At 40.2% G+C, this 127,707-nt stretch overlaps 5 protein-coding genes across 8 annotated transcripts in view; 2 read left to right on the top strand and 3 right to left on the bottom strand.

Annotated features, from left to right (window-relative positions):
* Positions 1-56,964: 56,964 nt before the first annotated feature.
* LOC120804470 (protein-glutamine gamma-glutamyltransferase 2-like) lies at positions 56,965-67,625 on the bottom strand. Its single transcript, XM_040153946.1, has 14 exons — positions 67,544-67,625; positions 66,580-66,774; positions 65,528-65,764; positions 65,311-65,429; positions 65,096-65,224; positions 64,721-64,898; positions 63,075-63,210; positions 62,572-62,675; positions 62,102-62,351; positions 61,707-61,726; positions 60,452-60,664; positions 60,052-60,212; positions 58,586-58,725; positions 56,965-57,124 (listed from the first exon to the last, which is right to left on the bottom strand). Exons 1-14 carry the CDS (start codon positions 67,623-67,625, stop codon positions 56,965-56,967), a joined length of 2,124 nt encoding a protein of 707 aa, XP_040009880.1.
* A 1,530-nt stretch (positions 67,626-69,155) lies between these two features.
* On the bottom strand, positions 69,156-80,767 carry e2f1 (E2F transcription factor 1). Of its 3 annotated transcripts, none has more exons than XM_040151702.1 (8): positions 80,679-80,712; positions 79,405-79,722; positions 78,999-79,098; positions 76,717-76,936; positions 76,350-76,502; positions 75,494-75,608; positions 75,118-75,403; positions 69,156-73,022 (listed from the first exon to the last, which is right to left on the bottom strand). In XM_040151702.1, the coding sequence occupies exons 2-8, from the start codon at positions 79,654-79,656 to the stop codon at positions 72,781-72,783; spliced, it is 1,368 nt and encodes a 455-aa protein (XP_040007636.1). In that variant the 5' UTR covers positions 79,657-79,722; positions 80,679-80,712; the 3' UTR covers positions 69,156-72,780. The 3 variants fall into 3 exon arrangements, with proteins under 3 accessions (XP_040007636.1, XP_040007637.1, XP_040007635.1); XM_040151703.1 differs by lacking the exon at positions 80,679-80,712 and adding an exon at positions 80,060-80,079; XM_040151701.1 differs by having other exon boundaries at positions 79,405-80,767.
* Positions 80,768-80,826: 59 nt separating this feature from the next.
* On the top strand, positions 80,827-93,482 carry znf341 (zinc finger protein 341). 2 transcript variants are annotated; one of them, XM_040151655.1, is made up of 17 exons: positions 80,827-80,910; positions 81,355-81,456; positions 82,306-82,416; positions 83,483-83,673; positions 84,027-84,176; positions 84,408-84,722; positions 84,980-85,163; positions 85,525-85,618; positions 85,740-85,830; positions 86,147-86,369; positions 87,178-87,428; positions 87,922-88,130; positions 88,711-88,807; positions 89,049-89,181; positions 90,678-90,789; positions 91,074-91,144; positions 91,674-93,482. In XM_040151655.1, exons 2-17 carry the CDS (start codon positions 81,426-81,428, stop codon positions 92,240-92,242), a joined length of 2,832 nt encoding a protein of 943 aa, XP_040007589.1. In that variant the 5' UTR covers positions 80,827-80,910; positions 81,355-81,425; the 3' UTR covers positions 92,243-93,482. The 2 variants fall into 2 exon arrangements, with proteins under 2 accessions (XP_040007589.1, XP_040007590.1); XM_040151656.1 differs by lacking the exon at positions 80,827-80,910 and having other exon boundaries at positions 80,978-81,456; positions 85,528-85,618.
* Positions 93,483-95,337: 1,855 nt separating this feature from the next.
* itchb (itchy E3 ubiquitin protein ligase b) lies at positions 95,338-124,553 on the bottom strand. The gene is made up of 22 exons (XM_040153943.1): positions 124,416-124,553; positions 120,735-120,826; positions 119,932-120,073; positions 116,920-117,044; positions 115,252-115,386; positions 112,235-112,475; positions 111,287-111,382; positions 110,462-110,636; positions 110,042-110,111; positions 108,980-109,064; positions 108,668-108,796; positions 107,232-107,304; positions 104,181-104,252; positions 102,732-102,820; positions 102,107-102,266; positions 101,807-101,940; positions 100,368-100,508; positions 100,014-100,134; positions 99,756-99,860; positions 98,956-99,052; positions 98,702-98,774; positions 95,338-98,346 (listed from the first exon to the last, which is right to left on the bottom strand). The coding sequence occupies exons 2-22, from the start codon at positions 120,802-120,804 to the stop codon at positions 98,247-98,249; spliced, it is 2,433 nt and encodes an 810-aa protein (XP_040009877.1). The 5' UTR covers positions 120,805-120,826; positions 124,416-124,553; the 3' UTR covers positions 95,338-98,246.
* Positions 124,554-125,588: 1,035 nt separating this feature from the next.
* The window catches only part of LOC120803943 (calcitonin gene-related peptide type 1 receptor-like), a 25,750-nt gene continuing 23,631 nt past the window's right edge, over positions 125,589-127,707 (top strand). The window contains 1 exon segment of the mRNA XM_040152991.1: positions 125,589-125,715. Within this exon segment, the coding sequence (XP_040008925.1) occupies positions 125,666-125,715 (50 nt within the window). The 5' untranslated portion in view covers positions 125,589-125,665.

Below are 127,707 nucleotides of genomic sequence, written 5' to 3'. Positions count from 1 at the left end.
CAGTCCCCGAAGGAGTCAAAGCTTTTCATACACAACTGTCTGCTTAATGACATCGCCCCATCATTTCCCTGCAGAATTATTCTGGGGTGACGCCGTAGGATCATTCCCACACAATCATACCCCCTTTCCTTTGAAACAGAGCAATACAATTTCACACAAGCTGTGGGGGCTGATTGCATTAAATCACATGAGGTCAGTGTGAATGTATCATGCTGTGGAGGCCAACATAAGTGTGCTCAAAATTCAGAATGGCAATGCTATTCTTAAAAGAGAGAGGGAGAGATGAGGACTGATTGTCCTTATTTCCCCTTTTCCCAGATCAAGTGGTGCAGTCAAATGATCTTCTCCCCTCTTGGATATGTTTGAGTTATGCATCACATCAGCAGAGTCCTGAGAAAATAAAAGATACCATGCAAGTGAAGAACGGACAGTTTAAAAGATGATAAACAAAAGACAAAATTAGTGCATAGAGAGGAGGCAGAAATGAACCAAAATGAACGCAGACTCTTTGAAAGGAATTACTTGATTGTAATTGTAAATGGCAGGCTAACCAGGCTGAACAGCATGCTTTACTGTGTTGCGCCTAACCACATCCAACAGGGATGCTGTGATGTACTGACTCAGTCTGGGGTACACGCCTAGCTTCCAAAAATGGTACTTTTGCACTATATTTCAAGGTAATGGGGATTTTTATTTGAGTTTAAGGCTGCAATTTTTGGCTTCCTGCGATACTTGAACACAATAAGTGTGTTATGTGTGGTGAAGCAGAGTAGAGCAAGCACTTCAAATTTGTCACTGTAATTGGTCAAGTCATTCTGAGGGCAATTCCTGTATGACACCAGAGCAGCAAATATATTTCAACTAATGTACATTGTTGCTGCTACAGTTTGCTACAGTAAAGGTCCTGGTTTTTCACTGACCCTCCTGCTGCAGAAAAGCAGGAGAAGGTTTACTCTGGCTTGTTCAAGGACCCGAATGATTATTTGGCAATCCAAAATTAATTTTATCTCAATTATGAATATGATGGCGGCTGTGTGCTGTGTTGGTGGCCCACGCCTTTGGGTGATAGCTAATTGGAGCAGCCTACCTGCTCACACACGCACACAGACACACACACACACACACACACACACACACACACACACACACACACACACACACACACACACACACACAAAAAGACACACAGGGACACATATAGAGACACAGGGTCCCCTTGGAAAAGCCTCCGAAAAAGAATCTAGAACAAGATTTGATACAAAAACTCACAAAAGAAAGTGATACTGACGAGTGTTTTACTAGTGAGTTTTTTAGGTGGATTAGCAGCTCCTTAAAGGCATGAAAATTAATTAAATTAATTAATCTGCTCACCCTCCATGAATAGTAAGCAAGAACCCGATTTAAAGTCACAGCACCACCAAATGCAAGGATCCTCCCTGTCAATACCCTCTTAACATTTTTAATTGCCTTGAAGAGCTTGGAATCCATAAGTGAAAACAGCTGGGGAACACAACGATGCAAGGCTTTTGTGCAGACAAAAAAAAGCCATCATGTTAACTACTGTGTGTATGTTTTATTTCCTAAGGAAAATTAGATATGCTTTCACATGTAAACAGACAATATGGCATTGTCATATTGATAGACAATGCAGGGTCATGCGGTTGCCTAACTAGCCAGAAAAGAAGAAAAGAGCTGGAGAGCCTGCAGAAGGACAGTGATGCAGAAACCCTCGGCACCACAAAGATTGCCTGTGATGTGCAGAATGAGATCAAGAGGATCAAGAAACTCCTTCAGAAAGAATATGAGGAGCTGCGGGTAGCACTCAGGATCAGCCAGGAGAAGTTTACGGCTGAGCTCCAGGTGGAGAAGGAGAAAAACGAGGCTCTCCATGAGGAACTGGAGAAACTCAAAGCTTCATACCGAGAGGTCAGCCAAAGGTATGAAGCTGATGTCCTCTCAGTCAGGCAGGAGGCTGACAACCTTCAGCATGAGCTTGAGAAGGAAATGAAGTCTCACGCAGACAGGGTGTCACAGGACCTGCTCTTGGAGCAAAACTTGAGGGCTGAGCAGGACGCCCTCCGTCAACAGATGGCGGAGGAGATCAGACTTGCGCAGGAAGTTGCTGCTGAGAAGGAAATGCTTTTGCGGGGACAGCTGGAGGAGCTGAAAACTCAGCTCAATGTTCAGCTCTCAGTCAACCTACGAAGCTCAAGGCTGAGAGCAAGGAAGATCAACCTCCCCGACAAGACAGCGCCGAGCATCAGGAGAATCGTGAGGATAAGCCGGCAGATAAGCACGAGAATGAAACACACAAACAGGAGGAGTCCATCCCAGATGCCCTGCCTGATCCCAAACCAATGGAGGCTAAGGTGTCTGAGGTAATCCTCTGCAAGTCAACAAAGAAACTTTCATTCTCCAAGAGGGTCCGCCACTTTCTGGGGTTGAAAAAACCAAAGAAGTCGTCAAAGGAGCCCTCATTCAACAGCAGCATCTGAGGTGACTTCCCTTCCCTCACCCATTGTAAGCAATAGATCTTCTTCACAGCAGACATCTGACTTTGGATAATTTGACATAGCAGGAAAAGAACATAACAACTTTGATTTTCCTGCTATGACAGTCAAAATGTCTGCTTTGAAAAAGGTCTATTTAATGACATGACAGTTAACCGAACCGGTCAAGGCAGAGGGCCGCCCACCCTGAGCCTGGTTCTGCTCAAGGTTTCTTCCTGTTAAAGGGAGTTTTTCCTTGCCACTGTCACCAAGTGCTCGCTCATGGGAAAATATAGGGTCATGTCAGGCATCATGGGTGAATGGAGGGATTTAAAATGTCAATAAAAAAATCCCAAATTTCCTGCATATATTGCTGTATTTGGTGGTAGTTCGGTATTGTGCAGTCACGTTTTCATAGAACCTGTTGTCAAATGTAGGACGTGGTCTCTCTTAAAGAGTCAGGCTCAGGCTCCCTTCAAAGGCTTTATCATTTATTTTACTTCATCAATTTAAATTTATATGATTTCCTGTGACATCTAAGATTCTTTGTTAATGTGAAAGGAAAACCAGACAAATTCCAAACTGAGCGCTAAATAAACAATTTGAAGGAAATTATTTTAGACCGAGAGAAACCAATATGGTGTTTGACCACTAGATAAAAATGATGGATTAGTAATAATTACAGCTGGTAACTTAAAAACAGGTTGGAACAAAACATAGCCATAATGATTGTAAACTAAAGATATGACATATAAATGTAGGGTGATCAGATTACTGCAAAAACAAATAACTAACGGAAAAATGAGTTACAGTTTACAGGGAAAATTGTTAAAGGAAAAGATGTGACAAAACTTCACCAAACGTGAATGAAGGGTTGCATTATAATTAATATAATTAATGTAATTAATGTAATATAATTACAATAAAAGCGTGTGTCAGCTTGGCTTCAGCAAAGGTTACACTCATGGCTTCCCAGAGATCTCTCCTCGCTCCTCGGAGAAGAAATAAGAGCATGATAATGGGCGCCACGGTGGCGGATCGGAACAGTTTCCAGGTCCAGTGAGGATCAAGGAGCAGGGAACAATCAAATAAGTCAACCCAATCACTGGAAGCAAGGGGAAACAATTAGCTCATTTGACTAATTAATGTTTTATCTTGTTTATATTTCTGACTTGAGTCAATGAATATGTAATAGGGATAATGCCACAAATCCAGTACTGCAGGTTTAGTGGTCGACATGCGCTCTCTCTCTCACTAGGCAAATGCCACTGGTAGTTGTGTAATCAATATATACTCTGTATGAATACACTAGTGTTGTGGCTCATTGAAAAGCTACAGTGGAAAGTGGAACGAGTGGCTGTAATGCATGTTGCAGTGCTAAATTGGTCATATGATGTGAAATATAGCACCTGGCAAACAAATAACTTGTTGATCTTTTATAATGTGCTGGGTCTGATCCGACTGCAGAGAGCCAATTGTATGACTGATCACGTCATTTATTCGGCTCCCAGAATAAATGGCAGCACAGAAACAGACCCAAGCCTCCTGTCCATCATTACTCCACACAGCACAACACAACCCAATGCAGGGTCATGCGGTTGCCTAACTAGCCAGTTTCTGTGGTGTCTGGGTGAGCTCAGTTACATCAAGTTACGTAAAGAGTACAGAAAAACTCTCAATATCACTCCCACATTTTATTTACTCTTTGTCACACACAAACATTCTTTTCCCTGCATTCACTTATAATTCCCCTCTTCAGCAGTAAACTCAAGTCACAAGTGATGCTTTAAAATCAAATGTGTCATTATCTTACATTTTTAATGAATTATTCACAACACAGAAATCTCTTTAGATTAAGCCCTCCATTGCTCCTTCTTAGTCTACACACATAGGATCAAGTCCCTAAAGCTCTGCCTGTCTTGAATGATATTTGCGCTCGCTCGCACACACACACACACACACACACACACACACACACACACACACACACACACACACACACACACACACACACACACACGGGCGATGGATGCATTAAGTTGTACACACCATTGGTCCCAATTCAGATTTTCTTTATGTTTCCCTCACACGTGCCTCCACACAAATAATCATATTCTCACAATACAGAAATGTGATAGTGGGATTTGCTGAATTTTGCAATACACGTTAGTGACCCATACCATCAAATCTAAGCTTCAAGTTTAAAGACTAATTTCTGTGAATTAGAGAAAGAAGAGACTGGAGTCTGAGGCCATGTGACGAGAAACCATAACACGTTTCTATTTATCTAATCAAAGGGATAGTTTACACAAGCCCCTTTCTAAATGTGCTTGAATCATTTGGGAAGTTCCCATTGCTAATGCGGGTGAGATACAACATAAAGGACTGGAAGCAACAAGTTAAGAAGTATCAGAGCTGATACTTTGATCACGTTGTTGGGTGAGGAGATCAATACAACCCTCATATCTGGATGCTGAATTTTAGACTAGAGCCACCAGGTAATTTGGCATAAAAGGTACATAATATGAACTGAGAGGGGAAACGGCTCAAAAGCAGCCTCAGTGCTCCGTCTCTGTTTACACAGGACGCGCTCAGGCACAGTATTGACTGTAGCTAACCTGTGCTTTGGCAACACTCAGAGCTCAATGCACAAAACACAGCAGTTACGCTCGTACAAGAAAAGAAAATAGACTTGAAGCAGAAACCTACATACATACATTTGGGTCACATTTATGCTTGCTTTTATACAGCCTGTGTAGACACCTGGATTGATAAAGAGTTTATTCCATCGGACACGTGCAAGATGGACGAGTAAAAAGTGCAGCTGAAACGCCTCCTTGTAGACACGCCGTGAGGGTCCCCAATCTAAGCAAAGAAATTTGATTTTTTCCAATTCCAAATATATTTAAAAAATCTTTCACCTATCTCTGCATCTAAGAGGGGGAGTATCAGATGATTCCTAATTTAACACATGGTGCACTAGTTTGAGGTGAATCCATGCTTTTCAGTCCAGGCGTTTGTTACGATTTCACTGAGGAGTTTAACTTTTAGATGAGAATATGCATTTTGTGGTTCTCAAGTGATCATCAATAAAAACACTGCTGCTGTGTGAAATTGTTGTGTTTGGCCTGTCAATCGGTTTGGGATCAATAACAGGTTTTAATTAATGTTTTATCTTGTTTATATTTCTTTTTGTGTACTGATTAAACAACCAAGATTTACCATGTCAATCAGTCAGCGGGAAAATGAATAGGCATATTGCCCAAATTACCCCATAAAAACAACCTTTACAGCAGCCTAACAAAAACCTAGCCTAAACCTAACAAAATGTAGACCCCACAATTTAATGGTTAACCATATGGAGCTCAAGTTTTTAGGAGCAAATGGTTGTGAGACCCAACAACAAAGTTCTGTAGTTTTTTTCCCCCATTTACTGTCTATGTAATATGAGTTTATAGAAGTGTGGGTAAGGGTAATGGAAACAGATGTGGGAGGCCAGCATGCGCACTGAGCTAACAGCTGGGGGGTTGATGGTAAAAAAGGAACATACAATATTTGGGTATTTCTAATCCCCCTCGAAGGTGTAAGCACATCAGGGATAAGAACTTGCACCAGACAGACTGAAGTGCTTTGCTCCAGGACACTTCAGTGGCATATGTGAAGGAAGCACAGCGCTCACTGTTGTCCCCCTCATACTCTGCTAGAGGTTTGAACCATTAGTAAGCATGCAGTATGTAAGCATGTTAAGATATTCAGCATTTGGTCACAAGCTCTACTACTTATCAGCTTTACTACTATCAGGATACTACTGCACCATCATGCGTAAACGTATGTATTTCTCTGAGCAGGGGTGAGTGCATGTGCAGGATATTAACTCCCTTCCCAGAAATCCTGAAGTGGCCTAAATATATTAGGTAGTGTAAAACCACTCCACATCCACATAAAGCAACTGCCAACAGGCGGCTCGGATTGTAAAAAAGATGTCAAGAACGGATAGTTGTAGGTGAACAACAAGCAAGATGAGATGTTTACTGTCAGTTTTGAAGGACATAAAGGACACAATCTGCATTAAGGCGAGGGGAAGAGAAATCCAATTTCACTGTGTATACCACAATCGCATTTCAATGTCGGGCGTAAATGTACTCCAGCTGAATCATATCCAGAAGCAAAGTGGATGTGAGATGAATGTTAAAGGGGCTACAAGTAAACCTGTTACTGCCTCCTAGCACAAAATGACCATAATATATCTTCAGGGCTTTGATAAAAGCCTCTGCTGATATTAGCGATCTTATTTGCTGTTTTTGTAACAATCCGACTTTATTGTTTTTTAAGGCCACCATAGCTCAAGGCAACAGGAGAACGTGTGTAATAGTCCAACTGAATACTTCTCGCACTTTAAGGCCAAAGATTACTTATTGCTCCTCAACTTCAGGTGTACGGAGAGTCGGAATCTGTCTGTATGTGATTCTGTCAGTCCGTCTGTCCGTGTAATCCCTACCTACAGTTCTCTGGAGCAGAAAGCCACAGGCAGCTGGCCTCTCTCTGTATGAGTCTGATCCCCACCGCCTGTGAAGTCAAATGTTGACAGAGAATCAGCCACCACATCAGAATATTAAAGCGGCCAGAGAGTGCCTTTATTAGAAAGAGAGAGAGAGAGAGATAAAGAGAGCAGAGTGTGTGTATATGCCTGTGTGTATTTGTGTGTTTCTGTCCTCATATTGCTGCACTGTAAAAATTACAAGCTAGGCAAGGGCTTGTATTTTGTAGCAAGAACCGTCACCTGTACTTCAGGGTATTATTTTCAGACTATATTGCTGCTCATTCTCTTGAATTCCACTGGTTTCACTTCGTCTTCTTTCGTCGAACAATCATAATCATTTGGAGCAAATGTCCTGAAACAATTCACATCATGCCTTGAATCTGCAGTAGTGTAAGCTGACTGAAACTATCTTAAAATGAGGTTGTTAAGCTGCGATAGCGAATAAAATCTCTTGCCAACCTTGTCATTTTTTTTTGCAGTGTGTGCCTATTATTCTTTTGTGCCTGGCAGTGTGAGTGTGTGCTAGCGTGAAGAAAGAGAATAGGAGAGTAAAGGAGACAGAGATGAAAGGCCAGAGTGGACTATAGTGGCTGGCTTGCATGGCTCTTTGGTTTCTGAAGGGTGTCTTGGCCTCTCATGCAAATGTGCTCACATCTTATCAGCTCTTTGCGACACCCAAGTCCAAATAATGAGTACTTGGCCGCAGTGGTTGGGTGCGCTTGATTTGGTCCGTCAAGCACATTGAAATCTCTAGAATAAAAACCACTGAGTTTTAGTTGCAATGAGAGTTGGGCTTAATGAATGAAGTGTGTGGAACCTCGACTGAAGAGATGTAATCTTCGTGCATAAAGGTTCAACATATATTAGCTGTATTTTTCAATAGTGTCACAGAGATTCACTTTCTAGTGAGATGCAAATTTAATTAACCACTAAGTGAGAGCTGCAATATGATCATGTGAATAACTAACAGCACAGCATGGAGTCCACAGTATATACTGTATGTCTATGTTGCTCCATCTGTAAATCTGGTAATGATGAGGAGCTAATTATGCACACATGCACATCTGCTCCGCTGTAATTGCTATTTTCATACTTATGGCTCTTTTATTTTTAGGAATCATGGAAAATTGTTGCTATTTATTTTGAAAATTAAGAAAAATGGTGATAATCAGGTTTTAAGAATACAGTTGTCGGCACAACACTTTGCAGTTAAATTAATAATGAACGGCTCATTTACATTTTATTCAAATTTTTCTCTTTATATTCTGTTACAGGAATTTGAGCCTTGCTTGTCACAAGAGGAAGTAGTTTATGGTAAACTACAACAATCTGCCTGTTTTTTGCACTAGAAAAACAACACAGTTGTGCCTGGAGATGTCAAATTTGAGGGAACCGCTTTAAAAAGAAAATCTCTTTATTGTTATATTTGATGTTGTTGGTAAAAATCTGTAAAACTGAAAATGATGAACTTTTCTCATCTTAATTCTCAAACCAAGATTTTAATCAAGTCCAGCAGTGGTAGTCCCACTTCATGGGACACGGGCAGAAACGATTAGGGTTCATTTTAGCCCCAAAGTCACAACAATATAGGACACCTAATACAAGTAAACAGAAAGAAAACCATATCCAGTATCAGTCTGAATGGACCTCCATGAAATTGTGTAAAGAAATAATCAAAAAGTAAAGAAATAAACTAAAAGTAAAGAAATAAACAAAAGTAATAATTATTATAGTAAGTATGGATGTGTAATAGATTGAGCCATGGCTACAGACTTCCTACTTGACCTAAGCCTTGAAGCAGCATCAGTTAATTTTTTTGGTCAACTGGGGGCAGTGCCACTAACTCTGACATATTATCATCTATAAAATTGTAATTGCAACTGTGCTAGCAAACTGCCTATTCACACATACCAGCAGACAAGTGCAACATAGGTGTTCATTTGGAGTCATGCTAGCTGCCACCGGATAAATGGAAGTCCATTATTAACTCTGTTTTGTAGCTGTGTTTTGGTCTCCATTAACTGCTGAGAGAAATATTTGTCTCTTTAGCATACTCCACTATGTTGACCAGCTACTTGTTACATTTGTCTGTCTAAATTTGGTGCTGTGAAGTAGTGTACAGTGGGTTTATCTTATCATAGCTCTTTGCTAAAAAAACGGCTGTTGCAGTTGGAATAAGGCTTATGAGAGTGAATCAAAACAGTAAAGTTGCAGGCCGTAAAACCGAAACAACGGCCTGAAAGACACTAAGCAGTTCTGTTCATATAGCTGAGGGGAACTGCAGAGTTAGGTGATAGTTCTCAGTGGGTTTGGCACTACGAACAACCGCTTTCACAATACACTGCTGTTTGTTTCACTGTTAAAGTAAAAACAATGATTAGTTCAGCTTTAAGGTTCCTCTCCTCATTGAAGCAAAGAATCACCTGTGGCTTTGATTGGTCTTCTATTGGTAATTGCAAATTTTTCAAACAGTCAGAAATGTCCCTTGTAATTTAGTTTGAGTGTGAGCATCTCCCGAAATATAAATTATAGTTGTTAGCTGTCTGTCAGTTAGGAGACTGACCTGTTGTCCTGCATGTTCTTCTTGCCAAATGGACAATTAATAACCGGTATCTGTCTGATGCAGAGTGACACTTTATGATTAAAATCAGAAAATATCGCAGGATTTAAAAGACACCTGTTGTGTCTTGCAATATCTCAATAAGCAATCTGCAGTGTGGACATACTGTATTATAAAGCCTTGAGTCTTAGTTGGTGTGACAAAGACACTTATGTCTTGTCCGAGTCTTGTCTGCCATCTTTTGCATTATCTTACATTGCATGTCCTGTTAGTTGTGCTTCTTGTGTGTTTCTTCCTGTTGCAGTCATCCCTTATCCTCATGGCAACCATTTAACCTCAACCTTATCTTGAGATCACATTGATTTTCTAGCCGGTGTTATTGCTATCAAACCACCTACCTGAGGACACTAAATCAATGTCAGTGTCATTTTTGGTGTAAGAGGATGTTGTGCGTTTCTCCTCCCAGGCGGTTCTGTTCCTGTGACATTATCCAAATTCAGGAGTTTGTTTACCAACAGAAAAAGCATGGGTTTGAAAATGACTGACTCATCGCTCTGCCCTGCTGATGAAGTGAGCAGATTGGAAATGGGAAGGTTAATGAGATTTTCACAAAGTGTCCGTCTAGTGGTTTGAACTCAGATTAAATTGACACACACTGATTAAAATTAATTGACCCGTGAAATGAGTGTGTCCCTCAACAGTTAAGGATTGATGGATATCGCAGAGGGGTCGAGAGGGAGGAAGAAAGCGATGGAAAAAAGATGAAAATTAACTTAGTTTGGAGGTAAAGGACAGATATGGTAAGAGACAGCTCATACTACTCATTAATGATTAACCAGGACGGCCTCTGTTTTTTTTGTTTTTTTTGTTTGTTTTTTCTGCATACACCTTTTATATTAAACCTTCTCTAGACAATATTTTAAGTAACAGGACTGGAGTGTAGAGCCATGCTAGCAGCTGTTTGAGGGTGTAATTAGGCACAGCAGTGCTATGAGCTTAACGTTAACATTGGCCGGCTAAATTGCTCACAATGACAATGCTAACATGCTGATGTTAAGCAGGTTAAATAATCGCCATGTTCACCGTCTCATTGTGTCAGCATGCTAACATTTTGTGAATTAGCAGTAAATACATCTGAGGCTAATGGGGGTGTCATTAGTTTTGCAGGTATATGGTCATAAAGTTATTGGAGAAATAAAGTTTTAACCAGATGAAGGTGCTAGAAGAAAATTGAGGGCCCATCCAAGGTCTGTAGGGTTTGTTAGGGCACCATGAATGTCTACCAAATTTAATGTCAATCCATCCATATTGAAATATTTCACAGGATAAGTGAATGTTTGTCTGGGAGTGGTACAGGAAAAATCAAATTCCATCGAAGTCTGTAGGCTTCATCCTCTGGGGACCATGAATGTGTGTATTGTAATGTAATGTGTGTAAATTTCATGGCAATCCATCCTATAAATGTTGAGGTGTTTCAGTTTGGACCAAAGTGGTGGACCGCCCGACTAACTGACATTGGCATCCATAGAGCCATGCATGGCTTAAAATAAACCAATAATTAGTGTAATCCACAACACGGAGGACCACTCCATTCCACTGATGCCGTATCTTAATTGCCACCAAGTGAGACTCTGGTGCTGAGTATGGGCACTGTGGAGAAATGTTCACCACAGTGCCTTTGACATTAGATAGGGTTGAGTAAGGGGAGGAAGGGGATGTGTTTATAAATTCCAAGAATAGAACTGAATAGAAAATACAGAAATAATAGAAGAGGAGAAAGAAAGAAGAGTGAAGTAAAGTGCTTGTCTCTCATTAACTAACAGCTATCAGTGGGAATAGAATATACACCAAACAACAGAATTGGACCAAAACTGGAACAATCACAAATTATTGAAATTTTTGAAACTGTGTTAAAGTGCAGAGATGTAAAGTTGTAGATACTTTATATATGTATAGTATGAGCAGGGAGGCAGTGTATTTCAGACTCCTGCTGGCATCATTAGACGTATCTTCCCCCGCATATGAAATCACAATCGTAATTGCAAACACAATCACATCATAATTTTTATCATGTGCAACTGAAGTGAAAGTGCAGTCATTTGTCTTTGTGCCATTAAAGCGGAGACACACTACCCATAGATTCATACTGAGGCACATGATACTACATGGAAAACACAAGCTCACATTCAGTGTAAAGAGACATTTTTACAATTTTTTTTTTCCTCTCCTTTTACTGTAACTAATGCTGGACAATACAAATCCTTGGCTGGTAAACCATTTCGGCCTCCACATATATATTATTCCCTCAACATTTAGTCTATCTGAGGATGAAACTGTCTAGTCTCTCATTATTGTAACAGGCCTATGATTTCATCCCTGAGGAAAACCCATTTTCACCCCCCGAATGGCCTCTTTTCTACAAAAAGTTGACTGCAGTTCATAGACGATTGTACTGGGCTAATTAACGTTCAATTCAAAGTGATGGAAACTCTAATTGAACAACCATTAAGACAGAAATGAGACCCCAAGAATTAACTGAACAGAAATAGAGTTGAGTATTTATTCTATGAAGGGGAAACAATTCATCGCATTGCTGATCAAATGTTATCACAAAGTCCTTAATTGCTCAATTATTGTATTCACACAAAAATATCGTCCCTGTAAAGACGCAAGATAGTAAGAGTAAAGATCCTACAAACCTTCCATGGATATAAAAATCAATGTTCCTTGCACTTGGCAAGGCCATGCCTCACAAACATAACAAGGATGCTGATGGTAGCGACAGTCCAATGAGTGGGCTATATAGCTGCAAGGCTATAACTGTGGTGGACGGATTGCTTTATGGAGAGAATGTCATGCTTGGAAAGACTTTATCATGTGTTTTATAAAAGGATGCACTGCTTGACTGGCAAACAGTCAAGCAGGTTGATACAACAGAGATGTGACTAAAATGGCCACACACAACCCTGTCTTTCTTTTTGACTGTTTAAATGATCAACAAAATCAGCTTTTATTTCTTTGTATATTTTAATGTCCAAAATGAATGACAGCATTTTCAAGGTAATAATCATCGAACCACTGATTATAAATTAAAGGCAAGGGCACAAAGTACACACCCAGAATACAAATAATTGTACATACATCCAAAACAATGTGGAGAGACTCAGAAAATGTGAGGCTTTACTGTTTCACCCCTCTATTCCTGCCTTGGGATAACTAATTATTATACATAACTTTTTACGAGCTAGAGTTGCCTTGTATTTGATCGGCGAAGACAGCTTTCTGCTGCTGCTGTTGCTGGAATTGATGACAGCGGCGGCCGTGTCAGTGTGTGAAATACTCTATGATAATCGGGGAGTCTCGTGCCAAGACTGTATACACCTACCCAGGCCAGTATGCAGCGAAAAAATAAGAATTGTTATTAACCCGTTTTAACACATTTGCACAATGGGGAGACATTTTTCACCTTCTGTCCAGACTCTTCCAGGTTTCCTGTTCTGCAAACCAGCTGCACACCTACAAAGCTCAGTATCAGAACCGACCCCTTGCCTGCAGTCATCTTTAAATCAATTCTGGACCTGACCGAGCCTGACGTGTTAATACAGGACTCGTGACCTGACCAGTAGGCTAATCAAATACAGTATGCTCCAAGCTGCTGGTGGGCAATATGGGCAAAAACTGTAGGGACACAAAACAAGAAACTAAATAAAAAAAATAAAAATTGATAAATAAATAAAACGCAGGGACACATGCAGATTGCCCAGGCAGAAGCACTGCACAGTTTCAATAAATTATTTACATTTGTGTTTCCTCTTGCTCACACCAAATCAATGGCACAGACACACCCTCACACCTCCAAAACTGTGTAATATTACACACAGCTGGTACAGTGTGGATACCTTCATCAATTTAAATCTTCTGACACACACTGGGATTTAACTGTAAACTGACTTGGACTTTTTCTGACACCAGGGAGCTGCACTAAAAGATTCAAGTATTCAAGGATATTATTCTCTCAGTTCAGACAGTTCAGAATTTTTTTCCATTGGATAAAAAAAGACATAAGACATGAATTAGGTCTTTTAAATAAGGAGAGGAGGAACATAGCTGGGGACTTCAGAATGTATTATTTAACCTGTATTAACTTTACAGTTTGCAGAATTACAACCGGCCCCAGTATCCATGCCAGCAGCTGTAGCACTGATAAAGACTACATCAGCTGCCTGTTCACTGTCAGTCAGGCTTTCTTTGTTGCTCATCACCTTGTAATATTTAAACAAGGTCCTTGGTGTTAATTAGGAGCTCTGAGACCCCCCCGAGATCCCTCGTGTTTCGGAAGTGAACCAAAACAGTACGGCTGCAGGATGTAAAATGCAGAGTTAGCTGAGGGGAACTCCAAAGTCAGGTGATAATTCTCTGTGGGTTCATCACTGTGACCAACTCCTTTCAAATTACATGTATCTATCTGCTTATACAAAATTACTGATGAAAGTGGTGGTTGTTAACATGTGTTCTACTATTTAGGTTTATAATTATCATTATAAGATGATAATGATGATTGGACACCATGTAAACCCTCTGCCGACCATGTTGAAGGTTCAAAGACTGACAGACTGTGTCTGAAAACACGCCCTTGTTCACTTATTCACTATTCCCTATGTAATGGACGCTCAATGGTTGAACAGTGAATAGTGAGCAGTAAATGGTTGCTAACTAATCATTGTCATTTTGCATCATCAGTGATGGAATAGATGGAATACAAAGTGCTGCAGAGGCTGCTGATTTATCTTCCAATATGAAAAAAATAAGAACATGCTTCATTTTTTTCAGACAGACCAATGAAAGGAACACTGAATGAAAGATTGCATTGAGTTACAGAAGCTACAGGAACAGAGGTTAGCCTGGACGTGACATCTCATCCTTGCTATGAGAAATTGAAATCTTTGTGATTTTAACAAAGTTAAACAGTGGTTGTTTTGCGAGCAAAGAAAAATCTACATCTCGCACTGAAAAAACTACAATATTGTACGTACACGTCATTGTGACTGGGTTTTGTCCATATCCATAAAACTCACCGCACTTCTAAGGTCATTTTTGTAACTTTCTGGTTGTAATCTCTTCCGTCTAGAAACTTCTACAGTGTTCAGTTCTGTCTGTCGTGCTGTTACAAGACATATTTGAAATGCAGCCCCTCGACTCACCTCTTTTACTGTGACGTTTAGCCCCAGAACATCTAGGGCTTTTGGGAAATGGTGTTTGTTAAAGGTAGCTGAAATGTGAATGTTGAATAAAATACGATATTAGATCATTTTTCAAAAAAAGTACCATCTACCTAAACATGAAGCGAGCCACACGATATATTGTTGAGATGGGATTTCTTACTTCTTTGGCTCTCTATAGGGCATCAATTTACACAATCAGAATTGAAAGAAAGACTGTAAATCTCAGTAACTATAACTGTTAACAGCTAATTGTAGTTCTTAACACATTGTTTGGCACATTGTTACATACTCTTCAGCTGATCCAGAGTGCTGCAGCACGAAAAGATATCATATTTCTCTTGTGTTTGCTTCTCTGCATTGGCTTCCTATAAAATCCAGAATAGAATTTAAAGGCACCATCATATCTGAAAGAGCTCATAGTACCCTATTAACCCACTAGAACACTGTGCTCCCAGAACGCAGGCTTACCTGTGGTTCCTAGAGTCTCAAGAAGTAGGATGGGAGGCAAAGCCTTCAGTGGTCAGGCTCTTCTACTGTGGAACCATCTTCCAGTTTGGGTCTGGGAGGCAAAGACCATCTCCACATTTAAGAGTAGGCTTAAAACCTTCGTCTTTGATAAAGCTTATAGTTAGGGCTGGCACAGGCTTGGCTTAAACCACGTCTTAGTCATGCTGCTATAGGCTTAGACTGCCGGGGGACTTCCCATGATGCACCTCTCTCCTCTCTCCTCCTCTTCTTCTCCCACTGTACGCATTCATATCCCATCAATGCTCGTTACTAACTTAACTTCATCTCTCTCCTGTAGTTTTTTTCTCCCCGTCTCTCTTCTCTCTCTTCCTGTCGCTTTCTGCAGGTATCTCTGCCCCTGGTGCTGCAGAGTCTGGATCTGTGACTGTAAACCACCTACTGACCCCATGATCCTGCTCATCACGCACTGTTTCAATTATTATTGTGTAATTATTATTATTAGTCTTCTTCTTCTTCATCTTCTTCTTCTTATTATTATTATTATTATTGATGTAAATCTCAATGTGGTACTTAAATTGTGCTGTTATATTTCCTCAGCCCCCCAAAGAATAAAGGCATTATATAACAGGTAAAAATTATGCTTCACCATACCAGAGAATGCTTTTTGGACTTAGTGTGTTGGGGTGCTGCTCTGGAAGCTGAACATGTCTCAGATTGCATTGTTGTCAGACAGGCAAAGAAATGATCAGCATCTGAAAGTGCTGTAATGTTCAAGATAACATTAACACGTCTTTAACCACGTTTACCTGTTCTACTCAACTAAAGCACCTTAAATTATCCGTCAAACACAGCTAAACCACAGGGACAGTAATCCAGGAACAGTTAGAATATTCATGTACACTTATTCTATCCTCCAGCATTGTGTCACCATTACCTACCATGCAACTTGTTAATATGCAGCGCACCTTCCTTCTTTTGCTCAGTGGTGACGCTGCATTAAGGGAAACGTAGCATGAAAATACAATTACCATGCAAATAAGTCATGTAAATGACAGCACTGCTAAGAACCTGCAGTCACTGCTGTCTAATCTCTGCTATCCATTCAGGGGCAGAAATGATATTATAAATTAAAGTAATTGTTTTAAACTCTGCCTGAACCTACATGTACTATACACTAACTCAAAGTGTTTTTTGGTTGGACTGCAACAGTGGGCCCAGCGAATAAAAAAAATATATACCCGAATGTCTGTCGCCTACTGACCAACTGACTGAGTGCTGAAGTTATAAAATGAATTGACATGAACAATAATACGTCATCAGGGGGCGTTTACAGGCAGTGTAGCCAAAGTTAGCGCCTTTGTCGCTAGGTTTACTGATTTTTCAGACCTTTTAATGAGTTTTTTCAAAAAAGTACCAAGTGACCCATCTAGCGACTTTTTGGACAAACCTTAGCTACTTTCCATGGTAGAAAGTCGCCAGTGTTGCCCCACGAGAGCAAGGTCGGGCTTTCCTTCCACAGGCACACCTCTCTATGCGTCTCATCCAATTGACTTCACGGCAGCTGACAAAGACAAGAATGAGCTTCTGACTTTCTCTCTGAGTGATCGTTTTAGAAGTTAATATAGCTGAAATCACAGCACAGCTGTTGTCTTTAATTTAGGTGTACAGGGATTTTGTCAGATGATGTCACGGTTACAAAATCTGAATTGTAGCAGAGCAGCAGCCTGGAAATGGCTTGGGAGTGACTGCTGGTTAACATGTAGTCTTAACGGGCTTCTTTTCAGTCAATATTTCATACTTGGTCCATTTTCTGACGACAGAAACAGAGAAACATGTAAATGAGAACAGCTTTATCTGGAATTCAGCTGTATTAAAATACTGTATATGTGAGCACAGAGAGTAGGAGAGAAGCAAACACATAAAGCACTGAAAACCAGCTGACACTAGGCAGAATGCAAATACAAAGCAATGACGATGAATATGCTTATTAGCGTATTACATCGGCTAGCAACATTTAGCGAATTTTCGAAAAAGCTTTAGCTACTTTTCATTTAAAGTAGTTTTCTTACAGCGGTTCCACAAGAGTTTTAAACTATGTCCTCAATTTCACACACCGACCATACACAGCCCAGCCACGTACTACATTTTGACCTACTCTTGTTTAAAGTTTGTTTTTTTTAATTATGTAAAGAGGGCTAAATTGATCTACATGGTGGGTATAATGAGAATATGAAGACATTATTTCCTAATATGCCTTTCTTCCTTCTTCACTCTCTTTCTTCATCTCTCTTTCCTTCACCTCTCTGGTCTTACATGTCTCTTCATCATTCCTTCCATCTTTTCCCTCATCCACTTATTTATTCCCCCTCTCCTCCTAATCTGTATGTACCTATTCCTGCCTTCCCTCCTTTCCCTTTTCCTTCCATCTCTATTCATCCTTCTGTCCCTTTATCCTTATTTCCCCCTATTTTTTCATTTGTTTTCTCCCTACCTTTTTACCTCTTTCCTTTTTTTCCTTCTTCCCTACTCCTCTTCTGACTTAACTCATTCTCTTCCTTTCACTTTTTTCCTTCTCTCTCTATTCCTCCCTCCGCCTCTCCCAGGCCTGACTGATGGTGTGTTGAGGCGAGGCAGACGGATGGTGGGTGAGGGATTGCCCCTGCCAGCCTCTGACATTGGGCCCCATTGAGGCTGGGGAAATGATCGATGTTGAATCTAATTTTAAACACCCCCAGTTTAACTCCGGCAGACAGACGGAGAGTGGAGACCAGCGTCTGGCAACACAGCTGGGGCAACCTGATAAGACCTAGGGTTCAAGTCTAACTGCAGATGTGTTTGTGTGTGTTGCCTTCTTACTTGAAAAAGCTTACTTGACACAGCAGCCATCTGTCCTGTACTTAAGGAGGAGTTGGAGGGTGCTACTTTAGAGACAGACAATAGGATTTCTGTGCAATTTATGCTAAATCCACCAATATTACCCAATTAAACAGCACAGAAAATTGCTGATATACAGCTATAGAAACGTTAATAAATAAAGGCCAGATTATTTAATGACTCTTGAATTGTACTTTTTTTGTACTTTTTTTCAAACCAATTTGTCTTGACTGGACTCACTGGACTATCACATGCACAAGGCATGATTTCTGTGGAAAAATGTTTTAAATATCAAAGCATTTGGGAACACAGTAGAGGACTCTTTCCCACGAGAACTGAAGAGGCCAACAAGAGGTAAAGTGCCAAATATGAGGGCTTGGTGGATGAGTGTAACAGGCAGGGGTTGCTTCCATGCAGTTTGCCTGTTGAGTGTGTTGTCAAGGGGTTTCAAGTCTCTCTGCAGGGCATTGCAGGCACGCAAAGACAAAGGTCTACCAGGCTGAACAGAATGCTTATAGATTGAGAAGTGTTATTTTTGGAGTATACTTGTTACTGGAAGTGTGAGCAAGGCTTTGACACGGCATTTAGAAATAAGATATATAGAGGATATTCATGGTTAATTACGAATATGGGGGGAATTAAAATAATCAGAAAATTTCTATTTTTGTTAGCTTTCTTATTCAACCTCTCCCATCTTGCATATATAAGCAGTATAAACAATTATTAAATGGTTTATGATATGATGTAGTTGTTAGCTGATTAAGGACTCTTTTAAAGTGTTATATCAAGAACACAGTGTAACATGGATGTAATCAAATACATCAAATACAATGATATATGATCAACACGTGGGCAGACCTTTACATTTCATTTTAAAACATTCATTAAGTGTTTATACACTAGTTACGGATGCTTCATAGAATAGGTATGATAAAAAAAAGTCTATATCTTCTTACTACATTATAGTGTATTATAATGTATTAAAGACTGCTTATTAACTGTTTATATAGTAGACTGCCTATAAACGCTAAAAAAAAAAAAACAGGATTTAAGATAAAATGTTACCAAAATTTCTTTCTCTTTGCAAGTGGAACTGTAATTTCATGACAATTAGTATTTTTATAATCCTGGCTACAGCCCTCCTTGTAAGGGTGGAAAAGATGAGGATTATCTTGACTAAAAATACTTAATACTGGCAGTGAAAGTGAGCTACTGTGACATGTTATTTTGTAGCACATGGAGTTTGTTAGATGTAATAAAGCACACACCAGAGTAAGGCACAAGCCAACGTGCCCACAGATGCATTAAAGGAGTGTAGCTCATCTCCTTGCCCAGTGAGTTACCTGCCAAAATGGCTGTTATGTTGGATTTTTAATTACAGATTACAGCTAAAATCCAATTTACCCATGTTGTTCCTCTCATCATTTTAGTGAGGGTTTCATAAACTGACAATAATGAACAAAGCCTATAATTTCTTACACCATATATGATGCCAGGAGCTGGTCCGGAGCCAGCAGGAGTATGATGGCGTCGACTGTGGAAGTAGTGAGGGGGAATTTCCAGCACATTTAGAGAGATCATGATGATAATAACACTACAGTTATATTAAGGTTGTTGTGTATACTTCCCACAGTATTTCATTTTGAGAAGTCATTCATAATTTCCATAATACTGTACCAAAAATTAGAGCCTCAGCTACTGCTTAAAACCTCTAAGGAGCAAGATTGACTGAAATTATCCTACTAGCCATTTTTCACTTGTTTTAAACTCCAGTTTTGGTGTAAGAAAATATAGAAACTATCCTATGGGTGGGTGTTTCCCATGGCAGCGGTCGACTGACATTTGGTGGCCAATGTGGCTAACTATACTTCTGTGGTGCACTACCGACTGGAGAATGCCATTGCCTACAAACATTAATATAATTCATCTTCTTTCAACAAGTCTGTTTCTTTACAACACAACAACATCATTTTGGGGGGACCCATATGCTGCCATGTTTGTAATCCCCTCAGATGGTAGAAGCTAGCAAGCTAGTTTGTTAATGTTAGCACTGATGCCTTATTACTTTATGTCCAGGTTATTTCAACACTTGCAGAATCATCATCAGCTCCTCCATTTAGAGTGTGTTTGGCCTGCTCCCATTTCAATTCTGTAACCTCAGCACACATACAGTACCCTGTGTTTTTAATCACAACACAAAGTAACATACACCGATCAGCCACAACATTAAAACCGGTAGCTGGTTTTAATGCTGGGGCTGATCGGCGTATGGAGTCCCGGAGTAACATACGGTATGCTGAATCACAGACAGGACTAAGGAACAGCTAATAATGTCACAGCGCCCAACTGATTAACTGCCTGTGTGAAATTTGGAATTGAAGTGATATTACAAACTATTTTCAGCGCCCCCAGATATCGCACCAATCAAACTACCAGTACCTGTACAAACACTGCCAGTTGGAATCAAAAACTCGCTTTAATTTTAGTTTGACTTTAAGGATGATTTTAAAACTAAATAATGGACTAAAAATTTGCACGCACATTCAAATCTTGGGACTACCAGTCACCACACACTGGACCATGTAATTGTTCTAGCCTGAAAAAAGATTTAAACTTAAACACAGAGGTCTGGGCAACAAGCGTTTCCTTCAGCGACAGCTACGTTAATTCTGGTGTTTGCCGGTGTTTCTCCTTTAAGTTTCTGTAACTCAGCCTGATCATGATTTATGGCTGGCTGGGTGAGCTGATTGAATTACTGAACAGAATGCCAGGTAGCATTACCCTGGCCATCGCCACTTTATGTGGCTGTCACATGGCAACCAGTATGTTCCTATCTGCCTGTCTATCGTCTGAACTGCCTGACTATGTCTCACACTTCCTCTCTTGTTTTTTCCTTGCTCTTTCTCCCTCTCACTTTGTCTCTATTCCTTTCTCTATGCACATATAGGGTTTCCAGAGAGAATGAGAGAGTGAATTAAATTAATCTCCATGGATACAGCACTACAGAGCTGTTTTTTTTTTAAATTATGTACTGTTATTTTTCAAAGCTCAACAAAGGAAAGCAAAGACATGTGAGGGCTCTATAACATCATGTATATGTCTAAATCAGTCTAGAAAGCAGGTCTGGTTCAAATATATCCATTAAGGCTTCAACTCCACTGCTGTGATCACACTGAAATCTTGAATGTAATTCTCTCCATTGTAATGTGTTAGCACTTCATTCATTGTGTTTTGCATGTTTCACATTTTTACTTGAAATGTATAATTTTGCCTTGATTTTTCTGCCTCTCCGTGATGTTTTCTTAACGAATACAGTTCAAAGTTGCAAATGGAACTTTGACTTGCAATCAAAAACCTTGGCTGATCAGCGACATCTCAAAATATTTGATTCACAAGAACCAGGCTAAGAACTGAACACTAAACGCAGCACATTTGTCTTACATCCTTATCGATTTAATCTACCCAGGTCCCAAAAGGCAGCATGTCAACGAACAGTAGACTGACTGACTACAGGTTAAATAAAACCGGTGTAGAAAATATGCAATTTTGCAAACACAGTGCTACCCAGTATTCTGATATGTTGCATTCTTTGTGTTTAAAGCAGGGACTATACCTGCTGTAAATGCTCTGTCATGTCAGACAACTAATATACCGGTTAAACATCCTCCCAGCAGCCCCAGCAGTTGATGGCCTGTAAATTGTTGATCAGTGGCTTGGCACAGGCAGGGTAAATTGATTCCAGGAGAATCCTCCAGGAGCGAGGCTGTCTCTACAAAGGCCAAATATACAGCCATGCATCAGAATGAGATGGCGGAGAGGAAGGTAGAGAGAGGCTGGATGAAGGTGATAGAGAGCAAGAAAGAAGGAGAAAAAAAGGTGAAAATGTCAGTGATCCTGTGTGTGTCAGTAAGGAGATATGCACAAGAGACACAGGGCGCAAGAAAGGGAAAGAATAACGGTGAAGAACAAAAGAAGTTGAGTGTGTGTGTGTGTGTGTGTGTGTGTGTGTGTGTGTGTGTGTGTGTGTGTGTGTATGGTTGTGCATGTGTGTGCATGTGTGTCTCTTTGAATGAGTGAGTTAGAAGTTGAGCATGCCTGAGAGACAGAAGCAGAAATAAAGCAAAGGAAAACATGTTGTACCCCATAATTGAAATCCTCCTTTGGGTAAGTCTATAAGAAATATTTTATTTTATTTTATTTATTTAAACTGTATTTATATGATCTTTTTTTTAAAATAATAGTTCAGCATTTGGGAAAATATACTTATTTGCTTTTTTTTCTGAGAATGAGATGAGAAGATTGAAATCAATGTTATGGCTGCGTGTTAATTACAGACCTGGAGTCAGGATGTGGTGAGCCTAGCTTAGCATAAAGAGTGGAAACAGGTTGAAACAGCTAGCCAGGCACTGTCCAAAGTTTAAAAAAATACTCGTACCATCAACGCTACAAGCAACTAATTAGCACATTTTATCTCTTGAAAAATGTAAAAACAATTTATGGTTTTAGAGGGACTTGGTAACAACAGCCAGGAGCAGTGACTGGGCACAATGGGTTGTTTGTCAAGACTTGTTTCAACATGTAACTCCCCTTAATATCCCAAATTGACAGTTTTAACCATTCCCATTTGGACTATTCACAGATTACAGTAAAACAAACGAGCTTCATGTATGCTGACTGGTGGGTGGAAGCCACCATCTTTGATTTTTTTTTTACATGTGAAATAAAATGCTCGTAAAACCAAAATCTAAGACTGTATCATATGAATGCAGGTCTCCAAATTATCATCAATTTATAAGCTACAAATATGTGAAATTAGAAATTGATATATGGTGCTGTTTGCTGTTTTGTAATTAATAATATTAAAGTGTCTTCCAGCCCCCCTTAGATTTTTCTTACAACCAAGCGCACTATATGTAAATCAAAGTACATTTTAAGACATTTATCTCTATTTGACCAATAAAATCCCTTACTATCGTAGCAAAAGAAAGCACTAGTTTCACCATGAATATATGCCTATAAATTGTTCAATATGACTGTTCACTCATAAGGAGATAAACAGAAAAGACTTTCTTGTATCAATAATGTTTTTCTGCTGACCAAAACCCCCACGGAAATAATGTGCATCCTTCATTTGAAAGCCAAAGGTGTCCAGGTGTTCATCCAATAGAGCTGATTCTTCATCTTTAGAGTCGTTTCTTTGGACAGAGCCAGGCTAACTGTTTCCCTTTGCTTCTTGTCCCAGGGATAAGCTAGGCTTAACATGTCTCAATTTAGCTCTGTACTTAACGCACAGACATGAAATTGTTCTCAATCTTATTGACTGACTTTTGGAAAGAAAACAAGCAAGCACATTTTACTTGTTTTCTACTGCTTGCCTACTGTATTCTTTACCCAGATCTTACAATACTGGAGGACTGTGGTGATATGTATTACCTCAGCCAGCTCTTCAAAATCTGATTAACAGTGTTTGGGATTGTGCCTGCCAGATGGATGGATGTATGAAATCACGAATGGGGACCAATCTATTGTTCCAGAAAAGAAGAGAACCAGACGAAGAGACACAGTGACTTGCTATATTTACTATATGAATGTGATGCTTTTAACTGTCTCCTGAATATTTTAAATCCGCTGCTGACAATGAGTGTACACTTGTATTAATGAAGTCTTTGGTATTCAGAGTAAGAAATCAGAATCCACTGCTGCTGCTGCCGCTGCATGAACAACGAGGCATCGAGGCTTTTCACTTTGCCAGGCCTTTGCAGCCAAGATTCCAGTGTTACTTTGCTCCTCGCTGTTGCTAAATGTACTTCTGTGGTGCACTGCCGACTGGAGAACGCCACAGCCTACAAACATTAATATAAGATGTTTTTTTCACCTTTTTCAAAGGCTCATCACTAACATCACAAACATGTTAGCAGGCGTTTTGCCGTGGCAATGTGGAGCCAGGACCGCCATTATCATCTGAAGCCAACTGAAGAAGTTGGAGGAGTGATTCTGCTAGCTGCAGAAAGAATTTGAATGTCTGTGTTATTACTCAGTGGAACTACATCTTATGTGTTTTGGACGTTGTTTATAGATGAATGAAACAGCATTTGTCTTGCTTTTTTTGTACATTTTATTTGCAGTTGTAACAACCCAGAACTGTGTCACAGTCACTTCATGCTTTATCCTTGTATTCCACTGGGCAAACACAGGGTTTCTTGTGTATTTTGTGCCCAACATCACAGCAGTAACATTCTAATACATGATAATACAGAACAGTCTTGCCAGCTGAATGCACTAGATAGGTAGATAGATAGATAGACAGATAGATAGATAGATAGATAGATAGATAGAAAGAAAGAAAGAAATCATTGCCACTAACTCTAGTCTCTCCCACACCCCTCACCCCCTCACGACAAAACACACCAATTAAAACCTCGGGAGCTGAGGGACTTCGCTCATTACCTTGCAAAGTTTTGGAACAAAACAGAGACCAAATTCATCAAACAAAAGTTTAGAATGTTATTTCTGCCCCGCCAGTGTAATTTATCACATTTAGGGAAGCTGTCACAAGTTAAGTGGATTGCCAGTAATTGTGGCTGGCCCATCTCTAAGTAGAACCGACTAAACCAGCTCATCAGGGACAGACTTGTGAAATGGAGGGTAGCGATCTCTTTATCCCTGGGCAGAAAATTTAAGGTGGCAATCTCTTTTTCTTTTAACTTGCCTTTCTTTTCTGCATGGTGTTTTTCTTTATTCTCTTGCTTCATACTGTGCCTTATAGCTCTCTGTCCTGGATGTAAAACAGATGTATTGCTATGAATGTGTTTGTTTTGACCACCACACTAAGTGCTGCTGCTCATAATGCTGCAGAATATTACAGTATTTGCTTTTCATGCTGCTTTGGATTCATAATCTCTATATATTTCACATCAGAGGAAAGTATCTTTACAACTAACTTCGCTGCAATAAGCAAATCAGTAAATTCTCCAAATGGCTTTGTTTCACTTACAGTTTTTAAATGAGTGGTGCTGAAAAGAGTAGCAGAAATGTGATTTCTGCCATTTCTCTGAAGTCTCACAGCTCTTTGTTGTCTGTGTGTTCATACAAACTTAGGATGTTTGCATAACTTTGCTGAAAATTAAGACTCCAAAGCACATGGACTGTCACACAGAGGTTGTCAGACAGGCAACCGCAGTGCTGGATTTGCCCTGAACAAGCCCTGTGATGAGGAGTGTCTGGGTGCCTATATTTTAAACAAACAGAGATACAGAGCTTCACTAAGGTGTGCTGCAGTGGCTATAAACCCAATTCTCAACTCTTACATGAAGCAGCAGCAGTATAGATTAAACAAAGCATACCCTAATTAGACTTTGCATGTTTTATACTTTTTTATCCAACACTTTTTTTTAACCATGCTTTTTAATTTTTGGCCAAGGTGAATTAACAGAGCTGTGAACACAAAACTACAGAGCAACATTGTCATTCATTTGAAGTCTTGTTTTTGTCAACCTTTTTGTCAAAAGTAAGTCAAATATTCACTCTCATTTTAGCTCTGTTTTGGTCTGCTCAGAAAAAAATCTGGCTCATTAGCTGCTAAATGCTCCACTATGTTCACCAGCTAGTTGCTAACTTTAGATGCGTGCTGTCTGGGCAGGTACGCTGCATGGGTTTAAAAGAGCTTTGACCGTCGAACAGAACGTTGGACTTTACGACGGGAGAAAAGTGTTTCCCATTTTGAACCAACAACCAGCTTTGGTTTCTTTTAATGACCATGTTCATTCCCTAACCTTAACCACATGGTTATTACTGTTACCATACCAACGAAGGAGCCTTAAACTTTACTTAGCAGTCATTTTAACCCAACACAAAAGTAATGACATTTTCATCTGCCTCAGCTCAACTGTGTTAAGTTCCAACTAGCAAATATTAGCATGCTAAATCTAAGATGGTGACATGACACATGAACGCTGCACCTTCTTAACATTAGCATGTTAGCATTGTCATTGTGAGCATGTTAGCATTCTGATGTTAGTATTTGTAGCTTTACAGAGCTGTTAGCATGTCTGTAGATTTTTAGCCTCGTTTCTAATTTTTGGGTTTAACAACCTGGACAGAATTTTACATACAATTACCCACAAATTACACTTGACGGGTTTGGTGTAATCTGATTTTTATATAGTGAAGATCCTTAAATTTGGATTGTTTTAGATTAGTATGAACTCAAATTTAATATAATATAAGGATTTGGTATTTCTGTCCCTGGCAATAAATCCTTCTAGTGTGAAAAAGGGGCTTTAAAGCAACATTTAGGAAATAAAAAATGACAGAAAATATAAGTTAAAAGTATTTAAAAAATTAAAAACCAAACCAGGAAGTTTCATAGTTTTTCGGTCACTGGTCTTTGTGGGGTGGGGTGGGACTGAGAGATAATTTCTAAAAGCATGTCTACCAGCACTGTTATATCAAACGGATGGACAAGTAGATGGTAGAGTGAAGGAGTGTCATGGTGCTCAGTGTGATTGAGGCATCTCTTTATCTGAGAACTGGGAAACCTGCAAAGCCTGTGTCCACTCACACACATCACACACACACACACACACACACACACACACACACACACACACACACACACACACACACACACACATACGCACACACACACACACAGACACACACAGACATACACATTATATAAACCTCATACCCCCCAGGACCACACCAGGTCATTTCATGCCAGGTCCACAACGATTTCTCAGAGCCGGCTGATTTTTAAGAGAGATATATGAACCTTACTCTTATCAGATGAACAGATGTCCAACAGAGAACTATGGGTAATTACACGGGGGCCATAACTCCCATCATTCCTGTCACCCCCTTTGTGTGTGCATACAAAAGTGAGGATGAGGGAGAGAGAAAGACTTACAGAAATACAGCTTTGTTATGACAGAAAAATCAATCAAAATAATCATCTCAATATGAATTGATTGTATTAGCCGAAAAATCTATTTTATATTTTGTAAGATGCTAAGACAACATAGTTTCTGATGAACAGCTGGGATGATAAAGAAACAAAATTTAGAGTAAAAGGGAGGAGAAGCTTAGAGAGAAGAGAGGCACGTTATGTTAATATTTGGGGTGAAATTGATAAGAGTTATCGGTGGATTTCCATTACCAGGTTCCCGGTTTTGAAGCGTGACGCTCCTCCAGTGATAAACACTGACCGTCGTGTATCTATGTCCTGTATCTGGTGTGTATAGGTGTTGCAGCAGCTACTACATCCTGTTCTCTCTCAGATGCTGAACTATGTACAAGAGCACTGTCACTGTCTCACCTTCCAACCAAGGTGAATGAACGGGCAAAAACTTGTGAGGAGAAAAAAGTCAAAAATTCCAGTGGCCAGTGGGTGCTACATTCAGCGGTAAACCAAACTGCAAGAGATGTGATGTGGCCATGTTTCTTGTCAGCTGACATTAAAAAGCTGACATTATGTGGATGTTGAAGGTCCACAAAAGTTGGTATTTTAACGGGTCACTTTTACATGGTGTCAAAGTGTTGTCAAAGCTCTTCTCCTATATAACCAAAATATAATTTTTTAATTATCATCCCTATTGTACTAATCCTACCCAGTTTGATCTGAGGGGAATCCATACTGAAAACACTTCTGTTTGTTGTTAGCGCTGACTTTTTTGGGCAGTAAAGTTACAAGCAGCAGCGAGAAGAAAAGAAACAATGCTGACTATTAGTTTCACACAGGAAACACACAACGTTCTCCTGTGTGAAAGTCCTGTGTTTTTTCGACCCAGCCATCCACCCTGACTTCCTCCCAATGTGGACTTTGCCGCTCTTTATACTACATCACCTCAGGTCCTCCTTTGCTCCCATCATAATTACTGCGGCAGCTGGATGTCAACAAACAGTAAAACGTATCTATGGGCCGTAATAAGCTGCTTGCACAGACGACCTATGGGCTCAAAAGCCAAAAAGGCTGTATCCTACATTTCCCATAATGCAACTCGAAAGCGTTTTTCATTTGACCCTCTTTGTCTGGAAGAAAACCATAGCTTTAAAACTCCACTCTCCCAGTTTCTAATGTAGGCTTTCTGTTATAAATGTGTAGTCACCCGTTTCCATTGTCACGAAATTACTATCTTCCAAAACAGTTTGCAAGGCTTCTGTAATGTGAATGTATTCTGTATATCATTGACAAATGTGGCGACTTCCTCCAAGACACTGCTTGAGTAAGATTTGTCATCATTTAAACAGCAGAAGACAAAACTGTCTGCTTATTTTAGGAGGCTGTGTAAGGCTTCTCTCTGTAGGAGTAGTCAGAATCCTGGTGCAATGTCACTCATCAGTTCACTGTTTCAGATTGACAAAGGTGCCAAAGGTGGTAAAGAAAGGTGTATTCCGTGTAATGTCAAATGAAAACTGCATGTTAAAATACTGAGATAACCACCAGGCCAAAACTGAGCCAGTAAAACAAATTGCTGGCTAGTATAAGGACTAAAAACAACTGTCAGGAGATCAATCCACTGCCAGGTAGAAAGAGAAAGTGAAAAAAATGTTTTGACTCTGTAGTGTCAGATTGAATTCCAGAGTTTGTTGTTGTGTTTTTTGGAGTTTGTGCAGGATGGTAATACCTAACTGCAGGTCTCCAAAGTGATTTAATTCCCCAATGTCATTATGTTGGCATCAAGTGTTGATTTGCTTTGTAGTGCTTTGTTCTCGTTCAGAGAGCTGTTTTTTCATCAGTTTCTCTGCAGTCCGTTTTAACACAAATCTCAATTTTCTTTGAGTTTGTGTATGAGTGTGTGTTTCTTGTTTTGTGTAAGTTTTGTGTTAATTTATGTAAGTTAACAAACGCTAACAAAGTTGTAGAAGTTCCAGATCTGAGCAAACTTTGAAGAGAGAAAAGAAAATGGGCATGAATGGCTGTGGACTTGACTACTTTCTTCATATCCTGCATCTATTAAGACTTTATATTGCAGTGGTGTCTATGGTTTATATGTGGCAAATGCAGTTTGACACTCTCGCAGTGATTTTTTAAAAGAACTAATTCTGTAAAATCAATAGATAGAGACGTATAGCTTGAAAATTATTACAATTTAGGCCCCACATAAAAATCCCATTGCACTTATACTGTATGATAGAAATTACTCTCCATTTTAAAAAAGCTAGGTATGCAATCACATATATGGCCCTCTCTAGATCACACTGATAAAAAGACAAGGGTTGACTTTCAGTGGACCCAATATAGTTTGATTTACCTGCAGTCGTTTTAAAAGGGGAGTACAATATTCCCCTTAATGGGAGCTGAAAAGCACTGGAGGAGAAAATCATTTCATCACTCTATCTGTGATGGTGTCAGCAAAGGGAGCAAGAAATGACTAATATGTGCGCGCGCGTGCGCGCGTGCGTGTGTGTGTGTGTAGTTTCAGACAGTCGTTTCAGTGGATCCACAGAGGATAAATGATTACCTCTGTTAAGATTGAGCTTTGAGCTGAAGAGATTGTGTGATGCTGTGATACTGAAGGCGTGGTGTGAATCCTATCGACCACAGTGCATCACCACCCACTCACCCTGCATTCATAATGACCCGCTAGCTATACACCGAGTGCACAGTGTCACAACAACAACTTCTTTGTCGCTGAGTTGTAGAGCTTTATGCACAGTTCACATTTTCAGGGCTTCCAAACCTCCTTTGCATTTGTCTTCATTTGCATCCCCCCCTTGTCAGAGGGGTGGAGTCGAAGGAAATTTCCATCTTGTTACAGCCCTTTGTATTAGGCCATAATTCCTATGGGCACACCAAAATCGCTAAAACAGAGTCCAACAGGGAAAAACAGATTACAGTGTTCAACAGATTATGAACAAACCCTAAGCCTTTGTTTCCTTACTTGAAGAGGAAACAAAGGCAAGCATTAAAATGATTACCTAATGTGTTCACTTTCAACATCATAAAGATTTTGAAGACTAACTTCCCGGTCCAACTTTGAACTACTTCCCATAGTTATAAGTGCATAATTTTTTTTCTTTACAATGAAACAGGGATGTCTGGGGTTCCTGCTTTCAGTTTAATTTCCAAAAAAGTGTCTGATCATCTGCCGCATCCCGATAGTAACAGAAAAACATGTAAATGAGAAAAGCTTTATTGGGAATCCCGCTGTATCAAAATACTGTATATATGAGCACTGAGAGTAGGAGAGAAGCAAACAGATAAAGGGCAGTTCAGCCATATGCTAGGTTTTGACCCAGTCTTTTTACAGAAGAACCAAAATATAAGCAACAGCTGATCTCAGCTAATAAAAATGTGTCATTAATCTAAACAGTCATCATCTTTGAAATAATCACTCTTTAATGCAATCCCTCCCCCTTCCATGAGCGAATCAGATGCAGAGTTATTACTGCATATGGGTCATTAAGACACAAACATTATTTATAAGGTATATTAGCCTCAGATTGTCCAGCTTTTGTTTGTTAATGTCAAGCATGTCTGATTTGCTCAAGCCTGAGTAACTCAGAGACGCACACACAAGTCAGCTGCAGGCTCTCAGGTGAGCTCCGATGTGTATAAGTTCAAGATTTGAATAAAAAACAACACGTGAAGAGGTTTTTTTATGTGATTTTCATATTGCTGTGGCTCTGTCATAAAACTCTTAAGTATTGTTGCCCAAATCTACAAAATGAAAGGACAGAATTACAGACTCCCAGGTGAGATTTGAAAATGGCTTATAGCAGATAGTTGATTCAAACAGAAGCATCTCACAGGTGTTTATACATTTATTTTCTTGTAACGTCTTCTTGAATATCTATCACGTTAATTTCAAATATGTATTTGTCCCATTTTCTATTAATTTAAAAAATGTAAAATATTTGTTTAAAATGTGAGAAGAAATCAGGATATTAATTAATTAGTTTCAGGCAAGTTATATCATATCATCAATACATATTGAATAAAATATTTGCAGAGTCAGGGTCTCTATGTGTGTAAGTGTGTATATGAACGAGAAAAGAGAGATAGAGAGCAAGTGCACATACACAGCTGCTCATTTTGGCTGTCCCGTAAAAAAAAAACAACATCAACAAAAACAAAATCTGTCCACAAACAGTCAAAGATGGGTGCGGTCCGACACATGAGTGCTGAGTACTCGTATAATGTTGTAATGACTACTGAGTACTCATCAACATGTTGACAGGCATTGTAGCTGGTGTGATTCCATTTCAGGCTGGTCCGTAGTTTTATCTAATGTCTTAGTGTGGACTGAAATGATTGAAACTGGGATACAGCGCAGGGCGACTTAAAATAGGGGGTCCAATGGTCCCTTCTCTACTTCCAACGCCCCTACTTCCAGTGCCCTTGCTTGGATCACACACATCTCTGAACTTGGCCTTCATTTTGATCTCAACTACACACCTGTAAAGTTTTGTGACTATATCTTGCACGGTTGTGATGCTATGACACACAAAAACACATACACACACACACACACACACACACAAAGACTCACAATGTGAAAACAATACAAGCCACGCTGTCGCGGCTGGAAAATATCTGTAAATCTTTTCCGAGGATGCAGGAGAAGTAGCCCTATAGTCTATATCTTTACTCTGTACACTCATCCTATCAGGAAAGTGCCTCAGGGGATGATCACTTCAAAAGGGCAGTGACAAAACAAGATGCTCGATGTTTCTCTCAACGTATGTTACTATAGCAACCCAGTCCTCTGCAGAGTGTATGCATGTGCATCTCTATCTCTCTGTAGTAGTGTGCATGTACATATCCTGTGTATGCCTACATGGGTTCATACAACACTGTACGTGTACCTTGCAGTATTTATGCATTAGGAATGTCTGTATGTGTGTGTATGTGTGTGTGTGTGCGCGCGCGCGCATGTGTGCGTGTGGTTTTAGCCGTCCTGACCCCTGGTGCTATACTGAAGGTGCTGTTTGAATGAACATCTCACAACTGTCAACATTCTGAAGTTACTGCTCACTGCCACTCTGAAAATAAGAGTGGGACAACTGAGGAGTTTGTGTGTGTGTGTGTGTGTGTGTGTGTGTGTGTGTGTGTGTGTGTGTGTGTGTGTGTGTGTGTGTGTGTGTGTGTGTGTGTGTGTGTGAGTGTAAGCATGACATTTGTGGTGTTTGAAGACGGGGACGTCCTACTGCTGCTATACTGGTGCTGCTGAGTCCTGCACCGTGCGGAAGAAAAAAGAGGAGAGGAGGAACAAAAGTAGCAAAAAGGGGCATGTGCAGGGGAGAAAATAGAGGCATACAACGATGATGTGCCTAACTCCTCTCCCAGCGTTCCTGTTTGCAGAACCACAATTTCCTTTCATTTCTCCACCGACATTTCAATCTCAAATCCCTTTGGATTGGACTGACTACCAGAACCCAATGCGATCTGACAGGCTCAATAAGATTTAATAAGAAAAAATTGCGGAAAATATTTGCAAAATCCAGTCAAAAATAGCACGCCGTGTGTGAATCAGTGGAATCAGTAGGTGTGCCAGTGGATGCATGACAGGTTTGGTGTAGCTGTGTCTAATTGAAAAAACAAAAAAAAAACAAAGTAGCAAATAAACACAGATAGGAGAGTCTACCCCAGAATGATTGCAGTCAGCCCTTTTGTAGGTGCTCAGGAGCATCGGGCCCAGGTGTTCTTGTTCACCCGAATGAGGACCCGCCCACTCGTCACCTACGAGGCAGAATGTGAACAAATAGGCACAACCGGTGACAACAGGCCAGGTGGCTCTCACAAAGGGGCTCAAAGCTATTAATTGTATAGTTTTTTTGAATCCTCGTTCCCACACATGAAATACAACAATTTTAAACTGTTCCATCCAGCAACAAAGTACAGCAGCAAATGTTTGAACATTCTCCCCCTGATTCCATTTCATCAAGAAGGACGAAAGAGGAATTTACTAAATTTAAAGAATTTGTAATTTGCAGAAGCCCGTGATTACATGCAAGTAAATATGCAGTTTTTTGTTTTGTTTTTTGTTTTGCTTTTTAACGCTGACCTTTTGCCTATTAGCATTCACAAGGAAGACACCATCAAAATAGTTTCCCTCTAAGCAGAAGTAAAGACAAAAATACACCTCTCTAACAATAACAAACTGTTGAATTATTATCATCAGAGTAACTGATGGTATCTTCCAGCCTATTGTGCAGTCACAATGAAAACAGCTACTGCAAAGTAGCGATACAGACATTCGAAATTGAACTGTGCACTGAAGAAAGGTAGTTTAAACACTATGACCGTTTGAAAATAAGGATACTAACAAATGTGCTTAGACCAACCACTTCCTTTGATTGAAAAAAGTCATATTCTGTTTCCACTTAGTGTGCTGTTTTCTTGCCATACAAAGACATATCTAATATCAAGCCCACTGAATGATCACGTCAAATACATGCAGTGCAGCTCGAGTAGTTCAGATACTTGAATAAGCAACTAGTAGCGAGGGTGACACAGAGAGACGGAGTATGTTGGAAGACAGAGATCAGTGAGCTGACATTTGTGTATATAATAGAATAATCCCTGCTGTAATTGGTTTCTTACTTGTGCATGTAGAACATGCTCCTTCATGCTGGACTTGGTTTATAAAGTCATTCATCATTGTCCATGTGTCATCACAGAGTTTCTAGCACATATTACATTTTAAAATGAGCATGTGGTGAAGATAGATGCACATTATGTTCTGATGGTCATAATTTCCTCCTGTATGTGTCAAGAATGATACCCAAGAGTGTGTGTGTGTGTGTGTGTGTGTGTGTGTGTGTGTGTGTGTGTGTGTGTGTGTGTGTGTGTGTGTGTGTGTGTGTCTGCAGTGTGTCTACTTGCTTGTACTGTAAGGCGAATCCATATTGTGATGGGCTGACTCTGTTCTGGATAACTGTGGTCAGTGTTGAAAGCCCAGAAGGTATCTAAAGAGCAAAATCTAGTTGCAAAATTACCAGGCTAATCATGTGTCTTTGATGCTTTGATGGTGCCTTTTCATATGTCAGCATCATTTCTGATGAGGTAATAGCTAACTAGAAAGTATTTATAAATATATTTGATAATAAAAAAATGATTCGAATGTCATCAAACCTTTCCATCAGATAAAATCTCTGCTTAGGAGAAGTTGGCACTCTATGTTCGGCTTTGAAAAGGCATTTGATTCAGTTTTCAGACATGTAATAATACTTTTTGGAAAAATGTTTTTTCTACAAAAACTTTGAACTCTCTTGTCAAAAAATCTCAAAATTTCATCTACTCCTTCTCCCTCATTGAAAGATCCAGAATGTAATAATATGCAAATATTCATTATTATTATTCATTTCAAAAGTTGAACCGAAAAGTTAATTTTCAGTGTATGTGCACTGGAGGCTTCAAGTTTCCACATCAAACTTGTATAAGTTGCATACTGGACCATGACTAGTTTCCAAACCAGTTGTGTGAGATTTTAAGCAAGGCTCTATGACTTTTAAATGTACAAAAAGTAAAGTCTTTCTCTTTAAAAGCAAAAGTTAGATTTCCAAGTAATAAAAATAATGTACCAAACTCACTGTTACTTGTGTTTTGGCTGCTCAGTCCTACTTCTTCTAAAATGGTGAGGTACGAGCACTTTCTAGATGTTCAGGCTGAGGCTGAATCCAAATGTCCGGACTTCGCCACACTTGCAGACTCGCAGACTTTGCGGGCTTGTTTCCAGGAAGTCTGCAGGTGCCGAGGGCCATCCAAATGACAAATATATAGGATAAGAAAAATGGCCGAGAAGCAAAAACGAAGCCATAGTCTGGTCCTTATTTACAAACATTTCTGTATTTTAACGTGTGTAGCCTATAGGCCTGTCTATTGGCAGCTTATAAAGCCTTGCGGTCTCCCACCCTCGCAGATTTGACGTGATGACAGTGAACATGTCATGGTACGTATGACTGAAGTCCGCGAGGGCTCAGTCCACGAGTCCAAGGGGTAAACATTTGGCTTCAGCCGTAGAAATATGATCATATTTTTGTGTGCAACCCAGCAAGAAGGTGTGAGCAAAGGTTCTGACATAAAAGCAAAAGCACAAATGACATACAGTACATACTGTTGGGGAAATGGATGAGCCACTACCACCTGCAGCGTTGAGCGTTATAAGTAAGAAGAAAAGAGTAAAATCACAAGGGCCGACAGGTTTAAAGAAAGTGACAAACTTGCTCCAACAATAACACAATGGAGAGAAGCAAAGCAACAGCGAGATTTCATGATTGCATCTGCTTTACTCGACCAGTAATGTAAATTCTAACACTGCCTTCTACTATGCGTTGGTTTCTGTGTTGAGGTGGCAGTTTGGTGTCGAAATTACATTTTTCTGTCATTGCTTTTTGTGGCCACAGTTCAGTAGAAGATGAATGCTAAAAAGTAAACTAATGTTCGTATTCAGCGGAAGGTGAGCCAACAGAATTTAATGCACCAGCATCCTGTAATTAACACTTGTGACCACAGCGGTGGCTTCATGATGCTCAGCAGAACTTACAGAGCCTCGCTTTAAGGTGAGCACAGAGCAACTTTCCTTCCTGACGGTATTATTTGATAATAATACTGAAATTAAGCTGCTCCACTGCAAATATTTTAATTGCCAAGTTCTTTGTGACAAATAAACAACAGAACAATATTTACAGCTTCATCTCTGTGTTTGCTGTAAATCTCACCTGGTGCTTCTGCCCTAGCTGGCTCCCCCACAGCCGCTCTGGTTGAAGCCTGGAAATATTCGAATCAAATGAATTGGATAGTTAATCACACTGGTCGGACTGTTCAATTTTCCCATGTATGTTTTCTCAAGTTTCTAGTTACTGTGTTTGGCAAACACCTCTTGTCCAGACTGTCTTTACGCCCCCTCAGGACGAGACCTTTTGAGTCTTTGAAAATATTCTTCAGTATTCATCTTGACTGAGGGAGCGAGCGTTCAGCGTCAGAGTTAAAGAATTAACATTAACGTTGTCCACTTGCACGAGCAGTCGATATTGACTAGCAGCTAAGCTATCCATCTTCTCTGCGGGGAAAAGCCAACAACAATCCTTCCTCCCGCGCATGATCATGTTTTGATTCAGAGTGTTCACAGAGAAGAGAGGCTATTCAGACAGGTCTGTTGTCAGTGTGTTTGTTAGAGAGGGAGAGATCCACCACACGCAGCTCTACAATGAAATAAGATTTTACCCATTTGAAATAGTAAAAAAATAAATTAATAGCAAATCAATATGTAGTGGTCAATGTTGATATTGTGGCGGGCCACCACAAATAAATCAATGTATGGGAAACACTGCTCTACTGTATATAGATAGTCTTCCATAACAGGGTCATGGGGTGGATGTGTAGTGGTTTACCAATGAGGTGTCAAATTGATCAAACTGAATCATGTTTTCATCAGCAGCATTCTAGTTTAACGCTGCAATAATTAACAATTTAACAATGACTCAAATGACTGCGTATTGTGAAAGGTGTGGCTCATAGTGATAAACTCACAAAGAATTAACACAGGACTCTGTTTTCAGTGACAAAACGCTGATAAATCCATTGTGCTGTACCAGCCCAGCACCAAACAGCAGTGAAAGGTAGCAGCTAGCTAGTGAACCAACTTATAGTCAGGGGTTAGTAGAGACCAAAAACAGAGCTAAAAGTAGATTGATGATTGGAATGAAGGTCCCAAATTAATGCTAATGTTGCTCTGTATTTGCCAGATGTGTAAATGGGCAACTGTTTGCTAACACATCAGCTATAGGTAATAATATGTTTAACATGTGTGATGTTCACCTTCCTTTAGAGTTCTGCCCCTGCCTGGTCAAAAAAACAAATTAATGCTTTAAAACCTGGCCAATTTATCGGTAACACAAATACACCCAGGGGTTAAATTGGATCAGAGCCCACTGGACCTGAGCTTCTCCTCCAGCCAAATGTAGAATGTGAGCCATTTCTTTGATATTATTAAATAGCTGTGTCCACCAAACAAAGTCAGAATCAGAATCAGAAAAACTTTAATGATCCCTGATGGGAAATTGCTTTGTTACAACTGCATAACATACAGATAAGAAAGAAAAAAGTAATAAATAAAAAAGTAAAAAGTACTGTAAATGTAATAATAGTAAATACACGGAAAGTGAATACAAAAATGTAGAAATGAAAATGTGCAAACAGTAATGCGCGAGGTAGAATCTCCATGCCTCTGAACATCAGCATACAGCAGGTCTAGGGTCCCTCTCCTCTGGTATTTCAGTCCACGAACTGAATGAAAGTAGGGAGTGTCTTGTCCAGTTGAAGTCCCCGGAGATCATGAAGACAGCACTGGGGTGCAGAGTCCGGCGTCTCGCAGTAACAGAGTTGATGACGTCACATGCAGTTGCCGGGTTAACTGAGGGTTGGATGTAAACAACAACACAGATAGCGTGTGAGAACTCTCTGGATATGTAGTACAGACGTAGCCCCACAGCTAACAGCTCAATGTCTGGGCTGCAGAAACGTTCCCTTTCCTGTCCGCCCCAACCGCCTGAAAGCTGTCGATTGTAGAGATGGGATTTAGAGTGTCTTCCTGTAGCCACATGTCTGTGTCTGTGAAGCACATAACACTACACTCACAGAAGGCCCTCTGATTCCTCACTAGGGCCGCTAGCTCGTCCATCTTACTGTCCAACGATCTCACTTTGCCCATTATGATAGAAGGGAGATATGGCTTATATCGCCTCTTCTCCATCAGTCTCTGTTGTCTGGACCCGGCTCTTTTCTCTCGTCGCTTCATTCCTCCTCTGCATCCTCTGTGTGTCCTTTCTGGTCACCATGCCGCCCGTCTTCAGCACGATCGGGTGGTCACTGGTGTAAACAATGCAACCGCGGAGTTGCTGCACAGCAGTAGCAAAGCTGAATGATAGCATTCCGCAAGGTTGAGTCCAGCACCATCGATGCTGTTGCTAGTTTTTTAACATTCAACTTTTTGTCTTTTAACTTTTAAATTTTTGTCAAATAAGATCTTTCATAAATTTACTGTTATATTTTTTTGTAAAACTTCTCAGGATTTTTCTTTCTGTTCTGAATTACACTTCTGTCTCATCAGTACAATAATTACATAAAGACAGTGCTGTTGTATGACAGCCTGTGTTGTATTGTCGTGCATGTTGTATCATAAGGCCCCTGTAGCAGTTTCTCAGCTCCATAAATAGAAACAGCTCTTGGCAGGTACAGTAAAACAGGCACGGAACTGCTGAATGCAGAGAGACTTCTGACAGAGCTGGTGAGACTAGTGGGGTTAAATTTTTTTGAAATTTTAGTTTGTAAAGTAGACATAGATCATCAAGGGCTTTCCAATGTCTAACTGTGGATATTAGGGAAGCTGTGAGAAAAAGAATAGTCAGATGGATGCTCAGTCATTGAGGATAGATTTAGTAGCTTCCAATGGGGGGAAATAATTGCCAAATGTTTGTTTTTTCTGAGTTTTTCTTCTGTCGCTTTCTCTTCATAATAACTTGACAATGTCAAAATTGGTGACTATGTTTGCAGAGGTAGTGTAGAAAGACAGCTGTTGACTGATTAATTTAATCAGCTCTTAATGTTCAGTTGGTGGTGATCCCTATTTACTGATGGTCCTTATTCTGTTGACACTGTAACCATAATAACCAGAAATAACCAGACGTATGCAGAAAAGGCCTATTTCCTTGAAGTAAAAACCTGGAATGTTCAACCAGTTTTGTTTCCATTTACCCTACTGAATTTGAGACATTTTCATACACACACACACACACACACACAAATGCATACAGTCTATGCCATCTTCTCCCTCATCCATCCTAATACTTCTCAGACAAACCCTGTGTGTGTGTGAGCTGAGGTGGTAAAAGATGACATTACTGTATGTATCAGGCCACATGATAAACGAGCTGGTGCAGCAACACAAAGAGTCAAGTCAAGTCCATTTATTTGTAGACAGTGTTAATTTTGTCAGCTTTTTTAGTCTTAGTCTTAGTCCTGTGATAAAAATCATCATTTTTGTTTTTAGTCAATTTTTACTCATCTAAAACTCCGGACATTTTAGTCTCGTCTTAGTTGAAGAAAAGCGTAAACATTTTAGTCTAGTTTTAGTCAAGACCAAGAATAAGCACTTTAGTCGAACCTCAGCAAACTGCTTTCAAATCAGATTACATCCAACTGATTTTAACAATTAAGAAAAGATGCAACACCATGAGCAAATCCAGCAATCTAACTCTTGCAATATGAGTCAATCAGAAAGTAACCAGAAAATAAAACCCTTCACAATCAAAAGAAAATTGTACAATAGCCCTGCAATAAATCCTACCCTTATAAGGTTTTGTCAGGACTATGCCAGAAAGGTGTTGATTTTAGTCTGTAATTTTGTAGGCATTACTGGTAGTGTTGTACTAGATTGCGTTATACAGTGTTTATAATAGGTTTTACACTATGGTCATATAAAATTGTAAAGAAATTATTTGGAACCTCTTTGCACGAAAAGCAAGCTAAGTACTAGACAGCTAAGTGCTGCCCAAAAGACTTTATTCAAGCCCAGAACAATCTTCTACGTTTTATGCTGTGCATTTTATTAACCAGCAGAGGTCTGTAATAGACTTCATTTAGCTGCACAGACCCCTTAGAAATAGACAAGATCTGAAACGTGTATGGCAATTAAGTTGTGTGTGAAGTTGTGCGTGCTTAAACACGGATAGCATGTTTCATACACCGAAACATACAAACTTGTCTTAAGCAGAAGGTTGGCCAACGTAGCTGACTTGGCTACTGACCTTCAGAAAGACTAAATCCCCATCTACAAGCACTGTAGCAATGTCCCGTTGTTGTGAGATTCTAATAGATAATGTTACACCACAGCCTTTAGTAGTTGGCTTCACACAGCTCTAAAAGTAAAATTAAGTTATTTAACATCTCTTGAGGTTTGCGGTGTTCTTCCCAGTGATTTTGTAGCCACAGGACTTCTCTCCTAACAATGCTAAACGCTCACTTTTTTCTCTCAGCGGCGTTATATTTGGAGTAGGTCCAAAGGTCAACCTGCTTTGTTGTCGCCATGTTCTTTTCCCTTCACTCTAAGTTATCTGGTCATAGCTTAATCCAGTCTAGCACAGGTGGCAGTGCGTTCATGGGTGCGCTGTGGTGTGCAGAATCACCAGAAAAGATGATTTGAGCGCACAGGAAGAAAAATGTGCAGTGCAGTCATTCAAAGAAGGACATTTAAGGACAATTATGTCATTGTTTGTGAAAACGTCCCCTGTTTTCATATACAAAAGTTTTTATTTTTTAAACTACATTATACTTTTGTCTTTTTTTTTGTCAATGATATTGCATGTTGATATAATCACAGGTAGTGTTTAATGATAACAATGCCGTCTCAGCGTCGTCTCATCTTAGTCATGGAAAACAACGTTGTTGACGAGCATATATTTTATCATATACATATATTAATCTCAGTTGTTGGGTAGTTGTGTACTGTGTGTGACACACACCAGTTTGAGCTGGTTTGGACTTAAATATCAGTCATATGTCAGAAAATCTGACTCATTTCTTTGTTTTCTTGCATTGTACTCATCCTGTGAGAGTGTTTGTCCGCAACCATTGTCATTATGTCAATAAGTCTTTAAACACCACAATATACTGTGAGTCAGTCACTCTGCAGTTCTTCAACAAAGCCTGCAGCACAGTCCATGGATGCAGGGTGTTAAATAGAAAGTGTCATTATGCTGAAAGGGGCCAAAAGTAAGGCACCAGGAGGCATGGGATGTCCAAAGGGATAAAAGTTGAGGACTTTCACAGATCATGAGAGCTAAAGAAGCCATTCAAACATCAGCCGCACAGTAATAAGTACTGTACCATGGACTGTTTTGATCTGTGTGAACTTGTTCAATTTTTAAAAAAAAACTTGGAGGTAAACATCTAATTTTCCACCACAAGTATATTCCTTTCGTGTGTTTCTCCCTTTGTCCCCTCATTTCACCAAAAGATCCATTACACCAGGAGCCTTTACAACAACTGTGCCAACATAGCCATTTCCCTTTGTTCATAACCTTTCTTTGACTCTGCTCTCAGCAGGAATTCTAAAAGCACTGCAGCATTCTTGATGATCAGTTGCGCAAAGCTAAGGACAAACATCAAACACTGAATGAATTCAATTATTTCTAAAGCTAAATTCCAATTACCTCCCCTGAATTTACATAGCCTTGATATAATCCATTCCCCCTGTCCCCTTATCTTATCTCCCTCTCTTCCTCCTTTGTTTGTAAGTGTATCAACCTTAATTCTCTTTGGTATGGTGACTTTTGGCAGAAAATGAAACTTCATATTTTCTCTCTTTTCCTCATTGTCTCTCTCTCTCTGTCCCTCTCTTTTCTGCCCTCTTGCTGGTATCGAAATGCGTGCAGCGTGAAATTAAAGCCAATGCATTTCTGACTCTGAAATAAATTTAAACCTCTGATGAGGTTGGAGTTGGTCCAAAGCTCTGCAATGAAAACACTTTTTACCCTTATTTTCCTTCATGGTGGAATTATCCACTGCTTATTATTGTTCTGCATACACGATTCTCTCGCCTGGGATTGTGGCTGCCATGCCCAAAAGAACTCGCTCTTTTCTCTGACAATTTATTAATTTTTCTGTTCTTTTGTGCAGTTAATGCCTTGTAAGACCCTTGTGAAGGGGAAAAGTATTTCATTTGACCATGCCGTTTGAAGGCCTTATTGTGGCCTGTACATGGACATTCATGGGTCCTGATATTGTGAAATTTAAGGTAGATTAATTAGAGGTAAAAAGAAAGCATAAAAAAATTAAGATACCATATTGAGTTTTCTCACAACAAGAATATAGGAACCATTCTGCAGGAACCAACTTGATTGTTAACGAAATACAGTGAGATCACTATTGAAGTAAAATAGGTTCTCCCTCTGTGTGTGTGTGTGTGTGTGGGACTAGATGTCCAGTGTCCTTCCAGGTCAAACAACACTCCCTATTTTCTACAAAGCCACAAAAAATATATACAAAAAAATAAAAAATTACGTTTGTATTTTATGCAATGATTCCATTACAGAGTTTCAGTTACTTAACCCTCAATTAATAAAAGGCTCTGCTCACCCACACATGTTTGAAGTGTTCTGAATGTTCCTCTGCTCAGGTTGAACGTGTTAACAGGTACAACAGTAGATTGAGGGAGATGTCAATCAAACACAGTCTGTACACACCCACACAGTTGTGAGGAGAGGTCTAATCGGGTAAAAAAAATCTGTGTGAGTGAACCATGGTGTCTTTATTTATTTGTTAGTTAGTGAAGACACTTGTACTATGCCACTGCTGATCCATTATCTTTACTATTTGTTGTTAAAATTACATTATATGCTTGATAACTGGGAGTCCTAGCCCCACAATAGGATATATGTAATAAAATCATGGCATGCATAGACATTCAAGCTGCTTTGAGAGCTATTATAGTACACTGTACATGGGCTTATCAAACTAAACAGTTCACATTTGTTTTGATAGTCTTGGATAGTCCTCAGCACTCATTTTCTACAGACCCCAATGATAATCTACAGTTCTCTATTCATAAAGCAAAGACTTAAACTTTCAATGCCGAACCATTACAACAATATTCCATTTTCGTAAAACTTCTTTGAAGAATTTGTGATTTTGATGATTAATTTGTCCCACAGTCAGCCAAGACAAAAATATTTTGAAAAGAGAGGTTACCGACCCCTGGACCCTTATGAAGACATGTGATAGAGCTTATTCACTTTTTAGTCTTTCCTTTTTTTTTTTCGGCTAACCAAAAACTAAAAACACATAGATGAACCTTTATAGTCAAATACTGTAGGGAATAAAAGAAGAAGACATTTTAACACACAACTGAAGCATCGTTCAGTGATGTCTCATTACAAGAAGCCTTCTTTGAGGTATGTCCCTGTGGCTGTTTTCATGCAACTTGCACTAAAAACATCTGAGAGAGAAGACTACTGAGCAAAAAATTGGCAATCCAGGAATAGAAACATCCATATAAGTCTTCAAGGTTTCAGATTAATAAATTACTCCTACTTTGCAGCGCTTGCGGAAGCAATATCTGGTGCCTACAACAACTGTAGTCACTTATATTTGGGGCCTTTCATATTTCATGTTATCTCCTTTTTCATTCATAAATTGCTTGACGTATATGAATCTGTCTTACTTCATCTCACTTATAATGTGACCTTATAGAAACAGGAACACCTTCTATGAAGCAGCAGTATTGTTCACATTCACACCTACAAGTATTTGTATTTTTTAGATTCATTGTTTGAGTAGACCTGAAAAGGATGTAAGAAGAAGTAAGTTTGAAGGTGTGTTTTCAGCCTTTAAATCAGTCAGAAAGTATCTTTTCTGTTGTTATAAAGGGCACAGTTTATTGTATGCTGTGTGGATAAACAAATGGCATTAGTATGACTGCAGAATATGAACATTATTGCTTGATGCTATGTTCTTCTAGTAGATATTAGTAGAACTGAAACAGCAGACTGAAATAATTCTTTTAGCACTGTTCCTTTAATGTCTCCAGCTCACTTAGGGGAGCAGTGGATGCAATGTCAACACTATATGCAAGAACTTGCTGTTTGAAAGGAATGAAAGTTCTGATTCAACGTCTGGCATTAAGTTTTGGGTGCTGAATTTCCAGCATTGTTGCCTTGGTAATCAATCAGCTTTAATAGTCTAATAGCACCTTCTTAAGCACCAGCTCAGTCATGAAATACCCTTGATCAGAGATGACCAAAAACGATCTGAAGAGGAAATGAAAATTACTCTATCTCATAAATTATTGATTGTTAAAACATAGAGTTCTTTCATATAAGGGCTGCACAGCCTTTTTTTCAGTGAAGAAGGAGGGGGTAAAGAATTATAGCCAGTCCTATTTTATTCATTACTTTGTTACTTATTACCCCAGAGGTATCATTATTGTTCAATTGGCAAATAACCATCTTTCAAATTTTTTCCTTCTCCACTCATTCAGAGAAATTGCCCATGGATGATCATTCTCAGAAGCTGAGAGCCAGGACCATATTTAAAATTTGAGTTTATTTCCCCTTTAATCTTTGATGATTATAACTCATGCAGCAGTGCTCCAGCACTCCGGTGGTGATTATTCATTCACCGGCCCATTTCTCTCTTGGCTGAGGTTGCTCCCAGTCCAGTCATATTAATCAACCAAAGCTCTAATTGACTGATTAAGTCATGACTCCAGAAGCCAAAATGGCTGACTGACTCATTAAACTATGACACATATTCTGGTTGCAAAATGGCTGACTGCAATCCAATTTCCCTGACTTTTATGGGGAGTATAATCGTTTTTTTTTTTTTCTTCAAATTTGATGTTGAGCACATAAGGAGATAGCTTGGTATCTAGTGTAGGACCAAACATTAATACATTCTGGTTTGCAAATCGTGAAACTTTTAAAGAAATACTGTGTCTCTCAGAGACTGATATTATGAAAAGACTCTTAGTCTACAGGGTTTTTATAAAAGCTTGTGCATTTGCTTTTTTAGATGGATTTCCATAGGGAAAGAAATTGTAGTACAGATGACGTGATGTGTTACAGGTTTCTGGTTTGTAAAAACAAGAAGTACTGGTCAGCATGAGAGACCATAGACTTTAGCTTAATGCTAAAATTGTTTAAATTTATTTTTTCACTCATCAATCTACGCTCAGTACTGCAAGATGACAAAGCGAAAAACAGAATTTTAGAAATTTTTGCAGATTTATTGAAAAGGAAAAATTGAAATACCACTATGACATAAGTATTCAGACCCTTTGCTATGACACTTTTAGCTTTAGCAAATTTAGCTCAGGTGCCTCCCATTTCTCTTCATCATCTTTGAGATGTTTCTGTACCTTGATTGTGGAGGCCATCTGTGGTAAACTCAACTGACTGGACATGATTTGGAAAGGCACACACCCGTCTATACAAGGTCTCATAGCTGGCAATGCATATCAGTGCAAAAACCAAGCCATGATTCCAAGGAAACTGCCTGCAGAGGTCACAGACAGGATTGTGTCAAGACACAGATCTAGGGAAGGCTACAAAAAAATTCTATTTTTGTTCTATTGAAGGTTCCCAAGAGCATAATTCTTAAATAGAAGACGTTTGGAACAAGCAGGACTCTTGCCAGAGATGGCCACCCAGCCAAACTAAGCACTTGGGCAAGAGGAGCCTTGGAAAGAGAGGTGACCAAGAACCCGATGGTCACTCTGGTTGACCTCCAGATATCCTGTGTGAAGGTGGGACTTCCAAACTTCCAGAAGGGCAACCATCACTGCAGAACTCCAACAATTTGGGCTTTCTGGCAGAGAGACCAGACGGAAGCCTCTCCTCAGTGACAGACACATGAAAAGACACTTGAAGTTTGCAAAAAAAAGTACCTAGAGGTAACTCAGACTGTGAGAAACAAGATTATTTGGTCTGATTAAACCAAGATTGAACAACCAGGCACCGCTCATCACCTTCCCAATAACATCCCAACGGTGAAGCATGGTGGTGGCAGCATCATGCTGTGGGAATGTTTTTCTGAGGCAGGAACAGGGGAACTGGTCAGGGTTGAGGAAAGCTGAAGGGAGCAAAGTACAGAGATATCCTTGATGAAAACCTGGTCCACAGTGCTCAGGACCTTGGACTGGGCCAAAGGTTCACCTTCCAACAGGACCATGACCCTAAGCACACAGCCAAGACAACCCAGGAGTGGCTTAGGGACAACTCTGTGTCTTGACTGGCCCAGCCAGAGCCCTGACCTGAACCCAAACAAACCCTGGAGAATCCTTAAAATGGATCTTCAGAGAAGAATGGCAGAAAATTCCCAAGTTCAGGTGTGCAAAGCTTGTCCCAGCATATACAAGAAGACTCAAGGCTGTAATCACTGCCAAAGGGGCTTCAACTAAGTACTGAGTAAAGGGTCTGAATACTTAGGTCAATGTGATATTTCAGTTTTTCCTTTTAAATAAATTTGCAACAATTTCTAAAATTCAGTTCAGCATGGAGCTGCAACATAACAACACTTGAAAGAAAGTGAGAGGGTCTGAATACTTTCTGCATTCACTGTATATAACAACGGAAAATAACACTTGAACCTCCCGGCAGTACCCTGTTGGGAAAAAGATTTCTTTCGGCAATAACATCTTCCTAAAATCCTCTTAAGAATCCTCATTTGAAATGGTTAACAAACACTCTAGAGCATTCCAAAACCTAAAGCTTGAAAAAGTTTATACTGGGTGTCTTCAGCATTTAGCAAGTTCAACATTTAGCGAAAGTTGTTCAACATTTAGCAAAAGTAGTTGCTGCATGGCCAGTGGTGACTTGACATGAGTGCAAAGAATGGAAGTTTAACAGGTTAGGCCTGGATATCATTTGCCCTAACCTATACATTAATTACCAGCATCTTTATCTGACCCTGTTAGTACTAAAATACTGACAAAGGTTTGGTGTTTACGTCAGAATCTACTTCTAAAAACCCTAGTATTGAGCCATGTTGTGAAAATAAATTTCTCTGTAATGAGATGTGTTTAGATAGATGGATAGTTTATTGGTCCTCAGTGAGGAATTTATTTTCCAAAGTAACTGCATAACACAAACAATTAGGACTTACAGACTTGCAATGAGTTATACAAAATACAGGGTTTACAGAAACACTTGATTACATGGTTCACACAACACAGACAAAGACATGGATTGACACTGTGGCTTAATTTCTTGTAACTTAGTAGGGGGTTACTTATTTAAAGCTTTTATGGCTGTAGGAGCAAAGGTCTTGCTAAAACGGGTCTTTCTGCACATGGCTATTCCATACCAACAGCCAGAAGAGAGGGGGGTAAAGTGCTGGTAGAGTGAGTGGTCTGGATCATGTGCCATTGTGAGTGCTTTGCAGATCAGGGATGAGTTGACACACATGGATAAGTTGAGGGTGGGAATATCAATGAGTTTGCTGGCTAAATAAGTTATCTGTAAGAGTTGGTTCTTATTGGTGACTGTAAGCATATTGAAAAACAGATGCCACAACACAAAGGACCTGGTTCAATAACAATATTGGACTTTGAGAGTTGTTTATATAGAGGGTGTAGAGACATGGACTGAGTACGCACCCCTGTGGGATTCTGCCTTAAGGCATGTTTTTTCTTGTCTCAAAGATGTTTGATTTGTGGGGTGACCCAGGGTATGAATTTGGGTATGTTCTAATAGTCATTACTGGTATCAGAGTATCCCTACAAAATTTCATGTAGTCAGTGATGACCAAAATCTGCTTGTCCAGCTCTCCATCAAAGACTTTGCATTCCGTGCGCGCAAGCATCCTTGTAGGCATACAAAGGCATCCTCTGACCATTGTTGGGGTGCTGTATTACAGGACTGTGTTGTTTCAGCTTGTGCTTGTAAACTGGAACTAGGTGGATGGCGTTGTGGTCCACTAGTCCTAGCAGTGGAAGAGCCCTGGATGTGTAGGCTCCAGAAATATTGCCATAGGAGAGATATATAGTTTTGTCAAATCTTGTTGGTACATCTACATATTGGTTGAAGACTGGAAGAATGTTTTCAAGCCAACAGCTGTTAAAATCACCAAGGAGGAACACTGGGGTGTCTGGGTATTTGCCAAGCAGAGTGTGTGTGTTCTTTGCTATTTGCTTGGCTGCTGCCTTGACATTGGCGCTTGGTGGAATGTACACACAGCTGGGCACAACATTCGAGAACTCCCTTTGGGAGGCATAAGGCTAGTGTGCAGGGTGAGCAACTCCAGGTCCGGATTACAGATCTTCCCGCGTACCTTGATGAAAGTACACCAGCGGGAGTTAATGTGCATGCACATACCACAGCCATGCACTTTCGCAGAGTTTTTGGTTCTGTCTCCCCGTGTGATCCTAAACCCATCACGACTAACCTCAGTGTCCGGGACATACTCATCCAGCCAAGACTCAGTCAAAGCAAAGACACACGCCACCCTGAATGATGCCTCCCTAAGACATTTGGCATGTCACAAGTCCAGTTTATTTTTCAATGAACAGATGTTTGAAAGAATAATTGAGGGTAGTAGAGGTTTGGGTCTGAGTTGCAGACTCAGACAGAGCCTACCTACCTCTTTTCTTCTTTGGACTGGGTTTTATATCACACGGGATAAGGATGGTTGGATTCAGCTGATAGTGGATGGAGTTCCGTAGGAGTAAAAGGTTATCCCTGGAATAGGTAAATCCATGCCCTGCTCCTCCTTCGTTTAAATGAGTGCTCCAAACAACACAATCACTGACAATCCACATAATGATGAGAATTATCCAAGTACAACTTGCCCAGTACCTAGTGATACAGCCATGTTACACTTTTAACATTTAAGACACACATGCACACAAACTGCACTGACTGTGACATTACAGCGAGTGCTTGCGCTCTCTCCTGCAAGGTCAGGTAAGTTTAATTAGGTTTCACAGGCTCATACACTTGAAGCTTCTAGATTAAGCGGGAGAAAACTCAATCATAGGCTCATTTTGAAGTTGGTGACATGGGATGAAGACTGCCAATTTTTAGAAAAAAAAGGAAAAAAAACTGTATTTGCTATCTTTTCCAAATTATTAGCGGCATGGCTCTAGGGATGGTAGTCAGTCTTTTAGTCCACCACTTTGGTCCAGACTGAAATTTCTAAAAAACCATCAGATGAATAGGCATTAAATTTTATACAGACATTCCTTGTCACCTGCATCCTACAGAATTTGGAGGTCCCCAGACCTTCCCTGTAGTGCCACTGTCAGGTAAGAGTTTTTACTTATCCTGTGAAATATCTCAACATCTTCTTGATGAATTGACACAAAATTTTGTAGAGAAATTCATGGTTCCCAGACGATGTGTCCTCATGACTTTAGTGATCCTCCAACTTTTCCTATTGCATGACAATGAGGGTGACAGGTTGAAGTTGTGTTTTTGAGTGAAAGGTCTCGAAAATTATTGGATGGATTGCCAGTAATTTGGTACAGACATTAATGTTCCCCTCAAGATGATTTGTAATCACTTTGGAAACTTTAATTCATAGTTTGGTTAATGACTAAAATACTTGCAAGACTAAAGACATTCCCACCGCCATAGCTGTACATTGTGTTTAGTACTAATTAGCAAAGTTTAACATGCTAGCAAGCTAAACTAACATGGTGAACATGGTAAACATTACCTGCATAGCCTTGGCATGTTAGCATTGTCACTGTGAGCATGTTAGCTTGCTGCATATACTTAAAAGCAGAGCTGTGCCTAAGTACAGCCTAACAAAGCCATTAGCAGCTTTTAGCATGGCTGTAGACTCTTATGCTTATTTGTATGTGTATATTGCAAAAAACAAATGTTCACCAAAAGGATCATACAGTTTTCATCTATTGAATTTATGCTGATGAATATATTTATGAATAAACAAGTTGTGAATTACTGACACTTGAAGTTTTGTCATGTGAGTTCATAGAATACCACTCCCTAAATGAGAAGTAATACAGTGCTTAATAACAAATACTGTACTCTCTAATCACTCATTTACTACGTTAAAATTTTATTTTTGATGCAGGCATCCAGCAACGGTAAGTCTCTGATTTATTTCAGGTCCAGAACTATAACCATTATACCTGACATTTTATTACATTTCACAGGATTTCAATGAACTCCCTGTCTTCAGTTCACTGTATATAAAATATGAAGAAACTGGAACTACGCTTCTATAGTAAAATTAGCAATATGTTTTCATGAGTCTTGGTCCAAGAATGAGGATGAATTTGTCATATCGGTCCCAGGCTCAAAAATAAGGCCTATATAAGAGAAAAAATGTGTTATCAGTGGGCTACATAGGGCTTGTGCAAGAACCTGCTGGGGTCAATTCGTTTATATTAGGATGCCCTGTAGAGTTTGTCTATGGGAAAATCCAATGACCGGGGACATGCATCTGCACTGAGCTAATGAGTCAGTGCTGGATTAGTGAATACTGGTCATATTGAAACACACTCACACATTCTTACTCATGCACACATACACAAAAGATACAGACACAGGCCAAAATAATAGTGGTCCTGAAGTGCAAAACATAACAGCATTTTAGAAATAAAATGTTTCTGTAATATTATTGGCTTTCGTGAAATGCTTTGTGTTCTCTGAGATGTTAGGTTTTCTGTAATGTTGTGTTTGCTGAAAGGACGTGTTTTCCTAAATGTCAAATTATATGAAACATTTTGTTTTCTAAAATGTCATTGGGCTTTATTTTACACATTTTAATTTCTGTAATGTGTTTTCTGTAGTTGTGTTCTTTTAAATGAAGTGTTTTCTAAAATGTGTTTTCTGAGACAATGTGTTATTTGAAATATTGCTGCATTTCTAAAATGTGTTTTCTGTAATGTTCATTGTGTTCATTCTGTAATGTTCACATCATTGTGTTTTCTGAAACAAGGTTTGTGAAATGTTTGTTTTTTTATGAAGTGATTTGTTTTCTGAGCATTTCTGTGTTTGCTGAAATGTATTTTCTGAAATGCTCTTACTTCTTAAATATCACATTTTCTTAAACATCGTGTTTTCAGAAATGTCATAAATTTTTTGGAAATGTTTTGTGTAATGCTGTGTACAGACACACCGTCTTGCTCATGACACATGAGCGTACAGACCTAAAAACAGGATATAGAAACAGGCAAAAAAAAAAAAAAACTTCACACATGTAAATCTGCTTCACACATGCGTAAATATGCAGATATTCATGCACAAGTACACTACATGGAAGTAGAGCACGTACAGGCATGCATAGTCAAAAAAAACAAGCACACAGGCACATTGTTCCTCAGTGGTAGTGAAATCCACACTGATAAACGGTGAAAGACAGGCCAGTCAAGCAGCAGTTCAACGGCTACAGCAAACAAGTAGCCTGGCTGACCAATGCACATCCGGCAATTGTGGGCTAAATCACAGAGGAGCATTAGCCAGCGTTGCTAATGAGCTATTACACCACTGACCTTCGGGACAAACTCATTACCAGGTGACAATACACGGCAGACAAAAGCTAGATTCATTATCATAATTATCAGTGCAGTCTTTATTGCAGCTCACTGGGGTTGCTGGTCGAGATGCATGCTTTTGTATGCGCGCGCGAGTGTGTGTGTGTGTGTGTGTGTGTGAATGGGAGCACAAGACAGAGGGTGTTACAAGCAGTTATAGACCATTACAATGCTGTGAAAAATTATCTCCTTGCCCATGTGATAGCTCGGAGCATTTTGACTAGAATTCTCTCATACGTTATCTGCTATAACTAGGAGGCCTGTACTTTCAAATAACATTTGGTCGTGTCCATTTTGCCCGAAAGAACCTTGAAAGAATTTTTTTCTTTTTTTTTTTTAACGTAACCAGTTGAAGCTCTAGCTCTAAATCTGTTGAATAGGCCCATTACAAATCCTATCTCAGTTCGCTGACACGAGTTAGAGGATGGACGGCCACTTCAGGGCTTTGCAGCTGCTCCATCTGTTCAGTAAAATCCATCAAATGTCTATCTATCAATCTGCCCCCTCGCTTGTTGACTTGGGGCAGGAAGTTTACAAACTTCTGCTTCTCAGCCTGCAGGACAGAGAAGGGATTGGAATGGCAGCACTGAGCGCATCAAAAATGTGATAGTAACTTTCAACAGAAATGATGGGATTTGATGGATTACTCCCCTGGAAGTGATCATTGCTGTTCATGTCATTGTAAAGCTGTGTTTGCCATACCTTTTGTTCATACAAAAGCATGCTTGAGACACTCTATACTTGAGACATACACAGTAAAATAATCCCCCACCTATTTCTAGCAATAGCCTTACTTTAGTATTTAGAAAATATTAAATGTTTCAAGAGCTTATTACTCTATTCTAGTTCTGTGATTATATTCTTAACTCGTCGAATGTCTTCTTCTGCTGTTGCTATAACTGAATTTACCTGCGCATATATCTTTCACACAAACGCACTTGTATCTGGACAGGAAAACCCAGAAGTAACAGAACCAGTTAATACTGGTTCAGTTATGTTTGCTTATGGCCATAGTTGGGGCATACAGTATATCAGTGGTGGCCGGTCAATAGAAGGTCCCACCTGCGACAAAACGTATTTCAGAGTCAGCAAGCTTAATAGATTATTATTAAATATTTAAAAGAGCAAATGAATATGTTTTTACTCTTTAAGCATTTTAATATTACTTGAAGTTTTACAGTAAATTAACTGTAAAAATTAGTCTATTTTGTATTCGATGCAATACATGGGAAACAAGAACCAAAAACTCAATGTTGCGCTGATGCAAAAACCATGTGGGTCTAGTAAAACTTGTCAAATGTTAAGGTAACTCCTGCACAGCCCATGAAAAAGTTTGCTAGCAATTTTAGACAGAAGGAGAGGACAGAGAGAGCAGGAGGGGGGGTGTAAGAGGTCATGAAGGTGAAAACAATGAAGAAACAAGAGGAAAGAAGCTTCGAGAAGGAGGAAGGGATGAAGAGAGGGAGGATGGAAAGCAAGACAATGAAAAGGATGGAGTGATGAAAGAGTATATTCGGAGGAAAAGGTGATCAATATTAAGGAGGGAACAGTAAATGAAGAGCAGATGGATGGGAGGCAGGAAAATCAGTGAAGGCAAAAAGGAGGCAGGGAGGAGGGAACTAACAGAGGGAGGGAAGACAGATATGAACTGAAGACAGGAGGGAGGAAGAATGGCAGAAAGGAGAAAGCGATTGGCACAGAGAGGGAAGGAAGGAGAAAGATTTTTTTTTTGTTGAAAGAATCTGGAGGGGAAGAAGAAAGTGAGTAAGGAAGAAGTGCAATCAACATCGAGGAGCCAGGAGGGAGGGTTGGATGAAGCAAGGGATGGCTGAAAAGAGCGAGGTATGACGAGAGGGAGGCCGTGACGGGGAGCCATTAATAATTTATGATAGCCTCAGCTTTTCAAAGCAGCCCAGCAGTCCCGCTCCCTGCTTTCCCCTGACGTTTAATTTGTCTGAAAATCAGCGAGCGTGGAGTCTGATTATCGTCTCCGTCTGCCAACGCCTCTGCCTCAATCTCCCTGACACCGAGGTGGGATCACAAGCTGTTCTGTACACACGTCAGCCTGGAATCCTTCAGGTTAAAAAAAAAAAAATCCTCGTCTGTAAGCTGGAGCCCTACAGACACAAGTTATAGGCCCTGTCTCTCTGTAAAGCATCTCTGAACCTCTCAGAACTGCCTGAAATTAAATTCCCTAATACAGACCAGAGATTTTCTATATTATTCCATTTATAAGGCTATTATATTGACAGGGGAAGTGCGAGATGTGCAGCAAAGTGCCCTTGTCCGAGCTCTCTCTCTGTATAGTCTTACAGGCTGTCTGATGGGCCCATTTCTGAACAGGCCACAGAATATCCTGGTCTCTTACAATAAACCAACTTCTCTGTCAAGTTTCTCTCACAACAAAATGGCTTTTCAATCTCTATCGATGCCTCCTTCACCACAGAAGAGGGATCAGAGTTGGGAGAATGTTGTACTAGATATCAAGCTTCTCTCACATTAGGAAACCTGCATCTGGAAATTGACCCTGGATTGTTGGAGGGTTAGGGTTAGCTGATGGTAAATGCCTCTGTCCTTTGCTTATCTGCATTTTTTTCAGTGCCAAATAATTGCATTAAGACAATTGCACTCATTGTGCAAATTACAGAAGATTAGTCTCTTACAGTGGTGAAATGTAACTATAATGACAAAAAGCCTATGATAGGCTTATAAAATACAACACACTGTTAAATATTTAACCTATTAAAATAAAGGAGTGTCTAGTTGGAGTTCCTTGTCATTCTTCAGATGTCTGTGGGTTGTTAGCAGTTCCAACAGAGACATTTCTCCTCTAAACCTCTCAGGTTTCATTTGAACTGTCTCTAATCACCGATTAGAGAGAAGTGTGAGTGTAAATTATTTCAGCAGAACTGCCTTTTTGCTTCGTCCCTTCCCATTAATAATCTCCCACCGATTTATTTTGCAAGTCTTTGGAAGGTTACAAGCAGATGGCTTAAACTGACTTACTGTATCTAAAGTAGTTAAAACTAGCACCACCAGGTTGGCAGCATAGTTTCTCTGACTGCAGAGAAGGAGTGACGAATAGGCCATAAAAATACCTACACACCAACTTGGCTCCTGCATTTTTTCTTTAGAGTCTAAACCTATAATTCACAGGACCTGCGAGGCTTGAATGAAACGTAATGAAAATAACCACAGAAGGAACATGTGCATACAGAAGCAGAATTATTCTATGTTTTCCTGGTCTCTTGGTTGCAGAGTGAGAGTGATTTGCAGAAAAGAAACGTCAGATACAGACATACAAGTGGATGGTCCAATGCTGCCACCTGATGGTGTTATTGTGTTACAGCAATGCAGCACAGTCCAGCCTAACTTGTAACGGGGCATTCCACCAATTTTACATGTCGAAGTCATGTGGAATAGTTGACAAGGTTGAATTCTTTGTCCTCTTAAACTCTGTTAGAGTCAGAAAAAAACAACTCAAATGACATCACTTGAGTAATCTAATATTAATATTAGAGGCTATAAATTAAAAAAACAACAACAAAAAACAAAAAAACAAGTTATGTGCCAGGCAGGGAGGGATGCTACTGAGTTGCATTATGGGATGTTTGGGGGTTTTGGGTGGGGCTTCTGGAGCAACTCATCAGAATGTCTCAGCCTCTGCTGCTTCAGTTTTCATCTTTCTTTATTTCGAGGTCGTAATCACAGTGCAGGGAGTCACTGGAGGGATTCGTTCATTGCACAGCGCACAAGCTTCTCTGACTTGACTCTTCACTGTGACTTGTAAGACCAGATCACAGGTGTCAGCTCGCTAACCGCAGTTGCGATATCGAATGCAACAAGGCACATCAGGGAGTGTTGACAGGACAGGCAGCTGCTTCTGATTAAATGTACCGTGACACTGTTGGGGGCCAGTGGATGAGGAGAATTTTCACTCTCAAGACTGACAGGGTCCGATTAATTGATCAATGTAATTGATATGACCCTATCATTGTACACAAGACCACTTAAAAAATATACACTTAAATTATATCTGCATTTCTGACTGTTTTCATTCTTAATTATTAGAATTTTATCAGTTGTAAAATACAATGCATAACATTTTTTTATACATATTTCTTGCTTTAGTGAAATATGCTATAGCGCTGCATTATAGGAAAGGTAGGATCCAAGGTTTTGGGAGCTTGATCCGTACCAGGGACTAAAATTTACAATATCTTGGTCTCTGCTGCCTCGGTTTTCAATCAGTCTCGCAGAAATTCTACAACTTTATGATAGTGCAGAGTCTGATTTGTAACTTTTACTTGTAAGGCAATTTTAAAGGTGTCAACTCACTAACCAGATAAGCAGGAAGTCAAAGGTAACTATTTTATGGCTCACTGGAGGGTGAGAACCTTGACTTGCAAGACTCACAAGATAAGACTCTGTGGTCATTGTGATAACATTTTATTCATTGGTCACTTTAAAAAAAAATATATTTTGAACTATATTTGGTTGTCTGACAGTTTTCCTTTTTATATTTATATCAGTTGTAAACTATTCAGTGTGTATTCTTTCTATATAAATCATCAGTGTGAAGGCATACACTGTCATCTGCTACCTTTAAAACCTCATCTTACTGACATTAGGACAAGCCCAAGTAGGACGAATTTGGACCCTGCCTTTAGTCTCACCCATAAGTGCGGCTACAACCAACCACAAAAGACCGGACACATTTAGTTGAGTGTGGAAGTTCTTGACCTCGGAAATAACAGGTTGACAAAATAATTTGAAATGCAACGTCCGCTTACTTTTACCAGAGCTTTCATCCACATCTCACAGTCTTTGTCAGGGGATGGAGCCTCTTCAGTGGCCTTGGAGATGTATGTTCGTATATTATATTTTCTAAACTTTTCAGAGTTGATATTTTTCCACAACTGATCGTCTCATTGTTTTTATTTAATACCTTGATGTAAGTTTGAAAATGTGTAATGTATTGCTTTTGGAATGGCTTTTTCCTCATTCCCTGTGTACACCATGTTGGTTAATGATACTGTGGCATGTATAGTCCGCTGGTATAGTTCTTTTTCACAGCAGACATTTTGACTTGTAATAGGGGGAAAAGTACAGGTGAAACAAATTTTGTTGATGATGGCTCAGTTCCGTCAAGTGTCCCGGTAAGCCTTGCCAGTGAGCCCGCATGCGCAATACCAGGACCATGGAACAAGCTCACCTAAATGGAATGCACTTGTTTTTCAAGGTATGAATTGTAGCCGTGTCTGAATTACACACACCTGAATCTCTTTGGTGCCTCTGCACCTGACGAAGGGCCTATCTTAGAAACCAGCCTTTTAAGATTTAAAGTGAGCAGATGTCAGTGTTGCATAGCATTATTTACATAACACTTTTTGTGTAATTTGTCCTAAATGATTGATTACTACCCCACTGATGCAAATATATTAGTTTAGCACATGTGCAAAACGTGTTGCCTAAGCATAGTCTTGTATAAAATCTGTATAAAAAAAAGAAGGGATATAATCCCGTACTATATTGTAAAATACACAAATACTGTATGTTCATATATACCATGTATATGACATATTCAGTATCTATAATTGAATATGGACAGCTTCTGTAAACTTTACATCTTTGCTTGAGATGTAATCACAAAGACAGAAAATCAAAATGCAATATAGTAAGAGTTAAAAAGCATGCAATTTGCATGTCTAGTGCAAAGAAATGAAAGTGTGCTATTGGTCTAGCTGTCTTCAGAAGGTTCAAGAATTTGTTCCTTGTTGTTGAAGCCTTTGGGAGGGCGGACTGCTCCCTACAATGCAGGCCTGACAGAGACTTTGTGGAAGCCCCTGGAAACGACGGTGTGGCTGTTGTTGTGTGAGAATGTGGCCAACAGCAATTTAGTGCCAGGTGAAGTGGCCATGATGGACACCTTCTTCACTATCGTCTCGCCTGGCTTTAGAAGAGACAGCCTGGGGGAGAGAGAAAGGAAACTTCATCTTTTAAAACTTCAAGAGATTTGCTCTCAAAACTGATCATTATATATGGTATATATATATATATGGTATTCATTATATGTTCATGAATACCACCAATTATACAACCAATCTTTTGCGCGTACAGACTCCCAGAATTCACTTTCTGCCCTTTTTCAAGCCAAAGAAACAAATGCCAAAGCAGTTTTATTGGTCCAGTATTTGGTAGGATGATTTATGACATCCTACTAGATATTTCTGCTGAATCACTTCTCTTGTTAGCCAGCTTATTCCTCTATAGCATGAAACTTTTACTGTCTGTGCTGATAAAGAGCCACCGTGGCTCCAGGGGTCTGAAATAAGAGAGGAATAGGACCAAACCACGAAAAGTTGGACTCAAACGTTTTCCACACTTTCACTGACAAAGTTTGTCCAGTTAAAGCCATAAAAGAGCTGGAGGAAGAGTGAAAGAAGTGAAGGGGGAGGGGAGGATTAAGTCTTAACCATAAACAGGGAAACAACAGCAAAATGCAAATATAACATTGAAAAATGTAGTTGTTGTTATGTTCTTTTACAGTGAGGTCATTCTTGTCTGATATGGACATAAAATTCTCAAAAAAAACCTCCTTAGGTTTAATGAAGAGTTGTTTTTTGGATCACTTAAGTTAACTTCAATATCAATTAGTGCTGAACAGACAATACCAAGTGGCAGATTAGTAGAAGCAAAACACATAAACTACCTGAGCCTAACCCTTGAGACTTGTCAACACAGACAAACCTGGCAACCCTGAGAAAACAGACTGTCTAAATCAGACTGTCACTGTCTGCTTAAAGACAGAGGAACCAAGCTCTTCACCCAAATAAAGCACCAATACCTGAAAAACTTCGGGAAAATACTCTGAAAATGCAGTCATTGCCATTTTTGCGGGGTACAGTTGATTAAATTTGTTCTTAAATACAAGCTTTTTAAAAGAATAATGCAAATTTTATTTCAAAGAGCTCAGCTGTAGATTTACATGAAAACCATTTGTTTTGTCCCTTTTTTCTTGCATTCTTAACTACGACATGTACATTGTAACTATTGCACAAGCTTTGCCAATCCCCCAAAAATTTGAAGTTTAATTTGAAAGACAGAGAGAAAAAGGAGAGGATATCATTGTATGTATATAAAGTTAAATTTAACCCCCCAGGCTGACGGTGCCTTGCTCTACCACAGAACTACACAACTGCAATCTCATGCAGAACATTATGTTCGAGCTGTTGTACAAACATACCTGACCGCATTCCCACAGCACATTTGTCAGACACTTAAACCACCAATCAGATCAAACAGATAAGAGAGATATGCATAACATCACAGGAATCTAACCAATTTCTTTTTTTTTTTTTTACAACACCTCTGTTTAGCTAAGGAGCAATGTAGGCAGCTATTGACAAATTCAAAACTGACAGACTTACCTGGCCTCATGTTTGCCGTGCAACAAGCCACATCCCTCCACAGTCAGCACAGATTCATTCAGAGCTTTGGTAAACCTATTAGTGAAGGACACCTGGGCTGTGTGCTGCTCCTTCATCTGGATGCTGTCGCCTCCTTCGATCTGCAGAACAGCAGATGACATGATCAGATACTAGACGACCAAATCATCTACTCACTTGCTCAAAACTTTAGTCCACATTGTGGATTTTATCAGAAATCACATTAGACAGATTTGCTGTTACAGAACAAATCAAAGTAGAAAATACATAATGTTTAAAGCAGCACAGACCACTTTTTCTGAGGTTACTTGTCATTTGACACTCTTTTTTTGTTTTATTTCCACAGGAGGTGAAGGTGGCTCATGTTTGTGTACATTCATGCCTCCAGCAGATTGAAAACCTACTGGTTGACAGGAAACAACGGGATTTAATGCCATTGACCATAGCATTCCGCGAGTATTTATCAATGGCAGCTTCTTTGACAGCAAAACATTGTCTCTTTGTGTTCAACAGGGGAGTTGCTTGGGGCCACTTTTTTTTTTTAATTCTTAAAAAATGCTTCAACATATATTAAAAATTCTGATGTAGTTATGTATGCAGATGACTCAACTCTGATCTGTGCTTCAGCTAAATGAATAGAGCCGAAAGAGAACCTACATGCTGAGTTGCATACAATTATTATTAACTGGGTGAGAATGGACAAATTAGTACTGAACATTTGACTTTTTTAACACGGATATTATTAAGATATGCAGCACACCGAAGAAAGACAAGGTCATTCTCTTCAGACAGTGAATTATAATTTGGCAAAATACTGATGAGGCATTTTGACTGTGGTACCTCATGCAACGTAAGGACATTTTTGATATCCTTTGTATGTGTTGCAGTGGATTCATTTTCATTTTAAGCTGGATGACCTGGGTATGAAATGCACAGGTGATGCAAAATGCTAATTACTCATTATTGTAGTACAAGCCACCTATCCTGACCCCAAGTCAGGTGAGCATGATCCAGATGTGCTATGACCTGGGCAGTAGAGATCAACATATGTGCAACATGTGACCATTTCTATCTGAAATCAGGACTCAGCAAAGGGAGCAGAATTTTCATTTTCTGCTTGTGTTGACTTGATTTTCTTTTTTTGTTTTTGATTGATTTTTGAGGAAAAAGCGGAAGTATTGTCAGTTGAGTCTCATCATGATCTAATTTAGTCACTGTGATAAGTAATTAGATTTAGGTCACAGGTTACACAATTGCGCAGAGAAGGGGGACTGATGCTGAATGTTTCTCTGATATGATTTCTGCTCCTCATTAACCTAATAACAGTGACAACCATAAAGAGATCAAAGCAAGGAAGATGAAATATAAAGAGAGAGGAAGACAGCGCAACATAATTAATTCATAATACTTTGTAAGCTGAAGAGATGGGAGGCTGGATACTGTTGTACCTCTATGGTTATCTGTGGTGTCCTTATGTTGAACTCCTGTGTATCCAGGACTCTTTCTTTAGTCTTCACATCCTTTATCACCACAGCAAGATTCACAATGTCGTCACCTGCCAGGATCGACTCATACTCAGAGGGCGGGATGGTGTGCTGGAGTGTCAAAACTGCAGAGAGCGTAAAGGATGTGGTGAAAAAAAAGCTAAACAATCAGATGGCGCAAATGATTCCCAGTGTATGTTTTAAGGTTCTGTAGAGGTTTGATTTATCAAACAGTAATGTACATGTGACAGAGCCAATACAGTTAATAGTGCGAAAAATGAAATACAGTGCCAGGGGCTGTACATACTCATAGCGGATGTGAATCTGAATGTCTTTGTATTCAGAGAGTTACAGGCCTCCTTACCCTCATGCGGCTGTATGTGCACCTCTTTGTGTATTTTCCAAAAGCTCTCCTTTGGGCCGCTGTTGTACTCTTTCATCTGGGCGTTGAGGTGTTCCATCAGGACCCTGGGGTTGCTTGACTGGTTTTTGACCGTCACATACATGCGAATGCTCGAACCCACTGATGGCACCCCATCTATGTTTAGGGACACCTCCAAACTAGGTGACCTTCCTCCTGGAGATGAAGGTGGGAGATGTGTACATTGTCTCAAATGGCTACTGGATAAACTGATGAAGAAAAGGGTGCACTTATAACATATTAAAGATATACTACTTCTATTGGTGACGCTTTGAGTCCCAGAACACATAGGTGACACAAAATGTTGATGATTCATAATTAACTGTACACTACAGAATAGAGTATTGAAGGGGAATTGAATGCTTGGAGTGATTTCAGACACAACACGAATAGACAATCTAAAATGCTTTCACCCAAAGTTCCTTATTTGCACAAACTAATATTACTACTTCTAATATTGATGTTACTACTACGGAGCTTATAGTGACCAAATAGCATATACATCTTCAGCAGAGTTGGTCAGTGGGAAGTGAACCCGACACCTAAACATACCATATGGCATTGTGAAAATTAAGCCAAATACTGACTAGACATATGTTTGATGTTTGACAGTATAAGTACTATTAAAGCTTACCTGCCCCACTTCTCGTTGTATAGGATTCCGATGTAGAACATGAGGAGAAACTACCTTTTGTAAAAGTAAAGTAAGATTTTGTTATGAAAAAGCAACAGTATCAAATTTACATGGTAACATGCTCGACAGTTCATAAAGAGGCATAGCTAGACTACATGTTGTGAGTTCACTCTTGAACTTGGCTTTGTGGAGTGGCTCATCTTAATGTGTGAGTGATGGAGAGAGCTGTCAGTTATCTGTTGAGTAGCTTACTTGAAATGATATTTGCCTCAAGCAAATTTATTTATGCCCTCACCAGATCATAAGAAGCAAAATGAGAATTGCGGCTTTTCCAGCTGACAGAAATATCTGGTGATGATTTGCGTCAGAATGTGACCACATTAACTTTTGTTTTTGTTGTCCCAGTTCTGCACTGTTTGTCTTTCTGTAATCCTTCAACCACATATTAAATGGCAAGAAAAATTCAATTTTATGGTATTTGTGTGCACATATTTATATTTGCATAGGGAAAGGGTGGTGAAGATTTTTACATAGCCACTGACTTTGCAACTTTATCGTTTTTACTCTGGCTGCTGGTTTCCCTCCTGAAAAAAGAACAGAAAACGGGGATAAAAACTTCAGAACACATGTGGAGAACAAAGATGGATGCTCTCCATAGGGTGGAGAGTGAAGATGCTTTGTTACACAACCACTGACCTCTACTCATTGTGTTTCTTGCGGTGCCTTCTGTTTGCCTCTGTTTGCCTGAAAAAGGAAAGAAAATGGGGAGGAAAACGTGACTGCATGTGGAAAAAAGAGAAAAAAACACCGTACTTCAACTGTTTCTACATATTTTGGACATATCATGCTGTCTCTACTCATTACAGAAATTGGCTGCTTTTTAAAGAAGATAGACAGTAAAGTATCCAACCTTTTTTTTTTTTTTAATCACACTAAATCTGTCTTAACAGACACTGGACCTTCTCTTACTTTGCTTACTCTTATAAGTGTGTGTCAGATTCTCTGGGCTGTCTGAGCCAGCGCTCTTAGTGTAAATCAGCTGGCCCACCCACTCAGTGTCCACCGCTCTCCCCACCACCTGTCCATTGTGTAAAATTAAGCGTACGATGTCAGCGTCAACGGAGGCATAGACGAACGGGGTGTCGTATGGGGCACCAAAGCAGTGTTGCTGAATAGCAACTACTGGGGAAGGTCCACAGCGGAATATCCCTGTAGAGAAAGATGCGTTCGTTGTTAAATATTAGTAATATAACATTCACAAATCAGGCACCTTATCCATTATTTTCCACTCTGACATTTACAGAAGAAAGAAGCTCTCAGGTATGTCTAGTAAAGTCGGTGTTTGGCATTTCTATCCAAACCTTTAACTGTTATATCATCTAAATAAATAATTGCACCACGTTGAAGCCCACTTGGGGCAGGGACCCACCGGCACTCTTTTCCTGGGGGGTCGGGTCCAATACCTGCCAGCCGTCAAACCCTGCACCGAGGTCTGGTCTTCTCATCCAGCACTCCACCCACACATGGAAGTTCCTGCAGGACATAAAGGAATGGATGAACACATATTTGCAAACACAGAGACTCAATCAGAAAAACGAGTATGCCTGCACCAATCAACACGGACATGCGGGCACAGATAAATAATATACATGATCACAGGCAAACACATCGAAGTAGAAATATAACAAAGGCGTCAAACATCAACCCATAAAAATGCGGGACACTACTCTTCTCCCAATTCATATGTTCATAAGAAACGTTCATTAAGTTAATGGTAAAACAGTCAACAGTGTGCTCATTCGTAGTGGAAAAAAAATCAATTCAATGCTTGATGAAAATTCCGCTTCAGTGTAAATTGTCTGATCATACTGATAAAAAAGCCATTAAAATACCAACTGTTATCTTTAGGGACTTAGAGCAAGTGACACCAACCAAATGCTGTCCTTTGACAGGTTGAGCTTCTCCCCTCTGCTCGAGTAAAACTCTTCAACTTTCAGGCTGGCATCACCGTCATGGGCTGCATTAAAAACTGTCACCACCCTGGAGGGAATCCCCAGTACTCTCATCACTGTAAAAAAAATAAATAAATAAATAAAAATCAATCTTTAATATCACATGTATAACCAAATTAAGGCCTGGAGTATTAACCCTGCTCAGTAAAAATGTAAAGGACACAAAATGACTTGATGATGATATTTTAAAGGTTATTCATCCAAAAGAAAAAATAAATTCTCTCTGCCTGGTAAACACTGTTATCCTTCTAACTCTACACCCAAAGTGCGTTACACAGGCTTTTTTTAATAAATGTATTTCTAGTTTCCAAGCCCAAGCTGAAATTACCTGATGACATCATCAGGGTTATCTTCTGGGTGGTTTAGACTTTACAAAACTCCTCCAGTGGCACATTGTAAAACTGTTCATGGGCTGATCCCACATTCATTGGAGTTATCGTAAATACGAGTTTCTGAAGTATGAAGAAAATAACATTTGTGTCAACTCCCAAGCTGTAATTATGGCTGGGAAACTTGGATTTTTCTGAAAGCTTCGACTTTGCTTTAACTAATATGGAATTGCTTGAAAACCATGCAAATATGGATGCCACACATAAGCCAAAGACTGTGCTTCAGTGTAATTAAATTAAACTTGAATGGAAATGGTGTTATATTGTCAATGCAGTGTATAAGTCCTCACGATCAACTCTGTTATCATATAACTGTCTTGATCACGTTAGCACTTTGTTAACATGGGAATCTTTCCTGATGGGCTAAGCTAAACTTTCCCACACTTTGGAACTTGTAGTGGTCTATATTACTGTATTTTTTTTTATTTTATCCCAGTTATAAGTAGCCTATACTTCATGAAAGCAACACTGTTGATTAGTCCCAGACTTTGCCTTAAATAGATGGGTGATAAAGGAAAAAAAACACAGTGTCTTGGTGAGGTGTTGGTTCCTCAAAACCAGTGCTAGTCTGAGTCTAGTGCTGAGTCTACAACTGAGCTCTATGACTTGGCGTCTACTGGATGGATGAACACCATTCTTACGAAACACATTCCCTTATTTGTCCTGCCAAATCTCCCAAAGGTGATCAGTTGGATTGGGATTTGGTGACAGCGAAGACCATAGCTTATGATTCATATCATTTTTATACCTAAACCATTGTCATGCCCTGTATTGGATCATCTGCATTTGTTATATTTCTCCACTTATTTAGGTTTCAAGTCTTAGGCTTTGCCTTGTCAACAACTTCTGGAACTAATTAACAAAATTTCTTTCTGGATGGATGAGTGACTAATAAATTGGAATTAAACCAATAAATCATGTAAAGTAGATACAAGTATCACTATAGTATAAATAAAAAGTTTTAGATGGAATTAGATTAGCCTATCAGGAACATTGTAAGAAACTTTTGATGACTTTCGTACTATGAATGCTACTGGGCCCAACGGGCCAGTTAAAACTCCATCAGACGTAGGGCAACTGCTCTGCGTCTGATGCGTCCAATATGGTCAATAAAACTTAAATGTTACCCATTAATTTTGATATAAATACACTCTTGTGTCCCAGTTACTCAAAGTACCTGTGCAGAGGACGGATGCAAAGACCCAGCACTGTCCATAGCGCACAGGGCTGAAGTTGGAGGAGACCCATTGGTGAAGGATTTCAGCACTGCCGCTCCACTCGTTAGGTTTAACACCACCTTTGTAGCTGCCCTGCCACTTCCCCTCCAAAATACCCAGGTCGTCATTACAGTTTACCTTGGACAGGAGGAGACACATTATTGACTTTTCTTTCTTTCTTCACTGTGAAACTGCCAAGAAATTTGTTCTTAAATAAATTCCAGTCTTGTTATTGATAATAATTGTCACAAATTTGGCATGAGAGGGAATTCAGGTGCATGTTTGTTCATATGCTGCATATACAGTACAAAGTTTTTGTGAGTGTTGTCTCTCACCATAGCACAGACCACCCTGCTAAGGTAGACAGGGTCTGCTCGTTGAATGTAGTCTTTGTGTTTGTTACTGAGGTGCTGTGGGGTGATCTGCAGGAGCTTCAGACATGCCTCCAGGACCCCAGGCTCATACTGCACATATGGAAACACAAATACAACTGTACTGTATTCTTACCTGCAAATCATGCTATAGTTGCATGCTGCTGAATGTCACATACCTGACCAAACGACCAGGGACGCTGATTAATGTTTATATTGCTGCCCATGTACACCAACCCATAATCACTCTTGATATACTCTTGTTTGTGGACATCCAGTGGCATGTACACTGTATCATCTGAAAAGTGATGGCAATGGTGTGGGGTGACTTCTATAACAAGATAATAGCAAAAACTTTAGATAATAACAAGAAGGAGAATTACTTCATGGACCCACCATTCAGCCAAGGGTTGCAAAGCAGCACAAATGTTCCCACTGCGTAGCTCCTTCTGTTCCATTTGGTCTCTATGTGGACCAGGAGGTCATATAGAGCCACCGAGGATAAAACAGGGGAGCAGATGTAGATGGTGACTGACGCAGGATGCATATTGCCTGGGTAGATTTTGGCTGACCATTGATGGGGGTCTGACTGCATGTCAGAGAACTGGACTGGGATCGTCTCTGACAGACCGCCTGTATGGTGAATGAGAATTTACTTAGCGCAGGTATACATACCATTTGAAGGAAAAAATAACATTATTTCTCTTTTACAAATGAAAAACTGAATTCATAAACGATAAAATACACCGTTGCTCACATCAATACATTCAGGATCGATTTAGCTGTATAAGGGACATTACAGAGACAGTTAGGTGACTTGATGACTACTCTAACTGCCACTGTTACACTATGTTTTAACATTTACCATTATCACATAATTGTCAACTGTTAGTCCCTCCTGTCCGTCTCTTTTCTGTACTTTCATTTACGCTTTTTAGAAATCTCAATTTGCGGGTGAGTTAAATCCTGTCAATATTTCCTAGCAAACAACAGGTGGGATGAAAAATGAGATATGTATATAACAGAGCGTTAGAAGTGTTGGTATGTGTTTCTTTTTATTTTGGACAGCGCCAAGCTAGCTGTTTTTTCCATGTTTCCCCTGTTTATGCTAAACTATGCTACTACTTAGTATTTCCAAGAATGCTGAAATAATAAAAGTAAGTTAAAAAAAAAAGAGTCATAAAGTCAGCACATTTACTTTCAATAATACAATGATACTTATTTAAAGTTCGCTAACATTAGCTAAGATCAGCCACCACAAACTACTTGTCATACTAGACCAAGTAAGGCTGGAGCAAAAACACCCCTGAGTGTGTTGGATTGAGCATAGGTTATTATTATCGCTTATGAATGTAACTTTTCATCTGTATGACTGTGTAATGTTATTTTTCTTTCATAAATTACAGTCTTGCTTTAAATGTGAGCAGACTTAATCTTATCATCCATACCGAGGCAAACCTCCAGGGCCAGGCTCTCGGTGTGAGGATCCCACGACCGGCCGTGAAACATCAGAGTGAACTTGAACGGTTTCCCTCTTCGCACCACCAGGTGCTTTTTGCTGAGCCCCTGCGTCTCATGGGAAATGTGGTTGTCATGAGCCTCAAAGTTGACTAACTTCAGTTGGCAATGACCATGGCCAGTGGCTGGAGAAACAGAAGATATGTTATCAAAACCACACTGATCTGAAGATTGTAGGAAAAAAAAGAAAAAGTGGAGCAGATGCTGAAGAACAAGGAGGGAAAGACGGGGAGAGGAGAGTTTTGGAAAGAAAAGGTAAAAAAAAACAGCCAGTCAACTAATTTTAACACAACATTTCCTCCTGCTGCATAACATCAGAACAAAATGCTAAAAAACACATTCAGTCCAGCCAAATACTGAGCTAAATGTTATTAACTCTGAGTTTTGTCTGTAGAAAAACTGAACTACCTCTCTTTCACATGCCTTTGCAACACCATCTTCACATTCTGTCACATTTCCTGCTTTGCAACCAAGCTATTTACATTCACAACTGTCTTTGTGCATTTATTAACTTTACTTACGCAATACATCTAAAAGCAACCAGTCGTTTCAACAGAGAAAGAAATATAGAGATTCTTCAGTGGAATATCCTGATAGAAGGGTAATGATGTGAAGTCACTAATTTGAAACTCTATCCACTGGATTTATGGTGAAATAATACTTGTATGTGATTTATCTGATCTGGGATATGTTAATAAAATTTTATTAGCCAGTTTCTTGCCATGCCAGAAATGAGAATCTAAAATGACAATTTCATGTAAAATCATAAGAACGTATGTCAATACTATCAAACAAAACTTTAATGTAATTTTAAAGTAACTCAGAAGCATGCACACGTCTTTCTCTGGAGAAGAAAACATTTCAATTTAAGCATGATTTGCAGAGCAAACTCACCACCATTGTTGTGCGTTGTCTGTTGCTTGCAGTCCATGGTCTGACACCAGGACTTGCAAGTGACTGGGGGAATGACAAGCATGCTCCACCTTCCCACTTATAAACGTCTCCATCGTTTCCTGTGATCATCCCCCACTGAATGAGTATTCTTTTTATTTTTTTAAATATTCTGCCCACATTGGTCCATATTGGCAGACTGTTTACCAGTAGGACAGACACACCCCATTCACAAACCCCCCACACCTTTCTCTGGAAAAGTGACATCGTGTGAAGTCGCTGTAGGTGACTATAGGAATGAAGTCCTTCACATTCCAAAAGGCTTGTGTCAGAGATCATTGCGATGTCTTATGAGTACATTTACAGCTGAGAATGAGTTATTAATTATAGTCAGTGATTATAATCCCCATTCGCATGCCCCATGCACATTTCTCTAGAAAAGTGTTGTAAGTGCCTGAGGGAATCTAAACAAGGATCCTCCCAAACTCTTCCTTTTTTTTTGTTTGACATTGACCATCATGCATCTTCTGCACACTGTGATCCAAAGCTGCACGCAAAACCCCAGTAATAATCAATTTAACAATTATTAAACAATATATATATAATATTTAACACTGGTGGTCCCAAATGTCAAGAAATTTAAGGTGACCTGATGTACAGCGTTCTACTGTATTGGCTCTTTTTACCTACCAGACTCAACAGAACGACATTTAAATTCATTTGGATTTCCTAACCCAAACAAGTTCTATGATTCGCCCATAAAATACACTGGGTGACTGGAAAAGTAAAAACTCCTGTGCAGTGTAAATCCATTGAATGCAACAGCCCAGTAATAAATACCACCTCTATGTAAGGTCATATTTTACAGACATTTTACCTCAAAGAAGACTCATGACTAAAATCCCATTTCAGAGGGAACTGACCCTATTTACTACCACATATGATGCACTGCTGTCTGGGTTTCTCAGCTTGTTTTCTTTCTCTGTGCTGCCTTGGGTGAAAGGCTCCATCTAGCTACATAAGTGAGAAAGTAGTTGCCTGTATGTGACAAATACTGCTGGAAAATGAGTTACTGACTTCTAAATGTATGTTATTACTAGCAGTGGTTATCCCACAGTCTCATTCCTTGATTTTAGTAAGTGTAGCATAATGCGGTGCGCTGTACTTCCTCAAATACAGGAAGTGTGAGGTTTTTGTTTTAAACAATTAAGGTTGGAATGTCAAACGACTACAAAGAGGTGCAAAAAGAAGTTAAAAAAAACTACAAAGAGACACAAAATGACCGCAAAAAGATGCAAAACAAACACAAGACAAAAAACTGACTACAAAAGAGGCCCAAAATAATGACAAAGAGACAGCCTGTGGTGCTCACTTTAAAACTGTGTACCTGCCAAGTGTGGTACACTGGTGTGAAAATGTCTGTTGCTCTTACAGTATTTAATTACAATAAATACTTAAGTTATGACAAATTAACGCAATTTGTTAAATGGAATACTATATTTTTGGTATTAGATTCCCCTTTGTAGTACAAAAAGATATGCAAGTGAGTCAAATCAAAATAGTTCAATTTTATTCCTGTCAAAGAAAAAGTGATACAAAAGGGCATATTGGAGCCCATTAATAATTCACAAGTACAAACCTGTATTTTTTTAACCCAGAATGTAGCTACAATTAATAAAATTCGTAAAAAAAAAGAAAAAAAAAAAGAAAAAGGTGATTGATTGGTACTTTGCTGCATAACCAACAGTTTCCCTTAGAAGCACTTTGAACAGCAACTAAATCAGGGTTGGAGTCAATTCACTTTCGTTCTGTGACATTATAGCTATTTCATAGCGTTTGTTAGCAGACTGAGCTTATAGACTTTTCTATGTCCTACAGTGACTTTACCACATGGAAAAACACTTTTTTATAGATATTGATAGTGTTACATAGTTTGGATCAAATGTTATATTTCATGATGAATTCAATGCAACTCTGACCCTTTATTTCAGAAACTTGTCACTTGTCTGCCTTTCACCTGCTTTGATTCCTACAGCTCCCAAAGATACATACACAGAAGATTCTTTTTAAGTTTTAAGTGAAGGTGATTTGATTTCAACCCTGGTGCAAATGTTACCTTGAAATTTTCTTTCAAACAAAACCCAACAAAAAACCCTTTCAAAAAAACCTGAAAACACTGCATTCTTTTGCCATGACCGCACACAAAAATAAATCCTGATTTGACTATTCATTAATAATTCATATTTTACCCCAACAAGGCACTGCATTTGTCCTGCAGAGAACCAAAACATGACAAAACTTTCACAAAGGTTGACAACATGAACTGCTCACTTTCAGCGAAAAATGTCAATCAGTTCAGCTGCTGATGGAAGCTGAAGCCCCCCCCTGAAAAAACAAAACAAAACAAAAGCCTAACATTTCAGTGGCTTGTAACAATGCTGTCAGTTCAAAACTTTTCAGATGCTGTTGAAATTATTTGCTGGATTTTAAAATTTCCACAGACCAAAAACTATGGTTACAAGGTTGTCACACATTCACATTAGCGTCTGAGGCACCCAAAGGCTACACTACAACACATGTACAACCTTAGAATAGCAACGTTGCCTTCAACTGCAGTATCGATAATCTCAACTGATGTGACTGACAAGGCCAGTACTAAACAGGGTATAAAGAACGAAGTTACACATGAAGTCAGTTCAGTCAAAATGACATATATACTGTGTGAATTTTCTTGAAAATATTTTTTGGCATCATTAGCCAATGCAAAGGTTGCACATGCACAAAAGGTAAGACAGGGAAATATATTCTCCATAAGTGAAAAAAAAACAACAACAAAAAAACATGGCAAAATATAAATGTGCTACTAATGAGAAGCTAACTTCTTTTCACCACTAGAGGACACATTTAACAATACATGATTTGCTTGGAATTTTACCAGGTAAAAATATGGGTGGAGAGTCCCTTCCTGCCAGAAAATGAATGAAAAATGCTTTACCATTTTTCTATTAAAACCTTTTTTTTTTTTTTTTTAAATAAATATGAAATTCAACAAAACAATTTGTATTTTCCACACACATGCACCCGCACACATATTAAAACCCTATACTTCAGGAATGCATTAACATGTTAGCTTAACATAACTTAGAACAAGAAAAAATGATGCAGACATTTCTAACTACAACACACGAGACGTAGCAGGACAGTCTTTCCATCTCACACTGAAATCGTGATGTGAAAACATCTGTTATTGCTGCTTATTTCAACCAAAAATCAATGTGGTTTCAACAGAAACACGACCAAGGTGTGTAGTAGCATGTGGAGATGAAGCCTGATGATACTATATTAGAAAAACGAGAAGGAATTGATCCTTTTGGAGCTATGATAAGCGGTACATCCCTTTTCTTGGTTAAGGTCATTGATTTAAGGCATGAACATTAACTTCCTGATCTGATGTGCACATACTGAACGTTAACGGGATGTCCCAGTTGAATTCCTTTCAAGAGTCCATGACTTCCACTTAACCCTTCCTGAAGGCATCACTGCTCTACAATGATCAGATTGATAAAAGCGGCTGTGCTATAGATGCAGCTGTGCTTTAATTCACCCATAATGATCACCTAACCATTACTGAATGCTTTCAGAAAACATGCAATGAAGAGTGAATGGTTTTTGAGCCTCTATTGAACTTCTTTAACTGCTGGGAGCTTTCCCAATTGACAACAGAAGTCGGTTGGCTCAGGAGCATTAGTCTACGGGCTTCTGGTAAACTTTACTCACTTGAACCCTTGGTTGAAAAAGGTGAAAAGCTGAAACAAAAAAAACAAACAAAAAAAAAAAAAAAAAACGTGCACTGTCTTCAAGCATCTTCTAAGCCTGTAAAAATCTATTATCAACCTATACGTCACCCATGAAATACATCTAAAACAGTCACTCTCATGTTGCATCAAAAACATTGATTTTTGCTCTGCTCCGAACACCTGAGACTATGGCTAAACGCCTAGCTAACTAATAGAGAACAACATATTCAGTATTAGTTTTTACCTGCTAGCATAACTGCAGCAGTCTATCATCAGCTGGTTTCCTACACACAACTTTAATTGCTTATTTTTCCTTCGAAACCTAATTATTTGTCAGACCGTGGAGTTTCTATTATTTTCGTTTAGACTCCCTAACATGGCTGCTGAGCACTTGAGTTATCTCCAGACACCTAAAGGGCAAATGTGGAAACATTTTTTTGACGATGTGAAGAAAAATAACCTATATTGCAAATGCCAAGGTAACCCTTTAGATGAGGGTCCAGTTTCCCAAAAGCATCTTAGTTCTTAGTTAATGTTCACCCCACTGAAAACGAGTTCAAATCCACTGACGGCAGGCTGAAAATAGACCATCAGCCCTTAATTACAAACTCTTGTTAATCCTCTGTGGAACATGTGCAAATCTAATCTGGGCCTGGGACGTCACTGTGGTTACAGAGACGTAAGAGGATCCAGTTTTTCAAGATTCCAGTGTTTTAGACACAAATTATTTTTGAGGGAGACGTTTTGAGCTTATAATGACCTTCAATGTGAAAAAAAAAGAAGAGTGTGAAACTACACCATAGCTCTGAGATGCTTTCCGAAAGCCCAGCCATGACTCTGTACTACTATTAATGCCGGGTTCATTTGAGCAGCTTCGGCCGAAAGCTGTGGGATGCAAACTTTCCCCCTTTGGAGAAAACACTTCAGACTGAGCCGTCTAAGAAACCAGCTTTATGAGTTGTAGCATGTAAGCTAATCAGTGTTAAGGAAACCAGCCCAATAAGTCCATACTCCACACACAAACACCTGCACAATCCACTTGGATAAAACATTATCAACAACACCAAAGACCTCACTTGGTACAAAATATCAAAATAACATTCATATAAATAATTTAAATAGCTATAGCTAAAGCTAAAGTCTTGGTCTAAAATGTTTAAATGGCCAAAGAGAAGTGCGAATAATGTGCTGTACAATCTGGGGACTTTTTAAGATTTTGTACTTGGGGTTGTATTTTAGGGATCTCACGCAATTACTACGCAAATAATTTTCCTTCCCCCCACACTCAAAACATTAAGTCTGTGTTTTTTTTCCTTTTACAAAGATTTGTCCATAAAATGTTGATTGCCAGCCCTCCTTTTAGAAGCCACAGGGGACAGAGGAACAGTCCTAAATTCAGAAAGATTTTCCCATGTTTCTCCTCCCCCTCCTCTTCTGTTTCATCTAAGTCTCCCCCAAAACTTGCGACAGGTCACCGAAGTCACAATCGAACAGTTCGCTGATGCCTTCGTGGTCTTCCAGTCCAAAGTGGTAGTCGTGACTGTGAGGGGGGGACAGGTTGATGAAACCGTCCAATGGGAGAGGGAGGCCTTCTCCGTTCAGGAAGTCCGAGGAGGAGAGGGGTGAGAGGTCAAAGTCGGGCATGTCTCCAAGGCTGGAAAAGGGGTCGCCTCCCAGGAGCGATTCTGTCACAAAAAGTAAAATGTGAAAAATAAAGCAGGACTGAGAGGATCACAGTGGCAACTGTTGGTACTGGATTTGGATTTACTGACTAATGACTTATTAATGTTTAATCAACTGATCATTCAGTCAAAATCAAAAAGAGATGTCATTCTTTGTCCTCGGTTATTTTTGGAATTAACTGACAGTACATATCATTCATGTAATAGATTGTTTTCATAATTACTTTCATGTCACAGGAGGAGAAGCAGAGATGTTATATAATATAATGGAGAGGATCCAGATATATATAGTAAATGCTCACAATGCTCAGTAAGATAGTACCGGGCACTCAGATGGAACAAAACAATTTTTAGCCATAGTACTAATACCTGCGCTTTTCCTGTTCTGTCAAGTTGAAATGTCTGCTGTGAAAAAAGCCTTTTACATCATTAAAGTGTGAGGGGAAAAACATTCAAGTTAAAAAAATTGGAACCGATGTCTTAAAAACGTCCTCCAAATATTACCCCATCCAGTGAGGAGAAACTCATTTTGGCCGCGTGAGTTCTATGATACAGTGATGGATTTTAAATGTCTCGCTATAAAATAAATTAACATTTCAAGTTAGCAAGATAATTAGCCTTTCCTTAAGAAGAAAATGAGAGAGAGGATAAGTGAGGGAGGTATGCAGGAAGGACATGATGAGTAAGAAAGGTAACGTGTGAGAAACGTTTATATTCTGGTTCCAAATGCCAAAAAGGAACCTCGCATAAGGATTTCTGTCATTTGTGCCTCGGACAAGTTGCTACGAAGTGAAAACGGCAAGCCTCCTTTGAGTGCTTCAATAAACTCTCTAGAAGGGAGGAAATGATGACGGCAACTGAAGATGATGGCTCAGCAAACTGAGAAGAGCAGGATGTGTGTGTGTGTGTGTATTTCACACTGGTGACAGATCAGTATTCAAAGTCAAACGGAAATTCAAAATAATATTTGTTAAAATTTCATCAAAATTTAAGTTCTTTATATATATATATATATATATTATTTTTTTTAAATATATTTTTTTTTGTTTGACAGTGTTGGTGCTGTAATTTAATGGTGCAACATCTATGTGACGATTTTTAGCCCACGCTTAGTCCCATCTGTGATTCCCCTACGCTATTATGTGTTGTGATATGAATCACTGGTAAAGTACACCGTGCTGAGGTGACAGGGCTACCTAACTGCCGATGTGTGTTTTGACAATCTGGGCATTTGTCATCACCACATCTGGACCCATGAGGAAGAGACAGCTCACGCTAAGTGGGCCCCCTCCTAAAACAGTTTATAGCGCAGGACAAACGCAACACTGAGTGTGTGAGGGCTGCTAATGAATAAGCAGGTGTTGACAAAAAAAAAAAAAAAAAAAAGGAAAAGTAATATAGAGTGGGAATCTGCGCTGATGTTAGCAAGTCTAGGCTAACTAGCTTCCACTTTCTGAGTGGGATCCAAATTTTACAGCAATAGGTCCTCCCAAATTGGAAATGTTCTAAAGAGAAAGACTGTAACTGTAAATAACCAACGCTTTCATTTGTATTCATGTGGCCATAGTTCAATTCCAAACTCAATTCTATATACTGTATGTGGTTAATGTTTATATTAATATGATGAATGTTACATTTTGCCTGACAAAGACAATGCAGGTCGAGACGTTGCACTGATGCAAGTTTTGACGAGCGCAAAGCCTCCCCTTCGCCATCGCCGCGGTCTGTTGTCCTGCGCCTGTATCCAGCTGGGGTTGGATGTGGGCACCATCCACGCTTTTCGCTTGTAATGTGACGAAATGTAATGTTGACTCAGGGCTGCACTGCTCACATTAACACAGAAGACAGGGCCAAGGAGAGGTGGCTAACGTAGCAAGGGGTGGCATAAGAAGTCTCTGTGCCTTCTTTTCTCCCCATTATGAATCAACTGACATGAATTCGTTATGACCACAGCGGCTGCTCTCCATGAAGAGCTTTTTACAGCTAAAGTACCCTTCAGGCTTTTGGGAAGAGTATCCCTCAAACTGTTACTGAAACTTCTTATTTGAGAAATTCCAATACGACGTATATTTACTGACTGACAAATGTGAACGCTCACCTGTGTCACCACCTAACACCAGTGATGAGGGGTCCTGCTGGGAGGCTGCTGTCACTGTGGACGATGTCGACGCTGGGGATGACAGGCCCACCTCCACGGCGGCAGCTGTGGAGCTTCTGGCCTGCGATTGGTCTGTAGGTTGTGTGGGAGGCGGGACCAGGGAGGGGTCATCATTGGGTTTTGAGGGACTACTTTCTGTCATGGGGCTACAGACGCCGGAGCTGTCTTCTGGACAGAGGAAGACATCGATTGGACCCCTCGTGCTCTTCAGTGACACCTGGTAACCCTGAGAGATGGAGGCAAAATATACACTGTCAAAATAAACATGGTTTAAAAAGCCTACAGTCTTTTTCAAACTTATTTTTGAGGCCCGTACCTCGCTGGGTTCTGAAACTTGCATCTGGGTCTCCGGTGGAGCTCTGATCACCATCACCAGCTGGTCCGGGGTATCAAAGGACTTCCGCAAGTCCTGGCAGCGCACATAGCCCAACGTGATGAACACAACAATTAAGGAATACAACACAGCTGCAATGGGTTTCATACTACGACTCACAGAGTCCAAGGCTTTGCTGTCTATACAAGTTGGCAAAATTAAACAGAGGGGGAGGAATGTGAACAACAGCATATAATTATGTGAAAACGAAAACAGACAGCACAGTACGGCACCACTGGTAGGACGACCTCTCTGCTAGTCCCTGAGCAGCTACCAGTTTACAAAGGCTGGTAACTTGGTAACACCACTGCTATAACATCTACCTGCTCTGTTTGACAGTCTTGATCATCATATATCATATATTAATCAGAGGATCCACCTTTTATTTTTGTTTTACATTTATTTATTCAGGGCACATTTGCTGAGCAAGACTGTTGGGGAGCAGTTGGGGTTTAAGTCCCTTACTCAAAGGCACCTTGGCAATGGAAACCATCCTGTCCACCTCTTTTCCTCCAGTGCCAGATTTGTCTTGACTGTCCGTGGACCGGACCAGAGACCTTTGGGTCACAAAATATTGAGTCGAAGAAACACAGACATTTGCTTTGAATTTACAAATGCTGTACATGACCCCGGCACATGCAACTAGACCTCACTTGTGCTGCTAGAGTCACTTTGCATTCATCTTATCATGGGTCATCAGTGTGAAAACACACTGCCTCACACATCTGGTGAGTCAGAGCTAGTGTTGGTTTTGTAACCGGCTTCGGTTAGGAACACCTGATCCTGGTCAAAAGGATATTTCTTGTTCTGTGGGTCCTCCGTGAGCAGTTGGAGCTGCAGGTTGCATTTGGAAATGAGCTCGTCCAGCTGCTCCTCAGCCTCTGTGAGGTTACACACCTCCCTCTGCAACTCCTTATGGCGGGAAACCAGTGCTGCATCAATTCGATTGCCACTGCAGGGGAAGCCAGCACAGGAAAATGAAAAAATCTGAGCTGTTTATGGACTATATAACACACATAGCAGCCACTTTGAATATTTGAATGCAGTAATAAGGCACGTCCTGCTTATTGGTTATAATTCTTAGTTTATACTCTTCTACTTTGCACCAATTTCCTCACAGTAGTATTATTAAGTCTGGTAATGCATTTTAGGCTTTTTTGACTCACAGCCATTGGATATTGTTCTTGGACTTCTTGGAGATGAGCTGGATGCCCTCCAGGACGTTGGTTATGTCGTAGATGCGTCTCTTCTGGACATCCAGGACCTGCGAGGCCCAGTTCAGATCCACCACGCCGTCAGCTGACTGGGACAGCAGGCTCAGAAAGCGCTTGGTGGTCAGGTTCAAGGAAGTGTCATACCGTGACTTCTCTGTCGTGGTTCGAGGAACTGGAGAGAAAGGGAAAGGGAACACGTATGCCCTTTAAAAAAAAAAAAAAAAAATGTTGCTTACAACCACACTGGCTAGTTTCTCTCCTTGTAAAACTACACCCTTACGGGCCCACAGAAAAACTGAGGACTATAACTTTTACATTTTTTTCTCCAGTTGTTGAATTAAACAAGACACATTCTGGCTGCATCTTGGCTTCGGCGGTTTCTCAAATGTCCTTTTGAGGAAGAACACTTTTCATTGAGATTCACTCTAGGTAGGTAGGTTCAATTAGGTATGTCGTGAAAGCAACTGAAGGATGTTTTTTATGATGAGTTCTTAGTTAAGGGCAGAAAGGGGAGAGTTTGGTGGATGACAAGGGCTAAAGGATGTCACATTTAAATGAAACATTACTTTTTTTTCAGCTGGCTACTTAATGTTCTTTGTTATATTGTACATTATCTAAAAACAAATGTCATTCATTTGAAGATTTTTATATTTGCAGTATATTTTATTCTATTAAATTAAACATTTACATCATAGAAAACAGTAGATCTTTAGTACTTCATACCAGTTTATACCAACATATTTAAATATAACCAATTCTTCAATCTCCTTCCTGTATTATGTCCTATGCTAACATTCTGTTTTGAAGAAGGTCAAATTGCATGATTCTCATATACTCACATCTTAGTCCACTAGTTTTGTGTGTGGTGGAGCTGCATGTCATGTCAGCCGCCCAAAGCATAAGGAACATATCGCTTCAGAGTTGAGGTGTTTTTTTTCCCCAGATATACATCTGAGTTTGCCAAGAAACAGGTTTCTCTACTTATTCAGTGGAAAACTGGGATGTGCTGTAACGCTCCAGGTGTGCCTCAGTATCAGTGGAGGATTTCCACCCCCGTCCCAGAGGACTGTTAAACAGGCTGTCAGACCTTAATCATGTGCAAATCTGATCATTTATGGAATTTTCAAATATTCTAAAAATATTCTAAAAAATGATATACCATTATGGGTGAACTGAACTCGATCACTATCAGTGTTGCTTCTAGAGAGAATGTGGGACATGAGATAAAATGCGTCACTTTTTAAGTACAGTGTTGTAGTAAAAGTTCTGCTCCAGTTGAATTCTGTGGAAAACTTCCACAGTAACCAATTATTTCATGTTCTTGCAGTTTTAAAAAAAACAAAAACTTATTACAGCTACTGTTCAGACTCCTTGTCAAAACATTATTCTTTGTATTTACCCCATTTTAAAAGATGGAACATGAATGTGAAGATTTTTATGCTGTGGAAGTGCAATGCTCGGATGTCTAATTAAAGACATGATTCTGAATGGCAATCTGCATGGAGAGGGTTTTTAAAGTGTTTCCGACGTCTGTCAGCCATCAGTCTCCCAGAACAGTGGCACTTCTATTTCCACAAACACAGCTACAGTGACACCATTTTTGTAATTTTGCCTCTGTACACCACCACAGTGGACTTGAAAAGAAGCCATCAAATCATTCTTTATGCAAGAATGGCAAAAATGTGTGTTTTTTTTTTTTCACCTTCTGCTCCAGGAAATATTGATTTTCATTGTTTTCTAATGTCCTATAGACCATTAATCAATTAATCGAGAAATTAATCAGGATGGTGCAGCGAAACCATCTTTTCTACTTGAAGTCTGTCTTCTCGTTTTCCTTTTGGTGCATTAAGTAAAACGTGACTCCCATAAAGCAACCATTCAAACCTCCTACCTTATGTTTTGAACTTGTGAACTGCAACGATTTTTCAAAGTCAACGGGAGACAGAAATTGACATAAATGAAGTGATAATTAATATCATTCTTTTGTCACCTCAACAACCAATAGTTTTAATTATTTCTGCTACTAGTCAGCCTGGTGAAGACAAAGACAAGTTGGCAGGTTGCAAGGTCAGGGTGTGTATGGACTGGATGAATGGATGGATGGATGGATGGACGGATGGATGGATGGAGCGCTCACTCACAGCTGATGTGGTGGTTGTGCTGGGAATTTCGCATAACACCGAAAGTCAAAAGAAAAATTAGCGGAATAAGCTATGAGCGTGCTGAGTGTGTACCTCTGGGAGGGGCAGGCGTGGAGGGTGGTGCTTGGCCTATGGACGGTCGAGCGGTGCTGACATACTGGTGGTCACTATCCAGGTCCAACTTCCTCTTCACCTGAAGAAATACAAACGGTTGCAGGAAGAAAAACTGTCAAAAAACTACCGCGATTATAAACTACGTTATTAAAATAACGTAGTAATCATGTACTGGGAAGAGGGCAGGAAAATGAACATGACTGAAAAAGAAACCCCCTGGTCAATGGAGAGCAAAGAAAACTGTCCTAAATCAACAGGTGGGTGAACTTACACAGTTCTGCTATGCAGGCAGAAGCACTTGTATGTACACATTTCAAAATATTATGTTGACAGTCCATCGGCTAACCACCTCCCGTCTTCCCACACTACGCCCCTCTCTCCTCACCGGAGGCCTTCCCAGAGCCGGGCGTCTCTTGTCCTGGATCCCCACATCAGCGGGGCCCTGGGGCGTGGCAAACAGCAGGATCTCCCCCGTGCTGGTGGGGGCGGTGGCCGGGTGGAGTCCTTCATTGCTGGGGCTGGTGATGATCACTATCTGGTGGTCCTCGCCCAGGTCAATACTCCCAGAGTTCAGCAACGTCTCGAAGTCGGCCAACAGATCCTCCGATGTCTGCCCCGTTATCAGAGTCTCTGACATGGCAGTGTGTCACTGAGTACCCCTTCACTTGACTTTGGGGGTGTCGAGGGGTCACAAACTAAGATGCTGGGGTTGGACAGAGGATCAACACGTACTTGCATTTGCTGTACTCAGTGAATTTAAGGTACAATGGTGAAACCCCTTGAAAGTTTTCTTGCAGCTGTTCATAGGCAGCTCAAACATCTCTATAAAATGTTTCTCTTTTTCTATTGTCTATGTTATTGTTCAGAAAGAAGCTACTACACGCAGATTCTAACTAGCAATATAACTTTAACATAACGTTAAGTGATTATTATTCCAAGCAACGTGCTAAATCGATTTTACACTTATGGTGAAACAGCAAGACGGGATGTTCTGCCAAACAGGAAAATTGGCAAATAAAACAATATTGCTAGATGCATACCAACTCTGCGCCTCGAGGCTCAGCTGCTGATATGTTATCAAAGAGAGTCAGACATTGGCCCCGGCAGTTGTGAACGCTGGAGGTTAGCGAGCTAGCAGGGGAGCAAGCTAATCTTTTGTTTTCATCTCTCCTGTCAGTACAGCAGAGCCGTGAGGCCTGGCCACACTGCCCTCAACACAGCTACCGACCCTGCTAACGAGCTAGCTCCCGTCCGCACCACACAGACCGCCACAAGTTCACGAACAGCCCGGTGCGGCCGCCGAACTAGCTATTTACGGCTATAAGACTATATTATTTCGCCTTACGCCCGCGATCGGGCTTAGTTAGAGGGCAATTAAAACTTTATAGCAGCTTTCCAGAAGTAAGCTATCGAAATAAAATATCTACTATGTAGAAGGCATCGCCATATCTCAAAAGCATCTTTGAGAGTACACGTATGAAAGCGAGACTTAGTTCAGCGGAGAATACATAGAAATCGTTTAATATGAAAATATATGGCAGATTAGCATGCTAGCTAAGTTATTAGCCGCAGTTCTTCAACCCCCTCGTTTTGTTGGGGCACGCAGGAAGCAGTCCGACAAAACTGGAATTAAAAGAAATAAAGCGGTGAAATACACACGCGTCCTTTAAAACAGCACCCGCTGGTCTTTTCGTTGTTAACGCCGGGAGCGGTCCATATATAAAAGTGCAGCCCCGACCCACTTATCGGCTGTTATTGTTGTTATTGTCCCAGCTGATCTACATCTAAACAAGGATCGGACGGTTTTCGCGCGAAATCTTTTTTGCCGCGAAACGAGCACGTGCGTCGATTGCACGGTTACCATTGGTCAAAAAGCTGCACTTTCCGCAAGGTGGGACTGACGCTCTCTGATTGGTGCAAAGTGTTGCCTGTCACTTTACCGAGCGCAGATTCGTCGATCCTAAGGTACATTCATGTTCCACGGAAAAATAAAACTTACTGCCATCGCTTTCATTTTGTCATCTTACTTCAAATTAACATGGGATAGATTACACTTTGTATTGCGCAAGTTGTTGCCAATTTAAACTACAGCGTGACATTGCTGTACTCAAAATTGAGCTTTGACACGTTTTATGTTTATTTGTGTTGTATGTGTGAAAATGTTCATTGGAGCAACGAAAACCTCAACTATCACGCTTTTCAGAAAAAAACAAGCAAGCTGTACTTCCAGTCGGCGTATGTTTTTATACCCTCGGCAGTGTATTGTGAACATTAATTAGGCAACTGGTGCCTCCAACTTCTTGGTTTGAGCGTTTTCAGCGTCTTCTCCCTTCAGTTGAAGGGAGGGTACCTCAACAGACGGCCCCTGCTAATCGAGTGCCTATCGCGCAGCAGGAGAGCTACAAGATGGCGCAGGCAATATTCGAAGTGCTCGAAGGTAGGAATATTTTGTTAATAACCACCCTGCTGCAACTAGAATAAAACGTGAATGTGTATTTTAAACAACGTCAATATACCGGACCCATTTCGATGTACAGAAAACTCACTATAAAACCACGCAAACGTCACATCAATCAAAACATCCCAGAGATGGGAGAGTGTCTAGGACTGTAAACAAACAGAAAGATTGATTATTGTTTAGACCTTGTGGACAGCTTATGACTGTAAGTTGTTCTTGTCTGTTGCAGTCAGGCAGTCAAATGATGGGGGCCTCCTCCTGCTATTCAGACTCAATGTTACATCTTTGCAGCAGGCCCTTTTGATGAAAACACTGTACTATTTCTATGATATAACTATAAGGATTAATACTGTGTCTGTGTTAGTCAGTAGTGAATTTACAGCGCCCTTTTACCTTGAATGTATGTTAGTCTCCTGAGGTATTAATCATCAACATTAATAGATTTTTGTACATTCTTCCACAAATGTATAAAAAGACATTTATAAGATAAGTGGAGCTGCCCTGGCTGGATATAACCCTGTATAAAGCTGCTAGTCTTCACTGCACAGAATATTTGATCTTTTCACATCTCAAGGTTTAGCAGTTAGTGCAAAGATCATTCCTCTGTTGAAGTGTCCTTCAACAAAATACAGGTTCTCTTCCATCTTCGGGGCCAGGCACTGCTCTTCCCTCCGGGCTTATTTACCTAGACGCCCCTAAAACATTTCAAAACTACATTCATATTCTCAGATTTCAGTGAAAAAAATCAACCACAGAGAGCAGACAATAGAGTGGAGCACGTGAGTTATTACACTGTTTCTCCACCCTCCTCTCCTCCTTCCTCTGAAGGGATGGACAACCAGACAGTATTGGCGGTCCAGTCTCTGCTGGATGGCCAAGGCGGAGTTCCTGACCCCAACAACCAGAATGTCTCGGGGACGCCCACCATCCAGTCTATGGGTATATACAACAAATACAGTGACATGACAGCTCAGTGATTACAAAACCAGCAGAAGAACAAAAACCCTGCAGTCAGACAAGGATCCTTTCTGTATGTAGCCATATGGTATCTGAAATGGGCTTGTAAAGGAATACGGTCTTCAGCCCAGTATCAGTTTACCACCAGAGTTTAATTTTAAGAGGATGGGACTCACCTCCTTTGAATAGGTTAAAACAGGCAATGACGTTTTCTTATTTTACTCCTGGAGAACATGTGACAAGAGGCATTAAGATATTAGTTTTATCAAATTTGACAAGACTCAGTATATTTATATATATTTATATGACGTATGGTGCGTGAAATAGCACCTCTGCTTTGTTTCCCAAAAGGATACTGTTTTATCGGCTTAAATTTGGATTTACTTACGGAAACAAATAGTTACAAGTTGGCCACGATTATGGTCATTATTGGTATGTGTTTACTCTAAAAGACCTCCCAATTAGTACTGTTCATGAGCAGCATTTACTTTTAGCCCCTCTTCCTGAAGGCACTGCAATATACAGTGTGCCTGTGGCAAGAGGAAGCAGGTCCCGGCAGGGTGCTAATCGTGTTGCCGAGTGCAAGACTGGCTCCTGGAATAGTATAAATATTCCCTCTTAGCCATTAAAATCTCAAACTACGAGAGTTCAAGTGTGAGTAGAGGCCCTTGTAAGTTATCTGGACTCAAAATTACTAGTCACACTGTTATTAATTGGCGGTTGCTGTGTTGTTCCTGCCCTTTTCTTTGATTGTGCAGTCATGAATGCTTTTGCTGCTCATGACAACTAACCGGCTTTTCCTCTATTTTTCCAAAGAAAACACTTTTGCTGCTGCTTGAAACGTAAAATGCATCCTCACATCCTGTATGCCAAAACTGGCAATACTATAGAATATGTAAATACAGTAATGTAATCAAAATTGACAGTTTTTGTGTGAAAATGCTGGAAGGTATAACTGCAGTGTACAGCGGTGTAGGTGGGTTATTCCTCCTCTCCGTCGTTTTTCCACTGCGATTGCCTCAAACCTGCATGTTTGTCCCTCCTGCAGACGACGAGGATGTGTTCCTGTGTGGGAAGTGTAAAAAACAGTTCAATTCTTTGCCAGCCTTCATGACACACAAGAGGGAGCAGTGCCAGTCTAGTGCGCCTTCCCTGTCCACAGTGTCCCTGGCCTCCACCAATGCCTACACGCCAGTCCCATCAATCAGCTCCGGACCACAGACTCTTGCAAACAGACAGGTTAGAGGACAGAGCTGTTTTTTTATGTGGGGGACCGCTACATTGTTAGATGAATTTAGTGGTGAACCTGCTAGTAAAGAAACAATTTGTTTTTAGGTTAGGTCATACATTTTAGTCACAGCAAGAGCATAAATATAAAGTGAAAGTGAAAAAGTGCAGTAACTTTAATTCTCTCTTTTGAAACCAAGACAAATGATTATGATGAATAACAGTATTTAGCGAAGTAATAAGGATTATAATTTTTTCACTCAATCCTGCATGTTTTCTCACTTGAAGTGGATTGTTTCTGGATCAAGACAGGAAATACCAACTTATATTTCACGTTTGTGCATTAATCTGCACTTATACACCAGGTATCCACCTACATCACAGTCCCTCCATCCCCTATGACACACACGCTGGTCCAAGGCAACGTGCTGGTCAGTGACGATGTCCTCATGTCGGCTATCTCAGCCTTCACCTCCATCGACCAGCCCATGGCCACCATGCAGACACCTATACAGGTAAAACAGAAGGGAGCGAGCTTACTCATTGTCCTGACCCTATAAGGCATCAGGCTTTGTTTATCATGCTTCCTATTTAAAGTCATTAAAATTAACAACAATATGAGATGATTAAGTCCAAAATCGGGACTGTAGAAAATGTCCATTCGGAGTCATTCTGAGAATAAAGTTAAAAAAAAAAGTATACAGTTTTGCTTCGCTGTTATTTAATCTATATATTTTGTATTGCAGAGTAACCTGAGCATGCACACAGCTGGTGTATCTTACCTTCAGCACCATCACCACCACCACCACCATCATCAGCATCATCATCATCAACAGCAGCAGCCTCAGTCCTCCCATCCCCTGCCCTCCAGCCAAACACCGGCCCACCCCCTGCCAGCTGGCCAGCCTGCCCAGCCTGCCCAGCAGCCACTCTCTTCTCAAGTCCCGGCGAGCCACAGCAACTCAGTGGTGCAGGTGTACAGCACACTGCCCCATATGGCTGGGGGTGGGGGTGGTGCAGAGATCCACACCCTGGGTCTGCAGCCTTTCCATCCTGTACAAGTGAGTAAAGTTTGCTGTTTGGTTACCATCTCAGTATCTCAGCATCGTTTAATTCCACGTCTTCAGGTGTTGCACAGGAAAAAAAAATGTAAAAACTTTCTGCCCATAATGGCTGAAGGAAGAATATTAAATAAAACTTCAAATGAAATGAGTTGAAAAATACTAAAGTACATCATAAAGAATGAAGTTATTTACACAGAAGACTGAAACAGAAAAGCAGCCTAAGACAAAGCACTGCGCCTGTGTGTGTCCCTCAGGTGCCCAGTCAGTGTGTGGAGAGCCAGTCATTCACTACCCCTCCTGTCTACAGCCCCGGGAAGCAGGGCACCAAAACGAAGACCTGCAGCATCACCACCAGCCTGACGGAGCTGGGCGAATTTGAGAAGGTCATCATTCCCAAACGGCCGAGGAGTAGCAAAAAGAGCCCAGATGGAGCAACAGGTCTGTGAGGAAAGAGATTAAAAGAGCAATGATCTGCTAATTCTTCAGTGTTTTGGACCAAAGCTGTTCAAAGGTGATATTTTGTGCTGTCACCTAAACTTACATTTGACCAATTTTGTTCCCAAATGACAAAACTCATCATGAAGGAAAATACCCTGAAACAGCTTTTAAATTGGAGACGCTACACATCACAATTAAAACTTTTAGAAGTAGTGTTGCCGGTGCCACAGCCTCCGCCACTAAGGATAACGTATTCATGCATACACACTGAAACTGCACATGGTGACATAATGACCATGGATTTGAAATGTATGATGATGATGGTAGGATAAATATTCATTCGCTGAATTCCACTCCCCAGCAGAGCAGCTGAAAGGAAAAGGTCCAAAGCTCAAGTGTAATTTCTGTGACAAAATCTTCTCGAAAAACTTCGATCTTCAGCAGCACATTAGGAGGTGAGTTAATGGCCAGCCCGGAAGACTCTGCCCACATAAAAATAGCCGTCTATTCAGGAGGAAGTGACTCAGTTTACTTCCAGCCAAAGATGAATGACTTATTGCCATTATTCGTTTACAGCCACACAGGGGAGAAACCCTTTCAGTGTATCGTCTGCGGCCGAGCCTTCGCCCAAAAGTCCAACGTGAAGAAACACATGCAGACACACAAGGTTGGCACAACCCACTGCGGTTTTCTTCAACTTAACGTTCTAGTAGTTAACACTCAAAAGATACCTTTAGTATAGTGTTGTGAGTTATGCGGTAATTTAAAATAGAATGAACTGTCACCGACACAGCTCTTGTCTGGGATTTTTGGTCAGTGGAATATACTGCAACATCTGGTTTGTTGTAGAACATAGTTTGAAACGTGTCAGAAAGCACTTTCATTTGAAACCATGCAGTGACTCCCCTGATTATTTCCATAACATGTCAATGCAATATAAAGCAGACAACATGTAGTAACAGCAACTGTTTTTTACCCTCAAGGTATGGCCTATGGGTGTGTCCAGCACAGTGTCAAGATTACCGGTCACAGTAAAGGTGGTGCCAGTGTCATCCAATGAGGAGGAGGGGGGTGGGGAGCAGCAGCAGCAGCAGCAGCAGCAGCAGCAGCAGCAGCAGCAGCAGCAGCAGCAGGTTGAACAGGAGGAGGAAGGGCCTCAGCAGCAGACCAGTCAAACACAAGCAGAGCAAGAGGCAGCACAAACAGGTAATATCCGTCAACACCATGTAAATTACAATAGGGGACATTCTGGCTACAACAAGTTTCAAAGCTCTGAACATAATCTCAGCAGTTGTCAAGGCTCTGCAGCTTTTCGGCATCACACCGGTCACACGGCTGCCTTTTGATGGAAGATGACGAGTAAGAAGGGGCCCTAAACATACAGTTTCACAATTTCATGGAAAAAAAAGCAAAACACCAAAAAAATGGTTTTGAAGTGATATCAGGCAGATACTGATGATCTGATTTTACAAAGCGAAGCGGATAGTAGATATAGTCTTTTGAACTATTTTGACTATGAAATCTTTTATTAGAACAGCTTTAATTAGAAATCAGAAAAATAGAACAGTTACAGCACAGCTATGCTCCTGATAAAGAATCAGTTCCTGTCCACAAAAGGCAATGAAAAATTCATACTAAACAGACCACTGCTCTGTCCCCCAAATATGCTTTGAGAAATCACTGGCATGGTTTACATGCCTAGAGTGACCTTTTGCTCAGAGTGTAGGTTACGGCCCTACGCGTGACTGAATTTTCTAGTTGTAACTAATAAATCAGTTACCATTATATTGCTGTGTGTTCATGGTTCCCTGTCACATGTGCAACAGCCTGCCAACAAAACAGTATTGATGGTTTCACTCATGGCCACACATTCATATTTTTATTGAGTTTGAGGTTAGTACTAATTCAGGACAAAAGAAATGCCAATCCCAATTGTAAAAGTAATAATAGTTACTGATCCAGCAACAGATTTTAAGGCTCCAGCCCTTACAATAAATACAATGCTTGATTACAGAAGCTTCAGGAGATTTGGAGGAGAGTGCGCCCGAGGCTCGGGCTGATCCGGAAGGCAGCCAAGGGGAAGCCGTGCAGAACGGGCATCCTCGGGCACAGATGCAGGTGCCGCCTAACCAGAGCCAACAGTGCCAAGCTCAGACCAAACAGATCGTTGTGATAGACAGCTCCTACCAGTGCCAGTTCTGCGCCAGCAAGTTCAAGACCTACTTCCAGCTCAAGTCCCACCTGACCCAGCACAAAGGGGAGCAGGTGAGTACATGTGGGGTGTGCGTGCATGGGTGGCAGGGTTGCTCAGAAGGTGTATAGACTGCCCTTTTTATGAGAGTCATGTGTGTTTATGTTTCCTTTGTTGGACACTTACAATAAAATGGTAAATGATTTTCCAAGGCCACCAGAGTTGCTTTTCAGGTGAAGTGTAAATTCATCTGAATGGGCATCTGATAACTTCAGAATAAGATACTGAACTGCAGCCTTTTTATTACAAGAAGTTGCCAGCTTCAGATTATCTTTCACCCAACATCCATGTTTTCATACTTTTAAATCCGTGGCTTTGATTTTCTGACAAAGGACACGTAAAAGGCGGAGAACACCACTGAAAAACACAAGGTAGTGTATGCATTAGAAAATGGTGGGCAGTAAGGTAAATTATGCGTGTTTTTTTTAACTGGGAGTAGAGTCAATGGGATCAAACATCCAAGAAAACTGGATCAGTGAATTGGACTACATCTCTGCTTCCCTGCAGGTTTATAAGTGTGTGTTGAAGTCCTGCTCCCAGACCTACCAGAAGCTGGATCAGTTTTTGGAGCATATCAGGACGCACCAGGAGCAGCTGACCTACCGCTGCCACCTCTGCAGCAAGGTGTTCCCCTCGCTGTTCGAACTGGGAGTCCACCAGTACTCCCACTGCTTCTGCCCACAGCAGAGCACTCGCAAGGAAACCACCGTCTACAGGTCAGCTACAGGCCAACCGCTCATCCTTGTCTATGGATTACATATTAATTATAGCAGAACACAGGGAAAATATGTTAACTCCCGTTTGAGTAACATTTGCTAAAAACTAGGTCCCAGCTGTTTTAGCCTCATTTTTTTTAAATTAACTACATTTTTAGCGGCTTATAAAGATTTATATATTCAGTAAGAATGTATGTCACAGATAGGGTGGGGAAGGTGGAAAATACAGAGAGACAGACTAACACACTGTTAGTTTTTGTCTTTTGGTTCTTAGCATTTGTGAAAAGTAAAAATATAAGTAACACCAACCTCATCCTTAGAAGATTCTGTCACCAGGGAAAGTCAAAATAAATGCAGTATCTGTAGTGTCTGTGAATTAAGCTGAGCACGATGGTCATATGTTTTCTTCTGCTTCTCTGCTGTTCATACCAGCTATAGAAACAAATGTCCAAAATCGGACCCTCCTCCCTCCAGGCTGCACTTTTTCCTCAGCTCATTTTATGTTCTTACTTGTCTGGCGTGTTACTGTGGTCAGCCGGTAAAGTACATCACTCTTACTCCTTTGTTTGTTTCGCCTCAGGTGTGTGAAGTGTCAAAGCAGATATTCTACCCAGGAGGCCCTAGAACAACACCTACTGACTGCCTCACACAACTTTCCCTGTCCACACTGTCAAAAGGTACATTATATGCTCATGGGAACAAACGCAAACTATACACCTTTGAAATCTGTAAGGGTATCCTCACGTAAAGAGCCAGCATGGCCAGCTATGACTGTGGTGGTATTTGGACTGTAAGAGTTCTAGTAGTCACGTGTAGTTCACCAGTTCAGGTTTGAGATGTTTAGGTGTTTCTCGTTTTTCCGCGTCACAGTTTAAGACCTCGGTGCAATGTCTGTTCTGATCTCTGTCTGGCCATCAGGTTTTCCCGTGTGAAAGGTACTTCAGACGCCACCTCCCCACTCATGGGACCGGAGGGAGGTTCAAGTGTCAGATCTGTAAGAAGGCCTTCAAGACAGAGCACTACCTCAAACTCCACACACGCATTCATTCAGGTCTGAAAGACTTTCATAAAACATCATTTTGCAGGAAAACTTTTAGCCAAGCCATTTGACAACTGTGCATTTTCTTAGTTCCGTCAGGGGCAGATGTGTGAATATTTCTGCTGTCTAGGGATGGGAATCGAGAACCGGCTCCAGCTGAGATTCAGTCGAGGTTCCAAATTGTCCGGCTCACTGGAATTGTATGCCTCTGAGCCTATCGTTCCTTTTGTCGATGCCGGCATGTTTTTTTCTACCAGCCACTTCCAGGGCGTGGGAGTGAATTGCAACTACACCAACGGCCAACGGTGTTTATAAATTGCAGCTCACAAGAGATAACCACGTCATGTGGGAACATGTGTTAGTATGCCCATGCACGAAATGAAACTCACGCTTTACAGCAGAAACCTCCGTGGAGACCAGTCCAGACAATATATGGGTGTGATGGCACTCGTCACAGATGAATATCATTTTAAAACAAGACAATGACTATTTAGTCACGCAGTCAAGATTTAGTTACAACTCTAAACTAATGCAAGATGGAAAGGGATGGATTGACATTGACGATTAAAAAATTGAATTTAAAATGTTGATTACCTGGGCATAATGGACAGTATGGATGCACGCATAGTAGAAATAGTATTTCATATTTGAAAATGTGGAAAAGGAAATCTGTGGAAGCCACTATGAATGGGCCTGATGCAGCTGATAAAATTAATAATAAAACTGCAATCATAGCCTATAGACTTGTGTTTTAGTTGTATAGCCAAACTAATTGTATAATATTGTGAGGACTGGACTAATTACCAGGCACCAGAGCCAAAGCTCAGCATCATATTTTATTATTTTCTACACTTTACATATTTTTTTTTACAATTTCTTATTTACAGTATGTTAATATTAATATCTCCTTATTTTAACATTCTATAGAAAACATTCTATTCTATATATATTATTTGTTTATATCTCATTCTGTTCTGGTAGGTCTACTTATTCTTAGACTGACAGACGAAGCAAACTGTTTAAAAGGAGGGAGGATCGTAGTGGGAGCACTGGGGTGTCAGGTGTGACTGCTGGGCAAAAACCTGTGTAGGCCTACTTTTTTTTTCTACACAGAAAATTGATCAGGATTCGATAAAGAATCGGACAGATAAGCAGAAACAATAATGGCATTGGTATCAATAAAATCTTATCAATTCCCATCCCTACTGCTGTCACATTGCACTGTGGACTTCTTGTTAAAGTAAGGAAGTGATTCATAATACCATAATACTGCCTGAGTAAATCCCAGGTCTACTGATTAATGGTGATTAATGTAAAGCTGATGTTGAAGAATCTCAAACGTCAGCATTCGAATGCTTTGGTAAACTATGCGGTTGCCAAGACTTTGCCGGAGCAAACACTTGAGCTATGTTCCCCACCGTTTGAATGTCATGGGGTCGAACTGACTAATCTGTATAACGCATTAATGGAAGTAAAGCTCTGAGTTTGACGCTGACTCCATTTTCCAGGTGAGAAGCCATACAAATGCTCCCTCTGTGAGGCCACGTTCAATAGGAAGGACAAAGTCAAGCGACACATGCTCATCCACGAACCTTTCAAGAAATACAAGTGTCCCTTCAGGTGAGGCTCTTCAGTGGAAAAGCCCTATTAGCTGAAATCACTGAAATAGTTACTGTTATTTAACTCATTCTTCCCTCCTTCCCTATTCGATGAACTCTTTTCAACATTCAAGCCTTTTCAACTCTTCCTACATCTATCATTTTTTTCCTTTTCCTTCCCACCTGTGCTTCTATATCCCCTTTATTTTGTTCTAATTTTTTCTTTTGATTCTTTCCGACCGTCTTACTTTCCGTAGGGGTTTTTTCATTTTCATTTTGTGATGAATTTTGTGTTTTTCTCACCAGGACACATGTAGGCTGCACCAAAGAATTCAACAGACCAGACAAACTCAAGGCCCACATTCTGTCACATTCTGGTGAGGGAATAATGCCGATGATCATTTTTATACACTTTTCGAACAAAGGTGATGGAATATTGTTGGAGATGATAAGTCATAGCATTAATGAAACTTCCTTTCATTTATTTCTTAAATGGCCAGTCTCTTAGCAGAATAGTTAAAAAACTCAACAGATTCAAATGAAAATAAGTGAACAGCTCGCCCAGATCAGATAGTAGCGGTGACCCATATGTGGAACGATGGCTGTTGAATGAATGGCCGATTTCTAGACATACAGTACCCGAGACCTAACTGCAGATCCTAAGGGCATGTTTGTAGGACCAAGATATTACGTTAGCTGATAGGAATAACGTCTCTAAGTGTGATAGCCAGTTCTGACCTCCAGAGCAGCTCGAAATCTAAGAATTGTTTGTGTTGTCAGTCTGCAGTTACATACAGCACATGTTTTCATAAGGTATGAACTGAAACTGAGTAAATCCTCTATCTGTATCAAAGACGACAAATGGAATTATTACAGGGATTCTTATAAACTCCTGTCCTCCTCCAGGTATCAAACCCTACAAGTGTCTGTTTTGTCAGAAGGCATTCAGCCGCAGGGCTCACATGCTCGAGCATCAGCAGTCCCACACAGATAACTACCGCTTCAGATGCTCCGACTGCAACAAGGGATTCACCAGACAGAGCTATTATAGAGATCACAAATGTCCTGCAGCAGGGAACGGGACAGGAACCGAAGGAGGGGCTGGAGAGGCGGACGGAGACGAGGTTGGAGGAGTGCCGATGGTAGAGGAGAAGGACGGAAAGGATGGCGGGAGAAGTAGGTTCATGAGAGAAGCAAAAGGGCCAGAGACGGGGGGAGATGACGGGGAGGAGGACGAAAGCTCAAAGAGCAGCCACGAGCAGGTGGAAAGACATGGGGAGGAGGAGGAGGAGGAGGAGGAGGGAGAGCAGAGGAGGACTGACGAGGGTTGTCGGGCTGCAATGTCTATCAGCACCTATGAGGGGCAGACAGGAAGAGAAGAGGAGGAGGAGGATGATGGGGTGGAACATGGCGACGAAACACTGGAGCAGATTCAGAGCAATGACCCAAACTGTTTGCAGCAACCATGTTTATAGTTTTAAGCATCATATTTGTAGGAACATTTCCTGGACATGGACCAACTAACAAAGTCAGTTATCAATTATTTAAAATAAAAACAATCTTGGAAATGATTTATTTGTTTTAAATTAAAACGCTGTTTAAATTATTTGCACATATTTTACTCCCTTTACTGTAAATAAATAAAATGATTATGGGATAATTTACCTGGTAGATTTATATCCCCAAGAAAACTAAGGGACCATTTCCATGTTCATTTGTACAAATTCTTGTTGTTTTTTTTTTTTTGGTGTAAATTTAAAGGACCACTGTGTAGGATTTAGGGGGATCTGTTGGAATGGAATATAATATTCATAATTATGTTTTCATTAGTGTATGATCACCTGAAACTAAGAATCGTGTTTTCGGTAGCTTATAATTATCCCTTCATATCTACATAGGAAGCGGGTCCTCTTCCACGGAGCCCGCCAAGTTTCACTGCCATGTTTCTACAGTAGCCCAGAGCGGACAAACCGAACACTGGTTCTAGAGAGGGCCATTTGCATTTTTACATTACCTGAAGGCCACCGTAGGTTCTCCTGCACGCTTGGAAAAGGAGGGCTGAGGGGAGGGGTGTTCAGTTGGTTGCAATCTGCGACCTCACCACTAGATGCCACTAAATCCCACACACTGGTCCTTTAAACCACAGCGGCCAAAAGCAATGGCAACATTTTCTCTAATTTTATGTAGCAAAAAGTAAAATATTATAAGTTTACTTGTGTCTCAAAGAACATTTGTGTCCATATACATGTCCTTGCAAATTGAGTAAAATTCCACCCTCTGACAATCCTTTACTGTTATGTATGATCAGTTGACAATCAGCTTCTGCTCAAGTGTTTTATCACGGTAGGTGATGTCCTAGATATCTGCGACTACCTAGTGGGAACGCCCAAATGCTCCAATTCAAATAATTTGTAGAGCCTCATTATAGTATTACACATTTATATCAAAAATGTGTATGGCTATAATGAGGTTTGATATTGCACACATGCATAATAGGTTAGACAAACTATTTTTCATCCAACAAAAGAAAAACTCCTACAGAAGTGAAGCTCTCAACAGCGTAGAGGTTCTGTGTGAGTCAAGTGTATAGCATCAACTGTGTGAATGATAATAAAAGTAAACAACATGGTTACTGTTTATGTAAGGGACGATGAGGTTTACATAACACAGTACTCTCTAGACAACATTCTGTAGAAACTGAAGATTCCCTGAGGAAAAACTTAAGTAGATGCATAAAAAAGTGTATTTATTTGTAAAAAAAAAAAATCTTGCGTGAAAAAGTGCACAGAACAGGCAAAATAGTGGAATAGAGGAAGGGTCCCTCTACCAGGACAGACTGACGCGCAGTAGATGTAGTAGTTAGCATTACTCTGTGGAGAAACAATGATTGTTAAGTAAATTAAGTACAAAACTTGTACTGATTAATTGAATATTTATGGTAACTAGACGTGCAAGCAGGTAGACTAGGTGTTAAAGAGACTTTGGGAAAATGCAAATGTGTTCTGTAAAGAAAAGCCAGAGGAATCCCCAAGAGCTGGCAGGGCCTTGGCTACAAAACCCCCCTGTGTACCACAGAAACCTAGAAAGAGGACAAACTACACATATACACAAGAGGCAAAATTCGATGATACCATTCACACAGAGGGGGGAGGGAGAAGCGGTGAGGATGAAGCAGCTGCAGACAACGGCACAATGCTGAAGCAGTGAGGAACAAAGATTTGCTAACAACTGGCTGCGCGTCCAGGTGGATGAACGCCCAGATCAGAGACGTGTGGGTGGACTGCCGGCAGGAGTCACAAAGCCTGGGACACAAAATGGGGGCGGGGGGTAAAGAGAGAGACGTCCCAAGGCAGCAGATGGTCGGATGAAGAGGAGCCTCTGTTCTTAGAAAGAGAGAGCAAAGGGAACAAAGAGAGGCACAGAGTCTGGGCACGGCAGCTGTAGGCAGCTTAGAGGCTCAACAGTTGCAGTGGACTGCAGTGGCAAACCGGAGTATAACATTTCTCCATAGGATAATGCATTTCTGTGTGTTGAAGCACATGCTACATGCCTCATGTATGTTATATTCCATTGCATGGTGCAGATTTTTAAAACTTATTTTTGAGGATTTTTTGCATTTTGAAACGTCAGTTTTTAAAAAAAAATTTTGGTTATAAAGAATTATTGGAATATCTCACATTTTAATAATGTCACATTTTTAATATTTTTCTTTGCATTTTGACTTTTTTTTGGGTGTTTTGCAGTTGTTAAGAGCTGTTGCACTCTTTCATCTGGGAAGTTTTTTATATTCTTATATTTGACCTCGTTTCGTTGTTTGGTACAAATATGGTTTTCAGTGGCATTATTATATTTCATGTTTTTTTACTTAAGTCTTTGAATAGGTTGACTTTTTCAGGTTATCGCAGTTTTGGGTTTTAGCACCTTTCAATACATCATTCGCATTTTTGTTTCTGATATTTTTTTAGTTTTAGACATGTTTTGTGGTTGTTAAGAGTTTGGGTTTTTAAAAAAATATTTTTACATTTGAGTATCTTCATGGCATGGTATGTTTTTCAATTGCATCGTTGCATTTCATTCTTCCATTCAGACTTTTCCATAGTTGAAGTTCGCGCATTTTTCAAGACCTGTTTAGTTTTTTCATGCGATGATGCAGTTTGGGATTTTTTTTTCTTTTTTGAATTTATATTTTGAAGTTTTTTTTAGGTTTTTCTGCGGGTAGAAAGCATTGTTGTAATCTTTCACCTGTCAAGGTCTTATATTTTTTAGATGGCTTGGTACAGATGTGGTTTTAAGTTCTGTTGTTAGATTTCATTTTTTTATTCATGTTGAAGTTTTTTATATGTTAACAAATTTTTGGCTTTTAGCACCTTTCAATTTATGTTTCAGGTTTTTGTTGCTGTTTTTAAGTTAAAACTAAAACAAATCTGAATGCCAAAGTGTCCCTTAACACCTGACTGAACTGGTGGGACTGGTAAAATACATCATACTCATATTAATAGAGAATGAAACACACTAATACAAAATATCTGACACTGATTTTGTTCATCCAAGGCACAAACGCACACATTTTTGATTTCATTTATTAAGGTGACAATTTCTATATTACACATCTTTCATGTACATCAGAAATTAAACAGGGAAAAGAAAATATAGTGTTACCATAAACCTCTTATTAAAACCATTCTTTTACAAAAGAAAATTTGTTATTGACACCATTTACAACTTGTTTTCATATACAGGAGAGTGACAGTGGTTTAGTTGTTCATGGAGGATTCTGGAGAACGATCAAACAAAAAGAGTGGTGAATTGTTATATTTACATAACATATTATATTAACTACTATGTACCCGGGATTTTATTGTGTGATTGACTCTGAACAAGATTAAAAGGACACTCCGCATTAGTGGTAACAATCTGAGGCAAAAATGTAAGTAGGCAACTTTTCCAATCAACTATTCATCATGTTACATTCGTTATATTACACTGACTTTGTCTCAGTATTTTTTTTATTCCAGCTGACGACACACTTAGCCACGAAACTGGCCATGTGTCATCAGCTCAAGTCTCATAGCTTGGTGCAGTTTCTTCATAAGAACTTCAAAACTTCAAACTTTGCTTGGTCGGTCTACTTCTCCACAGCAGGGTCAAGAAGTACTAACCAGAGCCAGAGTCCAGAGAATTAATTTGACCATACAGCCGATCATCAAAGGTCGATCATCTCTGCCGGCATCGAGTTGCTAAAAAGGATACCTGATGCCCGAGGGTGGAAATAAGGCTACCTGAAGGCCCTTGACAAAACACCAGGGGCCACCTCACCACACGTGGAAAAAAAAAGAGCCTAGAGTTACTAAGCGAGACCGGAGGCCCCGCATGCTGCGAGAAAAAGGGGAGGGAAATTTTTAAAAAGTGCTGTGCTTTGTCAGACCAACAACACCTGAATCCAATGTTCCTCAGTAGCCAAGCCTCCGCTTTTGGTGTGTTTAATAAATAATTCAAAGGGACACTCCAAAATGGGCAACCACACTACCTGGTGTTTTATTTCATATAGATAAATGAGATGAATCATCTGTTACTGCTGTTCAGGTGCTGTGCAACTTCAGCCGGACCAAACCGAACCAAACGTATATTTGCAGTTACAAAGACTGTTTATGTACACACTCAGGGTTGGATTCCGCAATATAGCATTCGGAGGTCTTCTTCGTGCACTCACACATCTGTAATCAGTGAACAGAAATCTGCCAAAATCGGCTATTCTTGGGATCCATAATCAACATTATCAACATAATCTTTGACTAAAATCATATCTTTAACACATCTTCAAAAATGAAAGCATAAACCACATGAACTATTTCACGTGTCAGAAATGAATTTTGAACCAGTATCTTGCAAATAACAAGAGGAATTCTGACTGTTACGAAGCGAAAATACACAGAGGTAAAATGTTCCTTCAAGTCTAAAACGGAAGAAAAAAAGACTTAAATACCCCACTGCAGCTTTTCGATTGGGCTGTTTGAATTCATAAAACAAATCATTTTTCCTATTCATTTTGTGGTTTGCTATGGGGCAGGAAAAGATTTAAATAGGGTAACAGCTCTATCACTAACTTTCATATGCTACATACGTATGAAGATCTACACCAAGTTCTCTTTCAGAATTTTCCAAATTGAATTTGTTGTTTTTTCACTTGTGTTTTTGAGGTTTCAATGTTCTGACACATCAAGTCAAGTACATCTTGAGTACTGAATACACACACTATCTTAAAATACGTTCCTCCTCCTCCTCCTCCTCAGATTCCGTCAGGATCTCGCTTTCAACAAGACCGCCCCACAAATTAACAGAGGGAAGGTGTAACGTGTCTGAAGCTGATATTAAAATGATTAATCTATAAGATTCTCCCAGAATAGTCTAATCTAAGACGTCCCATCCAGTACACTACAGTACTGGCCCTATAAAACTAGGGTCAGTTTAGCAAGCTCTGCTTTAGTCTTCCACATTTTCCACCACTTTAAATAATGGAGGTTACAACACTTTTCACAATCATTAAGTCATTCACAGATCAAATACTATAGAACCCGGAACACAAAGCTGTTTCCCTCTTGACACTTTGATTAGACATGTCTACCAAATCTTTGAAGCACTGTCTGTAATTTAACTGTTAATCGGGAGCACTCCTTTTTATAAATTCACAAAGTCAAAGCTATTATCTTATTAAATCACATTACTAGTCAAAAAGGTCTAATTTAGTCACGAGAGATGCAGAAAGAAAGATTTAAGGGGACGATGGGAAATGACAATGACGGGGATGATGCTCAAAGTGGGCCAAACTCTTCCTAACACAAAAAAAATTACAACAACAAAGTTTGCTTTTTGGTGAAACATAATCCATTTTTAAAATTAAGCGCACCCCCACAATCTTGCCTTAAAATTTAACGCTTTGTCATTTAGCTGATGCTTTAGTGCAGAGCAACTTGAAAAGAAGAAATCCGGTTGAGGTCTTTAGTTAAGACAGTTCAACTTTCTGGTTATGAGATTTTGACTGTAGCCCCGAGACCACCCTGATGCATGCCATTACATGATCACACGTGGGGAAGATAAACTACTGCAGTCCCATTAAACGGATGCCATTGAGGGTGAGTTTTTCGGGATCCCATGCATAATTTGGTGAACATTCTGAGAGACAAGTTCAGCTTCTGTGTTTTGGTTGAAAAGAATACAAAATTTCACACAGCAAATCAGGCATTGAGAGGCCTGCTGCGAGCACGGTGTGCGCCGGTAGACGCCGGGTCCCAAATCCCTGCTCCTTTGCAACAACATGCAGTCTCACACATGCACCCATAGAAGTACCATACAGGTGCTCGAATGCTTAAGCACAAACACACAAAACACCCCCCTACTCTGAAGAGGCTCCCTGATTTGAACACTGGTGGTCTTTATTCCTTCAGACTCCTGCACCCACTATTAAACTTCTCCGGGTTTCTTTCACTCCTGTCCAAAGCCTTCTGTCTCCTCGATGGCAAACATCAGCTTCTCCTTTAGTTGCTCGTAGCTCTTGTAGGGCGGCAAGTCCAGTCTGTTAAAACTGGGAAAGGAACATAAAAATACATTTCAGCTTGTCATTGGACTTCTTCTCCTTTGGTGTCTGTTCAAGGTAAGACCTCTCTTACAAACACCCGAATATGAGCATCAATGGACTCTGTTTTGACCCACGAATAACTACTTTCTCCTTACACCTAGAAATCTTTGTGCTTTGAGATCTGTCCATGTAACTGGTTGGGATTAAGTCCTGACTTCCAACAGCTAGCCAAAACACACACACACACACACACACACAAATTAGGAAACACTTCCTAAAATAAACTGCTACTACCAGGCTGGGCCAGACCAAGCAACAATGTCAACTACTGTGGATTCTACAGTAGTTATCATGGACTCACCACGTGTGACTTCTGGGAAGCCAGTTTTCTTTTCCCACCTTCTCAATACAGAACTTTTGAGGACCATTGCTTCCTGTAAAGTGGAGCACAGGTCAGTAGGAGCTTGAAAGATCATGGTTAATTTAAAACACCAGTATGACACTTCCAAGATTTAGGGACCAACACTGATACCACCTAGCTTTACAATCTCAGTAAGAAAGTGCTGTTCCGTTCCGGCACCTTTCGATTAATGAGCAAATCAATCTGATTATTACCCATGAGGTCAGCGAAGCCTCCTACAGGCAGGCGGCAGGTACCGGTGACAAACTGTAGCAGCCTCATCCTCTTCTCATTGTCCATCTCCTTTATGAACTGCAGGGAAAAGCGGTTCAAGCTTTTTAAAACACCTAAATGTCACCAGGTTACAGATTCTACACCTCATTATATCAATCATGAGTAAGATAGACAGCATCAATCTAACTAAAGAACTATGAGTGGGGAAAGATGTGTTTAAGGAATGTTTTTTTTTTTTACTCTAACCAATAATGTAAACACATTTTTAACTAATACACAAAAAAATTGATTAAAATAAAAAAAAAAAAAAAAAAAAAAAATGTAATAAAGTCAAGTGTGCACACAAATACACCAAAGCCTACTTTTAGCATGCACTCCCTTAGATTTGTAAGAGGAAACCTGAGCTTCTCTATTTGGAGGTGCTTCATCACAATTCTAAATCCCAATTCAAATGCCTACTCGGGTCACTTCTTGGGCATAATGTTTGGTACAAAGTCACAAATCAGTACAACCACCTACTTGCTGACTGGCTTACTTTTTAAATTGGAACAATATCAGAACATCATTCCACTCAAAAATGAGAAAGAAACCTATTTAAATACAGGAACTGGTAATCATTAAAAGAAAACATTAACATAATATAATATAATTAAGGCTCACAACATAGTATATTAAACTTGTCAAATTGGCATATCTTCAACAAAGTCATTAGACTACAGGATCTATTTTAAGTGGAAAAAAATTGAACTTAAACAGGTCACTACTTCTGCTGCACACTGACCTGCCAGAACCAGACGATCTGTTTGCTGCTGCGAGCATAGTGTCTGTAGATGGTGTTTCTTTGCCAGTCTGAAAGGTCAATCTCCTGCATACCACACAGCATTACCTGTAACAGGACACTAGTTATTTTTAATGTTTTATTTTCCTCTAGGGAAGCTGTTAAAGTACAGTATGGGTAATTCAGATGTCAGACAGGTCTCTTTAGTGCACAGCACATCATGTATCTTGTGTGTGATAGAGTTTTTCGGTTCATCCCCACCTCCAGCTCTTTGGCATCAAAGTACTGCAGGTACTGCTGAGGGAGGACCTCGTTGAAGCCGTCAAAGAAAGCCTGCGTCTGCTCTTCCACTCCCCTGGACAGCCTCCACTCTGCTACCAGCCTGTGGGGGGAGACAAAGGCAACCACACACGCCACGCGAACCATTACACTCCACCTCATACAACTCAAAAACCACCAGAAGTAATCTAATACTTAGTTTCTCCGTGTGCTTCATTTTCAGGAAAACTAAATTCTAACCAGAGTAGCCTGGAAGCAACCTGACATAGAACATCCTGTGTGATCTGTAATGTATTGAAACTAACTCTGAAAAAAATCATATCTAATAAAACCCACCTAATGTACTCTTCCTTGTTCTCCTCAGTGACTTGGATGTCTCCTCCCCCTGGTTTCAGCTCATGGGTGCTGATTTCCCCCAGGATCTCTTTGTCAACAGAGAAGAACATCTCCAGGCCGCACTCCTCGATGTTGTTATCCCTAAAGAGCGGCACAGACAATTACACCACTACTCCCTTCCCTTCGCTGTGGCTCCAGTATAACTGGACAGAATAACTGGAGCCACAGCGTACATCCTGTACGCAAAAAAATAAAAGTTTGACAGTTTGACATGGCAGACATACAACGTGTCAATAAAATTCAAATGAGCTGCAAAAATTTGACAAGTTGTGACACAGGAGCAACACACTCTGAGGATCTCAATATTGTGTTTTTCATGGTGAACTACAAGTTACTATTAGGAGATTTGCAATAGCAGAGATGGGAACTCAAGTCTTCAATTATACTTAAACTACACTTGCATCTCATCTGACTTCAGATTGAACCGGGAGACTGACACAGACGAGCCTTACACATTTCAATGGACTAACGTCATCACTGACTGCTCTCATCCACCCTTCCGTTTATCCCAGCTGCTGCCAAAGGGGGGCGCTGCAGCTTCTCAGGGGTTTCCCCTGAAAATTGGTTAGCAGATATGCTAAGTTCTAATAGCACCACCTACCTATATTAATGTGTTATTATTAGAGGGCAAAAGGTGCATCTGTTTTTCAGCCGGTAGTTTCAGATTTATATTTAAGTCCCTGTATTCTGGATGGGTGATACATGGTGGATGTTCTCATTGATTAAACTAAAGCAAATATACAACGTGAATCAAATGGATCCTGACGTGTCTCATCTTGTGATCAACTTATTTACTAGATGATGGTCTCAACAGTTGCCTCACTAATTAACCGTACGGCCTTTGCCGTGTGGTAAAGTGTCGCAGCTCGTTTTTCCTTAAAATCCAATGTTATAGTTCAATAAACTAAGACTTCTCAGTCATAATTTCGACTGACGTTAGCAGAAGGCAGCCTTTCTTTCAGGTAAGGTGACCCCCCCCTCTGCTTCTGAAATTCCTTCCTTGTCATCTGCAATTAACCAGCAGTCAAGTTTCTACAAGTAGCACTATTGTTGTAAAGTCTGAACCATTCTGCAGACGTGAGACTTGACTTGAATTTTGTGACACATGAACTTCTCTGTGCTACAGTGAGACATCAGGAAATCACATTACACACACACACACACACACACACACTAGCAATGCACATTTAAAAGCACATTTAAAAACTAGTCAGGGGTGTCAGGTCTGATACTTATTGAATTTTACTTAAACTTTCAAACCATGAATGAAATACAAGACCATTTTGGAAACAGATTTAGAAGGGAGGTACACAACAACTTAAAGACATGTATAATACCACCTCTCTCAAACAGCCTTCCACGTGGCGCTTTGTACTCACTTAATCCACATGAGGGAGTTGTAAAACTCAGGGTCTATTGACTCCAGGTCCTTGAGGGCTAACGGCTTGTTTAGGATGTGCTTGTAAAATGGCAGCGAGAAACCAGTGTCTATGAACTTTCCATGGAAAAGAGCCTGAGGGACAGACACAAATGCTGTTAAATTGATGTTTGATTACATTTCTTTCACGAGTTTCTATGTGGGAATTTTTCTCTGTACATTACAAAACCCTAAAACTACCCTTACAATGATCTTTGTTGCCATATTAAGGAAAAATACAGCGCATGATAAAATGACTAACCATGGCAATGAAGCGTCCTATGAACCTGAAATACTTGAGGTGGTCAGGATTGATGTAGGAGGCGGGGTTGATCTGGAGACAGTAGTTATCTTTACCGGCATATTCAAACAGGCAGTACATGGGGTTCAAGACCTCATGGGACAACAGGAAGAACCACTCCCTGGAGACGAGGAGACAACAGAAATGAGAAAAAGACAGTACCACAGTACCACGTAGCTAACAAGCTAGCTAACATATTAAAGAGGAGGGAGCATTCCATTTGGTGTAGATTTGCATAAGTGGGGTAGAATTTAAAAGAAATACTGAAATATCTGCAAATGCATCAAAGAAACCAGGAGAAAGACAGACATCAACAATAGTCTAGGTCAGAGGAATCATGTTGCAAAAAGAAAAATCATCCTCCCACAAATATTTAAAGGAGACTTCTGCTGTAGAGGTTGTTGTAAAGACAAATATTAACAATGAATTTAAAAGCAAAAACTCCAAATAGTTATTCAGAGGCCTAAGTGATGGACCAAAGCTACTATGATAAACATAAAAAATTATGAAACACTATAAAACATTTTCCTCTCTACATGTGAGCACACTTTTACAAGAATTTACGTTCAGTCATTTTCGGATTTACCTGGCGACGCCTCCGTAATCAAGGCCCTCTTCTCCAGGGAAGATGATCCATAGCCTCCTTCGCAAATCCTGAGCATTGAAGCTCATTATCTAAAGCAGAGACAATGTATTGAAAGATTGGCGATGTAATCACTGTATTACAAAACAGTATCTTAGTTCATTTTGTGAAACACTGCTGCAGCTCTCAGAACATTAAAATGAATCACCTCACCATTTTGTACTGAGTGAGTTCAACACTGCTGCCAAAATCACACGTGCATTTATCATGCCATAACTTGAGACGGCCAAATGTCTAACAATCTGTCAGTGTGAAGGAAAACACTAAAACTGTGCTTCTTCATGTCATTTCTCATTAATATCAACATACAGAAACTCAATAATAGAGTCAAGTATTCTCTACAGATGACTGAATAAATTCCTGTCTTACAAACACCAGTTTCAACTGATCCCCTTTCAACATGTTCACCTTTCTGCTATGGCTCCTATTCAAAGTGGGTACCTGTTATCTACGAGTAAGGTTAAATAGATTTAAAAAAAATTAATAAAATGAAAGTACGGTAAAAACAAACGTCAATACAACAAATTGATGGGAACTTTTTAAAAATTAAAAAGAAAGTGAAAAAACAAAAATCTATGGTGTAACTGTCCTGACAGCATCATGGAGGCTCTGTCCTTCCACCTTCTGGCCAATCATACAGAGTACTCTCACATCCTCCCCTCTGTATGAGGTGGCTGCTTTTCCTTGTTCAGGTATCGCTCTACGTATATCTCAGTTTCTCCCCGTGTGTTTGACAAGTGAGAGTTGAAGAGTTTCACCTGTAAACTATAGATCTGAGAATTACCCATAGCGTTTTTTAATAACTTGAGACTATTAAATATTGTCACAAATAATTTAATCTGCTTCTTAGTGTTACTTCCTGCACTTGCTCTGTGTTATTGTGACATGAACAAATGTAGCCGTTTTTTTTTTGTTATGTTCAAGTTGAGAAAGTCAAACTTACTTTCAAAACATCTCACAACTGCTGAATGGCACTTTTTAAAAACCAGTTAAAAAATAGTATAAGACTGATAAAAGAGGCCCAACTGTAAGTCCTTAAACTACAGATGGGAAGGTTGAAAAGTATAGTGAAGTATACCCGAAACCCTATTGTATTTGCACATTCTAAAATAAAGTCTCAATTAACTGCAGTTAAAACACTGACATACTTTTAAGACCTTTAAGTTGCATCATTCAAGAATTTTTTCAGCAGGCCCCCTATTGTTGATTTCCTTAAGGTAGTAATTATACTGATTTATAAGTGCACTAGAGAAAGAGTAATGACCAGGACAACATAACTTTAGCTAGAGGTAGAGTAAGGGAGGCACATTTTCTGAATAGCAAACAAAGCAATGGACTCAGTGTGAAAGCAGATCTTCCTGCAGTTCAGTGAACTAGGGCGGGTCACCTTACCTGCTGGAAGGAGTCCTCAAACAGGGTTTTTCTGGATACGGAGATCTTGATGTGTTGAGGCATTGACAGTTGCTGGAGAAAAGGGGAAAATGTCAGGAGCAGTTAGCTGTCAAATGTGCTTTCAGTTCTGCCATGACAACATCTGCCAGACCAGGAGTCATTCAGGATGCAGTTAACACAGTTGCTATGAAAGACACACAACATTACTGGTATAATCCCAGATTGTACATTAAGTCTCTAGGTATATTATATAGTATATGCTTTTTCTTTTATGATGATTAGTATATGATGGTTATAAAAACAAGAATGCCCACAGATTTATAACAAGCACAAGACTGTGTGATGTCTTTATAGTGATGATATAGAGATGTAATCCGTGTAAATCCAAAAAAGCGCTATAGGGGTGTACTGAGAAATCTGTTTGTAAGAAGTTAAATATTTTATAATAATGCTTTTAACAAATGTAATCTGTTGTATAATTGTTGATTAAAAAATTCACATTTTATAGAAAATTAGCTAATGTGTTAATAACAAACTGAGTTATTTTGATCTTCACTGACTGAACTTAGCTCATGATGAATTAAGGCCTATTCTTACTGCGCGTTTTTGTGTAAGCATAAAATGAAAGTTGATAATCGTGAGAGAAATGTTGTGAAATCTTTGATTGTTAATTAAAACTGGTGATCATAGATCGCTAAGCGAGACACGTCCATGGACGGCCAATTTAGAGAATCAGCAACCAAAGACAGGCTGCGGTAAAATTCTGACAGGGTTAGAAATTCAGGACCAAACTTCCTCAATGTAACTGCTGCTACGACCCACATTTATCAACCAACCAATCAGAATATGATATGAGATAATGTGGAATACACTGGAGAACAGGAGTAATACTAGTGCTCAAACACATACTTATCTCCAAATAAATTTTAAAATCTCCTCCTGTTTTGAGGTTTTTTAGTGGATAAAAGTTCAAGTTATTTGGCCAAATCTTGTTTACATGAAAAAGTCTGCGCACCCCTGGTCGAAATTTCTGTTACTGTGAATAGTTAAGTGAGTAGAAGATGAACTGATCCCCAAAAGACATTAAGTTAAAGGTGAAACATTCTTTTCAAGATTTTGAGTAAGATTAGTGTATTATTTTTGTTTTGTACAAGTTTAGAGTGAAAAAAGAAAAAGGAGCACCATACAAACGTTTGGGCATCCCAAGAGATCTGTGCTCAGATAACTTTTACCAAGGTCTCAGACTTTAATTAGCTTGTTAGGGATACGGCTTGTTCACAGCCATCATTAGGAAAGGCCAAGTGATGCAAATTTCAAAGCTTTCTAAATACTCTGACTCCTCAAACCTTGTCCCAACAATCAGCAGCCATGGGCTCCTCTAAGCAGCTGCCTAGCTCTCTGAAAAGGCAGTTAACAGGAACGGTGGAGCTCAAGTCGAGGTCTTGAAGATCAAGAAAGTTTCAGAGAAAACCGCTCGTAGGATTGCTAGAAAAGCAAATCAAAACCCTGTTTGACTGCAAAAGACCTTCAGGAAGATTTAGCAGACTCTGGAGTTGTGGTGCACTGTTCTACTTTGCAGTGACACCTTCAAAGATATGACCTTCATGGAAGAGTCATCAGAAGAAAACCCCTCCTGTGTCCTCACAACAAAATTCAGAGTCAGAAGTTTGCAGAGGAACATCTAGACAAGCCTGATGCATTTTGGAAACAAGTCCTGTGGACTGGTGAAGTTAAAATAGAACTTTTTGGCCGCAAAGGTATGTTTGAAGAAAAGGGGGTGCAGAATTTTGAGAAGAGAACACCTCTCCAAACGTTGAGCCATGTGGGTGGATCGATCAGGCTTTGGGTTAGTGTTGCAGCAAGTGGCATTACGAACATTTCACTGGTAGAGCGAAGAATGGATTCAATTAAATACCAGGAAATTCTGGAAGCAAACATCCCACCATCTGAAAAAAAGCTGAGGATGAAAAGAGTACAGCTTCTACAACAGGATACTGATCCTAAACACACCTCAAAAGCCACAATGGACCACCTCAAGAGGTGCAAGCAAGGGTTTCGCCATGGCCCTCACAGTCCCCTGACGTAAACATCATCATAAATCTCTGGATAGATCTCAAAAGAGCAGTGCATGCTAAACAGCCCAAGAATGTCACAGACCTAGAAAGCCTTTTGCAAGGAAGAATGGGCGAAAATCCCCAAAACAAGAATTTAAAGACTCTTAGCTGCTACAAAAAGCTTTCACAAGCTGTTACACTTGTCAAAAGGGATGTTACTAAGTACTGACCATGCAGGGGGCCCAAACTTTTGTTTCGGGCCCCTTCTCATTTTTTGTGTTATTTTGAAACTGTAAAAGATGGAAATAAATAAGTAATCTTGCTTAAAATATTAAAGAAATGATTCATCTTTAACTTTATGCCTTTTGGAAATAAATTAATCTTTTACTGGCTAAGCTATTCACCATAACAGAAATTTTGACAGGGGTGCCTAAAGGTTTTCATGACAGTGTATAGTTTTGCTGCCATTTCAAAACATTGTGTGCAGCGCAGAACGATGTTTTGTTTTCTATCTACATCAAAGCGGTATGATTCATCAGCCATTTATCAAACAATTTGACATGACTCAAGGTTGATACATACAGTCTGACAGATTTTATTAGTTTCATCTGGTACAGTATGACATGAAATAAACTTGCAAGATCGTTATCACAGAGTATACAGGCGCGATAATCCAAGTTGTTCAAAATCCAATTATGAGCCAAGACTGCAGACTTTTATTGTAACTGGCAATTTCTCTCCTCAGGTGGCTGTGGTTGAACGAGGGCCAATCAGTGAAATCACGTAGTACAGTTCTCCAATGGCACATAATTGCCGACCCCTTCCATTTAATATTTAACAATTGAAAATAGCGCATTCTAAATAATGGTATAAATTTAAGCAGTCTACTGATGCTTACAGGACTTCTTCTGACTGATACAGTTGGGAAAAACACATGCACTTTCTTTCAGACCAGTGACCCTGTCAATGTGCACACTGATATAAAAGTAACCCCTACCTGGCACCAGAATCTGAAGTACTGTACTTTGGCTTTGAAGTCTCGAACATAGGTGATCTGAGGTCCGTTTTCACTGTGAAGGAAAAGAAATGGACTATTAATATATATTGCAATATTTTAATATACATTAAGTGTTACTTTAACATGTTTTTTTTGTTTTTGGTCTTATGTGAAGCTGATATTCTTTGCTTATTTTGTGTGCTGTAATGTCTTTTCTGTTGCTGCTGCCATTATTCCCAACACAAATATACCTGCGGAGGCAGTTAAATTATCTTATTTTTTAAGTTTAGTTTTCCCCCAGATCTGACGTAATTCCAAAAAGTATTATAGTACACAAGTCTTTGAATATATACTGTATATACTGAATGTGTTTATTAGCGTACTTGGCCAGTATGTTACAGCTCCTGCTAGTTCATACAGTCCCATACTTATCCCCATTCACCACACCTTTTTTTTTCCGCCACTGTAACCAAACCAATGCATTACTCTCTAGCTCTCATGTTATGTTATGCTAACAGGTTCCTTTTAATGAGTCAACTGAGGTGTTACATGGGTGAGAATGTCAGACTGAAAGCATATGAGATGAGGTGATCCATTAGTCATATCATGAAAATGCATCACAAGTTCTAAAAATAGAGAGGGATTCCAGAGACAATGACTCCTATCGTTAAAAATCCACTGAAACAGAACTGCTTGGTATAATAGAGTCAGGGGGTATATATTAAATAATGTAATTTTCAAAACCAAGATAAACAAAGAAATTCTTTGGGTTGGTGAAAATTTGAAAAAGTTATGTTACATTATGACGCACTATTCTGTGGTTGGAAATACACATCACTCATACATTTCTGGCATGTAGATGTGCTGGAAAGACTAAACCAGAATGTTATTGACAGTGGCTCCAGGCAACATGTATCCAAGGTATAATAGTTACAAAGGAGCCACTAGTATATTTGTTTCACTCTTTTTTTAAGCTATCAAGCCCCGAATCCTAAAAAGGAAAATTCCACCCACAATTTATTATGTTCTTTCAACCATCCCAGCTTTTTCAGTGACAGACTGTTGTAATTAATTTGCTTCCTTTGTTACAAAGCTTAAATGCCTAAAGGCCTGGTTCTAAAGCCAGGGGAGACCAAAAACGTACAAAGCAGTATTATTAGTACAGTTAAATGTATGGTAATACACTGCCTCTTCATTTGTTGTTGAGTATCTGCACTAGTTTGCTAGCTTGTTCATGTCTGTAAATCGAAAAAACAGCAGTTGGAAGATGTGTTAGGAAGTTATTGAATTGACAAATTCCTGTTGGTTAGTAACCAGAGTCAACAAAGATCACAGATTACTTGATGCCTCTGTTAGTAACAAAATAAGACTGTTATGTGATTCTCAAAAGACTGAAGATTTTGATTAAGTGGAAAACAATATGTTAAAGGACATACAGTGAGGACTTTCCAGTGCGAGGGTCGATGTAGGTGGTGGTTCTCCTGTTGTGGTCTACGAAGTACGGAATACCATCTACTGTGAACCTCATCTCCCAGCCTTCTGGAAGTGGCTTCTCATTGAGCAACCTAAAAAAAAAAAAAAAAAAAGATATTAGACCAATATTCAGCGATGGATTATTTCAGAAGAATCTGAAAAGATGCAGCAAACAAATTAATGTCATATACAAGTATAACGCATTTAAATTTTCATCTGATTTGCTTGTGATCTGAAATGATAGCAGAGGTATACGTAAACACACACAAACTAACCCCTGTGTTCGTGGGTCCTCCCACTGTGTTGACCGGGTAGGGTGATGTACAAAATAAACTCTGCCATTGGTGTCTGTTCTTTTCTCTGAAAGATAGTACCAATTAGATGATTATTAAACCTGATGCAAATCAGTGTGGCCACTTCACAAACTTCAAACTTTTAAGTCCTTAAACTCAATACATTTCAAAAATTGGAAGTTTAGAGAGATTGTATTATTTCCCACAGGCCATCCATAGCAGCCTTAATCTATGTACTTTCCTATGTTTGTTATGTTTGTTGTATACCAAGTAAATGTGTTGGTCAAAGACGAGCACTCATACATATACCTAGAGTTTAACTATTTGATATTAAACAATACAAATGAGTCCTTTGGTAAACATCAGGAAATATCACTTTATATCAAAGGCTCTGATACGAACAGGCAGCATGCTACTGATAGCAAGCACTCCCTGAGGGCAATCAAGGTCTGGTATTTGCCAAAAGAGGACAATGAAAATGGGTAATAATCAGATCCAGCAATAAATGCTGTAAATCTGCAAAGTTGTTAGTCAAAATCCTGGAAAAGTGAGTAACTATGAAGCGTTTGGTTGTTTGTTTTTGGTGCACAGGAAGAAACGTCAGATGTAGCCTTCCTGTTAAGTAAAGCCATGCCATTTCTTATCATTTCTTATCATATACAAGATGTTTAACCATCTTGTATATGACATTATGAGTGTGTAGGATCACCGGGATGTTTATGACTTTATGATTACGAAAGCTTTTTTTTTTTCCACAACTTGTCAAGTGGACTGCCTAATCAAAAAAGGAATTCAGCTACAGCTATGAATTATACAGCTGCTGGAAGGAAACCGAAAGCTAAGTATCTTAAAGAAACAACAAACTCCTTGAGTAAGCCCTTATAAAAAAAAAAGTAATGTGGAGTATCTTAACACACATTCGTACACTTGAGTAAAATCTAAGTGCTAGTTAGCTCAATATGTGTCAGCTATGAAATGAATGGTGAATGTTTACGATTTCTCAGAAGCCTGTGTATCTAAATTGAAAAGCCTTAATGATCTTACCCCATCCGTGTGGCAGAGACCCCAGAGGATCGAACTCCTTATTTTGAGTGGCTGAGACCTGGTCTTGTAGCTAGAGAGCAGATAAGCAGAATAGTTAATATGAATAAAATATGGTTGTTTGAGAATCAGTAGTGTTATAACCTTGATCTGCCTATTAACAGTAACTGGGTTACAATGTGCACTGATACCAGTAAATGTATTGAAGTATCAGCATTAGGAAAACATTTTTTTAGATTGCAAAACTCAGTTCTCAGCAAAAACTTTTCCAAATGCCTAACCTCATAAACTCAGAGGTGACGCACTGCTGCTTCATCCCACACAGGAAAACCAACAGCACATTAGCCACAGAAGTCACCATATTCCAGTTTATTAATGCCCACATCACCACAATGGTATCACTTGACACAGAAGAAGCCTCACCCCAAATATGAACCTCTGGTTGAACTGCTGCATGGCGCCCTGCAGCTGGCTGCGCTGGTGCTGCCATTGCTCGTAGTTACGCACCGTCTCCATTGTTGGGCGCTGCCACGTGGTGGTTCGTGTGATGTGGTCAACAAAGTAGACACGTCCCATCTGGTCGACGCGACGCTCCCAGCTAAAGACAAATGAAACAAGGGAAGACAATTGGATACATGGGCTATTTAAACCAATTCATTTATTACAGTGATTTTAAATATAGACTGAGCACTGGATTTTAAAAATCTACATTTTGGTCTACATGTTGCTGAGATAGACATGATCCATTGGGTCCATTTTGCACCAGTACACCATTTTATCAGTGTATTGCCACATTTCTTGGCACGTTACGAACCACAAACTGTAGCGTGATAATATCATCCACGTGCACATTGGCACACGTTTGTCCCCGTGCAAGTGCCAGTAGAGCATAAGATACAAACTAAATGGGAATCCATTAATGGTCAAAACACCACAGGTCACCTTTATTAGTTACTGTTCAAACGCTGTGCTGTCTTTCTCCAGCATCTTGACCAGTTAAATATAATGATGATCATGTGCAGGTGTAGCTAACACACATCACTAGCTAGAGGAGTTGTGTGAGAAAATGTCCAAGTTGGTGGATACAACAACCTTGGACAGCAGCTTCTCCATGTACTGCACTGTACCAGTATCCAGTAACCACAACTTTTAAGATGGAGAGACAGTCTTATTTGATCTAATATACGACGACTAATACTACTTTATAATCCTATAAAAAAGTAATATCAAATGATAAGGACTTTTTACCCAGGGGGCAATGGTTCAGGTCGTTCCCACGTTGTTCTCTTCTCCACGTGATCGACAAAATACACCCTGCCATTCTGATCCACCCTCTGTTCCCACCTAGGTAAAACATCGACATAAGAGTGAGACACAAAAGAGAAAAAGATAGTATTGATAATGGGGTGCTTTAGTTACAAGCCCAGTAAAAATGTAAAATGCTCCAAGTGACAAACTCACAGATGTAATCAACGTACAGACACATCTGTGTTTATTTCCACAGACAAGCAAAGTAACGCGTCACCCTTTCCTATTAATAATGATACACTAGCAGTCGGAAAACATCTATCTCACCTCACATTCGTCACTTGTGCCTGCACACATAGCTGTGTTCTGTGTGTGTCTGTGTGTGTGTGTGTGTTTTCTTAAAATATTCCTGTGAATTCCAGTTAAGGTTTGATTTGAAATCTAAACCAGATCAGCCAGTAATTCCAATTCATTGTTGTCCTCACTCTAACACATCCGTGTGCTCTTACTGTGCACACACTTCCATTCACCCATATATGGCTTCAAGAATGAATGATCCCAGAGTTTGATAGATTCTACTTCTTGCTAAAAGATGAGCAAATTTCTTTGCAAGACACTGATACTCCTCTGATTGATTAATCGATTTCTTTCTTCATAAACTTTCTACTGATATGGTAAGTGCTTTGTAGCTTGTGCTCTATCTTTGTTCCATTACTTTGTATAATTTTTCTGTACAAAGCAGCAAAGCAAATAATCATCTGTTTGGCTTGGGCATTATAATATTAATACTGCTCAGCATGACACTGGGAGATCAGATAATACTTGTCACTCTTTCATGTTACTGACACAATAAACTTGCATTAGTTACAGGAACAGTGGACAGCAGCTACTCCAGCCTCTGCACTGTATCATCAACTCTTCTGCAAAGATTACAAAATGAGAGCTAACCCAAGGGGCAATGGGCCAGCATTGACAGCGGGGACCCTGGGAGTGAGCACAGGATTGATGGTTGGCTGTCTGGTTGTTGCAGCTCCAGAGCTCGAGGCCGGTGTGGAGTTCCTGTCTGAGCCTCCCGATGGACTTGAGTCTGGGGTTGATGAGGGTCCTGAGGCCGGTGTTCGTACTGGTGTGTCAGAACCCGACTGACCATCACTGCCATCAGCTGGTGCAGAGCCATTGCTTGAAGATGCTAAGGAAAGAATAAGACATCGCTGAGAGTTAATTGTAGACCCTCAGACCAGGCAAGGACAATTACAAATAAAGAAACACGAGTAAGACACACTGAAAAAACACTGCTTCATTTTTATCAAAGCAGGCTGGTTTTGCAGCTGGAGTTGGTAAAGAAACAACAGTAGACTTAATTAAAGACCGATTTTTGTCTTCACAGACGTAACACTGACTCATTTTGGCCTAATTATCTCTGCTTTTTCTCAGCGTTGCTGCATGTGAATATGGCTCATATTAAAGTAAACTGATCGTACAAACAATGTCGTTCAGAGTGAGTCAAGTGTTGGCCCAATTCCCAATTAAGCCTTAGGGTACATTTTTGACATCAGTTAGATTGTGATAGACTACACAGTTAGTGTAAAAAGAAGAGCACTGGATCTTTGTTTCCCTGCACACGCACACACGCACACACACACACACACACACACACACACACACACACACACACACACACACACACACACACACACACACACACACACACACACACACACACACACACACACACACACACACACACACACACACACACTCACACACACACACACACACACACACACACACACACACACACACACACACACACACACACACACACACACACACACACACACACACACACACACACACACACACACACACACACACACACACACACACACACACACACACACACACACACACACACACACACACACACACACACACACACACACACACACACACACACACACACACACACACACACACACACACACACACACACACACACACACACACACACACACACACACACACACACACACACACACACACACACACACACACACACACACACACACACACACACACACACACACACACACACACACACACACACACACACACACACACACACACACACACACACACACACACACACACACACACACACACACACACACACACACACACACACACACACACACACACACACACACACACACACACACACACACACACACACACACACACACACACACACACACACACACACACACACACACACACACACACACACACACACACACACACACACACACACACACACACACACACACACACACACACACACACACACACACACACACACACACACACACACACACACACACACACACACACACACACACACACACACACACACACACACACACACACACACACACACACACACACACACACACACACACACACACACACACACACACACACACACACACACACACACACACACACACACACACACACACACACACACACACACACACACACACACACACACACACACACACACACACACACACACACACACACACACACACACACACACACACACACACACACACACACACACACACACACACACACACACACACACACACACACACACACACACACACACACACACACACACACACACACACACACACACACACACACACACACACACACACACACACACACACACACACACACACACACACACACACACACACACACACACACACACACACACACACACACACACACACACACACACACACACACACACACACACACACACACACACACACACACACACACACACACACACACACACACACACACACACACACACACACACACACACACACACACACACACACACACACACACACACACACACACACACACACACACACACACACACACACACACACACACACACACACACACACACACACACACACACACACACACACACACACACACACACACACACACACACACACACACACACACACACACACACACACACACACACACACACACACACACACACACACACACACACACACACACACACACACACACACACACACACACACACACACACACACACACACACACACACACACACACACACACACACACACACACACACACACACACACACACACACACACACACACACACACACACACACACACACACACACACACACACACACACACACACACACACACACACACACACACACACACACACACACACACACACACACACACACACACACACACACACACACACACACACACACACACACACACACACACACACACACACACACACACACACACACACACACACACACACACACACACACACACACACACACACACACACACACACACACACACACACACACACACACACACACACACACACACACACACACACACACACACACACACACACACACACACACACACACACACACACACACACACACACACACACACACACACACACACACACACACACACACACACACACACACACACACACACACACACACACACACACACACACACACACACACACACACACACACACACACACACACACACACACACACACACACACACACACACACACACACACACACACACACACACACACACACACACACACACACACACACACACACACACACACACACACACACACACACACACACACACACACACACACACACACACACACACACACACACACACACACACACACACACACACACACAACACTGGCAACACTGGCAACACTGGCAACACTGGCAACACTGGCAACACTGGCGCATCTGGTAAAAGTATTCAAACAGGCCTGCGTGCTCTTGATGTAAACTCTCTTCAGCTTATGGTTCTTCTGTGACTCACTCTGATGGTCAGCCTTGGCCATGGCGAACATCTCGGGGTCAACAGTCATGCCATCCAGGCAGACAGACAGGTCTCCCACCACATCTGACTGGTCTCTGTCTGCACACAGCTGTAAGGTCTGCACCACCTCTGAGACTACATTGAGACAACATTGAGACAACAAAAATACAAGATGGTCAGAGTAAGACAATGACAACTGAAATATATTGCTTGCTATTAATGATAATGCTATTAATCAGTGACAAGATGCAATGTCCCCTCAAACTTCACCAAAGTCAAACCAGTAATAAACACTGGCAGTTCAAATAGATTAACCTAGCGAAATAAATTCAAAAGTTGACTCAGTGTAAAGAGACATAACCATTTAAATTACAACAAATGAGGAATATATATAAATAAATGAGGAAAAAGACAACTCCGGTAGATCTGCTGTGCCTGTTCAGGCAGAATGTTTGTTCTTGCTGAGATAATAAAGGGCTCATTTGTAACCAACACAAAACACGGTCAAATCTACAAGTGAGTTCAAGTACAAAGTTATGGGGATCAGTCTGTACTTTCCTGCTCTGACATGGAACATCAATCAGCTCTCAACATGTGATTTGTACCCAGAGTTTTCCATCATTAGCACTGCTGGACAGGGTCCATGCATAAAACATGACCAGGCAGGGGACTGAATTGATTCTTTATGGGAAACAAAAGAAAGATAAACAGCCCAAAAATCTACCAGGGCAAAAGGGAATGACAGAAAGCAGCAGCCCAGTTCCTAATTGTTAAATGGAGCACCCCACTGATTTATTTTTTATTCCCGAAAAGTTGGATAAACCACATCTGTTACAGCTTGGAAATACTTTCTGTGGACTTTGTGCCTGTTTTTTTTTTATAGACCTCATAGGCCTCTAACAGTTTCATTAAAATAACTTCTTTTAAATTTCCACATTTTGTCTGACTGCTGTAACATAGTTGTATCAAACATTTCTGTAAGAAATAGGTCTTTACCAAAACCTCTGGTCTACAGGAAGTGATGCATTTTACATTTCTGGCAGCTGCAACAGTAGTTTGAAAGCAATGGTAGCCACAGCTGCTGAACGGACTAAAGATCCAGCATCAGAAAAGACAAAAGATCATCGAAAGGAAGACCAAGGAAATACCCCCACACTACTCGAAAAACCAAATCATGTACTGTTTAGCCAAGATGCCATCAAAAAAAAGCCATGTTACCATTTTTCCCATTCCTTATACATGATAAAAATTATATTGGACAACATAGATTTCCCACCAAAACTCTGGGGAAAAAAAAAAACAATGTTTGGATTAGTACTGTACAGTTTCACATGGAACCCCAGCTCTGAGCCACACAAGGTTCTGATCAACCTACACCATTTCATGATGACCTTTTTATAATCTGACATGACCCCACGCCTTCGTACGCACTGCAGGCCTCTGAGATTAAACAGAGGTCGACTGGTCGTCTAGCTATGCCTTGGCCCATTCATTTTAGGTTTGTTTTAAGTGGAGAAGAGTCCGCATGGGTTTCTATTAGTCTTAACAAAAGTGCACCTCACGGCAGAGATTGTTAGTTGAAACTTGCCCGCAATCATCCAGGAGGATTTAATCATGATAAATCAGCAAATTTTGTAAAAATTGATTTTCTGTCTGTCATACACTCACTTTTCATGTCGTTAGATTTGAGCGTGTCACTGATGTCCAGCGTGGCCATGCCTAGCAACACGTCTGACTTCAGGGTCTGGTGGCTCCACACGCGAAACGATAGTTTGCTGAATGGAGTCACAATCCTGATGAAACAAACAGTTCAGTTGATATGTGCAACGCATTTGTACTTTTGAATGAAAGATGTGATGTGCAGTGATGCCTTGCTGTTGTCCACTGAGGATCGGATTTCAAAATGCCCTCCAGGGACTCACTATCAGTTCTTCGACAACAGTTATTTATTAATCACAATTTTAAACTCAGCAGCCTTTCGGTGACACCATTTCTCCTTTTCAGATAACCTGCTATTCCCTTTACAGCTCCCTTCTGACATTTGCATCTAAATTTACGAGCATTTAGTCTAAATGATATTTTGTCATCAACTGATATTAATGACACTAACAAGAATAAGTAATTCCACATGAGGGACATCCTGTGGGACATCACTGTCTTAACCAATAAATGCTGATAATTCGCGTTGTTGCTAGTTGTTTGGAGCTTGTAAGGAAAAACCTATTTAACTGGTAAAAAAATGAAAGCCACTGTGTCTGTGCGAGCAGCAAAAGTCTTTGTCTTGTTGTGAAAGCAACCCATACACAATGTAGTTCGGAAGCTATTCAGGGACGAGTGTCTGTAACCATCACTATGACAGTTGTTTAGCTAGTTCCCAGCACCCCCAGGAAAAGACATTTGTGGACACATGGGTTCAGGTCCGATTACATCCCATAGTAAACACTTGTTATATAACAACTCTACCCCCATGGGTACAAGAGAAACTTTAGGAGAGCTCTATATTAAGAAGGTCACTGTGCACAGACGACGATCCCGGACAGGCTAAAATTAACAGGCCATTTGATGTGTGAATATGTTGGACTGCAGGAAGTCGAGTAGTGGGATGGCACTGACTGCACAGTATACAGTCAGCTACGCAAGTGTTTGGACAGTGACACAATTTTCGTGATTTTGCCTCTGTACACCACCACAGTGGGTTGGAAACAAAGCCATCACTATGTGATTGAAGTGTAGACTTTCAGCTTTAATGTAAGGGGTTTCCATAAAGGATCACATTAACCGTTTAGGAATACAGCCATTTTTATACATGGTCCCTCATTTTCAGTGGCTCTAAAGTAATTGGACAATTGACTGACGATCAGACAGGTATGTAAGTATTTGGACAATGACACATATATACTTATGCATATCATTAATTGATAATGTAATATAATTAATATAATATATATGTATAGAAACAGGATTCCTGTAAATGACCCGCACTCTCTCTCACCACTGTGTGGCATTCTATGTATACGTGCAGCCCATTCCAACCACATGGAGATGTATGTACACCATTATCCTCAACTCAGAGCTACACTAGAGAAAATCCAAACCAAGACCTGGTGACTCATTCAGAAGCAAAGCTGCTGCAGAAAAAACCTCTTGACCAAGATCGTATCTAACACCAGCAATTTTATAGCAATTGTAAGGAAGTGTTTTTCATATTCTTTTGGAGGAACTCCTACAGGTCTGGACAGTTTTCTGAGCAAATTATGATGTGCATTACTAAAGTCAGGAGTAATTTGTCATGATATGCTTCTTCCTCAAAGCCAAAGTCCAAAGTACTGCACAGTTTTCATTACTCACTCAATTCAAACTCTCATTTCTATGTGCTGTGTGCTTTGGTATGTTTTCTTTAAAAGCTTATTAAACAAATTTGAAGTACGACAGCATTCTTGATGAGCAACTTTAAGCTGCTACTTCTGATAAAACTGCTACTACTATTCCATGACAAGCTTCAGTATTTCAAGTATTGCATTAATAATGGCTAATTGCCAAAGGACAGTTTTAGAAGCCTGTACCGTCTGTAATTCAACAAGTGCCCTTCCAGGATTTTAACAATAAGTGCCAAGTGATAAGTATTAGAATAAAGTCAAGAATAGAATAAATAACTTAGAATTTAAACTTTAACCCCAATGTGTACACGCATAAAGTGTGTGCTAGACTCTGGTTTGTAAGGTCATGCTTTTCCTTATCTATAATTTTTGTTTTTATAAATACTAAACATTATTACTGATGTGATCTCCTAATTACACTTTTATGTCTTTAATGTCTTTGTTCATCATCCGGGTTGTAAAAACATCAAATTTCCACTCAGTCATAGGAATTTAAAGTTGGCATCTCAGTCATAGCTCGGTTATGAAACTTAAACCGCTGAGGGTTTCTCCTTGAGGGTGGATGACAGCGCTGTCAGCTGGAAATCAGACTTAAGAGAATCAAGACTGCCGACAGAAACGAGCTGCGCCGCCCTGCCCTGCCTCGCGCAGTCCGCGTTGTGCAGCCCTCTGTTTCCATCACCCTTCTCCGCTTCCATTGCAGTCAGTTTTGCGGTTGGGTAATTTTAAGACACGACTCGGTTTGTAAAGTTTACATCCTGCCAAAGTGTTGCTCCTGCATTGCTCTGTGTACACTGAGGAGGGTAGAAAAAACAGTCTTCTCGACTGATACATCAACCCATCCACTTTTAGGGGGCAGCCTCATTAGGATGAATAGTAATTAGAGCAGTGGTTCTCAAACTTTTGCTGGCATGCCCCCCTTTAGAAGCTGAAAAAAAACTCTTGTTTGGGTATTTTCCCATGCTAATCCACATTCCCCCTGTGGTGGCTCTATGCCCCCCGCCATGGGGGCCCACCCCCCAGTTCCCCAAATACCTCCATCCACTGAATAAGGGTATGGTGTCTATCAGATCTGAATAAATTGACTCTTAGATCTTTTCGGTGAACAGTCAAACTTTAGCATTCACTCTGTGTCCTATGTGGCAAACCCCAGCATGCAGGCAGCACAACAGATTTTTGCATTGTGCAGGTCTTGTTGGAATAATCTATTTTATGAGTAGCAACAGAATAGTTAAGTTCTGACTATCATAAATGTGATCAAATGTCATTTGGGTCTGGCAATCTTGGAAAGATTTTAACTCACACAGTGAGCGGCTGCTTCCATTTGGGGCTGTGGGTGTTGTTGCATTTCTCTGTTTTCTTGGACTGGCCTTCGACTGTCACTTCAACATAAGGACTGGGACCAAACCAGTTTTTCTTGTTCTCTTTCAGTTTGGCTGATAGCACTGAAACAGGAAGAGGAGACCACGTAGCAGACAGTCGGTTAAGATGGTGCCAGAGAAAGAGAGAATGTGGTCGGTGGAAAGAAATATTAAGAACACAACAATTCAGGTACAGGGAAATACTGTGCGTAGCATACATTTTTAAATGTTATATGACAGAAAGATAACCAGGATATTAAAGCTAGGAATTACAAGCATGGTAAAATGAATTCGGCTGGTGACACAGTGAATTTACTGTACAGGATCTACCCTAAATTTCTATCATTTAGACCAAGTAATGCTAGATGGACATCACTACATGATTAAACACACAAGGCAATGAAGACAAGGCCGAGTTCAAGTTCTCAAAATCTTTTTCACATCAGTCTTTTTAACTTGTTATAGTAGGAAAAGCGCAGGCGTTACTCATAACATTAATGATGGTTCTTTTCTATTCAAGTGTCCCAGTGAGTCATGTCATTGTGACAGTACGCACAATAGAAGGACCCTGCAACTGGAGCAGCTAAATGTTATTTCGCCATCTGTCATTTTATTACTTACACCTGTGCTTTTACTAATGTGACCTGACAAAATGTCTTGGAAAAAAAATGCACAGATATAAAAGAAGTGAACCTGATATTTTTACTTGAACCTCGGTCCACTTTGATTAAGACTGAAGACTTACCAATGATTTGCAGCTGTGCCTTCATAGGGTAACCATTGGAAGTGCCCGACTTGGTGACTCCACTGGCCATGACATAGGGCTGGGATGAAGGCCTGCAGCACAGAAACAACACATCATTAGGGTGGTGACAAATCGCTTTCCCACCGCTGCACATTTGCAGCATACAGGTGAGATCATTTAGATCAAGTATATTTAGCCCAAAATGTGGAAGGCTTGCAAGGCGTAAGAGACTTACACTTCAAACTAATAAGTACAAAAAATAGTACAAAAATAGTACAACCATACCTCAGTAATTAAGGACTCTGTGTTTCTATGTTTTACCAAAACCCCTCAAGACTTTCATCCGTTTCCGCTTGAAGTATGAACAAGTTTTGTACCATAAACAGCCTTTTCCGGTCTGTATTCATAGTACAAGAAAAACAACAAATACAGTAAATGATCCAGTCTCAACCAGGCTAAATCCAGCTCACTGAGCCTCCATAATACCACATGTAGCCCTCAGCCAAGTGAAGTATTACTAACACTACATTTACAACTTTGGAAGTTAAATGCACGTACCATAAGTAGCTTTGGACAAAAAGTGTCTGCCAATTGAATATAATTTAATGTAATGTAATAATGCTCATCTTGAGTGTCTATCTTATTAGAATGAGACGTTAAGATTTATAAATTCTCTTCCCTTCCTGGAATATATCCTTATTACTAAAAAGCATTACAAGAACTGTTAACAGTTGCATTCAAAATAGCAATAAGACAAAAGACTTGCTGTATGCTCAAGACATATAAGAACATCAAGTCTAACAAGCTTGCCACTCTCAGAGTTACCTGTCAGATTGTCTTGTGGAACACACAGCAGTTGCAACAGTCTGTGAAATACTGCTGTCGTTCTGGTATCTTCAAGTCAATTTAAAAGCGATTCCAAAACACAACTTGTCCCTAGGTATCTGGTCTGTGTCTGAGGGCCACATACAGCTGACTGCAAACGGAGCCACACAGGCATCTGCACAAATGTCAATAACTGAATGCATAAAGGTTGTATCTAGGTGCTGTTCTAAACAAATAATTACTTTGTAACTTACATTTCTACACATCTGTCTATCGTTATGTAGGTATACTATATGCAGAGTTATAGGGGGGTGGAGGCTATCCCATTTTCTTATCTACTTATACCTCGGGTAGTTATTTCCTAAATTTCCAGGTTGACTCCTGGCAGCCCACTATTTTAGCCTATGAATTACTGCTACAGTGTGCTAACCAAGTAATTGTGTCAACACTGAGAAGAGCACACAATCATGGCTGCCATGCTTATTCGAAGCTCAATACTGAAGATGACACTAATGGAGAAATGTGTATGTTTGCCTCTTCTGTAATGGATTGTTCCAGGTACAATTTTAGAAACGTTATTGTAAACCCGGCATCTCTAAAAAGAAGGTTTTCAAGTACTGGCACCAAGACCTGGCTTTCAGTTTTAGATCACTGGAACATTTTCACCAACTCCACTAAGATGTAGTGGAAACATCATTTCAAGAAATAGCGTCACCTGGTTTTCGAGATAATTCTGGTCATATAATGTCTTTTTGACAGCACGACAACCATTATGAACACCCTTATGAAAATCCAATGACAACTAAGGTGCACCGACGACAAATGTGTCAATTAAAGGGAAAGAGAACGGAAACGGAAACACTGATACAGGAAATCAGTTCCTGTGATCTTTCCTAGAATCTGGTCTGATGCATCATTGAATTATGCATGTTCCTCAGTCTATGTCTCCAGTATGCACATGGCAGGGCAGGAGAAAGTGAGGAGCTCCTGGGTAAACTTTCATCTTGGCTACTGCTTTAGTCTCTGTCAATAATTCATTGCAACTGCTGACTTTGCAGGCTCATGAGCAGGCCAACTGCGTTTTGTAGACGAGGGTATTCGCTGAATATTAAACTCTAAAATGACCTTCCTTGACTTGGATTTTTTTTAATTTTTTTTTTAAAAACAGCTACATAACATCATCCACAGGCCAGTAAATTGTGTTTGGTGCATCTGTGAGGCATTTTTAAATCGAATTTTCAGCTCAAATTGCTCAATGACTTTGACTATAGAGCTCTGTATACAGTATGTTCTAAAGGGTTTTGTTCCCCCTGAACAATATTACCGAAACCTCTCGTAAGATGAGCAAAATTTCTAAACTTGTCTAAGCCATATCAAACTACAGGCTAAACTTGTATGGTCTAGATTGTTAGCCCCTTGGCCTTGTTAACTCATAGGCATACATTTTCTAAACCATGATTATGGGTTCAAGACAATGGTGCATATTTCCAAAACATACCTTCATAGTGAGCAACTTAGTATGACTGTAAGATAAAAGGGCAAACAGGTTCTTCTGTTATGATGCTTTATGGAAACAGCACTCAGGAGCCCTGTGTCCATTTGATATTAATCAGTGTTCAATGGTAGAGGAGTAACAAATTGTCAGTTTTACCTAATATCTAAAATGTGAACTCCAAAAGCTGAAATCCCCCAGGCATTCTATAGGTTGTTTTTGAAAATTCACCACAACAATGTAAATGTTATGTATTAAATAGGAAATCTAGTAAGATCAAAAACTAGGTCTCAAACGACAGTCAAACATGACTTATGTCATTCAAGCCAGGAGATCACGCCGGATATATTGTGATGGATTATTAATAGTTGCAGCATTTCCCAAAGCAGGAGGGCAAAGCAAGAAAACAGACATAAAACCGCAGCCAGCTTCCCCGTTCAGTCCCCTGATGACTAAAGAGTTCCTTCTGCCTGTGGCGAACGACAGTGTCGGACGAGGACACAAAGCAACACAATCAAACTTGCCAAGTTGCGGATGACTAATAACTGTAGCCTCCATGTTTCCCCCGGTACTTACCGATGTAAGTGCGATTATCCAAGGAGACCAAAAAAAAAAAAAAAAAAATGCAGTCCCAACAGCTGCTGGTAGGAGACACTGAAAAGCAGGAAACGTGCCTCATCATCTCAATAATGGAGTTTGACAGTTGTATGCCGGATATTCAACTATTGTGCTTACATCGGCAAAATATTTCTCGCAACTGGTTCACTCAAATCCCCCGAAGAATCTACTTATCTCCTCAGTTTGGGCTAAATGATAACTGCTTAGTGGCTAGTAAAGGATGCGCTATGTGTCGTACTGAAGAGTGGCTCCTGATATTTTCCAAAAGTCTCATATTTTGGATTGTACGAGGCACGTAAGCAACACAGAGCTACCTGATATTAATCAGCATATGCGTACTGTTCACTCCACGATACGTAGTTAAAGAAAAGCAACTTGAACGACTTCAACCACTTCCTTCTACATTCCCTTTCTGCTAAAGGTTACATAATTTAATCCGACCAGCAATAGATAAGGAGCTAAGGCTAACCGAGTTAGCCGCGCATGGAGGACCAGTATGTCCTCATTACCTGATGAACTGCACTAACGTGAAACTGTATGTGTATTTACAGTGGCGATGTGGTCCCAGGACTTGCTGAGTACGTGTTGAATGTCTGTACTGACAGCCTGCTGCCGTCCCAGCCGGGCTAACCGCTAGCCTACTAGCTCATGTCATCATCATGGCTGGCTGGATATCCCAAAGTCCAACGGCTATGAAAATACACAAATACCACCGGTGAGAGATCTAGTGACTGACAAGCACTTACCCAGATCCCAAGGGAGGCTGTAAAACCAAGCTGGTAACGCTGCAGTGAACTCCCAGCCCTCGGTCAGCAGGATGTTTAGGTTTCAGACGGGGTTTCACTTCAAGGAAGAAGAAACTTCCACCATCTTCGTAACCTCACGTCACGTGACCGAAACAAGGTGGGGCGTACGCTACTCCCCCTTCGTGCTGTGATTGGACCAGAATTGGAGCGAGATGGCCCAATGAACGGTCGGTAAACATACTGATGCATTCAAGGTACCTGCAACCTAAGGACTACCAACAATCAAAGCTAAACTCTTCATTTATGAAATCTTTCGGAGCAAAGTTATTTTATAGCATTATTTTGTTCTATGGCACATAATAGTGCGACTTTTTAAATCACGGTTGGTATTAACAACACACACACGAGAGAAAGCACTGACTAAAACCTACTGGTCTAATATTATCTATTTAGGAAAATCCCAATCCTCAAATTCATGTTCATTCATCAGTCATATACAACTTTTTATTACATAACAGTCACGACATTCCTGCAATTTTACAATTACTGTATTTGCGGATGATGACCCAACTTCAAACAACTACAAACGGCAGATGGCATTGTTGCACTTTGCAGGTGTCTGCTGCAGACCAGAATGTAAGTCAATCACACTTTTCTCTGCAAAGAGGATATCGACAATTTAAATGATCTGATATAATAATAAACTCTTTCCTCTGTGTGTGTGTGTGTGTGTGTGTGTGTGTGTGTGTGTGTGTGTGTGTGTGTGTGTGTGTGTGTGTGTGTGTGTGTCTTTTAACAAATAGATCTTTTATGCCCTCAAAGTTTCTGGTTATTGTGTGAAACATTCAGGCTCTTTTAAAAATGCATTGATTTGGGCATTGAATCAGACAGTTGGTGTAGATAGACTATGGAAAATTAAAACAAAAAAATCTGTTAGTCACTTGTGCTGCAAAAACTCAAAATGCTGCGCTCAGGACTTATTTCCAAAATTGTTACAAAGAAAAAACGTGTCAAAATTCAAGTTGAAATTATTACATTAATATTGGAATAGAACTGTGAAATAATGCCTTTGGTTCTTTGTTGAGACAAAAACAAAAACAAAGTTCCGCAGTGCTTTATTTTGGAAGTGGTAACAGGAAATCATGGATTCGGTATTGTGTCCAGCTTGACTGCTGTAGCTGAGTGGTCGGGGTTGGTCAGTATTGACAGGGGGGCAGCATGAGACACTTCTCTGCGCGGATCATGCAAGCATGGGGATATTTGGAGGAAAAATCAGTTTGACAGATCACTCACAGAGAAGGTAAGGCACAAGTCTCTGCTTCTACAAAGTTTGGCTTCCAGACACTGGGAACCGTCCAGACATGACATATTGTTGTGGTTTTATGAGGCTTCACTTGAATGCGGTCTTGTGAAATGTCTCCCCATCTCAGGATGTAATGCTATTTTGTCCTTGTGAAAAGGAAAAAAAATAAAAAAAATAAAAAAATATATATATATATAGCAATGCAGTAGACGTGAAAAGTCAATAGACTGTGGGAATATTGTGGTAAATGTAAGTCGTATACAAAAAAACATCTTTGAGATGTCTGTGAATTCAACGTTGATCAAAACAGCTACACTCTAAGTTCCCAACAGAAATATTATAGGACTTTATCACCATAAAGCAGAATAAGGTCACTGTACCACTGGTTCCGCTTCAGACATTCTAAAAGTTCTTATAGCACAATATTAAAGGAATATCACTCTCTTTTTTTCTGTGTGGGGTAACGCATATCATTGAGGATGAATGCAGGTTGAAGGAAGGTCACACCCAGAGCTGGCCTGTTGCCTGCTTCTACAGTTGCAATTCTAAATAGCATATGAATAGAAACAGAAACAGAAGAAGACTAGAGTAGAATAGAATGGAGTGTTGCTGTGATTATCTCTACTAATATGATCACAGCAGATGGCCGATGAGTCCTTGGCCAACATAAGGTACAGTAGCCTACAGTGAGTCAACACAGTGATAAAGGTGACCGGTATGTGACAGTAAAGATGGACAATATTGCAGTGATTTAGTTCCTCTACTGGAAACTGACAGTGTTTCCTTTAATTAGCAGAACTCTGAGACTCCGGTTTTATCCAAAAACCACTCAAAATGATGAACATTAAAAAAGATGCTAAAACATATCTCCCCTACAGACTTATGCAGTTCGATAAACTAACAAACAGTGGGCAAATCAAACAGCGGGGCTGCACTCCAATGACTGTTTATCCATCCATTATCCATTTATCCATTTATCCATTTATCCATTTGACATTCTGTCCATTTCCAAGGCATCAACACAGAGGATCACAATGTAGGGTATATGGAGGGAAAGACACACAAATCTACCTTGAACCTGTTCCTAGCCTGGATTCACTGACAACTGCTTCGTTATTTTCCCCAAGAATTTGCATTTTTCCTTGGTGATTTTCATTCACTTTGACATGCACATTAGCAATCACCAGTAAACCCCTACAGACTTGCAGGAGTTGCTCTCTTCATAAATGTAATATCTTGTCTTGCTGTGCCTGATACATACAGAAAAGGAGACCTATATATACTGTTTATATGTATACTTATTCTTATTCTTCAGTTGTCACTCTGTATAATGGATTGTAACTCACTGATATTATTCTAATACCATCCTCAGCCTTGTACTTGCCTCTGCAAAATTTGCCAGGCAGCTTTTATTTCACCACCATAGGCTATTTCCATGTTTGCTTTGTGTGCTTTGTCTATAATTAGCTCAGTTTGAGTGGAGTGTCTTCAGGAATACCCTTTAACCCCTCTGCTTAGTGTTGCCAAGTTGTAATCCTCACACCCAGGACGTCGATCCCAGACCAGCTCCTTTTTTGACTTTTGAATACCTCAGAATGATTCCTGGACTCTACAGTCTGACTCTGCATTTGCCCGTGGGAACGGGCAGATGCACCCTCACCCCACTAGTGTCCCAGTATGTCTTTGGCTGGAACAGCCTGCTCTTGCCAGGCAGCTATCAGTGTATTAATAGGTGTAGTGGCTGGTACTTTGGTCCCAACCCCCAACTCACTCTTCAGTTCTCACCCATTTCATAACACAAACAAGCCAACAAGAAAATCTTACGTGCAGCTCCTTTAAGGGATTCAAAACTGCTTTAACAATGGGAACCATTTTGCTGATCAAAATTTTGAATTGCATCCCATTTTTCTACAATGAGGAAATGTGGGGCAGTTATTTTTGTGACAATTCAAGAAAGCGAGATGAAGGCAGAGCACGACACAGTTTTTT

The sequence above is a fragment of the Xiphias gladius genome, chromosome 18 (genome assembly GCF_016859285.1).
Source record: "Xiphias gladius isolate SHS-SW01 ecotype Sanya breed wild chromosome 18, ASM1685928v1, whole genome shotgun sequence".
NCBI classification, from domain to species: domain Eukaryota; kingdom Metazoa; phylum Chordata; class Actinopteri; order Istiophoriformes; family Xiphiidae; genus Xiphias; species Xiphias gladius.
The sequence above is the reverse complement of the archived record's forward strand: the minus strand, read 5'-3'. Positions and strand labels throughout refer to the sequence as shown.

Bases quoted from the DNA above. Each gene is read 5' to 3' on its own strand.
- LOC120804470 (XM_040153946.1), bottom strand. From the start codon at position 67,625: ATGCTTGTCATTCCCCCAGTCACTTGCAAGTCCTGGTGTCAGACCATG. The intron at 60,213-60,451 runs GTAAGGAGGCCT...CGCTCTCTGCAG, and splicing joins GCACATACAGCCGCATGAGG to TTTTGACACTCCAGCACACC. The intron at 57,125-58,585 runs GTAAGTCTGTCA...TCTCTCCCCCAG, and splicing joins CACGGCAAACATGAGGCCAG to GCTGTCTCTTCTAAAGCCAG.
- e2f1 (XM_040151701.1), bottom strand. From the start codon at position 79,656: ATGTCAGAGACTCTGATAACGGGGCAGACATCGGAGGATCTGTTGGCC. The intron at 76,503-76,716 runs GTGAGTCAAAAA...CTTCCCCTGCAG, and splicing joins AAGAACAATATCCAATGGCT to TGGCAATCGAATTGATGCAG. The intron at 75,609-76,349 runs ATATCCTTTTGA...TGTGTTCATCAC, and splicing joins GAGGACCCACAGAACAAGAA to GTTGGGCTATGTGCGCTGCC.
- znf341 (XM_040151655.1), top strand. From the start codon at position 81,426: ATGGCGCAGGCAATATTCGAAGTGCTCGAAG. The intron at 85,831-86,146 runs GTTGGCACAACC...TTTACCCTCAAG, and splicing joins AACACATGCAGACACACAAG to GTATGGCCTATGGGTGTGTC. The intron at 91,145-91,673 runs GTGAGGGAATAA...GTCCTCCTCCAG, and splicing joins CCACATTCTGTCACATTCTG to GTATCAAACCCTACAAGTGT.
- itchb (XM_040153943.1), bottom strand. From the start codon at position 120,804: ATGGCCAGTGGAGTCACCAAGTCGGGCACTTCCAATGGTTACCCTATG. The intron at 102,267-102,731 runs GTAAATCCGAAA...CCTCGTCTCCAG, and splicing joins GATTACGGAGGCGTCGCCAG to GGAGTGGTTCTTCCTGTTGT. The intron at 100,509-101,806 runs GTGAGTACAAAG...GCCGCTCTTTAG, and splicing joins AACTCCCTCATGTGGATTAA to GGATAACAACATCGAGGAGT.